General features: G+C 35.2%; 1 protein-coding gene across 2 annotated transcripts; it reads right to left on the bottom strand.

The window, feature by feature from the left end:
* Positions 1-75,686: 75,686 nt before the first annotated feature.
* Positions 75,687-136,243, bottom strand: Ccdc50 (coiled-coil domain containing 50). 2 transcript variants are annotated; one of them, XM_076867375.2, is made up of 12 exons: positions 135,731-136,243; positions 106,132-106,194; positions 105,194-105,320; positions 104,252-104,342; positions 96,352-96,469; positions 91,096-91,623; positions 86,392-86,510; positions 85,589-85,633; positions 85,386-85,490; positions 83,419-83,501; positions 78,214-78,320; positions 75,687-76,659 (listed from the first exon to the last, which is right to left on the bottom strand). In XM_076867375.2, exons 1-12 carry the CDS (start codon positions 135,777-135,779, stop codon positions 76,640-76,642), a joined length of 1,455 nt encoding a protein of 484 aa, XP_076723490.1. In that variant the 5' UTR covers positions 135,780-136,243; the 3' UTR covers positions 75,687-76,639. The 2 variants fall into 2 exon arrangements, with proteins under 2 accessions (XP_076723490.1, XP_076723493.1); XM_076867378.2 differs by lacking the exon at positions 91,096-91,623 and having other exon boundaries at positions 135,731-136,226.
* Positions 136,244-144,179: the final 7,936 nt, after the last annotated feature.

Below are 144,179 nucleotides of genomic sequence, written 5' to 3'. Positions count from 1 at the left end.
TTAGAAGCAGAAAAGAGTTTATTTTGGATGTGTAAAGCTTAGAGAAGTAGAGATATTTGCTCAAGATTACCCAGATGTTGAAAATGCTTAAAATTTATATTTTGGTGTTGGGCACGGAGGCACTCACTTGTAATCCCAGTGACTTGAGAGGCTGAGGCAGAGGGATACTGAGTTCAAACCTAGCCTCAGCAACTTAGTGAGGTCCTAAGCAACTCAACAAGACCCTGTCTCTTATAAAAATATTAAAAAGAGAAAAAGAGATGGGGATATGGCTCAGTGGTTAAGCACCCCTGGGATCAATCCTGGTACAACAACAACAAATATATATATAGCAACTTTGAAATATATGATCACAGTGCTATGCAATAGATGGCTTATTCCTCCTGTCCAATTGAAACTCTTTACCCTTTAATCAACACCCTCACTTTCGACATTCATCTCCCAGTCTCTAGTAATTAAAATTCTGCTTTTTATTTCTATGAATTCATTGTTTTTTTTATTCCATTCCAAATGTTTTAATTCCAAAATAAATATTACATAAGGTAATATAGTCATTTACTCTTTCTGATATATGCATATAAAAAAATTCACATTGTATCCCATAAATGTACTTAATTTCATCAATTCATAAATAAACACATAAATAAACAATGGCTGAAAATAGAAAGAACCAAACTTATATTACCCAGTTTTTGAAATTTTATTCTAGTGTTCTGCCTCTTGCACAATTCTCACATAGATTTAATAAACAAATATCGAAAAAATTAAACTATTTACTTAAAAATAACAAAAGTGAACCTCTTTTAAAAATTCTCAACAATAAGAAAAGTATTATTAAATCTAAATTTTGAGATTCACCTAGAGTTTGAGAGTACAGAAATTGAACGGTCATTTCAGGAGAAAACTGTGCCCACAAGAGTCTGGACAACCAAGTTATGCTTTTTCAAGATCATAACATAAATCCTTCCCTGCATGCTCCTTGGAGAAGTCAAAACACTAAAGATGCATTTAACTTCTGAGCAGGCCAAGCCAGCCAACTATATCGGTGAGAGGAGTGAGGGTTACATTTATCATTGCTGCTCCACTTAACAAGGGTTAAGGTTTGTCTGAGCCCCATACATTTGGGGAAGAATGTCCAGAGGAGAGTATTTCTCAAATGAGATTATTCTATAGAACGAACACTAACGGATCTAGAGCCCACTGGAGTTAGATATAACTTTTATATCTCTCCAGGATATTTTTATGCACCTTGTCAAAGGGGGTTTTCTCACCCCCAATTTACAGATTGGGAATATAAGGCTTAGGTCATCTTGGGACATTTCTACAAGATCTTCTCAACCATAGTTCCTCTGACCAAATTTCCATATTTTTCCATTGTTATCATCCTATTTTTGGTAAATGACTTCACATAACTGCAGATTTAAGTGATATATAACACTTATGAAACTTCTGTGTAAAAGACAACAAATGAGTATAACTGAATTTTGACTAGTCTTCTCCACTCTCTGAATTATGTCCTCAGAGAGATCGTTTGAACAAATTGTTCATCTTCAATATAACATCCACCATATTTTTTTTTCTGTCTTCTAAACAAGTTTTTCTTCTCTGGAAACTGTTACAAGTTGTGCACAACCACTTCCAGTGAATGCCTCCATTGCTCCTAGGCATGAACTTCTTTCAATAGGTGCTACAGCTGTTTGTGGGCACTGCCACTTTTGCTAGGTTTGCATCTGCTTCTGCTTGATATCACTATGTCCATGGTGTATAGTCATTTCTACTTGATTCTCCATGTTCTAGTCACTCTTATGTCCACCAAACCACAGTCTCCAATAGGCCCTATAACCATAGCATAGAATATTATCAATGCCTAGAGCTTTCTGCTGTGTAGAGCTCTGTAATAATTCCTCTTACCTTTTTTATATTTAAACTATCCTACTAGGGGTTAGGAGGGATGGGGGGGAGGGAGTAGGGGAGGAAAAAAGGAGGTACTGGGAATGAAATTGACCAAATGATGTTATGTGCACATACAAACATATCACAATGAATCCCATTATTTTGTATAATTATAATGCACTGATAAAAATTATAATAAATTATAATAAAATAATTATCTCAGATTTTACTCATTTACTTCTTCTCTAGAAGCCAGCCACATATTTATAGGAGACCCCTTTGCTCAGACAATAAAAATGTTGCAATTGGTCAAACATTCCTGACATTCTCTCTTCTCTTAGACATTCTAAGACTCTTCAATCCCCAAGACTATTTCTGTTTGCCTCTTCATGGTCTAAGCACAAATTAATCTAAAATATGGCATGATATTTAACAATTAATGGACCATAAGTAAAGAGAAATTGTTTGGCCTCAATTCGCAGAAAAACTCTGATTCAGATTTAATACTTTAGGATTAATTTCCTTCTCTCTACAGATCAAATTATACTACTTGGTTTGCAATGAATAATTTTTACATAATCTTAATAATGTAAACACTTTTGGCTCTTATGGGTTCAATTTTATAAATAACAAATAGAAATCTCAACTCTATAAACCATGGAAATGTTGAAATTGTGCAAAATCTCATATGAACTGGGAAATAGAAAGAGGAAAGGAGAGAAAGATAGCATTATATTGATGAGCATATGCTGCATCTTTTGGTTTTAGAATCAGCTGCTATGGCTGACAGTTGATTACATTGACCGTCTTCATCACTATAACAAAGTATTTGAGGCTGGATACTTCATTTAAAATAAAAGAAATCTATTTGGCTCATCATTCTGTAGACTCAATGGGTTGGCACTAGTATCAACCTGGCTCTGGTGAGGGCTCTGTTGGCTAGAACTCTTGGCAGATGACATCATAGAGGGAGTACTTGCAAGAGGGACAGATCACACAGGGAAACTGGATGACAGAGACAGAGCATGGGAGGAGACTAGCTTGTGTTTTTTAACAGCCCCACTTATGGGAACTAACTCAGGGTCCCATAGAACTACCTTAATGGCTTTCCAAAAACCATACCCCCAATGACCTAAGCATCTTCCAACAGGCTACACCTCTTAAAGTCCCATCACTAATTAAAATCATTGTACAGGAGACCAAACTTCCAACACACGAACCATGGGGAACAAACCACAGTGAATGAATCAAACATCAGCATTATTGTGACTATATCTTAAACTTAAGGGTAGTTGAGTCAGGAGTACCAGGTACCCATCATAAAAATATAAATCAGAGAAGGTAAAAGAGTATTTCCTGCAGTGGACCTGCAGTAAGGAGGCAGAGTGAGATATTTTTACTTTTGATTTTATTCTCTACTTTTCTTATGATAAGAAAATTTTGATAATCAAGCCCTCATGTTTTTATGTTAATTAATCTCTTTTTAATGTACATATAGAATGTACATTATCTGTGAACCACTGAAAGAGGAACAAGAAACATTGGAACACAGAGTAGAAATTCCCCAAAGTTTATGCCATTCCAGCTCTTCAACAGGCAAGGAGGGCCAGCCTCTTGCCACTCAGAGGGCACCTAAATATCTGGAACTAAATATATTGCCTGACTTCCCCATCATTAGTATCATCAACCTCCTTAAGCCGTGCTGTCTGCTAAGGGCCAAACCAGTGCAAGGAAGGCCTGGTTTCTAAACATTAAACTGTCTCAATCATAAAACACAGAACCAGATCCCATGCTCTCCACAAAAGAAAATTTTGTGATGCTAGTAAGTAGACACACAACACAACTTGATGAAGAAACAGAAATTCCGCATAAGAAGAAAGGGTGCTGCCTTTTGCCATTTTCTGGCGACTGGATTTCAGTTCTGCACTGATAACCTGCTTATATTTGGCCTCATCACTTACAGGGAGTGGTGTGCATTAGACCAGTTTTTGGAAGTAGTCATGCACTTATTAATAAAAACATATTTTAAAAAGGAAAAAAAACTCACTCTTTTCCAGAATCACAAGGCAATGGTTGTGTTTTAGTCAGCTTCTTTGCTGCTGTGAATGAAAGACCCAACCATAACAACTGTATAGAAGGAAAGGTTTATTTAGGGGCTCATGGTTTCAGAGGTCTCAATCCATAGACAGCAGTCTCCATTTCTCAAGGCTTGAGGTGAGGTTCAACATCACGGCAGAAGAGTGTGGCAGAGAGAAACAGTTCATGTGATGATGGGGAAGCAAAGAGAGAGGGGGCTTCATTTGTCAAATAAAAAATATATACCTCATAGCCGTGCCCCCAATGAACCATTTCCTCCAGCCACACCCCACCTGCCTCCAGTTACCACTCCATTAATCCCATCAGGGGTTGATTTACTGATTAGGTAGAGGCTATAACCCAACTACTTCTCCTCTGAACCTTCTTGCATTGTCTCACATGTGAGCTTTTGGGGGATACCACATCTAAACTGTAACAGGTTGTTAAACAAAAAGTAGCTGTACACTTGTTACATTAAAACTTCTAGGAAGTCTTAAAAAAGCATTTGTCAAAAGCAGAAGCTATAAATACAGCATAAAGAAAGGTAAAGTCAATCACCACAGAGATGAAGTTTTTTTTTTCCTTCTCCATATGATCACAAAGCAATAAAAGTAGGGAAAAAAGGGTTTGAGTTCAAATGCATCAGACCCTTCCCATCTTCTTGGCAAGGTAGAAACAAAAAATCTAAATTACAATACATGTGTCATACCTGCAAGGAAGTAGGATATTGGGTGTATCATAAACGTTTAATAAACGTGTTGTCATAAATCTGTTCCAAAGTTCGTAATTGAATGTCATTTTTCTGTTATAAGAATTTTTTAAATTATCTGGACAACTACAGCTTAAAAAGCAGAAAATTATTCTTTCCTCTTGTTTCCTTTATTCTATGAAACAATCCTCTCAGTAGTTTAGGAAGCAATTGGGTACACTGCTTTATTTGTAGCCTGCAATAGTGTATGTGTATGTGTGTGTGTGTGTGTGTGTGTGTGTGTACACACATATGTACACACACACACACACACACAGAGTAAAGTTTGGATGGCCAATCTTGAGCATTATACTGATTCTGAGATAGTGAGGAATTAAGTGAATTTCAAAGCTGAAACTAACCACAAGAGGCCTAGAGATTATATCAACCCATATGTGTTTAAACTGTGAAATCCTTCAAGAAAAAAAATTGCAATTCTAGCTCTAAGTCTGGAAGTGATCCCTGATCATCTTTGACATTTTCAAAAACAGAAAATTATTTGGCTTTTTTAAAATGTCACTCCTCAGCAGGTGAAGAACTTATTCATTTAGGAGATTGCAGAATGGAACAAACCGTGCTGATGCACCCTGGCTACAGAAAGTTTAATAGAAATGATTAAATTCTTGAGAAATAGAATTTGAGCATTTGCTGAATCATATGGAGGCAATAATCACAATAAAATCTCTTAACTTAATCCTCAGAAGCCATGGGATATAGAGCAAAGAGTCCTGGTCTCCAAGTGAGAATAGGATTTGAGTCTCAATGACATCAATTAACCATTAGCTCTGAGAATTTGGGCAAGTCAACCACCTCTGTAGGTCTCTGTCTCCACAACTACAACAGAGAAATCAGTGATGACTCTTTGGTCAATTCCAAAGTCTTTGATTCCCCCCAAATCATTTAATACCACATTCTCAGTCTCTTCTACAAAGCAGGGCTAAATTCCCAGGCCCTGACAACTTCAGATGCTTTGACAAAGAACACAGTTTAGGATATAGATGTGAACCCATGTCAAAAAGCATAAAAAGCTACCAAATGTAAGGTATTTGTTTTAGTATTCCATGTATTTGCAAAATAATTGAATACATAAAAACTATTTCCTTGCCTTTTCTAAAATATTTATTATTTTAATTCTAACCAAGGAGTAGAGTTGGGAGTAACAGCCCTATCCTAATTTGTTTAGATTGGTTGTCTGTTTCTTTTTCTTCACTCATATGGGCATCCTATCTGTCAGAAACAGATATGGAGTTTTCTTTGAGGACAAGGACAGGAATAGCTGAAGGCTTGGGCCAGTCATGCCCTCAGTCTGTATCCAAAAGCTGCAGTGTGACATGAAGGGAAAGTGATGAGATGCAGTGACAGCTGTCAGCATCGCGCCCTTCCTTTTTCCTTTGGAGCACTATCACCCTGGTGTCATCTGAGAAACGCAGTAGAATTTCCTCTCCAGAGAAAAGAAAGCTCACAGCAATTCTCAAGTAGCTTCTTACTTTCCTATGTGGGGTTCTTTATAATCATAAATTTGACAAAATTGAAAGAATTGCTATGATGAATATTCTTCGATAAGAATCTCCCCTGACATGTATTTAGCCACACAAAATCCTCTACAATTTCCACTGCTATCTTAATCAAATAAAATTTTCTCTATTCACTGTAAAGCCTTTTATTTTCCCACTTCTGCTCATGCTATTTTCCTGGCTTGGCATCCTTTCCCCCATGGATACATGGTGAAAGCTCCATTCTTTAAATCCATTTGAACTACCAAATACTAGATGAAGACTTCATGATGTTCTTGAACATCCGTGCCCTGAGATTCCAGAGACTTTTGTCTTTCTCTTTCACCAGACGTTTAACACTTTTGCTCATTTGTCCACCTCTCTTGTCTGCCTTTGGGGTAAAATGTAATAATCCCAGTGCTACATTACCAGAAGACCCACACGCAGTAAGGATTTCTAATTGATTTAAATATATAGATTCATATTATTACATTTGAATACTATCAATTATCTCGTTTTTTATCAGGCTGCTGGGCAAACCAAGTTTCTTGTTACACTGACTACTGAATCTTGTCAGTTCTGAGGTGCCAGGTTTCTGTTCTAGAGACTAAAAGGCTCAGGGTTTACTCCAGTTGAACTGGGCTGACTGGGCTGTGCAATATAACCACACAAGAGATACAAATACCTTTTTCTTTGGAGTTGCTGTGATGGCTCCTCTGACCTTAAGGGTCCACAGGAAGAGAGAAAGAGAGAGAGAGAGAGAGAGAGAGAGAGAGAGAGAGAGCGCGCAAGCGCTGATCCCTTTTATTGAGGAGAAGCTATTCAAATGAAGCAAGGGGTCAGGTTTCAGGGGGCTGAGTCTATCTTCATGATGTCCACTGTCAGCAGGTTGACTGACACCTGGGTAGGCCACACCCAAAGGCACAATAAGAGAAGGGGGCCACACACAAGGCACTTCCATGGAAGATTCTATCCTAAACAGGGCAAGGGGTTATATTACAAAGAAACAGGCGAGCATCCCTTCACCCATGGGGCTGTTACAAGACACATCCATGCACAAGACATGGACCTTGAACCCAAGAAGGGTGGGGAAAGCTCTGCCACATTTCTGTGACTGAGCGCCTCAGCACCCAGCCTGGGAGTGTGACTCAATCACGTGCAAGGTTGGTCTCCCACACTAAGGCCCCAATATTTAAAGAAAATTCAGTCTTCTACAGAGAAATCTGTTTCCACCTAAATATTCAAGAGACTTTCCCAAAAAGTCTATTCATGTTTTGCTTAGAATTATTTATATGCTGTGACTCTTTTTCAGCTAATGACTGAAAAAGAGTCATTTTCAGCTAATGACTGCTGGTGATGAAAGTCCAGTTGTTCCAGGTAAAGATACCTTCTTCACCTACTCCCTAAAAGTTATCAGAAGTTCATTGTAACTGAACACACCCTTAATGTCTTGCCACATGTCTTTATTCACACTCTGTGCTGGTTCTCCTACCTTCCTTATTTGTATGTCAAAATCTTAAATATCTTTTAAAAGTTACACAGAGTACCCCTCAGGATATGTATCCAATCTCCTTACAGGATTTGATTCTATCCCTTTTTGAACTGTGATGAAAACTTTGTATTACTTACTTCCCCAGTGATACACTTAACTTCACCCTACCAGTTCTTCTTCCTTAACCTAGTGCTGCATCTCCATCTCCTCCAATTCTCCACACATCTAGTCTCCTTGAGGGAATAAACCAAGTATATTTCATATACATAGTTCCTGTGTTACCTGATACATTACCATATACCACTTAAAAAAAATAAAGCACACAAATGCAGAGGGCAAATTAAATGGATTTCCAGTGTTTGTTTATTAATTGCCCTATCATGATTGTATAAGCATTCTGATAGCACTAGGCAGAAGTAGAATACAGGGCATACAAGCTCCAGAATCCTGGCTCAGGACCCTACTAGATGCCTGGTTGCATTTCAACTTCAATATTCAAATCAATAAAATGTAAAGAATAGTTAAAGCTGAGTACATATTTTGTAGGGCTGAAAGAGAATACAAGGCAGGACCTGAGGATGAGGGAGGGGTTATTCAGTCTCCTCTTATTCCAAACCTTCTCCTCTGGCCACCCAAACCATGATGAGTGAGAAACCTCCAAAGGACTTGAAACTGCTGAAATGAGTTTCATCTGATTTAGAGGGTAAGCTTAGTTAGTAATCCCAACTAAGTTGTTTGCCCAATGCTTCATGGGTAGAAAGCAATGGTATAATGTAGACCCCATCCATAAGTTTACCTCAGCAGAGTGGCAGTGGTCACAGGGCATAAGCAGGAAGCCGTGAACCTGTTCCACATCGGAAAGAAGGTAATGAGAAAGAGGACAGTTCATATGCCAAGGCTACAGGCCCACCTCATCATGCTCCATTGTCCTATTAGATTTAGCTTACAAAACAAAATTAAATATAAAATTATTAAGAATTTCAAAACATCAACTAGCTATAGAATATTAAACCCCAAGCAGTGTCTTATGCTTATGAATATAGAACCCTATGTAGCTGCCTTAGGTTGCAGACCCATGGAATTATGCTAAAAATAGCAATACATCCCTGGAGTTGATGTAAAAGCTACATTTGCATGCACTGAACAGAATAGTGAAAGGGCACTTAAAACTTCAAGATCTAATTTTTTTTTTTTATTCTGAATCATTGGACATCAAAGTTAAGTATGGAGTTGGCTTTAATTTGACTTTTATACCTTTCCCCTTTATTTTTCTGGAACCTGTTTAAAAAAAAAAAAGAAAAGAAAAGAAAAGAAAGCAAGTGAACAAGAAAATTCCATTTTCAGTTCAGCTTGGTGTCAGAAAAAAAAATCTACCAATATAAGTATACAGTCTCAAGCAGCTGAAACTGACCTTAACCTCATTAGACAAACTGGCATTGGGAGCAGAGGTACACGGTCGAAAGGGCAGGTTCCCAAGGGGCTGAAAAGTAGCACAAGGAGTCAGAGTGAAAATCACATTCCCTGGAGGTCAGGAGTCGATGGAAAAGAAATCTGCATGTGGGGAGACATAGAATGGTATAATGGAAAAAAGTAAAGGAGTGAGGGAGTTAAATCTTTATAAATACAGAAATATCCACAAAAATACAGCTCTTGATGAGAGAGGAACAGATAGTTTCCTCAGACAAAATTGTCGATTGGTTGTATTAACTAGCAAGGGAACTGGAGAGCCCTGGGCAGGGACAGAAAGAAGTCCTGTTAGGCCCAGTTTGGTTAAGAGGAGTTCAAGAAGGATATCCTACTGAGAAACAAATAATGGGGCTCTATTTAAAGAAAACAGGTGGCACTTCCAAAGGAAGCTTTAGAGGACGAATTCTAGAAGGCTATGGTATATATTTAGTCTTCTGCCCCGTCCTAAACCCTTGCAAAGAGGAAAATTCAACTCATTCAAGAGACTATGACACAGTTTTGATAAAACAAACTATAATAATGAAAGGTGAAAAGAGAAACTTGCTATCAGAAAAAGATGTATCGTAGTATATTGTCATAAATCATAAGAAAATTATATGTTCAATTTTAAAATTCAATAAAGCAACCATGGCTACAAAGAAAGATGACAAATGAAATTATAAGGATTAAAAAAGATGTGAGATAACAAAAGGAAGTGAAATGTGAGCTGCCATATTGGAAGGAGCACAAGACAGAATAAACATTGTGAAAATACAGTAAGGAAAATTGAGAATATAAATAAACAAATTAAATTTTAAAACCGAATTAACATTTAATAAAATGATTGTAATTGGAATGAAAATGGAATAAAGAAACAGATTATACACATTGACACACACAAATATGACTGGCAAAACAATTTCTCTGAAGAAAAAATTTGAAACAATGAGAAAGCAAGCATTTACAAATATAACTGAAGGAATTTTTCTGGCATAAATTTACATCTTGAAAGAGTAAATAACAGAAAAGGAAAAGTTAGAACAGTCATCTTCAAGCTATTCTGTCTAAAGTTTTTAGACTTTAAACAACCACTCATTTGGGTAGTTAGGAACAAGCTCTAGTTAAAAAGTTTAAGTTAGGAACAAGTTTAAATCAAGGTGAAAAAGACGTTAAGGAGCTCCATAGCCAAATCAGTGATGAAACACTTCTTCTTTAAGGAAATAAAATGCGATCCAAGCTGAGTTCCAGGAATAAATGCGCTGATTCTAACAGCCTTTCTGGGGAAAATTTAAAACAAAAAGCAACTGGAGCACGAAATTTAGCCATGACATGGTGAAGGCAATGCAAAAGGAGTGGCAGTGAAAATGGAAGAAACTTGATCACCAGAGACGTTTTAAGGCATTAAAGGGTAGGTGGCAGCATAGAACAAAAGTGTTATAAGTTAATGATGTAGAAGAAATTCAAGTGATAAAAATGACAGGAAGAAGGTGGGAATGAAGAGAGAAGCTGGACTCAAGCTGAGATAGCCTTTTCAGTAGTTACTGGGTCCCAGAAGATAGCATCTAATGTAACAAGTAAAGCAATAGCAGAAGGGGCACCTCTTACAATGCAAAGGTAAAGAGTAAGACAATTTTGACCAAAATTGAGCAAAAGGAGAAAGAAAGCAAATGACAGTCAATTGTAGAGACTTCAAAATCATGAGGCTTGTACAGTGGTGCAGTTATAAAGGTGATTATGGGAAAATAATTCCAACTCTCTTAAATATCAAAGAATTATAAATAAATAAATATAGAAAAGAGTTAAGGAGACTTAAAATTAAGTAAAAACAGAGTATAATAATATAATGTCACCTGTATTAATGTAAAATGATTGTAGAATTAAGAACAAATATACCTGCAGCATCAATAATTGTAAATGAGCCTAGTTCATCTATTATAAGATGATTTCATAATCAACACAAAGGTGTCTGGGAGCAGAACAAGTCAACCTAAGGAAAGCATTTCATAAGTTAAAAATAAGGGAAAGGCAAAGATACATTAATGCAGGGTAGTAAGGCATGAGCCATAATCCAAGCATTAGACAAAGGTGAAATTAGGACAATGACTAGAAAACTAATGAAAGAAGTTTGTGAAAATAAGTTTGTGATGCTAGAGTGCAAATCATTATGAATATAGTTATGAGTCTATATGTGCTAAATAATTTTATAGCATCTATCATAAAATGAAAATTATAGATGACACAAAATAACTGAAGCAAACACTAACAGTAGGAAGTTTTAAATTAATTTTTTAATCAAAAGGAAACTAATATTGAAAATATAAGCAACATAGTTAAAAGGCATTTATATATATATATATATATATATTATAAATTTTGTGTCTTGAAAATAAAAAATAAACTTCATTGTTAATTTCTCAGGTTATGTTCAAGGAAGCTCATAATACAAATAGAAAATCTCAACAAATTGCCCAAAGTTGAAATAATAGAGAATGCATTTTCTAATGTCACTACTCTACATCTAGATACAAGAAACAAACAAAAGAATTCTTCCTTAATTTACCAATATATTAAAAACAACAAATAATTATTAAACAGAGCTTATTTTAGAAATGCAGAAATGATTACTTCTCAAGTTAAATTATCATGTTAAAAATGTAAGGAGAAATATCATTTGATCATATCCAGATAAACATTCAAATAAGTAAAAGAATCTGTTCACCAAAAAAAACACTAAATAAAAGATTAACTGATATATGCTAATATACCATAAATATATGTATAATTATAATTAAATGATATGTGTTTCAGCACAAAACATGGTGCTTTAAAATGACACACTAAAGGAATTTGCATCAAACTCAGGGCAAAGACAACATTCGCAATAGAGCTGTTTTTATTTAACATTATACTAAGTAACACAAAGAATAAAAACAAATTTTAGACTAAAAATAGGAAATGAGGCCATATATTATATTTTCAAATTATGATTGTATTTCTTAAAAGCACAGCAACTAAAAACTTAGTATAGCCAGAAACTTTAGTAATATAGAAGCATATCAAATTATAAATCAAAATCAAAGAATCCTTATACACGGAAAATGCCAGATAATGAAGTGAAAAAATTAATAACAGCATCAAAAAAGACAAAATTGTTAAGAAAAACTTTGGTTTTTATATCTTATAGAACAATGTTTAATGTCTTAAAGGAAGAAATGAACAAATACAAAAGGTTTTTTTTTTTTTCTTTAATAGAACAAGTCAACATTAGAAGGACATCAATTCCCACTAGGTTTATTTGTAATGTAACATGATTTTTTTAAAAAAACAAGTCTTTTTTATTTATATTTTTGCAATGATGGTGTTTGTTATTTTTGTTTGTATACTAAAGCTAGAAAGCTAATGTTAAAGTTTATAAATAACACTAAACAAACAAGAATAGGCATTAAAAATTTTTAAAAGGAAAAGCAATAAATTGAAGGATGTCTCTGCTGACAGATATTAAAACATTGTGGTTTGTAGCTTCTATCATAAATACAATTTGATATTGGTGCATGGACAGACAGATCAATGGTATGAGTCAAGAACTGAAGCCATATATATTAAGAAGTTTATTATATAATGAAGATACTTTAAATCTGTGTAGAAATGATGAGACCACGGTGAAGTGTTATGGTCCAACTGAACAAAAGAATGTTGAGTACAGATCTGCCCACAGCAGCCTGCATGACACTCAAGCTCACCGTAGCTTTACCAGTGGGGCAGACACCCACTGGAGCCCAGCCTCTAGCTCAGGACAGCCTCTTCTGACCAGCAGTTTATCACAGAAGCCCAGGCCCAGGTCAGATCCACCCACACAGACTTGCGCAGGACCCATGTCCAGGGAAAGTTTGAGTTCAACCAACCCCCCTCCCACCAGGGAGCCTAAGTCTAACTCACTTCCATAATGAGACACTGCAGTCATTGTCATAGCCTTCCCCACACAGTAGTCCCTAAATTTTTGACAGTAGACAGGGTTTAGAAGCAGCTACATCTCAGAGCAGGCATTCCAAAGACAGTGTAAGGCCCAGCATTTCAGTCCTATCTCTGCAAGACATTGCTTCCATCTTGGGGCACTTTAACAATTATCTCAAGTTACCTTGCGTATTGCCACAATCACCTTAGATACAGTAATATACATTGAGGGACACCAGCAGGGTCTGGAAGCCCAACATCAAGTTGAGATACAGATAATCTGCACATGTACTACTAGAATACAGAGAAGAAATTGTAACATCTCAGATCCATGAAGCAAGAAAGAAATACACATAGACAACATGAAAAAACAAGGGAGAAAAGTGCCCCAAACAAATCAGGATACTATAATAACAGAACCCATGGACAGTGAAGTTGATGAAATGTCAGAGAAGGAGTTCAGAAGGTTCATAATTAAAATGATCTGTGAATTAAAGAATGACCTAAGTGAACAAATACGAGCAAAAATTGGTCACTCCAACAAAGAGATAAGAGAGCAAATACAGGTAGTAAAAGATTACTTCGAGAGAGAGAGAGATTCTGAAAGAATAAAGTCACAAATACTTGAAATGAAAGATACAATAAAGCAAATAAAAAACTCAATAGAAAGCATAACCAACAGATTAGATCACTTGGAAGAAAGAATGTCAGATAATGAAGACAAAGTATACAATATGGAAAATAAAGTTGATCACACAGTGAAGATAGTTAGACATCATCAACAGAACATCCAAGAATTATGGGACAGCATAAAAAGATCAAATCTAAGAGTTATTGGAATAGAGGAAGGCACAGAGTTTCAAACCAAAGGAATGAACAATCTCTTCAATGAGATAATATCAGAAAATTTACCAAGTATGAAACACCAATTGGAAACCAAATACAAGAGGCTTACAGGACACCAAATGTACAAAATTACAACAGATCTATACCAAGGCACATTATAATAAAAATGCCTTGCATACAGAATAAAGATAGAATCTTAAAAGCTGCAAGAGAGAGGAATCAGATTACTTATAGGGGGAGACCAATTCGAATCTCAGCAGATTTTTCAACCCAGACCGTCAAAACCAGGAGATCATGAAACAACATATACCAACCTCTGAAAGAAAACAGATGCCAACTAAGAATCTCATGCCCAGAAAATTAATCTTTAGATTTGATGATGAAATAAAAACCTTCCATGATAAACAAAAATTAAAAGAATTTACAATTACAAAGCTTGAACTTCAGAACATTCTCAGCAAAATATTACATGAAGAGGAATTAAAATACAATGATGAAAATCAGCAGAGGGATGTATTACACTAAAGGAAAATCTATTCAGAGGAGAAACCAAGTCATGTTAAATATCAAAAACAAACAAAAAAGCCTGGGAATACAAATCATGTCTTAATAATAACCCTAAATGTTAATGGTCTAAACTCACCAATCAAAAGACATTGACTGGCATATTGGGTTTAAAAAAAAGACTCCAAAATATGCTGCCTCCAAGAGACTCATCTTATAAGAAAAGACATCCACAGACAGAAGGTGAAGGGTTGGGAAAAATCATACCAATAACATGGACTGTGGAAGCAAGCAGAGGTTTCCAACTTCATATCAAATAAAGTAGACTTCAAGCTAAAGTCAGTCAAAAAGGATAAAGAAGGACACTACATACTGCTCAAGGGAACAATACAAGATTTAACAATTAAAATACATATGCCCCAAACAATGGAGTGTCTATATTCATCAAAAAAACTCTTCTCAAGTTCAAGAATCAAATAGACCACAACATAATAATTCTGGGTGACTTTAATGCACCTCTTTTACCACTGGATAGATCTTCCAAACAAAAGCTGAACAAAAAAACTATAGAACTCAATAATACAATCAATGACTTAGACTTAACTGACATATATAGAATATTTTATCCTTCAACAAGCAAATACCTGTCTTCTCAGCAGCACATGGATCCTTCTCTAAAATAGACCATATACTATGCCAGAAAGCATCTCTTAGCAAATATAAAAAAGTAGAAATACTACCCTGCATTCTATCAGATCATAATGAAATTAAACTAGAAATTAATGATAAAATAAGAAAGAAAAGCTATTCCAGCACCTGGAAACTAAATAATATGCTACTGAATGAACAATGGGTTGAAGAAGACATCAAGAAGGAGATTAAAAAACTTTTTTGTGAATGAGAACACTGATACAATATATCAAAATCTCTGGGAGGCTATGAAAGCAGTTCTAAGAGAAAAGTTCATTGCATGGAGTTAATTCCTGAAAAGAAGAAAAATTCAACAAATAAATGACTTAACATTACATCTCAAGCCCTAGAAAAAGAACAAATCAATACCAAAAGCAGTAGAAGACAGGAAATAATTGAAATCAGAGCTAAAATCAATGAAATTGAAACAAAAGAAACAATTGAAAAAGTTGACAAAACAAAAAGTTGGTTCTTTGAAAAAATAAATAAAATTGACAGACCCTTAGCCATGCTAATGAAGAGAAGAAAACTCAAATTACTAATATATGGGATGAAAAAGGCAATATCACAACAGACACTACAGAAATACAGAATATAATTAGAAATTATCTTCTAATCTCCATCATGTGGGATTAGGCCCCAACTTCCTTAATAAGACTCCTATAGTGCAAGAATTAAAATCAAGAATCAACAAATGAAATGGAATCAAACTAAAAGGTTTCTTCTCAGCAAAAGAAACAATCTGTGAGGTGAACAGAGAACATACATCTTGGGAGCAAATCTTTACCCCTCACACACCAGATAGAGCATTAATCTCTAGGGTATATAAAGAACTAAAAAAGCTAAGCACCAAAGAAACAAATAACCCAATCAATAAACGGGCCAAGGATCTGAACAGACACTTATCAGAAGATGATATACAATCAATCAACAAATATATAAAAAAGTTAATCATTGCTATCAATTAGAGAAATGCAAATCAAAACCACTTTAAGATTTCATCTCACTCCAATCAGAATGGCATCTATTATGAAGACAAACAACAATAAGTATTGGCGAGGATGTGGGGAAAAAGATACACTCATACACCGCTGGTGGGACTGCAAATTGGTGCAGCCAATATGGAAAGCAGTATGGAGATTTCTTGGAAAATTGAGAATGGAATCAATATTTGTCCCAGCTATCCCTCTCCTCAGTCTATATCCAAAGGACTTAAAAACAGTATACTACAGGGACACAGCCACATCAATGTTTGTTTATAACAGAACAATTCACAATAGCTAAACTGTGGAACTAATCTAGATGCCCTTAAATAGATGAATGGATAAAAAAAAGTGGCATATATACACAATGGAATTTTACTCTGCAATAAAAGAGAATAAAATCATGGCATTTGCAAGTAAATGGATGGAGTTAGAGAAGATAATGATAAGTGAAGTTAGCCAATCCAAAAAACCAAATTCTGAATATTTTCTTTGATATAAGGAGGCTGATTCATAGAGGGAGCATGGGAGGAATAGCCAAACTCTAGGCCATGGGGTTAGAAATGATGGTGAAATATGATGGACATTATTATCCAAAGTATATGTATGAAGACACGAATTGGGGTGAATTTACTTTGTATACAACCAGAGATATGAAAAAAATGTGCTCTATATGTGTAATAAGAATTGTAATGTATTCTGCTGTCATATATAAATAAAAAATTAATCAAAAAAGAATGTTGAATACATACTCTATATATTTGTTAGGGAAAATTCTAAACAGATTAAAGACACACACTGAAATGTAAACATAAATGAATCAGAAATATTCATTTAGGAATGGGAAAAATTTTTTCTGTGACTTTACAGTCATGAAAGCAGCAATTGATGATTAAACCTACATGAAATTACAGGATTTATAGCAGCAAAGTTGAAAGACAATAAACAAACAAACAAACCCCTCAGAAGTTTGCAACTCATATCAAAAATAGGACTAACATACCAGGTATCAAGGGAGCTCCTAGAGTTTATAAGAAAAAGGCAAATGAACAAAAAAAAAAAGGCAACGAAAATTAAAAGCATCATGCATATGAATAAATAACTAATTAAATGGAAATATCAATTGGTCTTCAGTCACATGAAAAGATGCCAAACACTCATTCATTCTTTTTGTTTGTGCACTTTTTGGAGATTTGTTGAAATAATACAAAATAATAGTATTAAATATTCATATATGCTGTCATCCATTTAAAGAACACAACTCAATAGTTGTTAGCATATTAAAAATTATGTACATCCATCATCACAGTTGATTTTAAAATATTTTCATCACCTTGAAAAGCAGCCCTGAGTGCTTTAGCTGTCATTCTCTATTATCCTGTCCACCACTTTCTTTCCCAGCCCTGACCAACCAGTACTCTCTGACTCCACAGATCCAGCGATTCTGAACCTCCATATTAATGGAATCAGATAATATGTGAGATTATCTGATAATATGGTCATTTAATATCTGACCATTTGTGACAGGCTCGTTTCATTCTGCATAATGTTTTCAAGATTTATCCCTTTCGAAGCATGCTATCAGTACTTCATTTGGGGGCAAATAATATATCATCATATAAATATGCCAGAATTTATTTCTCCACTGAGAATCACTGAGTTGTTTCCTCCTTTTGGCTACTATTTAAAAAAGTGATGTTGTAAATGTTTTTATCCACTTGTCTTCATTTCTCTTGATTATATGTTAAGAAATAGAGTGGTTATATGATAATTCTTTGATAAATCATTTTAGAGTTGCTGTGCTGGTTTTCAAAGGGTTGTACAATTTCAAATTCTCACCAGTGGCATTTGAGTGTTCTAGTTTCTCCACACCCATGTCAATAATGGTTATTATCTGTTTCTACATGAATGAGTGGGAAGTGAAGGGAATCTCACCATAATTTTTTTTACATCAAGTCATTATGATTTTGATTTTCCTTCCCTTGATGCTTCATGTTGTCAAGTATCTTTACATATTCTAATAGGTATTGTATGTCTTCTTTGAAGAAATGTTTATTCAGATCCTTTGCTTATTTTTAATTGGGTTATTTGCTTTTTTACTGTTGAGTAGTAAGAATTCTTTATGTATTCTGGACACAAGTCCCTTGTTAGATACATGATTTGCCAATATTCTATTCCATAATTTATATTGTCTTTTTATTTCATTGATGGTTTTCTTTGAAGCATTAAGTTTTTAATTTTGATGAAGTCCAAATAATCTATTTTTTTTCTTATTGCTGGTGTTTTTGGAATAATACCCAAGGTCATAAAAAATGTACCCTTATTCTTTTGTAAAAGTTTTATAGTTTTAACTGTTGTGTTTATATCTTTCATCTTTTTTGAGTTAACTTTTATAAATGGTATGAAGTAGAGACTCAACCTCATTCCTTTGCATCTGAAAATCTGCTTGTCTCAGCCCCACTTGTTGAAAAGACTGTTCTTTCCCCATTGTATGATTCCAGAGCTAAAGATAAGTTAATCATAGACACAAGGACTTATTTCTGGACTCTATTCTCTTGATCTTTTTGTCTGTCTTTTGAAAGAAAAGTGGTGCAGGACTAATCACACACACACCTGGGAATAAAAAGCAGGGTTTCAGGACACTGACAAGGCTGCTCTGCAAAAAGAGAGGGATGGCAGTAGCAAGGAGGGAGAGAGAGCAGTAGCAATTCCCCCTTGAATGTTACCTTCTATAGGCAAGAATCATGGCCACGTGCTAGGGGCAGGTTTAGTCTTGACTGATGTAGTAAGCATCCTCTGATCTTGGGAAAAGCAAGTTTGTTTCTTGGGAACAAAGACAGGCAGTTTTCCTATCTCTCAAAGGGGGAACAGGGAAACCTGCATGTCCCTTTATCTTCTCAAGGAGAGAAGAGGAAAACCAGAACTACACATCTCAGGGGCAGGTAAGACGTCTCCTATATTTCAGTGAGAGAACAGGGAGAAACCAGCACATCTCCAGGCCAGTAGGTTTTATCTTGGGCTACTTTCTATTTCTTGGGAATAAGAACAGTATTTATAAAGTGGAGAGGGAGAAAAGGAAGATGGTGCAATTATGCTTTCATCTTTCAACTAGTACCACACTGCCTTGACTGACATAGGAGTCCTCATGTTATATTCTTCTTTTTCAAGATTGTGTTGGCCACTCTGGGTCCTTTGCAAGTCTAGTAAATTTTAGAATTAGTTTGTCAAATTCTACCAAAGAAAAAGTATGCTGGGATTCTTCAAGGACTATGTTCAATCTGTAAATCCATTTGGAAAGTAGAGTCATCTTAGCAATGTTGTCTTCTGACCCATGATGATATGTTTTTCCATTTATTTAGAACTTTCTCTCAGCAATGTTTTATAATTTTCAAAGGATGTTCTGCACTTTTTTGATAAATTTATTTCTAATTATTTTATTATTTCTAATGAAATTATAAGTAGAAATTTTTTTCTTGATTCCATTTTGGGGGGGTGGTTCATTGCAGTGCATAGAAATAATATTGATTTTCACATTAGGAAATTCTGTATTTGACTTGTATTATATATTATGGGGGGAAAGGCACCATGCTAACAATTAATACACTCTAAGCCCTTCCTGCCCTGTGATACCCATGAGTCACCTAGAATATGTGGCCTTCTTAGTAGCCACCTTCACATCCCTCCTAATGAGGGCTTGAAAGCTTTGTGTGCTAGAATCCCTTCATAAAAATTTCATAAAACCAGACTCCATGCCATTTAGCAGTATTTTCACATTTAGCAGTATTTTCTTCTTGTTGTCATTCTACTGTTTTTATCTTTTTTTTCCATTTTGTAAATACTTTCTAAGCATCTGTCCACCTTGATGATAACACAAGCACTTTAACTTCACTTACATCCTCCTTGGTAACTCTGCAAAGTAGTTTGTTGTTCTAGAGATAATAAAGATGGTATTGTGTTATCATCAATTACTAAATCAGAGATAAAGAATATAGAGAACAAGATTTTTTGAGGCAAGTTTAAGTACTTTCATAATATTCCTTATTCCATTAATTGTGGTTATTTCCCAGAATGTTTAAAGTGGGCATAAACTTCCTCTTCCTAGTCTCTCCTTCTGAATCTCCCTTCCTACCCCTTCTGAACCCTGAGTTTCAAAGATTGCTTGCTGACTTCACCAGCTCTGAGATGAGCATGTAATCCAGATGTAGCCAAAAAGAACATCCTATCCCCCACCCACAGTGATGGGATGAGGAATGAAAACATAACTCAGGCTCAGTCAGTGTGGACACTGGAATTTTCATTGCTGGCATGGAAAAGAAAAGTTCCATGTTACTATTGTGGTTGCTACACTCAAAGAATATGAGTCTTCTAGTGGTCAGTTTTGCTCTCACATCAAAAGTCAACGAAAAATCAACACTGAAAACTCAAGGTTCAGGAGAAATATTTCTGAAGATAGCACTTGAATCCAAGATGCATGAAATTTCATCCCTTGAACGTCTCAGTTCTGTGAAAAACAAATTAATGTTTCCCCTTTTGTGATTGGTAAACCTATATTTGAGCATCTATGTCTAAGAACTTAAAGAACCCTAGCAGAAAAATTTTGTTATTATGACATGCTAATACATTTTCTTAGCTCTACTGCCCTCCCACATATATGTATAATATTTATTTTATCCATTATAATTTCCATGAAAATAGAAAGTTTATATTAAGAGCAGATTTCACATGGTATATTATCTACTTTAATATCAATTTCTCTGCAGCACTCAGAAAAATTTCTATGAAAAAAAAAACCAGTATTCTAGAGAGAAAAGAGTGAGTAACAATAATAAAAATCTTTAAAATTTTTCTTACAAGTTATGAATCACCCTTACAATGACACCTTCACCCTCCTACAACCATAACAAGCTTTTAAGATAAATAATGAGCACATTCTCATTTGGAAAATGAAGAAAGCAAAATTCCAAAAACTACAATTTACCCCAAATCACAGGCTAAGGAAGGGAGCTGGAATTAACACAAGTATCCCCATTAATTCTTTGTGTTTGCATTAAGCCAAGTTGATTTAAATGAGGACAAACAAAATCTGCTAAGTTGAAACATTAATTCTAAATTGTATCTTCTCATCTTCACTTGGGTTTCAGAAATCTGGAATCTGGTAAGTCTTTCTGTTTTTCTTTCCTTTTACCAGCACTCTCCAGAAAATATCTGTTCACACGTTAAGAGATACTGATGTTGTTCGTCAATTTAAAAGACATAATTTTCAAAGTGTATTATTTATGAAGAGAGTAGGAGGAAGTCTATTTCTTTTATAAGAGGAAAGTACACAATTTTACAGAGTTGTTTGCTTAAAATAATTTAGTTGGACTCCAAAAGACATTGACATTTAGTACACTATTAAGCCCTGTAAAATAGTGCTAGATGCCATGTTGTATTAGGATAAAGAAGTTACCAAGAAATGAGGAAAGGTCCTAAGCATACAGGAGAGACAAAGGGAACTGGAAATATTTCTCAAGCTTCTGAACCCCAAACCCCCAAATTCCTTCAATTTTACTAGGTGGCTCAGAATCCACCTGACGTGGACACAGAGACAGACTGGAAGATGTGCAACCATGAAGAGGATCCAGGGACTATCCCTCTAGGCCTCACTTTTACCCCCATGGGGACACATACTGCAGCTGCTCTGGATGCAGGGTGCTGGACCTCTGGCACTGTCTTCCCCAAAAGCCAGACACTAGGCCACTAACCCCTGTCTGTAAAAGGCTTCCTCACATTGCTCTCTCATCAATTGAAATTTTATGATGATGATTCTGGCTAAGAGTATCTAAGTCACCTGCTTCTATACCTACTGTTAGAACACTAGGAGGGCAAATTTCAGGATTCTGCATTAAGAATAGGGCAACATGATAAAATTGAGGGAAATTCCTTAAGTGTAGAAAGGATATTAAAAGGTTCCTGACACTTTCTCTTTCCACTCATCTACATAGTATGTGTATGAAGACACGAATGGTGTGAATATATTTTGTGTACACCAGAAATATGAAAAATTGTGCTCTATATGTGTAATATAAATTGCAATACATTCTGCTGTCATATATAACAAATTAGAATAAAAAATACATTGGAAGACACACATGGAGGTGTGAAGGTTTTTATTTGGAAATATTAGGCTTGCTTTTCTGAATAGGAAAGATTTTTCTGATGGAAAAAGCAGCAGAGAGGTTCTGAGGTGATGAAGTTTGAGAAGATTCCATTTTATGAAGAGATTAGGCAGAAAAGCCATAACCTTCACATTGCCTGTGCTCTCATCCCTTTACAAAAGGCTCACATGCACCTTAGCCCTCTGCTCTTTGGTAGATAAACTAATGTGTGCTAAAGTTTATTTTTAGAAACTTTCACAGTACTTTTATAGAGACAATAATACTAAAATGTGAAGTTGTCCCACCATGGCCTGAAACATCATGCTCATAATGTTAAACTCAAAACTGAATCCAAATATATCAAAGTATATTTTTTAAATTTATTTTTTAGTTACAGGTGGACACAATACCTTTATTGTATTTTTATGTGGAGCTAAGGATTGAACCCAGTGCCTCACACATGGTAGACAAGCACTATACCTCTGATCTACAATCCCAGCCTTCAGAGTATATTTTTAAAAGCTCCCAAATTCAAGATTACCATCTAAAATCTTATGATGAGGCAAGGGAAGCCAATTCACATTCAGCATTTTGAAAGGATCCCTGTGAAAGCCCTGTGAAATTGAACATGTTCTATTCGAGTTGAAAAAAGTCAATAGGGAAATAGTTAGATTCCTACTTCCTGGATGTCAAATATCCATCATTTATATGACAATTTTATTACTTCATGAAATTCATTCATTTTAAAAAATTACCAGGTATTATTATTTTTAATGGAATATTATGTAGTAACTAAAATTGTAACTCTAGAGAAATGCAGGATATTAAATACCTTTCATATGATATTGGTCATATTTTTTGAGTATATGAAAATAATCTGGATGGGTACACCAAGCTTTAATACCAGTCACCTTTAAGGGCTTGGATTTGGTTTCAGTTTGTTATTTAATGGTAACTGTTAACTTTCTAGCTTCCTGATGTTCTAAATCATCTATAAGGAAATAGTGACAGCTTAGTTTGGAATGTCAAAATCACAATTACTAGATTGCCATGTCAAATTTGAAATAAGTTAAATATCTTAAGTGTACAAAATACAAAAAAATGAAATTTCCTAAGTAATAATTTTTAATTAATCACATGGGAATTAAACCTCCTAAATTACTTCTTTTATTGAAAAAGAAATAGCAATAATAATAACTACTACTTAACATTTTTTTTCTAGGACTCATTTTACAAACATGAACATTCACAATAAATACTCAGGATCCTAACAATGCTTACTGCACCATGTACTGACACTCAATTGCTCCATTTCTGATCTCTTTGTTATCTACCTGTTGCCAATTGGTCTGCATTTTTGTGGGGTTGTGTAGCTTCAATCATTTTTCCCTAATAAACTAATGCTTTCTTTTCTTGCTCTTACTCACTTCTCACTGACAAACAAAGCAGGTGGAAAAAAATGTGTTTTGGCATCATGAAGTCTGCACTTGAATTCAAACTCAATCGTACACTAGCCTTCATTGTCTAATCATTTGGTATATCAGAACCTCAGGTTCCTCATCTGTAAAATGGGTATGGGGATAATAATATACAACAGGGTACTGTAAAATTAAATTAGGAGATGTGAAAGCAATTTTCAAATTATAAAACTTTCTGAAAATCATTTTTATTTTTTTCAATTCTGAAGTTCTTCCTTTCAAGCAGCTATGGTTTCAAAGCCCAAATAAATATAATAATAATTTGAATCAAATATATGATATATGATATGTCAAGATCAATGTAATGTTTTGAGCAACTAATAAATTTCTGATGTTTAAAAAAATAATTAATTAAAAAATGAATAAAATAAATAGAACTTAATAAAACCTATTAAATGAACTTTAAATGTTACCAGGGATCTAACTGAAACAAAGGTTAAGTTTCATCTATTCAAAGATACACGTGTATTTCCACATTTTAAACATTTCTATTTTTTTAATTTTAAATTTATTTATTTTCTCTAATTTGTTATACATGACAGCAGAATGCATTTCAATTCATAGTATACATATAGAACATAATATTTCATGTCTCTGGTTGCACACAAAGTAGAGTCATACCATTCGTGTCTTCATACATGTACTTAAGGTAATGACAATTATCTCATTCCACCATCTTTCCTACCCCCATGTCTCCTCCCATCCCTTCTCTCCCCTTTGCCCTGTCTAAAGTTCCTTCATTCCTCCCATGCTCCCCCGATCCCCATTATGGATCAGCATCCACATATAAGGGAAAACATTTGGCATTTGTTTTGGGGGGATGGGCTAACTTCACTCAGCCTAATATTCTCCAGCTCCATCCATTTACCTGCAAATGTCATAATTTTATTCTCTTTTAATGCTGCGTAATATTCCACTGTGTATACATATATATAGTTTCTTTATCCTTTCTTCTATTGAAGAGCATCTAGGTTGGTTCCACAATTTATCTATTGTGAATTGTGCTGCTATAAACACTGATGTGGCTGCATCACTGTAGTATGCTGTTTTTAAGTCCTTTGAGGATAAACCAAGGAGTGGGATAGCTGGGTCAAATGGTGGTTCCATTCCCAGTTTTCCAAGGAATCTCCATACTGCTTTCCAGATTGGTTGCACTAATTTGCAGTCCCACCAGCAATGGAAGAGTGTACCTTTTCCTCACATCCTTGCCAATACTTATTGTTATTTGTATTCTTAATAGCTGACATTCTGACTGGAGTGAGATGAAATCTTAAGAGTAGTTTTGATTTGAATCTTTCTAATTGCTAGAGATGTTTAACATTTTTTCATATATTTGTTGAAAATGATTATATATCCTCTTCTGAGAAGTGTCTGTTCAGTTCATTGGCCCACTTATTGAATAATTTGGTTTTTTTTTAATTTTGGTATTAAGATTTTTGAGTTCTTTATATATCCTAGAGAAAAGTGCTCTATCTGATGTGCCTGTGGTAAAAATTTGCTCCTATTCTGTAGTCTCTCTATTCACCTCATGGATAGTTTATTTTGCTGAGAAGAAGCTTTTTAGTTTAAATCCATCCAATTTATTGATTCTTAATTTTATTTCTTGCACTATAGGAGTCTTGTTAAGGAAGTCAGGGCGTAATCTGACGTGATGAAGATTTGGGCCTACTTTTTTCTTCTATTAGGTGCAGGGTCTCTGGTTTAATTACTAGGTCCTTGATCCACTTTGAGTTGAGTTTTGTGCATGGGGAGAGATAGGGTTTTGTCTGGTTTTGGAATCAGGGTGATATTGGCCTCATCAAATGAATTTTGAAGTGTTACCTCTTTTTATAGTTCATGAAATAATATGAGGAGTATTGGTATTAGTTTTTCTTTGAAGGTCTTGTAAAAATCAGCTGTGTATCCATCTGGTCCTGAGTTTTTCTGTGTTGGTAGGCTTCTGATGATGTCTTCTATTTCGTTGCTTAAAATTGATCTGTTTAATTTGTGTATATCATCCTAATTTAGTTTAGGCAAATCATGTGACTCTAGAAATTTGTTGATGTCTTCAATATTTTCTATTTTATAGGAGTACAATTTTCTAAATAATTTTTGAATTATCTTCTGTATTTTTGTAGTGTCTGTTGTGAGATTTTCTTTTTCATCATGGATGTTAGTAATTTGAGTACTCTCTCTCCTTCTCTTTGTTAGCATGGCTGAGAGTTTATCAATTTTATTTATTTTTTCAAAGAACCAACTTTTTGTTTTGTCCATTATATTAATTATTATTTTTTGTTTCAATTTCATTGATTTCAACTCTGATTTTAATTATTTCCTGTTTTCTACTACTTTGAGATGTAATGTTAGGTCATTTATTTGTTGACTTTTCCTTATTTTAAGAGATTAACTGCATGAAATAAACTTTCTTCTTAGTACTGCCTTCAGAGTGTCCCAGAGATTTTGATATGTTGTATCAGTGTTCTCATTTACCTCTAAGAATTTTTTAATCTCCTCTCTGATGTCATCTGGAACCCATTGTTCATTCAATAGCATATTATTTATTCTCCAAGTATTAGAGTAGCTTCTATTTTTTACTTTCTCATTGATTTCTAATTTCATTCCATTATGATCTGATAGAATGCAGGGTAGTATTTCTACTTTTTTGTATTTGCTAAGAGTTGCTTTGTGGCATAATATATGGTCTATTTTAGGATAGAATCCATGTGCTGCTGAGAAGAAAGTGTATTTTCTTGTTGATGGATGAAATATTCTATATATGTCTGTTAAATCTAAGTTATTGATTATATTATTGAGTTCTATAGTTTCTTTGTTCAGCTTTTGTTTGGATGATCTATCCAGTGGTGAAAGAGGTACATTAAAGTCACACAGAATTATTGTGTTGTAGTCTATTTGACTCTTGAACTTGAGAAGAGTTTGTTTGATGAACATGGATGCTCCATTGTTTGGGGCATATATATTTATAATTGTTATGTCTTGCTGATGTATGTTTTACTTAAGCAGTTTGAAATGTCCTTCTTTAGCCCTTTTGATCAACTTTAGCTTGAAGTTTACTTTATTTGATATGAGGATGGAAACCCCTGCTTGCTTTCACAGTCCATGTGAGTGGTATGTTTTTTCCCAACCTTTCACCTTCAGTCTGCGGATGTCTTTTCCTATGTGATGAGTCTCATGGAGGCAGCATATTGTTGGGTCTTTTTTTTTTTTATCCAATCTACTAGTCTATATCTTTTGACTGTTAAGTTTAGGCCTTTAACATTCAGGGTTATAATTGAGACATAATTTGTATTCCCAGTCATTTTGTTTATTTTTGGTATTTAAGTTGACTTGGTTTCTCCTTTGATTGGTTTTTCCTTTAGTGTAATACATCCCTGTGCTGATATTCATTGTTGTTTTTCATTTCCTCCTCATGGAATATTTTGCTGAGAATGTTCTGTAGTTCAGGCTTTCTAGTTGTAAATTCTTTTAACTATTTTTTATCATGAAAAGTTTTTATTTTATCATCAAACCTAAAGATTAATTTTCTGAATATAAGATTCTTGGTTGGCATCTATTTTTTTCAGAGCTTGGTATATATTGTTTCATGATCTTCTAGCTTTCAGAGTCTGGGTTGAAAAATCTGCAGAGTTCCTAACTGGTTCTCTTCTTATTCTATAGACTAGGCATTTTTATTATAATGTGCCTTGGTGTGGGTCTGTTGTGATTTTGTATATTTGGTATCCTGTAAGCCTCTTATATTTGATTTTCCAATTCATTCTTAATGTTTGGAAATTTTTCTTTTATTATTTCATTAAATAGATTGTTCATTCCTTTGGTTTGGAACTCTATGCCTTCCTCTATTCCAATAATTTTTAAATTTGATCTTTTTATATTATTCCATAATTCTTAATGTTCTGTTCATGGTTTCTTACCTTCTTCACTGTGTGGTCAACATTCTTTTCAAGATTATATACTTTGTCTTCATTGTCTCAGGTTCTGTCTTCCAAGTGATCAAATCTGTTGGTGGTGCTTTCTATTGAGTTTTTAATTTGGTTTATTGTTTTTTTCATTTCAAGTATTTCTGTTTTTCTTTTCAGAACCTCTATCTCATTATTGAAGTAATATTTTGTTTCCTGTATTTTCTTATGTAGCTCTTTATTGAAATGGTCTTTTGCTGTCTGTGTATTCTCTTTTATATCATCCTTTGTCACAGAACATTTTAATTATGTACATCCTGAACTCCTTCTCTGTAATTTCTTTTGTGGTGCTGACTGTGGGTTCTAATAATGTAGTATCTTGGTTTGTTTGTGGCACTTTCTTCCCTCTTTTTTTCATGTTGTTCATGTGTCTTCTCTTCTAACACTGTGGATCTGAGGTATTATGGTTTTTTCCCTATAGACTTATAGTGTCCCTGCAGGGTCCCAATACCTTTCCTCTAAGGGGGAGAATAATATTAATAAATCCCAATACAAACAACATACAGCCTTAAACCAAATAGCTGATATTAAGATGTTTATGGTTTGTCACAATATTTAGAAATGGTGAGTTTAAATATTATCTACAATATAAACAGTAGATTTGCAAAAGGGTCTACAGTTTCTGATGGTGGACAAAGAGAGAACTGGGGTGAGGTGTAGGATGAGTTGTTGAGTGGGTAGGAGGTGAGGATATAAAATTATTAGATCTTAGGAAGCATGAGAGCAAAATCTAAAGAAGTTGTTCAGTAGCAAGAGAAAAGAGAGAAAGTGATTTGGGAGAGACAAGTAAGTGGGAAGACAATAGAGGGAGTAAAAAAGAAACAATCATAAATATTAAGAAAAATTACAAATGTAAAAATAGGAGATAAAAGAATATACACACAACTGTAATATACTCTTTAGACATCTCAGGCCTCAGTAGCCTAATTGATGAAAAGTACTTGGTTTCACAAATGTTGGGATGTGAGAAGAGAGAGAGAAAGGAAAAAAAATTTCAAAGGAAGATACAGGATTATATTTGGTGGAGATCAGTATGTTTCCTGCTTCCCTTCTCATCCAATAGGTGGGGTTGTCTTTTATTTGCTGGTATCTCCACCCTTAGGAAGGTGAAGGTTATTATTAAGATGGGGGATTGTCTTGGGGACAGAGCTCCTGGAGATGGGGTATAGCACTTGCTGATCCCTGATGGGAGACTGCACCCCAAGGATCTCCTTTGGGGCCCGCTCGTATGATGTGGGCGCCTGGACTTATCTCCTTATGTTGCCGATAGACCTCACAATTCCTGTCTCTAATTTAGTCTCTAAACTGTATCTCACTCACCCCCTTCCTTTCTACTTCCCAATCAGGAACCTCTCTGGAGCTCTTGTGGGCTGCACTCTGGGCCTGAGCACCTGTCACGGAGAGCTGTTTTATACTGGGCAGTTCATGACCCAGTTTTGCGACTCAGTTTTTCGAGTTATGGACCAGCCATGTAGCTGCAAACACTGTGCCAAATTAGAAGCTTCCCAGGGAAAAGGGGGAGTTGTGGATTATAGGTACCTTGATATTACTTCTAAGCCCCAGCTAGTGTCCTAAGCTGGAGTTGTCCCAACTAAAGATGGTGACAAAGATGTCCCAATGGTGGTGGCTGCTTTCAATGACGGTGTGTTCGGTCAGGTGGGGCTAGGTGGTGGTGTTGGGCCGTGTGTTCAGAGATGCAGCTCTATGGCATGTAGTGTTGTGGCTTGTGGCTGTCTACAGACCCTGCACAGGTGCAGGCTACCACATGTAGGGGACTATGGCAGTGGTTACGGTGTCCCAAGATGGAGGGACCCAAGGGAGCCTCATGTTGGTAGATGGGGATCCACATAGAAGTGGAGGCTGGAGCTCCTGCATGGGCAAGTTACCAGGAGTTCTGCACTAATGCTGAAACCTGAAGACCTGCATGGGAGTAGCTATTGGGGGTCCTCTAATACCTCAGAGCGAAACAGTATTCCCACTACTTGAATCCTAGGTCACAGAGTGATGCAGAATGCAGCCGCCCTCTAGCCTGCCATCTTGGACCCCTTCCCATTTTTAACATTTCTAAGATTGGAATGTAGCTAAATTGTTGATGTCTGATAATTGCAGTGGCCTGGTTGCAGTGGTAATATTTTTAGTGCAAACTCAAATGTAAATGTTAAAAGAACTATCCCTAAAAACTTAAAAAATGGGTATTTACAGCTTAGGAAAAAAATCCCAGAGTTAAGAGTGAAACAATCTTTGAAAAAAAAAAAAACAAAAACCCTGCAACATCAGCTCTCTTAATGGTACAGAGGACGACACAGTGAGAAACAGCATGGACATGGAAGACTGAGTCCAAACAAGAGCCAGAGGAGTCAGGCCAAACGGGAGCAGCTTCTGGAAAATTCAACTGATCATTTTGTTTGCATTCAGTTTTTAGGTATGCATAAAAGGGACATATAATTTTAAGACTGTCAAAAATAACTTTGAAAACCCTGCCAACAAATATAAAATGAGATGCAAATTGATATGAAAGCACGTATCCTTTTTATTGGCAGCATTTCTGTCCGTTGGTTATATAAGCAGTAACGATGCATCTTACAATCAGCAGTGCCTTAGTACATGACATAGGATAAATGAGGTTTGGGAGGTTTGTTTAATCCCTTTATCCCGAATCCTTTAGCATACTACCATAAGAGTAAAGGCATTGTTCTATAAAATGTTAGATTTTATATTACATCTCCGTAATGCCATCCAGCAACCAGTCTGTATTCAAAGTTCTCCAGTCCATATTCAAATTCATACAATTATTTTAAAAAATTATTTTATATTTTTCAAATTTAGAAATATTATCATTATTAACTGTAGGTATCAGCTACCCCAGAGTGACAAATTTACTTTCTTTTAAACACCCACCCCCTGCCATCTTTTAAATCATTGGTATTCATTTTGATTAATTCAATTTTTTCTTATAGAACCCACTAGAGGTAAGGAATTCTTAACAGCCTCATAAACAAACAAAACAAAAAAAGACCTTCCAGATTCACATATTTTTTATTTTAATGAGTTTTTTAATCTATTAGAAGTAAAAATAAAACTCCATTTCCAAACTTAGCTTCTTGTGGCAGCAGGATTAGAATGCTATTGGTGCACTGACTAAATGGAACTCGGAAATACTATACAGGTACACTAGGCATCTCATGTACCTGGAAAAGAACTGCCTGTGTGAGTGTCAAAATGATATTCTCTGAGTGTTTGAGGTTTGACTAATTTTAAGTAATTTTGATGAAATATTCAGATCTTCCTATTGATTTGAAAATAGTTCCCTCCAAATTTATTATGAAATTTGGTACTTGGAAAGAACAGTGTCTCACAATGAATAAAAATACTCCTTTTCAACAAAGACCTTGTTGCTCCATTATTGTATAAAATGGCCTCATGTTGGGCTGGAGATGTGGCTCAAGTAGTAACACGCTCACCTGGCATGCATGGGGCGCTGGGTTTGATCCTCAGCACTACATAAAATAAAATAAAGATGTTGTGTCCACCAAAAACTGAAAAATAAATATTAAAAAAAATTCTCTCTCTCTCTGTCTCTCTGTCTCTGTCTCTGTCTCTCTCTCTCCCCTTCTCTCTCTCCTCCTCTCTCTCTCTAAAAATATATATATATATAAAAATGGCCTCATGCTGGTGTCAAAAGTATATATAGACTTGTGGGAAGCATATGCATTAAAGAACAAACAAATTGAATATTCTATATAGCACAAAGTACACAGTACATTTTTCTTATTATGTTTTTTATAATGTTGAAAGAAAAAATGGGAGTATGGGGGAAGAAATAGACATTCAAAGCCACACAATTGCATATGCATTATAAAGTACAGTAGAGAAGACTAAACTTGTATTATTTAATTTTTGTTAATTTTCTATCAAGTGTGCCAGAATATTGAGTTGAAATTGTCTGGGAACCCTAACTAAAAGTGACTTGCAAGCTGGGTGCAGTGGCGCATGCCTGTAATTCCAGCAGCTCAGGAAGTTGAGGCAGGAGGATCATGAGTTCAAAACCAGCCTCAGCAAAAGTGAGATGCTAAGCAATTCAGTGAGACCCTATCTATAAATAAAATACAAAATAGGGCTAGGGATGTGGCTCAGTGGTCAAATGTCTCTGAATTCAATCTATGGTACCAAAAAAAAAAAAAGTGACTTGCGTATTTCTATTTTAAGTTGTTCAGAATGAATATATATGCATCAATATATATGTTACTTCCAGCTCTCAGCTCTCAATAGGTCTTTCTAAAAGGGAAGCATCTAGAATAGAATTCTATATGAGAAAAGTTTTATTGCTTAAAAAATTATTACTTTACAAAAAATAAGATGATAGATGTATTAATTAGTCTGATTTAAGCATTCCATGTTGTAAACATTTATCAAAACATTTCAATGTACTCTATAAATATATGCAGTTAAAAATAAAAATTTTTAAATAATTCTTTATTCAGATGGTACAAACAATAAGCTACCCCAGAAATGTGTAATATAGGATGATGTCTAATCATTGATTCATCCTATCTCTTATTATATTATTATGTAAACTTACTTATGTTGACTAACTTCACAAAGGATTAGTCTTTTTTTTTTTCACAGTGGATTAGTCTTAATTTCTACTCAAATGGTTTATTATTAAAACAAATGAACAAATTCTATGAACATTCTTTTTTCTTCTGTTTCTACTAACCACTACTACCCTCCACCCTGCACCCCCCCCCCAAAAAAAAGGGTCTGAATTTGTCTTGGGTTAGAATCTTTCTAGATTATTAAGAGACGTTATCACTGCCTAATCATCAGGGCACCAGAATGCACAAGAATGTTACGGTCATTTTTATTTTTTAAGGCTCCCAGTTTCAGAATAAAGAAATGTCAAAATATGACCATATGGCCCATATACATTGGAATTTTATATTTAATAAATTAATAAGTTTTATGTTTCAGATAATTCAGTCATGGCATATATGACCTATTTTAGACAAAAACACTAAAAAAGTCTATTTTTAAAAAATTTATTTTGAGAAAATGTCTTGCTATATTGCCCAAACTGGCCTTGAACTTGCAATCTTCCTGCTTGAGCCTCCCAAAAAGCTGGAATTTACAGGCATACCAATCCTCTGGGCCAAAGGTATTATTTTTGAAGCCCAAATCCCCTCTCAACTTCTATGTCTTCTAAACCGTGTCAAGCACACATTCTCTTCAATGAATACATAGATGTGATGGTTAATTCTGGTTATCAGCTTGACTGGATATGCCTAGAAAATTGGTTAAGCATACTTATGGGTGTATCTGTGAGGGTGTTTTCATAGCAGATTGACATGTGGGTCAGCTAACTGAGTGTGAAAGACTCACCCTGAGCATGGGCCGCACTGTCCAACAGTTTGGCAGTATGAAAGAAAAAAGAGAAGGGGAAAGCTCTCTCTCCCACTCACTGGACCCTTCTTGAGTGTGCACATTTTTTCCTGTGTCCATCACGCATGGATGTTAGACTCCAGCCTCTTTAAGCACTGAACACAGACTTGCACAACCATGACTCTCCAGGGGACTTCTAGGTCTTCAGCCGCAGGCTGGGGCTGCATCATTGGTCCCTCTTTTTCTGAGGCTTCTAGCTTTCAAACTGAGCAGCTACTGGTTTCCCCAGCTATCCAGCTGCAAATGGCCATTCAACCTCTGACCAATGTAATCCCATATAATTGACTTCATTTCTCAGGAGATCCCTAAATGAGTATAATCAACTTTTGATACCTCCACCATCTTCACCTGCTATAAGTTACTTATTGTAGCTCTCTTTTTATGTTTTTATGTAAACATGTGCCATGAGCAAGTATAAACACTGACACCCTCAGCAATTAAAAAAAAAAAAAAAAAGATTGATGGGCTTGAGTTTGTGGCTCAGCGGTGGAGCACTTACCTAGCATGTGCTGGACCCTGGGTTCGATCCTTAGCACCACATAAAAATGGGTATATAAAATAAAGGTATAGGAAAGAAAAGACTGAAAAAGTGTCTGCATCTCCTTCCATACAACTTTTGATTAGACAAGTAATTTTACATTTTAAGCATCTTATTTCAGTTTCATGCAGACCATCAGAAATCATGTACAAATGAACTAGTTTGAAGATTCTCAGAAATATTGACATTTTGTTGTTTTTTAAAAAAATTCACATAGGAAATTGCTCTTATTTCAGGAAAGATACTTATCACTGTTTCCTGATTTTACCGGATCCCTGCCCATCAATAAACGCAACTGTTATCTTCACCTTGTTCTTATCATCTCTTTCCAGTCTCACAGGAAAGTTTATCTTACATCAACTCCAAATATAATCCTTCAAACTGTGTCCTAAATCTTATCATCTCTTTCCTTGGAAACCACACAGCATCATTTTTTTCAATCCTTCTAACAGCTCCCTCTGCCTGTTTTTCTTCTTTCATAAACATAAACTATTTTCTGTTATTTTTCTAAATGTGGTAATTTTCAGGGTCTTATAGCCATTGTCTAACATTAAAAAAAAAATGTTTTGGTAGTTGTAGATGGACAGGATGTCTTTATTTTATTTGTTTATTTTTTTATGTGGTGCTAAGGATCAAACCCAGTGCCTCACACATGCTAGGCAAGCGCTCTGCCACTGAGCCACAGCCGCAGCCCCTGTGACTAAACTTTCACAGGTGGTCTGCAATTCCTCCTCCCTCATCTTCCCATCCCACTGGTATATGATTCTTAGCACTTTAGAAACACTTTTCTCAGAAGGGTAAGCAATTATTCCATTATTTCTAACAAAATGAACATGCTACCTTTAACTTCCTTATTTCTCTGAAATATGTAGAAGTCTGCTAAACATGTTTCAAAATTGTCTCCTGCTCTTCCCAAATCATCAAGTCCTGGGGACTCTATACACAGAAAGTCCCTCATTCTGTCAGGCGCTCTTCACCTGCTCGGTTCCTTGATGCTTTACTGTCACCCTGATGGGTTAGCTCTTTCCCTTAACCTAATTTCTTCACCTTCAATATTTCCACCATAATTATCAAGATGCTATTTCTAAAATGCAGAGCCACTCAAGATATTTCTCTGGATTCCTACAGTCTTCAAAATAAAACAGCAACCCCTGAGCCTGGCTCTCTACAGTCTGGCATTGCAGATCTCTGCGGGCTCAGTTCTTACCACATTTGCCCTGAAGCCTACATTTCCATCATACTGAAATGCAATGTATATACAAATACAAACATTTCAGTCACATTGAAGTGAACGCTTTGAGTTTCTGAAGAAATGTGCTCTTTTAAACATTTGCACCTCAGTACCTCCTCCTCACTTGACTCAGCTGGAGGAGCACCCAGGAAGCTTTGCCTCTTTTCTCTAAAGGTACCAGGCAAACTATTCTGTTGTGTGTTCTTACAGCTCATTGAACAAATCTCAGCTACAAGATTGTGTTATTATTTTATGGCAGTCTATTTTTTTTTTTTTTTTATCCGTGCATTCTCTAAGCAAGTAGATTCGGGGTCGTTTTCGGGCATGGAGAGCTTTCCTCTTCACATCTCCATTGCTGTTTGCGATGGCTGCTGGTACAGTGCACCCTGCCAGTGGTAAACGCAGAAATTCACACACTACTTAGCAATACTCCTTTGTTGCTAGTCATATGATAAAAGCATGTGCATGCTCTTATTTAAACCTACAAGTATTTTATTTTTAAATAGATACGTAGATAAATATATACACCAAAAACAAACCAGAAATTATGTACAAAAGTTTCTCTTCCTTAGAAATACAAATTAAACCATTAATTTTATAAGTATTAAAAATGCTTCTGCATGTGAAAAGATACTTACTGTAACTAGGCACACATAGCTGGAATATAAGAAAATGTCTTATGTATAAAAATGTTTTCCACTGATTTTTTTGAGATTATGATTCTCTTTTAAGTAATTTTCTTGGGGGCCAGAAGTATTTCTCACTAAACCTAAATTCAATCTTCAGCACCAAAATAAGTAAATAAATAATACTCTTTGAAATAGCAACATTATATGTGGATACTATTAAAACATTATTTTAAATAATCAACTGCATCTTTGAGGCTTCAAAGAATATTTTAAAAATATAACTTGATCTTTTCATATTATATAAAAGGAAACAGATTCTGAAAAAATAGGCATAAAATTGCACAGCTTATAAATGGAAAATGAAAAAAATGTTAGAACTTTAAAAATTATGTATGTCTTATCCCTTTATGTAAATGATGGGTATCATTTATAATTTTATAGACTGCAGGGTGTTTTCTATACATTTAAAGCCTTGTTTAGATTTTTTAAACAAAAATTAAAAGATTAATGATTCTATGTGGCACTCACTCATGATTAGATTCTCTTACATAAGTGTAAAGTTACTACAAGGGCAGTACGCATGTTACCTACTTTCAATATTAAACTCCTGCGAAGTGGGATTATGCCATCAGGGTTCCATGATAAGGTAGAAACCTAAAGTTAGTTAATGCCAGCTGAGGCCCAACCATTCTGAGGAGAACTATAATATCAGCTCCCAAGAAAAGGACACAGAAAAACAAAGATTTTTCCAAGCCTACATTTAGGCTCTTTAGCCCCAGTCACCTGAGAGTGTCAATCTGACACACAGGATCTGGGCCAAAAGATAGTAGGAAGATGAGACAAATGCGTAAGAATATTTCTACTTTTGCTGCATTACTGTGCTTTTCACTGGTTCTAATTCAGTGAAAATGATGTAAGTTAATTTTAGACTGGACTTTTGAGATGATATATAATGAGCAATAAGTAAAACATTTTAGATAAAGTTTCCCAACCTGGGTCTTCAATAATTCTTCTTCTTTGTTTGCTTGAAATATTACATATTTTAGGGAAAAATGATGTTCACATTTAAATATGATCTTAAATATGATCTTGTGTTCTAAGGATTCTATTCATCATGCAATTTTTACACTTTGACTAATGCAATATGTGATTCACAAAATGCTTTCATATCACTTTTATATGATCCATACCATCTTATAAGACCTTTTATTTTTTTATTGTGGTAGGCCAAGGGATATTACATTGGAAGTCCACATACCTATTCCTGATAAATCCTAGAGCTCTTTCCACTGCTTAATTCTGCAGTGTTCTTAAAGACATGTTAGAAAGAGCAGTGCAGTTTTTCTTTAACAAAATTATCAAAGTAAGTATATCAATTTAGTTGTGCAATTATATTTGCTTTATTAAGATGTGCTTCCATTCCAAAAAAAAAAAAGAGTAGCTGACTTTTGATCCTCTAAAAAATATTAGAAAACACCATACAGTAAAGGGAATATAACCTAAAATGGTCAAAACAGGAAAGAAGAGGGGGAAATAAGAAAAAGTGGAAAATTGTGCATCAAACATCTAAAATAATCCACATTTTAAATCTCTTGCTATTCTTCCAAAGCTTTTGTAAAATTCGTCATATGTAAATATGTAGGAACACTGTACTACTTTCAAAGGAGTATATCACCTAAAGTAAGGGATTATTTGTTTAAGAGATGGACAATTTTAGAGCAAATTTTTCTAGGTGTAAAGAAGAAGAAACTAATTACAGTTAACAGACTGTGGGAAGGGTTACTGGAACTCATGGAAATGAGCTGGGTATTGAGAGAGTTGAATTTCAACAGGAAAAAAGAAAGGGCATTTCATTTAAGAGAAAAGTCAGAGCAAAGACAAAAGAAAAATGTTTTTTTAGAAATACGCAGATGTTTCAACATCTGCAGAAGGGTTCGGGTGTGGGGGGGTATAGTAAGAGGGCACTGATTAGAAAGTAAATCAGTTTTCTGTCTTGGAAACAGTTTTCATCATATTCTATAAAAATATTAGTACCTCTTTGCAGACCCTCTATCTGTTTTTTTTTTTTTTCAACAGAGGAGAAACTTCAGTCTCAATCCTGATGTTAGAAAAAAGACAGATGTGAATGGAGAAAATACAAGGTTAAGAGAATAATTCCATAAAATGAGCCCACTGGACTTACCCTCACATGCTTTCTTTTCCAAGAAACAATGTATTTGCAGCCTGCCTATCCTAACTGGATAGGCTATGTCACATTCCTCAGCAAACTACCTGTTATCTGCAGGAGAAATGCAGGCCTAAAATAATGTCAATAAGAGAAACCAAATTACCCTGAAAGGGGAGAGTTTTATGACCCTTTTCACAGATCAGATCCTGAAACTCTGGGAGATAAGAATAGTTCCTCCTAACTATAAAATCTGTAAGAATGTATGGTTAAGAATCCAATTAGAACTGGTAAATGTTGGTTAAGGTGACTTTGAGTTACCATGACAGTGGGGACTTAAAAATCAGATGTCATCCTGCTGTCAGTCAAAAGTCAAGTGGTGGACATGGGCAGGACTTTCTGGAAACCTCTCTGGATTGCCCAGTAAAACCTGAGTGCAGGAGAGGCATGTTGTCCCTTTCTTCTCTGAGAAGTGCCATGCTGAGAGCCATTAGCCAAGTAGGTATGATAATTTCCTTGCCAGCGTACCATACCCCATGTTGCTTAGAGGAAGGACTCGTGGTAAAATGGACTTGCCTTGGACATTTTGCAGTGACATTGAATGTAAGGTGACCTTGCTCAAGGACCAGGGCGGATCCGGGTTTAGGGGGGATCAGGGTTTAGGGCTCTACTTGGGTTTAGGGCGTTTCCAGGTTTAAGGTGTACCTTGCTGGGAACAGGGCGTATCCTGCTGCCTCAGGCATGCCGGCTCCTGGAGTTCCTATTGAGTTCTCCCGGGATTCAGAGAGTATTTTGGGGATTTTCTCTGAGAACGTGCTTGCCTCAGAACGTGTTTGTAGACGGCCGGTGTGAGATCGGGAATAAAGAATTGCTGTTTGAATCTACAAGGCTGTGAGTGGCTCGTGATTTTGTGCCCAGCCAGACTGCGGCAGTCCCACTCCCCATTTCTTCCTATCCCTTCAGTAAACTCATTCCTGTTACTCTGAGACATGTCTTAAATCTTTCTGACTTGGTCCCAAGAATCCTGGTTTGAAGCAAGGTGGGCAAAGGGTGTTGGAAGGGGTTTTTGCCCTTCCTCAGTTTCTCAGATGTCCCCAGTTCTGTAACACTGGTTTCCAGCTCTCTACTTTCTCCTAATTCTTACAGATGAAGGATAGACCACAGCTATCTTCAATTACATATAATCCTCAGTAACTACTTGATAAACTAATCTGTGTATGGATCCTATCCATTAAAGTGATCAAATATTACTATATTTGTTAAATTCTTACGCCAAAAAAGTAAAATATTTTATTTCATATATATAGACAGAGCATAACTCAGAGAATAATATGCATTTTAAAAAAAGATAATGCTTGCCTTGTGATTAGCATAGATTCTAATTATAACTCTTTTTAACAAGCTGAGTTAACATCCCAACCTAGGCCATTTGCACTTCCCTCCTTGTACCTTTTACTCAATCACCTGAATATTTTCCAATTCATGTAATTCAAGAAAACTGGGTTAAGGAAGTCCTGTGTGTAAAGAGTAAAAAAAAAAAAAAAAAAAAAAAAAAAAAAAAAAAAAAAATTCCATTACTGTCAGCACTAAAATCTTTATGATAAGAATTGACTATGTATGGATATAACTGGAGAAACTTAAGGTTCATTGATTAGGTGAGTTCTAAAGTCCTTTTTTAAATTTTCTATTACTGTGCACTCTCAAATTATTTTTTTTTGAGGAAATAATTTGTCATATACTTTAGTTCTTTTTAAAATGATTGAATATGTTTACAGTTTTTCCTGCTTTATTGGATAGAGTGCAAATTCTACCTTAGAAAGAGATTAAGTAAATTCTAAAAATTGAATATGCCAAATTTTCAAATGTTAATTTTAAATATTTTCTACCAGGGATACAGAGAGACAGAACCTCATAAAGTACAGAATAAAAGCACATGAGTTTCAATTAGTAATTTAAAGTACCACTTGATCAAATTTCATAGTATATTAAATTGCATATGGACCCCTGCTATGATAGTAGCATTATAAATAGAGCGGTAGTCTACTTAGAAATGTCTTCCTTTGCATTAAGAATTATAAAGTCTGCACAGATTAATTATCCATTTTCTTTTTCCTCCAAATTCATTCTAATGTGCAATGCTGGGGATCAAAACATGGCAACTATATATCCCAGACTCCCATGTAAGATAGCTAATTGTGAAATTCTACCAGTAGGCAGCATTATAGAGTAATACTAGATGGTAGGAGGAGAGGAGAAAGAACTTCTTTCTGCCTCACCCCCTTTCTCTTTACCTGCTCTGAGAGTGACACTTGGTAAAGCCTGCACATTCTTTCTGTGTTCCTTAAATTAGCCACATTAGGTCCCTTAACTTCACTGTTTCCTCTTTATTCTGGGCTATTCCTGCAACTGCTATTCTAGGTCACCAATATTCTATTATCCCTCTTTGGCTCATCCACATCTGTTTAACAATGTCCAAAAGCAGCTACCCTCTTTTGAAAAACCAATGTGTTTCTGCTTTCCCATTAGGATTCTGACTGACACTGTAAAGGATCGCTCCACAAATACCAGTCTATACACGCTTTACTATCTCCTCTAGTGACCATAAGTTGGTATGATAAGGGGATTCAGGAAAAGAGAGAGAGAGAAAGAGAGAGAGAGAGAGAGAGAGAGAGAGAGAGAGAGAGAGAGAGAGAGAACATGTCCTTCCTGCTCTTTGGAGCCAGAAAATGGTACAAACACAAATAAGTGCTGAAACCAGTGAGCAAAAGATGTAGTCCCTGAAGTTACTCAAGGCAAAACAAAATTCCCTAGACATCAATCACTCAGAAAAGAGAAAATGAACAGGGAGCAATTTTATAAAAGAGGTTTCCACTAAAAACTAGGCCAAAAGAGGGGTGTGGGGCATAAGGAGGTGAGGAACAATTTATCTTCTTCACTTTGAGAGCTTCAACATTACTTTATGCTTCAAAAATTGCCCTGTTCATAAAAGTTTTATGGGTAATTTGGGTATTTCCTGCAAAAAAATACAGAATATACAATGAGTTTCTGAGTTCAGAGGTTTTCTCCATTAACAACCAATTTTTGATTCCTCTCAAAAAGTTAACCCCGAAATTTTGATCCTTAAGCTATTCACATTCTCATTTAATGAAGAATTAAATGAAAACTGAGTAACATTGTTTTAAGGCAATGTTATTTCAAATATTAAATACTTAAGGTTCAGAAAACAGTATGATGCTTTTGTTTCTTTTAGAATAAAGGAAATAAATATAACTAACAGACCAATCATTATGGTATACTTGCGATAAGTTTTATGGCTATACCCACCTTAGACTGGAGGTAAGTGAATCATAACAAAATTGCTTTAAGAATGCCCACAAGCTTGGTGCTGTTGAAACCCCACTGAGTACCGTCAGCACACCTAACATACAGCCTGTCAGGAGTAGCCAAGGACCAACACCATCTCTGAAATGGGGGTACACAATGCCCATGGATGTTCAGAACAAGCTGAGCTTTGCTTTTCCTCTCTCAACAGTTAGGAAGACCTGTTATTTCATCATATTGACATTATCTAGAGGCAGACTACCCAAGCAAAATAACTAGGCCCCTAACTCACTTTAATCTTTTTTTTAATTACAATAATGTTATGTCGTGGTTTTAGAAGTTACATATCCTTTGCCCATCTTTTATCTAATATGATCCACACAGAATTACTCTGGTTTGACAAATAATAATAATAAAAAAAAACAGAACAAAACAACAACAACAAAATGCTCATGGAGCTAGGGCCTTAGGCATGATCATATGTCATATAGCTATTGTACAGGGAGTCATGATGAAGCAGTTAGAATTATCAGGAAGTTCAGAAATGTGGTCAACATGCCCAAGTAGAAAGGGTGCACTGAAGGGTTAAGTTTCAGGGTTTTAAAGAAAAAAAAATTAAGTTTTTCTAAGGACATGTTCCAGAGATATCAGAGGATAAATTATTTCAGCCACATCGAAGCAAAATTTTACCCTATATTCACAGTGAAATAAAACAAAATTATTGAGTTACATACCTCCCTGAGGAACTGAAGTCTTCCTTTCAAAGAAGAGTAAAAACTTTAACATGACCCAGAATTACAGGATCACTCACATATTATATTGTACATAACAATATAAAAGATGTTGATGGCACTCTACAAACTGAAAAGCAATATAAACTTTTAAAATATGACTATAATAAATGAGCATTCCCAAGACCTCAGCCTAGAGGCCGGTGGTTCTCAAAATATGATCTCTAAACCAACATCATCAGTCACTTAGTACCTTCAGACTTCTATAACAAAACACCACAAATGAAGTAGCCTATAAATTGCAGAAATTTATTTTGCACAGTTATGAAGTCTTGAAATTTCAAGATAAAAGTGTAAATAAATTTGGTTTCTGGTGAGGATCTATTCCTGGTTCACAGATGGCTTCTCACTGTGGTAAAAAGAAGAAAGGAACTCTTTGGGGGCCTCCTTTGTAAGGACACTAATTTCATTCTTGAGGGCCTCACACTCATGACCTTATCATGCTCTGAATGCTATCACAATAGGCATTAGGATTTGAGATCAGTATTTGGGGTGAATTCATACTCAGTCTATAGGTATCAGCATCAACTGAGAACTTGTTAGAAAAGCAAATTTGGGGGCCACAATAAATCATGTACTTGGAGATAGCATTCAGAAATTTGCCTTTTACAAATGCCTCCAGTAAATTCTGTTGCATGCTAAAATTTCACAGCCTCTAAGCTAATGAAGAAATTAAACTTAAGGTCAAACAGATTTTTTTTTTAAACAGTCTCAACCATATGCTCTGCGATTGTCGGCAAAGAATTTGATCTATTATAGCCTAAAGTTCCTTTTCAGAAAAATGAAAATAATAATACTTTTTTGTATTATTTTAGAATTTGAAGAAATTATACTAATCAGTGCTCTCATGCTGAAAACTCAGCTCACAGGTACCTTCATGAAAGAAGAGAATCAAACATCCATTCCATAAGAATGTTACTAATAAAATACAATTCCATGGACATCTGATTCACCTTGAGCAATATCTGGGCTATAAAAGTTTAAAAACCAGAGAGATTGCCAAAAGGCTCCACATGGAGAAGACCATTCTGTAAGGATGCTGAGCATGGTTTATGCATTGAGGCAGAACTCAGACCTCATCCATATTGCATTACTCCTTTGGAGAGTGAATGTACAAGATTTCAGGTTATAAATAATTGACTTAAACACCCACGGATCCTCTAAGTATTAGGGCTGTCCTTTCAAATAAGCCCAAACCTGTGAAAATTTGCCAAACACAACCAGCCAAGCCCACGAGCAAAAGCTGTTCTTTAATGAAGGTCAGAGCCAGCAATAGAAAGGCAATAACGCCCCACAACTAATATCATCCCTAGAAACAGGATTTTCTCATGCTTGTCCACAGAGTCTGGAGAGCCTTGGAACCTCGTATTGGGTCTTCTCAATGGCTTCTACAACAGATCTAATCTAACTGGTGTCTAGCTTCAGAAATCTAACTTTCCCAAACCAGCCTTTTTGGCACACAATTCCAGATAGTTCCCAGAACATGTAAATATGCTTGACAGTCCATCAGCCATTTCTGAAAGGCTCTAAAGTCAGGGAATTCCAGATTATTTGTGAACTGGACTATTTCTGGATCTCACAGTGGGTGTGAGAACACCAATGATTAGGTCTTTCTAGAAAGGTCAGGTTATCCTGGGACAATACCAATTCCCTTCCCCATCCTATAAGGGTGTGTGTATCTCTGGAGGCAGAGTCTTAGCACCTGTGCTACCTGTGGGTCAAATAAAGATATGTAGACTGCCCTTTGAACTGACTGATTGTGCCTATTGCTCTCCAGAACTATTTTACTTTATCTTCTTCTATGAAGCTCCCCCAAACCCCAGGGAAAGCTGTCACTTGGATTGTCAGTTCACAGTAAAAGCCAGCAATCATTAGCCAGTATCACTATTGAGTTTACTGATGAGTGTGAAGGTCTCAAAGTTGGAACAAAGAATCCACAAATCAATCCAGCTGAGGTGGATACTTTCAAGAATGGGCTTAAACCTGCAGTTATAGATCGTATCCTAGTTATATTCAGAGAGCCTTATTTCTGAGATCTCTAGAAACTTATCCTAGTAATGACTTCTTTATGATAGATTTGAAAAGCCATGTATATACCGATTGCTTGACTCAGTTTATAATACTGAAACAGAGATTTTTAGATGAAGTTGGGCCAGATTTCTGGGGAATGTTGGTTTTAGATGAAGAGACACAATATGACTGAATGTGTAGCTCAGTCTCAGAGTCTGAGAGCATGGTATTAGAGGCTTTTACTACAAAAGCAAAAACAAACAACAACTAAGTATATCCATGAGTTCATGGACCCAGTTTAGTGGGAAAGTCAACTACTGGAAACTCTAGCCCCCTGCAGTGGGACATCCACATAAGAGGTCACTCTGCAAGGCACATGTAATGGGCTGGATACTTGTGTCCTCCAAAATTTATATATTGAAATTCTTACTTCTGTTGTTAGGGGACAGTTATATGAGAATGATGGGAAGACAAGATTAAGAGTATAATTCTATAAAATGGGCCCACTGTGCTGACCTCCATATGCTTTCTTTGCCAAAAAGCAATTTTCCTGCAGCCTTGTTCACTCAGGCTAGGATATGTCACATTCCTCAGCAAACTGAGGCAGGGGCAAAGGTCAGGCAGTCAGCATAGGTAAGAAAGGATGGGGGTCTAGAGACTAATGACTGGTTATCAAAGATAGAACAACAAACAGGTTGCTAATGGTTAAGCTCTGCCATCGTGCTACTCTCATTTTGGGTTACTAACAATTAACCTCTGTACTCCTGATCTTGGTCATGTACATGGGAAAGAAAGAAAAGACAATGATTAAAGAAAGGGGTTCTGAGGTCCATAAGAAGGCAAGTCTCACTCTGTCCTGTGGACACCTAATTCTGGGGCCTTTCTCTTTGGAAAAGTCTCTGTCTCTTTCTTAAATAAAATTTGCTCTCTTCACTTGCTTCAGTGTCTCTTGGGGGTTCATATTCTTCAACACCAGGAAACAAGAACGCATTCCCAATCTGCATCAGACAGGTATCACCAAGTGATATACAGGAGGTGGAACCTTTGGGGGTAATTAGGTCATGAAGGTGCAGAAAAACGGGAGCATAAATGGGATTGGTACCCACATAAAGTGGACCCAGAGAGCTCTCTTCCACTTTCTGCCACGTGAGGAAACAATAAGTCAGCCATCTGTAACCCAGAGAGTGTCCTCACCAGAACTTGACCATGCCTGCTCCTTGATCTTGGATTTCCAGTCTCCAGAACTATAAGAAATCAATTTCTGTTATTTACAAGCTATTCTGCAGATAGTACTTTGCTATGGCAGCCCAAGCTAAGTGCAGAAACTCCATCATAATACAGAGAACCTTTATTTACTAAGGCTCAGACGTCTTCAAGGACTTGAGAATCTGCTGAACCACACTGTAATCATGTAGGTTACCACCTTTGGGTTAGTTTTAGCATGAGCTGACACTGTTTCTTCCTTAATAAATATATTGAAACCAACTATGTTTTCTTACTTTTTTATCAAACTAAAAAATAATATGTTTGTAATGGCAGTTGAAAAGAAAATACAATGATTTATAAAGTAAAACTAAGTTTCTTCTCTACTTTCACTGGAAAAATTTGACATTCATTGTTGGGGATGCAATTCAAGTCAAGATGGCGCCTGGCAGTTTGCCAGGAGGAGTGGTTTGTGAAGCAACGCCAGCGAGCCATTAAGATGATGAGGATTCCTTATTGGCTGACTACTGTATCTAGATGATGTTAATTGAGTCAAGCTGTGTGTAATCAGTTAGGTATATATACCTCTGCTGTCCCACAGAGAAGCGGTTCTGCTACCTTAGGAGCCTGCTACTTTGAGTTCTCGCTCAGTTCCCACTGAGTTCACTTGCAATAAAGTAGTTCCCGTTTCAACCTTCAGGTTGCTTGTCACCTCACGGTTACTTTGCCCAGCTAGACTGTGGCAATTCATCAACATTTCATACACACACACACACATACACATTCATATATATATATATGATTTTAGGGGTTTTCTTATATAAATTATGTCATACAACACATACATACACACACACACTCACATAGACACACAAATATAAACACACACACTTTCAAAGTGTTCCCAGATTTGTTTTTATTCACTGGTTTTTTTTTTGTTGTTGTTGTTGTTTTGTTTTGTTTTATACCAGGGATTGAATTCAGGGGTATTCAACCACTGAGCCACATACCTGTCCCTATTTTTTGTATTCTATTTAGGGACCTGGCCTCATTGAGTTGTTTAGTGCCTCACAATTGATGAGGCTGGCTTTGAACTTGCCATCCTCCTGGTCTTAGCCTCCCGAGCTGTATTTTTATTCACTTTTTTTTTTTTTTTTTTACAATCAATACTTTAATAGTCATGTTTGGACATATATTTCCCACCTTCTTTTTCTTCACCCTGTTTTTAGTTACTAACTTTGTTTTCACCTCATTAAGAAGTTTAGTAATCATAAAGGATTATGTACAATAATCTTCTTGCCAATACCTATGTCCATATTCTCACCTCTTCTTGTGGTTGCAAGAACTTTGCCTTCTGGGTTTCATTAAGAGTATATAGGGCAGTTAGATCTTTAATGACTTTTCTCTGTGCCTTTTATTTTTGGGGGCCCTGTTTAATATCCTCCCTAGTAGCAAATGGATATATACTTATCTAAATCATTTAGGTTGTCCATTCCTAGAAGTCACAATTAAAATTCAAGTGTTAAAATAGGTTAGAACTATTGATTCAAGTGTGATTATGTCAAAGTGAATCCAACTATTATATAGAACTATAAGGCACTAATAAAAGCATTTTTAAAAAGGTTTAATTTTTCATGTCAACCAACAGCTAAGGAAAAACAAGTACAAGAAAAGCCATTGAATTTCTGTAATCAGCAAGGTTAAATTAGGCACTAACATTTGTAAATTGAGTTTAGGTTGCTTTTTTTTTTTTTTTTTGTACCAGGGGTTTGACCTAGGGGTGCTGAACAACTGAGCCACATCCCCAGCCCCTCTGTATTTTTTTTAAATTTTGAGACAGGGTCTCACTAATTTGGTTTGCTGAGGCTGCTTTGAACTTGTGATCCTCCTGCCTTAGCCTCCTGAGTTACTGGGATTACAGACATTCACTACTGCACCCAGCACATTTTGCAAATTAAGATGCAAAATAAACTCATTACTTGTAATCTTGATTTACAAGCAAGATGGAATAAAACAGAAAATGTGCAAGTACAAGAATTTAATTGTTTTTTTTCCATTTTAACCAATACTAATTTAAGTTGAATAAATTAAGAAAAAATAGATAAGCAAAAGGAAAGATGTGTTCAAATCCCCATAAGGCCCACTGCCAAGGGCTAACTATCCTTAGTATGTATATGCTTACTCTTCCAGATTATTTCTATTCTGAAATAGATAAGTATGCATAGCTTATATCACTCAAATTATAGTATGCCTATTATGTCATAAGATTTTGTTAAAAAATAAGCAACAACTTTCCCTAAAGCTGTAAGCTCCTGAAATTAAATAAATTATCTACTTCCAAAATACAACAGTGGGACAGCCATAGACAGAGATTCCTATTACAAAAAAAGGAGCCACAGAAAGATGGAAGGAGTAACAGGTCCCAAATAAGTCTATAAATCAACAATAAATCCAAACAACCTTACGTCTGAGTCCTAAGAAAAATCAGCTTAGATTCCTTGTGCCACCATCTGGACACACTAGGACAAGGACTGGTTCCTGAGGCTCCTGGTGGGTGCACTCCCCAAGGCTTTGCTGAGCACAGCCCATATTGGATGGAGTGGAGTTAGGTGCCTGCAGCCATCCTCAGCTGACAATGCACCCTTGTGTCTCATCAGTTCTGGGGACTCAGGACAGCCCTGGACTTACAGCTCTGTTGAGTCTTGTCCTACTAAGGGCTGTCTGTGGTGTCTGTCCTTACAGTGAGTCTCTGCCTGAGCCCCAAGTCTATCTGAGGCATTCTTTGGAATCAGGGTGGAACAAGCCACTCCTTGCAGCTGCTTGCTCTGCATGCCTCTGAGTTAGCATCATGGGAAAATCACCAAGATTTATCACTTGTAGCCTCCAAAGTGGTGCCTGAACCACAATTGAGCCACACAGAAGCGGGTGCTGAGATGCACTGGAATTCAGGGAGTCCCAATGAGGCCCTGGGCAGCAAGCCTACAGGGATCCCTTGGGCCTGTCCTTGGATACCATTTTGCCCCCAAGCCCGAGCATTTCGGCCTATGATGGTAAGACAGATCTCCCAGTGTCTTGATGCACAGCACCTGCTTTCTTCACTCCCTACTAATCCCTTTAGCAAAGGGTAGGCTGAAACAAAAACCCTTGCTTTCTCTCTTAAACATACTTTTTCATTCTTTGCATAACCTGGCTGGAAAGTTTTTAAATCTTTAAGATCTGCTTCCCCTTTCATTATAGATTACATCTTTAAGTCACTTCTCTCTTCTCACATTTTACTATATACTATTAAAAGAAGCCACACAACATCAGGAATACTTGCTTAGATACTTCCTCCCCCAGAATACCATTGCTCTTAAGTTCTGCCTTCCACAAAGTTCTAGAACTTGGGACACAGTTAAGCAGAAAGATCCCACTTGATAACATGAGTGGCCCTTTGATCGGTGTAATGGTTTGGATATGAGGTGGATCTGAAAAGTTCCTGTATTAATTCAGGAATATTCAGAGGTGAAATGATTGGATTATGGAAGCTGAAACCTAATCAGTTCATCCTAGTGTGAACGGAATGGCTTGTGGGTAAGTGTAGGCAGGTGGGGCATGGCTGGACAGGCAAGTCACTGGATCATGTCCTGTGCATGAAGAGTGCATCTTCTCTATGGCCCCTTACCTCTCTCTCTCTGCTTCCCAACTCTGCCATGAGCTGTGTAACTTTCCTCCACTGGGACCTTCACCGAGATTTTCTGCCTCACTTTGGGCCCAGAACAATGGAGTCAGCCTCCTATGGACTGAGATCTCTAAACCACTGAGTCCCTAATAAACTTTTCATTCTCTAAGTTGTTCTGGTGAGGTATTTTGGTCACAGGGACACAAAGCTGACTAACCCAGTAAGTTTTCAAGGTCTTGTCCCCATTTTTCATTTAAGTTTTTATCAGAATAGTCTACTGTCCATATTTCTGCCAACATTCTGGTTACAACCATGTTTTCTCCAAGACATTTCAGTCTTTCCACAGCTGTTCTCTTCTCCGGCGCCCTTGCCAGAATCACCCTAAATGCTCTGTTTATGACAATGGCTTTTTCCCAGCATTCACTTCAAAACTGCTTCAATCCCTAACCATCCCCCAGTTCCAAAACTACTTCTACATTTTCAGGAATTCGTTACAGCAACAATCTTGCTCCTCTGTTAACAATTTCTGTGCTAGTCTTTTTTGTGCTGCTATAGCAGCTACCCAAGTCTGAGTAATTTACAATAAACAGAAATATAATACAGTTCTAGAAGCTGGGAAGTCCAGGATGAAGGCACCAGCATGTGGAGAGGACCAGGATGCTGTGACACCACATAGTGGAAGGCAGATCAGCTAAGAGACAAAAAGGACCAACTTGCCATTTATAAACAGAATTAGTCCCACCATGAGGGTGGAGCCCTCAGGGTTCAATCATTCCCAGATGTCCCGCCTTCAACATCAGTGCCACTCATAGACAGAGCCAAATTTTATTTTGCAGGGGTCAATCAATAGTGTTCTCTCTCTCAGTTCTATCTCCACATATATATGTATAAATTGTGTATTGTGTACATATCTCTGTGTGTATGTGTATGTGTGTGTGTGTGTGTGTGTGAGAGAGAGAATATATAGTACTTTTTTCTAAATAATTTATGTGGCAGACAAGATGACATTCCTTTATCTCTAAACACTAGAGTGTAGTTTTCTATCTTACATAAACACAGTACAATTAATGAGATTAGGAAATTAACATTGATGTAAAGTATCTCATGATATTCAGACCTCATCCAAACTGCCTCCATTGTCCCAATAATGCCTTTTGCAGAGCAAGAGTGCACTTTTCTTATCTGGGACCCAATCAAGGACAACAGGTTGCGTTAGTGAATTGGCTAGGAGCAACATGAGAGTTGACATTCAGATGGAGGTCTATTAAGAAGTTTTGGCTTCATCAAAAGAATAGAAGACTCTGGGAGTTCTAAGCAGGAGAGAAGATTCTCAGATTTTATTTGTTTTTTTTTAAAGTGACATTTCTGTTTGCATTACAGAAAATGGTTTGGAAGAAGGCTCCTTAATCAATTCCTGGAATAGGGAGAGTCAAGGACAAGGCAGAGGCTCCATGGATGGAGAGGAGAGAAAACAACACATGAATCAAAATCTTATGTGCAAATGTAACCCTTGCCCTGCATTCCACAGTGGGAATAACAGAGTTTTAAGTTTGTAATGTCAGGCCTTTCCTTACTACTGAGAAAATTCACTTAGATGAAAGTGGGTAGGAAATTTTCCTTGCTTTCAACTTATGTTTTGCAAAAGATATTTTGAATTTGTAATAAATTTCTTACTTCTCAGAGGAAGAGAATAGCCCTGTTTCATATCTTTCCACTCACTTCTAAAAACAAGTTTGGAAATGTCCTGATCCCCTATTATTATACATCAAATTAGGACAGGCTTTGCATATCAGACTCAAAAGACCTTACTTTATCCAGTAGCATAGTTTCAGAGATCATTTTTAATTTTTTATGTTGATCTCAAATAATAATATGTTTTTAAATCTGTGCTACCAAACCTTTGTTATATAACAGGCTAAATGACATAATAACCAACAGTCTTATAAATGAAATATGTACAATGTGTTGCTTTATAATCCCATCCAACCTAAATAACTTACCCTAATGGGATATATCCATCCCTTGAACCTAAAAGTCTCACTTGAGAACTTGTGATCATGCCCTTCCATCTGTACATGAATCATTTGGGAACTAAGTTAAAATTCAAAATTTGATTCCATGGATCTGAGGTGGTATCTAAGGTTCTGCGTTTTAACATGTTACCAGGAACAAGAGGCTAGTTCCCAGACCACACTTGGATTAACAAGGCCAGAGAAATCACAGACTATCACTGGACAACAGATTTTTATTTGAAAAGAGAGGTGGGACAGCAGGTTGGAAGGAGTACAAGATGGAGTCAAAGACAAGAAATCCAAGACCTATTTCTGCCAGTAACAAGCTGCTGGTGACCTGGGGCAGAGCCTGTGAGGATCATCAGCTGCAGTTCCCTCAATATGTCTTTCTGCAATAGAACAGTGAATTGGTTTTCTTTTTTTATTGATTTTTTAAAATAAATGACAGTGGAATGCATTACAATTCTTATTACACTTACATAGCACAATTTTTCATATCTCTGGTTGTATATAAAGGTTTTCTAGGATATAAACTATGTTTTTAATAAGCATTTAACAAAATTCTAGCCTTAATGAATAAACATGCTACAGTTGGCTTAATTGCAGTCAATGTATTTATTTTAAAATGTTAAATGTTTTCCTGCTGAGAGTGCATCCCAAACAGTTACCATCTGGTTATAAATAAAAGAGAAAACTAAATTACCTCCATGAGAAAGTGACCTCTTCTCTTTGTAAAGTCACAGGGTGAACAAAACAGAAAACAAAAGATGAGGTTCAAGAACCACATTCAGGTGGTTAAAATATTCCTTCTCACATGTAGAAATAAATACCCTCCTTTTCTGCCTCAGGCATGGCTTTTAGCAAAATTTACTCTCTGAATCTGGAATGAAGCAGTTTTTCATTTCATTTCAGCATCTGGCTGTCAACTGATAGCAAGCAAAGGAAAAGCAAGTGTTGTCTCCTGCTTGTTGGTCAGTGCCAGCAGGGTCCCCCACACAATAAACAGGGTCCAGTTGGAACACCCCCAAATCTACAATTATGTATCTTGTATAAAATATTAGTTCTTAATAATATGTAAGTAATAAACTAGAAAGAACGGGTTTTTAAAAAGAGAAGAGAGAGAGGGAAGAAGAGAAAGAGGAGAGAGAGGGAGGGAAGGAGATCATCTAACTTGACGTGCCTTGTCAGGAGCTCATTTGCTCACTTTCGCTCACTTTCTCAGTCTTTGGGATCACTGTGTTTTTTTGAAACAGCCAAGCATCCAAGGGTCACCTTTTGCCAGCTGCCCGAGTCTCCTGTTGCTTTTGATCTCTTTCCTCTGGCAGATGTGATGTGATTCTTTTTGCCAGCTCACTCCTTTGCTTCTGCTAACTTGGCGCATACTTACTCTCATTTCACGAGCAGGGCTGCCTCTAGGTGAGAGCACTTGCTCCTGCCAAAGGCGATCTCCCCTGGGAAGGGCAGGCCCCGTCATCTCCTGACAGCCAAGGCTCCCACAGCGGATGCAGCTCTTTCTCTCTGGTCCTGGTGTCAGCTTCAAAAGTCTGACCAGCTTCCATCAGCAAAAGCTCCCTCTTAATTGCTATAGATCAAAAGTGCTGAGCATGTCAATTAAAAGGGAGGAGGAGAGGACAGAGCAAGATTGGAAAGATCTAGCATTACCAAGATAACCCACTTCCTCCTGGGCTAATGGCTTTCTCTGTGCCACCCGGCAAAGTCTGATTAATGGGCTGGTCACTTCCCTGGGCGCAGACACCAATTTCATTGCCTCCTATTAACCCTCACTCTCACTGACTTTTCTCTTTCCTCTTCTTGAACAAAGGGTATGTCTACCCTACATTTCCTAGAGCTACCTCATATTTTCATAAGGGGAAATACAGGCCGGAGCATGTAACCTCATTTCTTCTCATTCATTTATTGTTTCTTTATTCTTTCCTATTACATTCTATCAATGAAACTAAAAAACTTGATTTTTAAAGCTGGAAAAGGGTTTCACTAACCTGAATCTAACAGATGAGTAAATGGAGGCCACAAGAGTTTAACTGACTTATACAGGGCTGCAGAGAAGTTCTAGGGGGGACTCTATTTTCTATTGGATGTAATTTTCTATCGCACAACTATGTTGCTGTGCTAGCCACATTTCAATTAGCTGATCAAAAACCTTGAAAGGCAACCCCATGTACTGGCTAACAGCCACACCCACGATGCCACACTAGCCTGTGCCATGGCTCCTCCTCTCCAGGTGGGAGTTTATAGCAGTCGGACCTCATTGAGTTGCTGTGAGAATTAAGACTGTTAGGATTGGCAATCTTCTCTAGACTTAACGCACAGTGAGTTCTAATTTACTGATTATTTCTGAAGTGGAAATCAGTATTCACAGGAAGTAAAACATTAATAGTTCGCTTAACTTATTTAATGCATATAACAAATAAGTTAGAGACCGGTGATCTCTACAAATTGGATATTTCATGACTTTTTTAATTCATTTGGCAGACCAACAGAGTGCCACATTTTATTATTCCAAGTGAGGAAATACAACAATTTCTCATTTACTAGCACACCTATCTTATAAACTAAAGAATATTTAATTTCCAACTAGTAGCAGAGCATAATTTGAAAACTAAAAATAATTCCTCCCCCCACCAAAAAAAAAAAAAAAAAAAGAATAATCCTTTTGCTTCTTCTGATAAAAACAAAACAAAACTTTGTCATAGGCCAGGATCATACAAGCACTGGAGTTGGCAAACTCTTCATTTTTATTTCATCTCCTCCAACAAAGAAGTATGCTCCCAGAGGTATGTGCATCCCTCTTTGCTCTCACCTTCCTGGGGAGATGCCAGACTCAGGGACTTTAACTGAACAGACATTTTTTAGGGTACTAAATGAAGCAGATGCCAGTCACCCAAGCCTTAGCCAGTGTCCATCAAATCTGCAAGTCAATCCCATTTTCCAGAATCAGGATCCAAAAATATTCATAAATATGTTTAACAAAATTAACTTGGAAAAGGGGAAAGATTTGTCCTCATTACAAAACTCAACTGAACTTCTAAGAAGTCAGTAATAGTGATGTGTGAGAAAACAGACGGAATGTTTAAATTAAAGATCAGTGTCAGCTATAAAACAAACTGTGACCAAACTAAGAACAGTGATGGCCCCACTTGCTTTCGTTGCACTCAGATCAGGCCTGAAAGTGAGTTTCCAAAAGAAACAGAGACAGGCTAAAACAGGCAACAGGAGGGATTCTGAGGAAAAAGGCTCTGGGATATACTGTAAAAGGCTACCGATGACCCTGGGGAGGTCAGTCTCAGAGAAATGGAACATCAGGGGAGACACAGCTACTGTCTTCAAACATCTAAAGCTCTGTCATATAGAGGGAAAAACAGCTGTCAGAAGGCATAAAGAAACAGAGAGAAAGAAAACTGATTTTTGCTCCGTGAAGAATGTACTCTTTTTAAAAAAATTATTGAAATTATTTTGCATTTAATATATGTACTTTTTAATTTATGTATTTTTTAGTTGTAGGTGGACATAATACCTTTATTTTATTTTTATGTGGTGCTGAGGATCGAACCCAGTGCCTCCCGCATGCCAGGGGAGCGCTCCATCACTAAGCTACAGCCCCAGCCCAAGAGGAATGTGCTCTTAATGCTTAGAGCTATACTTACCCCAACACCAGCCCTAGAGGGGAAAAAAAAAAAAGAAAAGAAAAAAATATAATGCATTTCTTGAGCAGTGGTGAGTGCCCTACTCTAGGAGGCATTGGAAGAAAGCTGAATAAAGATGCCTTCATAAGAGAAGCCCACAGTAAGGAGTTGAGTCTGAGATCTAAAAAAGAGAAAGAAGGTGGCTAGAGTTCCTGGCAGTCCTACCCCGTGATCCTGCCCATAACCCAGCCACTTTCTCAGTCTTGATATGTTACAATTGAGGCTATTGCATATGACGAACTCTGAGCATCTTTCCAGTGTAAATATTCTCTAGCTTCTAACCAAAATCATATCTGTTTTTTTCCCTTAACTTCTATTACAGAAACAATCATTTACTGGATGTTTTCCTTCAAAATGGCACTGTAATGTTTTTAAATAGATTGTATTATTGCCTCATATAGAGAACTAGATTTCTTCAGTCATAATTCTAACCCAGGTCTGGCTGATGTTCTTAAACCACATAGTAATTAAACCTGACGGTAATTAAAACTCATTATCTTGAAAATATTCTCATTTTGCCCTAAGGGTCTTTGTTCCATTGACACTCCTTTATTTAGAAATTCATACAAAGTCCTGATTACCCCAAGATTACGTTGGAGATCAGCATCATGATATCATTGTCCTGCCCAGGTCTGTTTTCTTTTTTGCCAGTACCAGCCTCCCATTGATGCCTCCTCCTTCCCTGTTCTGGGACTCAGTGCTTACGCAGAGTTTATGTCCTTGACCCCTCAATTATAGTCATCTTTCTTTGCACTCCTCTTCAGTTATTTACTTCTTGGGCTCAAGGTCTATTCCGCATCTATAAATATTCTCTTCCTGGCTGTTAGACTAATTCCTTCATTTCATGACACCTGCACTCTAATCTTCCTGTCATGTCTTGGTGATCTATACCCTCTTCTCATTTCAAGATATCGTGATGCTCCACCTTGACCTCTTTTCTTCCTGGCCCTGCAAATCCCTGTTTCACATGCCCACCTGAACTTCCACCTGGATTACTTTCAACCATTCATATCTTCCGCTTCTGCAGATGAGTTGCTGATGCTGATGGGTTGCTGAACACCAAGCAGCCATGAAGATTGATGCCACCATAAATGTGCTGCATCCAATCGCAGCTGCTCTCTGGATCTGCAGTGCTCAGCAAGTCCTAGTCAGTGCCCTCCATCATTTCCCTCAATCATCTTTCCAAACTGTCACCAATCTCCACAAGCTTCAAAAAACCACTATTCTATTTCAGAATATAACTTAACTTCTTATGTCACATTCCTCAAACTTCCAACCTTATCCCCTCATTCTCAGCACAGGAAGTTCCCTTCTCCTTTGCAGAAGAAAAAGAAAAGAGAGAGGAGGTGGGAGGGAGGGAGAAAGGGACGGAGAAAGAGAGGGAGGGGAAGAGAAATTCCAGCCAAGTGTGGTGACATGCAAGGCACCTGTAGTCCCACCTACTTGGAGGCTGAGATGGGAGGATCATTTGAATCATTTGAGCTGAAAGGTTGAAGACTAGCCTGGGGAACATAGCAAGATATTGTCTCAAAAAATAAAGAAAGGAAGGAAGGGAGAGAGAGAGAGAGAGAGAGAGAGAGAGAGAGAGAGAGAGAGAGAGAAGGGAGGGAGGGAGGGAGGGAGGGAGGGAGGGACAGATAAGACAGATGAGCAAGCCGGGTGGCAATGGTACACACCTGTAATCCTAGTGGCCTGGGAGGCTGAGGCAGGAGGATCACAAATTCAAAGCCAGCCTCGGCAAAAGCAAGACATTAAGCAACTCAGTGAAACCCTGTCTCTAAATAAAATACAAAATAGGGCTGGGGATGTGAGCCAGTGGTTTAGTATCCCTGAGTTGAATCCCCAGTACTTCTCTCAAAAAGAAAGACAGTCCATCTATTTCCTATCTCCAAATCCATATGCATCCACACAAGTCAGGATGGCGCCTGGCAAATGTTAGAGTCTGTAAACAAGTCTGGATGGTGCCTGGCAAAATGCCAGAGGGAGTGGTTTGTGAAGTAACACCAGCGAGCCATTAAGTGTGGAGACTTCTTATTGGTTGACTGCGGTATCTAGTTTATGTTAATTAAGATAAGCTGTGTGGAATGTATAAATACCGCTCCTGTCCTACAATAAACGGCTTCCACTCCTGCTGTATCAATCTGCACAAGTTGTACGTCACCCCCTGGTTATTTTGCTGCAACCGGACTGTGGCACACACTTCCTTTCCTCCTGATAAGGCAATCCCATATGTGTATGTATGTGTGTGTATACACACACACACACACACACACACACACATATAAAGAAAGGAAGGGAGAGAGAAAAGATGCTGATGTATATGTATATATATACATACATACACATACACATATATACACACATATGTACACATATATACACATATATAAGACTATGTGTTTCTGGGTTCTCTATCAGGAATTTTATTCTATCATTAATACACCATGCTTTTCAAACTCTTTTCTCTAGTTGTTCATTTCCATCACATTGTAAATACACTCAAATCTCTAGGAACCCCACATTCTCTCTGTATAATTACAATTACATGTAATTGAGTCCCATGTGCAGAAGAACTTGGAATGTAGTAAAAAGGAATTTGTGATTGGGTTTTGGTGGGTCAGTGATTGCTGCACTAATTGTTCTAAATTCTACTTACTAATAGTCTCGAATTTTCCATATTAACATCTACTGCATAGTTTTGTATAACTATGATTTTTTCCTAACTCACCCAGACAATTCACTTGATGGGCTCTCAGGGTTGGTGCTGCAAGGTTAAAGCTGTCTTGCCAGCTTCGAGCGCCCTCTGCTGGCTAAATATGAGTACAACATGCAAAGAGTCTGGTGAAGGTGTTCAGATACCACTTTGAATTTATAGTTCGCTTTTTTAGGTTTATAAAATGCTTATATTTCTATTATCATATAATATTAATTATCATAGTAAAATTTTGTTCTCCATGTTTCCATTTTATCTTATGCAGACAAGTCTGAACTGTCCAATCCAATACCCACTAGCCACATGAGACTCCTGAGCACTTGAAAACCTAGTTCTGACAAGCCTGCAAATAAATATAAAATGCACACATTTAAAAAAATGCATAATGGCAAAAAAGGGACAGGCAGTGAAAGTACCCACTGTCCCACCCTTTCTGAGGAGTGCCAATGGAACCACTGAGAGCTCACCAAAGGCTGGTAACAAGGTATATGGAAGTAGTTAAGAGGAGACAGCCAGAAATTCCAGACTCTTTCAGGTAAAGAGTGTCTCTTTTCCCAGGCTAGCCCTGGACAGTGTGGTAGATAGCCAGACGAGTGGTTTAAGAGGGCCATCTAGGGGAGTGACAGGATGATAGTGGATGGAAACTGAAGGTGGACTAATAAACATAGGGAGGGAGTGCAGATGATGCTGAGAATCCAAGATGAATGATCCCCAGTGATGGGGGGAGGCAGGAAGAAAGCAGCAGACATGCCAGGTGACACTCATATCCTTAATAAAACTGCCTTCTGTTTTTTTTTTTCCCTCATAGTTTTAGCTAAGGGACTATGAGGGAAAAAAATAAACATGAGATATGTGGCATTCATTTGAAATGCTCACTTGTGTGAACATCATCTATAAATACCTAATGGGTTAAAAGCACTAAGCATTTCCAGATGGCTTCCTCCCATCCTTTTGTGACTCCCTTGACACTTCTTATTATTTATTCATTCCTTCCTCCCATCTTGACTAAGACCTTGCTCAGTAAACGAGGATTCCAAGAATGTTAAACCTGGAGAAGCCTTCAGAAGTCCTTTTTTCCTTTTCATCCATACATTTATGCAACACAGAATGAAGCTCCCACTATGTCAGGCACAATGCTAGGCCGAATGGAGTCCAACCAAAGGTGCCCTCAATGACAATCATTATCTCCCACTGCATCCTACTCTGAGAAAATCCTCATATTTAGGAAGGATTTTGTTTATAGTCACACACAGAATTATAAAAAAGGCTGTGTGTTTGGAGTCAGTTCAGAGTGGCCGGATCATAGTATGGTGGGGAGTCTGTTAATTCCCGAGCAGCCTGAGCCAGATAGCTTTGACTCTAAGAAAAGTTTGTGTGTCCACTCTGTCAAAATCTTGAAGTTTTTGCCTTTACAAAATGTTCTTTTTCTTCTCTAGTAATATTTTTAAATTTAACATTGCCTTTTCTAATATTTATAAACAGTCATGTTTTGGTTCCTTTCCATGGATCATCTTTTCTTCATCCTTGACTTTTTTAAAATTTATTTTTTAGTTGTACACAATACCTTTATTTTGTTTATTTATTTTTATGTGGTGCTGAGGATCAAACCCAGGGCCTCACACGTGCTAGGCGAGCACTCTACTGCTGAGCCACAACCCCAGCCCATTCCTTGACTTTTAATATTACTGTACCACATACTCCAAGTATTTCTTATGAAGAAACAGTCTGACAATCTTGTCTTTCAATTGGAGCATGCAGATCATACGTATTTAAAATAATACTTAAACATTTGGGTTTGAATCTACCAACTAAATACTGGCTTTCCCTTTGTTATGTTTCTGTCTCCTTTTGGATTGATCATATGTTACCATCCCATCTTCCAAGCTATTAACTAAGTACAAGACAGTTCTCCAGATGAACTTTGACTGACTCAGTTCTCTTCATGTTCTCACCTGTAGTTCTCAAGAATTACTGTAGACATTGCTGACAATGTAACAACCTGAGACAGGTAGGGACTGGATGAAAAGCCAGGCCTCTGTTCCTGTCTTCCCTTCAAAACATCATCATCAACACTTTAGCACAGTGAACCACAGTTCCATGAGGTAAAAAAAATTTGTATGGGCTGCTTTCAAGGGTCCCTTAGCTGCAATGCAACAGGGGCATGTGCAAGTGAGACTTGTCTACCTTGGAAAATTTCCTGAGCCTTGGGAGACCACTTATAAATGAACCCTAGGTTTCTATTGTCCCTTGATGCCTATCTATAAGTTGTGAATTTGCTTTGTATACTTGTGGATGGGTGTTCTGTCTCACTGGAAGAAGCTGGCAACCAGTACACAGTGAATCTGCTTTAGCACAAGTAGCTTTACTTCTCATACTTGTGATGATGACTATAGTAATCATGACTTTCAGAGCCTAATAGTATTTTTCTTATTCCCAGTCAGTGAAGAAACTTTCCCTTGCTACTCAAAATGTGTTCTTAGATAGGCAGCATAAAAATCACCTGAAAGTTTGATAGTAATGTAAAATCTCCAGCCCCACCCCAAGCCTTCTAATCAGAATCAACAACTTGCCAAGATGATTTATATATGAAAAAAATTGAGAAATACTACCTTAGTACACTTTAATTTACTTTTTTATAATTTATAAGCCATTTCATGTATTTTATTTACATTTTAAATTCACAAGGTTATCACTTTAAAAAGTCAATATTTATTTTCATGTAGCAACATATATATTTTCATTTATATTTATTACTTTCTGAATTTCTGACATTTTATCCAAAAATTTTCCTTTTGCCTGAGCATATGTGCACATTTACTTTCATGTGGTTTCCTCTTTGAGTTTTTGTTCAAAGATTTATTTCCCTGTCATTTAAAAACTTTAGGAAGTTGATTCATAGTGGGGTAGGGAGGGGGAGCATGGGAGGAATAGACAAACTCTAGATAGGGTAGAGGGGTGGGAGGGGAAGGGAGGGGCCAGGGGATTAGCAATGATGGTGGAATGTGATGGACATCACTATCTAAAGTACATGTATGAAGACATGAGTTGGTGTGAATATACTTTGTATACAACCAGAGATAGGAAAAATTTGTGCTATGTATAATATGAATTGTAATGTATTCCACTATCATATAAATTTTAAAAATTAATAAAAAACAAAAAAAAATTATGAATATTTTCAAATCTATGATAAAAGAAAATAGTACAAGAAACCTGATTACCCATCCTTCATGATTCATATATGGCCAGGTTTTTCCTATATCTCCTTCACTTCATACTAACATACCTGTTCATCTATAAATATTTCAGAAGCTATCTCTGAAATGCAAGAAGTCTTTTGTCCTTAGGTTATAACCTTACTCCAATATCATTATTGAACCTGAAAGATTAACCTCAAATTCTTATTTTTAAAATAAGAATATATATATAAATATATTTAGTTGTAGATGGAAACAATACCTTTATTTTTTTATGGTGACGAGGACTGAACCCAGTGCCTTACACATTCCAGGTAAGCGCTCTACCACTGAGCCACACCGTAGACCCAACATCAAATTCTTAATATCCTCATATATTGAATGTCCACAATTCCAGAATAATCTTATATATTTTTGTTTTCCATTTGTTTACAATTAAAGCAGCACTTGTATCTCTCCCTCTGCTTTTCCTTATGAATACATATTGTTTTGAAAAATTTTTGTCTTTTAAAGTTTTCCACAGTCTGAATTTTGCAGATTACAATCTTATATTGCTATTTAAAATGTTCCTTTATCCTCTGTACTTTCTATGAATCAGCAGATAAATCTTGAAATTTGGGGAATCTATTGTTAGTATTGTTACTCCTATTTGGAGGTACAGAATATCTAATTCCCCTTCTTTTTATAAAAAAAAAAATCTTGTAAAAATGATCCTAATCTTCTATTGCTTTTTATTTAACAATTAAATACTTCTAGCAAGGGAAATTAGCACTCACCAACTATTCATTACTCTGAAATATATTGTTTTAAAGAAAAAAAAAGCAGTATAAATGTTTGATGTTTCCATTCATTTATCTGATTTCAAAATAGTATCTGTTATAGGTGATCATACTTTTGAGGGGATAAAGATCATTATAAATTCATGGATTTAAACACATTTCTATGTAGTTATTTTCTCTAAGCCTGCACAAAATGTCTCCTCTTTGGCTAGGGACAGTTTGACATGACCCTAGTTGTGTTTGACAGTTTTTTGTTAATGGCAGTACAAGATTATCCAGGTTCATCTTGTACATTTAAATCCCAGACCTAAAATGAGCCATTTCTCTATGAAGGTCTGTTGTCTTCTGGTAAGAAATATTATTTTAAGAGCACAGTATACCCAAGTAGGATGTTCATTGCAACTGTGTTACTCATTGTTTCTGGACTTTTTCAATGGATAAAAATGGCTGAAAAAAATAATTTTTTTTAATATGCAAAGAAAATGAGGAGAGAAAGACATAGTTACACAGATAGAGTCGTTCATTCAAAAACAGGTCCATTCTATATGATTGAGTCCTAATTGGATTCAGTTATTTCATTTACTTTGACTTAAAATTTGCCATGTAGTTATAAAAATTTTGTCATAATTATGTAGAATAATACCTAATTCTAATATAAAATCTCAAAATAAGAAATATTCTATACCTAGCTTCTCCATTTTCTATGCACATGTATTTCCTCCCTTTCTGTAGCTAATTCAAAATTTCAGTATTCTATTTTTCTTATTGTTCATCTATAAAATCAAATCCTTTTTTTTTAAGTCACCAAGAATGGCATCAGCAAAAAGGCCAAGTAGGCAGCCCAAGCTTCTCTTCTCACAAATAAATACCCCTAACCAAAAAGAAACTATCAGAACTAACATTGTCATAACGCTGAAAAACCATCAAAGGCTTCTATCTACCTGGTAAACACTGAATCAAGGAAAGGTAAATTTAAAATAAAATAGTAATGGAGAACTTTCTGGCATTTACTTGACTTTGTACACCCCCTCTCTGGCTTCGAAGTAGTCTTAAAGATAGAGGTCCATTTCCCAGGATGGAAATTCTTGTCCATGAAGAAGCATGTATATCTTATTTGCAATATTTTTTGCATGTCTGTTCTAAGCTGGAGGAATAATGCAAGGTGTTCCTCTTTGTTCTAATTTGAAACTCACTGAAGTCAGAAAAGTGGTAGGCATTAAGTGAAAGTACTGCAAGGTGGATAGAAGACACAGACATCCAGGGCAAAAGATTATAATTGAGACATACAACACACAATCGAAGGCCTAGGAGAGATAACTGAGAATTTAGAGCAATCAAAAGCACCCCTATTTATGGGAGAATTTAGAAGCCCATGCACATGTCCAGGAAAAGAACTAACCTCAGAAAAGACCTCAGAGGAACCCAAGCTTTCCCTTGGGTGGATCTCTGGGCTCAGCAAAATCTGGCTGAGTGATAGAGAAGAAGGTCCCATTACTGAGCTGAAACAATCTGTGAAGACTCAAAGAGGCCCCCAATCTCTGTTATTGAAGGAAATCGTTATCAAACCCAAGAAGAACAAAAGCTAAGAAAAAGACTTTCATGAACCCACATGACAAGGCATGTATTGTCTGTGAAAAATAGTTTGTAAAAGACATTACCAAAATCTTCAGTAATCAAAAATAAAGGAAGTAAAGGAGAAGAAATGACAAAAATGAAAAAGCTTACCCTGTGATTTCCAGGTTACTAAAGTAACTAAACTGCAAATGTACAGTTTTCAAACATAAAAATAAGTCACAAGATACACAGAGAGACAGGAAATGTGGTCCATTCAAAGGAACAAAATGAATAAACCCAGACCGTTCTTGAGGAAATCCAGATGTGAAATTTACTAGACAAAACTCCAGAATATCTGTCTTAACCATAATGGATGATGTGAATCTACACATCTAAAGAGCTCAATAAACTCTAGAGTAGGATAATCCACACTGAGGAACATAATAATCAATTTGTTAAAAATCAAATAAAATTGAACTTATCATTTACAAAGGACCTTCAATAAGATTAACAACAAATATCTTATAATAAACCATGAAAACCAGAAAGATTTGGGAATACATCTTTAAAGTGCTGAAAGAAAAAGACAATTCAAGATTTCTACACAGATGAAAAATCAGAAAAAAAAAGACAGTCCCAAATAAGCACAAGCTGACCTACCCTATAAGAAACACTTCAAGGTTAAAATGAAAGGACATCAAGCAGTAACTCAAAGTTATATGAAGAAATAAAGGGCTATGACACTTGTCACTAAATGAACAATATAAAAGCTAGGATTATTACATTCTTGATTCATGACTTTATTAAAGCCTACATAATGTAAAAGTCAAAATATATAAAATAACTGTGAACCTATGTTATTGGGCATAAAATATATTAAAATGTAATATATAATAATGCAAAAAAGAACAAAGTTTATATGCTATGAAAATGGTACCAATTCAAATAAGATTGTTATAATTTTAAGATTATAAATGTAATACTTATGGTAGCCATAAAGAAAATACAAAAAGCATGAGAAAAAAGAAGTGAGAATGGAACCAAAATACCATAAAGAACTAGAGAAAATAGAAAATAAAGCTGAAAACTAGCAGAAATCATAAAATAATAAAGATTAGACTTTATAAAAATAAGGAACAGAAAAACAGAAGCTACAAAACCAAATTTTTTCCTCAAAAAGATTGACAAAACTGACAAATCTTTGATTGATGAAGAAACAAACAAAAAAAAAGAATAACCAAAATCAGAAATAAGGTAGGAACATTATACCATCCTTACAGAAATAAAAAGAACAATAAGAGAATACTATAAGGAACCATACATTAATAAATTATATAACCTAGAATAAAAGTGTTACTTCCTGAAGCAGACAATTCATCTAAATCAACTCAACAAGAAATATGCAATCTAAAGAGATTTGTAATGAGAGATCGAATCAGCAATTGAAAGACTTTCAACAGATAATAAAAATCACAAGTCCAAATGGTTTTACTTGCAAATTCTATAAAATATTTAAAGAATGAATAATAATCCCCCTCAAACTCTTCCAAAAACTAAAAGTAACATTCCTGACTCATTCTATGAGGCAATCATTGCCCTGATAACAAACCTAGATGAAGTTATGACAAAAACAAAATTATAGATCAATATCAATGTGCATACAGATGTAAAAATATTCAACAATATAAGCAAACTGAATCCAACAGCCTGTAAAGATGATTATAACACCATGATCAAGTGCCTATCCAAGTGCCTATCAACTGAAAACTAGAAAACCAGATTAATAAAACATGATAAAAGGTTCAGACATAAAAAGCAACCAATTGCTGATTCATGCTAAATGTATGAACCTTAAAAAACAATATTCTATGTGAAACAAGCCATGCATAAAAGGAAAAATAGTCTTGTTACATTTATGTGAAATATCTAAAAGACAGAGGTAGATTTGAAGTTGCTAGGAGCTGTAGGGAGAGAAACAATGGAGAGTTATCACTTAACAGGTGAGGAGTTTCTATTTGGAGAGATAAAAAAGTTTTGGAAATAGTGATAACTTCCTAATATTATAAAGGGAATTAATTGTAGCAAATTGTCCACTTAAAAATAGGAAAATTTTTATCAGTAAGTATAGAAGAAAAAAAATAGAAAAGAAAAGAAGAAAAATATCTTAAGCCCCAAATCTAAGTCCCCACCTCAGGAATCTAGAAAGGCACAAAATAAACCCAAAGAAAAGTAGTAGGAAATAATAAAAAAAAAAGCAGAGGTTAAGAAAAATAAAAACAGAAAAATAAACAAAAAGCTGCTTCCTTGAAAAGGTTAACAAAATTGAGACATGATCAGGAAGTGAGAGAGAACAATAGTAACCACTATCAAGACCGAAACAGTAGGTATCACTACAGATCCTGCAGACATTAAGATGAAGGAATACAACAAACATCCCTATGTGAATAAATTCAACACCTTGGATGAAATGGTCCAACTCTTTGCGAAACACTGACAATATAAAATATATTATTTGAATAATCCTGTAACAATTCAAGACATTGAATTTGTAATTTAAAAACTCCCCAAAAAAGAAAATCTCCAGGGGCTGGGGTTGTGGCTCAAGCGGTAGCACGCTCTCCTGGCATGCGTGCGGCCCGGGTTCGATCCTCAGCACCACATACAAACAAAGATGTTGTGTCTGCAAAAAAAACCTAAAAAATAAATATTAAAAAAATCTCTCTCTCTCTCTGCCTCTATCCCTCTTTCTTTAAAAAAGAAAAGAAAAGAAAAGAAAATCTCCAGGCACAGATGGCTTCAATGGAAAATTCTGCCAAAACTTTATAAATACCAATTCTATTCAATCTTATCCAAAAAAAGAACAAATAGTTTTCTATTTTATGACCAATACCAAATCTAATCAAAGATAATTACAAAAAAAGAGAAAGAAAACCTAGAGACTAATACCCCTCACAAAAATAAATCCAATATTCTTAACATTAACAAATAGATTTCAATAATATATAAGAATTATACATCTTCACAAAGTGAGGTTTATGCCAGGGATGCAAAGCTGGTTCCATAAAAATCAAAGTAATTCACTATATTAACAGGCTAAAGAAAAATCATATGATCACATCAATCAGAAAACAAATCATTTGATAAAATCCAACACACATTTATGATTAAAAACTCTCAGAAAACAAGAGACAAAGCATCAAAAAATTATTGTTATATTTAATGGCAAAAAGAAATGCTTGCCCCTTGAGAGTGGGAACAAGTTAAGGACATCTACTTTCACTTATTTATTCAGCATAGTGCTAGATGTTGTAGCCAGTGCAAAAAGAAGGTATACAGTTAGGAAAGGAAGAAAAAAAATCGTCCATACCTGATTGTTATTAGAAAACTAAAGTAATGTTCAGAAAAGTCACATAATAAAAGAGCTCAGAAAAGTCAGAGATACAAGGTAAATATACAAAAAATCAGTTTTTTAGCAATGAGTTTGTGGACACAATATAATACCATCTACAATCACAAAAAAAATGAGAGGAAATAGATCTAATAGAACAAATTCAGCAAATACATGCCAAGAACTATAAAATGCTTACCTAAGAAATCAGTGAAACTGTAAATAAATGGAGACATATAGCATGGTCATGGATTGGAAGGTGTAACAGTAAAGATGTCAGTTTCCCTCAAGTTGATGTAGAGTTTTAAAGCAATTCCTTTCAGTTTCCCAGAAAGATATTTTATAAATGTATACAAAATTATTCTAAAATTGATGAGCTAAGGCAAAGAAACTAGAATATCTAAAATAATTTTGAAAAATAATAAATTGCAAGGGAGTGAGTTTTTTCAGTTTCAAGACTTACTAGAGGTTGATTATTCCTTATCTGAAATGCTTGGAATCAAAAGTATTTCTGCTTGCATTTTTTTCAGATTTTGGAATTTATATATGCATAATGAGATATCTTAGGGATGGGACCCAAGTCTAAATCTGAAACGTTTATGTTTCATATATATTTTAAAATACATACTTAAAGGTAATTTTATATAATATTTCAAATAGTTTTGAGCATAAAAAAAGTTTCACAGTGTACAATTTCCCACTTATAGTGCCATGTTGGTGCTCAAAAGCTTTTGGATTTTAGGAACATTTCAAATGACAGATTTTTGGTTTAAAGATGCTCAACCTGTAGATAGCTTTAATCATCACGACTAAGTGATATTGGAAGAGGGATAGAAATAAATCAATAGAACAGAATACTCAGAAAATACTACACAAAACACACAACTGATTTTTAATAAAGGTGCAAAGGCAGGCAATTCAATGGAGGAAAGCCTGTTCAAAATATAGGGCAGGAACAACAAATCCTACTATTATGTACAACTAATGCACTAATAACAATTGTAGAGAAAAAAAGATATATAGGGCAGGAGTGAATGAATATCCAGGTGAAACAATAAGCTTTACCTAACTCTCAAAAATCATACAAAAATTAACTAAAAAACATATTAAGGACTTAAATACAAAACTACAAAACTTTCTGAAAAAAAAATCTTCAGGTTTTAGGGCTCTATAGAGAGTTCCTACACTCAACATCAAAGCATGATCCATTAAAAGGAAAAACTAATAAGCACTGCTGTCTTTCTAGGCCAGGAAAGTCAAGTGTCACTTGTATATACCATACAGCCTTACGGTCAGTGACAGATTTACCTGCAGATACATACATATCCCAGTTCTGTGTCTGAGGGTCCCTCTGGCATAGTCAGGGGTTTGAGAGCATAAAACTGGCAGATGAGCAGGAAAGGCTTCAATCAGGCACTGGTAGTGATACAAAGATCAGGTAAGTACTGACACTAAGTAATTAAGAATGTATAATTAAGGGCATGCCATGATTGACACAACTGAACTAAAGCTGCATGATTAGTCTAAGGAATTGCTAGGAAAACTAAGTGTGTTTTGAGAGAACGCAAGAAAAGTCCAGAGGAGTTACATGAACACTGAAAGACCATCTGATAAAGAAGGCTCAAATCTGATGCTTAGAGATAAAATAGAAAGATTTTGCCTAAAGGAATACATACAAGTTAATGAAAATCTTCTGGGTCTGAAGCTGGAAGTATAACAATGCAGTTGAGAACACAAGACCAGGAATGAGGCTTTCCAGGGAAATGCTGAGGAAGTCTCTGCAGCATTCCATCCCATAGAGGGCGAAAGCAGAATGAAGCTGCTCTCTTCCTGGCAACCTTTTAAAGAAAACCAGCCTATCTCTACAACAGGAATCCTAGGACTTATCTGAAGGTGTGCTTATGTAAGTACTGAAAAACAGGAGACAGGATCAATGATATCCCGATTCTTAAAGCACGTTCATGGCAAAACATGGACTAGGACTAGATATCTTTACTTCTTTTCTGTAGTAGACTGTTTTCTCTTTTTGTATTTTATTTTGTGTCTGCTCCTTATAGCATGATACCCAGATACAATGGGGTGGGGAAAAGTGAAATTTATACCCTTTAAAACAGAAGGAAAATTATCTTGAAATCCCAACCCCAAGGATTTTCAGTAGTACAGGGTCTTCTCTAAAATTTCTCCAAATTTCTAAGGTGTGGGAAGTGGATACTGTTCTGGTGGTTTTTGATTAAAGGAAGGGCTTTCTGGTACCCCACCTCTCCACACATGGTGATAGCCTGACACTCAAATTCAGTCATACTCCGCAAAACCAGCTTATCACAGCGAGCACTTCCTACCACAATTAAAGAGGCTGCCTTACTTAACCTACTTTTTTTTTTTTTAAGAGAGAGAATTTTTTAATATTTGTTTTTTTTTTTTTTTTTTTTTTTAGTTTTCGGTGGACACAACATCTTTTTTTTTTTTAATGTGGTGCTGAGGATCGAACCCAGCACCCCACGCATGCCAGGCGAGTGCGCTACCGCTTGAGCCACATCCCCAGCCCATAACTTACTTTTTAGTTGGCTTTATTGTGTCCCCTTTCACTAGCAATTACATCTAGTAATTGTTTTAGAGAGCAATGTTTCAAGTCAAAAGAACAACATTGTTCAACTACATAAAAATTGCATATCACTGGAGCACCTTAGGATCTGGTAGTGACTACAGATAGTTTCCTCAGCATATTTGTCAGAGAATAAACTAAAGCCAAGAGGATATGCTCCAGGCAACTTAGTCAATAATAAGTGAAAATAGTATCTAAGATTCCTGCCAAATTTCTGGAGAATCAGTTTCTTCCTTTATGACTATCCTATATAAATAAATAAGACAAAGGAATAGCCTTAATAAAAGCAAACTACTAATATGTAGAAGCTGTTAATGTTCATTTTCTCAAAGTCCACTTGAGTGTCAACAACGCATAAGAGTGCAGAGTGGTTGTAGTCTTGGGGACTTAGGAGTCTGTAGGATTATTGTGTGAAACTCCACTTACCTGCTTTTTCTGTTTTTTTTTCTGATACCTGCTTTTTCTGTTTTTTTTCTGATACTTAGGAATATCTGTTGAGAATTTCAACACACTGTGCATCATTATAATGTTATATATGTTCTAAGAGTAGACGGAAATGGAATAAAAGAAAATTTATTATTATTAAAATTATATTAGGATTATTTTGTAAAGAAGAAGAAAACAAACAAATTCCATAGCTTCCAGTGCTTGCTTATTGCGCAGTAAAGAAAACATGAGACAGAGATTATTGATTTAACAAATGGATGACTTTATTAAGAGAAGGACAAGATTGTTGTTTATCTCAGTCAAACCATCCAGGAAAACAAAGCACACATACTTATACAATACTTTGGTTTGAAAATTAGTCATAACATCAATGTTAAACCTGATGTTGGAAGAAACAAATGGGACATAAGGTGTAAAATACAAATCATGAAAACACAAGCTTGCATAGATGAAGTAATGTAGATATACAAGTGGTATCCCAGGAAGGCCTGAGCACTGGAGTGCCTTGATGATGTTGACTACCTCAACCTTCAAAGACACAGGAAAGGAACCAGCACCATGTTTCTCAACTTCCTCAGTGAGGTTATGAGCAGGAACAATTTGTGCTGTATGAAAGTTAATTGAAATAGACTGTTTCCATCAGCCTAGTTCAGGGGGGCACATACATACCCACCAGTACCCACCACAGGTCACCTTAAGGCATCCACAAAGTGTCCCTCACAGTTTCTCTAGATAGGCATGTGGTTTGAGTTGGTCTTTGTTTTCTGTCCTTAGACAGGTAACTCTATTTTACCAAGGCTCTGTTCAGCTTTGTTAACAGCTATTTCAAATCTGCTTTTGCTTCAGGCTTGCCTATCAACTGATGAGCACTTGAGATAACAATGAATTTGTTTCATAAATATACCCACACTCTGAATATCAAAAGGGCTCTGAAAAAAAATCTTAAGTGCCTCCCACTATGTAGTCTCTCTCAAGAAATGACTTTTCCAAATTATAAGACAAATGACAGTATCTCCTCAAATTTCCTGAGCAACCTGATTATGAGCAGTCTTTTGTTCTTTTTAGTTCAGTACCTTTTCAAAATATATATTGGGCCAGGATGAATTCTTAGGAGAAACCCCATATTACAGAGAATTCTCATTTTGGAACATTATTTTTATATGTTATTTCCCCACCGAACCATCTTATTATTTACAGTGTTTCATGATATGAATACTGGTTGTCTGGATGAGGCAGATGAGAAATATAGCTACTTCTGAGAAAGGGTATTTGGTTTTCAGTTTACTGCAAAGGCTAAAGTTAAAGCCTATGGGAATTTCAGAAACAAATTCAATCAGAAGTACAAACCTTCTGATAACTAAAACTCTCTAACCAAATTTAAGAGCTAGAAAATATTTTAGCAATTATGGTCTGAAATTAACTGCAACAAAAATGTGGCCTATCATAGCACAGTCTCTCAACTATCTTCTCATCACTGTTCTCAATCCCCACCTGCTCTTTTTTTTTTTAAAGAAATATTACTCAAACCCTGTCTTTCAATTCTTTTATTCTTTATATTTGAACCTCAGCAAGGAATAATAGGCACTTGGTGAAGGTGTTCCACCTCCCACTTTCTTGACAAGGTCACAGTGAGGAGGACAAGTGTTTGGCAAGGCCATACTTGTGGGAAACCAAAACCATGAGACCCTTTTTTATGTAATTGGGACTGTTTATTTTATATTCATCCTGACAGAAGACATGAGTATACTTTAAATTCTAGATGATCAAGAATATAGCAGGTGGTTCATGACTTAAAGGCTGTTTTACTATCTCTCAGGACATTGAGGACAAAACAGAAAAATATCAACAATCATTCTGGAAAATGTTACAGGAACTCTAGGCAACACAATTGATTATATCAACTAAGAATCCAAGTTCATGTCTTCCGTCTCTCAAGTCTAAGCAGATAGTTATCATGCCTATCGCACGAAGCCCACCATATGTAGACTATTTAATTCAAGATAGGTTATAGTATTCATTCAGGGGAGAAAAGGTTAGTAAAAATATATTTTCCTTCTAATAGACCCTCCTTTACTTTACATAAGGATTTATGATAAGCATGGTTAATGTTAGCGGCAGGGGGATTACATACAGAGCCTGCCCTTTAGTTAAAGATTAGTAAGGAACTGCTGTACTTTGACTAAGGAAAAAGGAAACTCTCTGAGAAAGCAGCTCAACCAGTTTTATGAGAATAAATGTAGACATTTTTAGATGCTTTTAGAATATAAGATTTTTATAAGGGGACTTTTAGCTGGGATCTTAAGTACAGGTGTGTTTTAAACTTAAAGATTACTGATTAGTTAGGAGACAGAGTCTGGTTACGTAGTTTGGCTTCTGTTAAATAAGGAAATGTCAAATCCTGGAAATTGTAAATTGATGATGCAATTTATTAATAATTCTGTACCCATAATGATAAGAAAAAATAGAATAAAAGGAGACAGAGAGAAAGCAGCTGACAGCTCTCTCTCTCTCTCTCTGGAGATTGCTCCAATGAAACGACTCCTTGTCTCATCCCTTGCGCAGACTCCACTCATCCTTCAGGACCCCCTGGACCCCGCTGGGGCAGGACCCTGGCAGGCACTAAGTTGTACAATTAATCCTGTTCTGATCTGAAAACTGAAATCACTATGCTATGAAAAGTTATTTAAAGAGAGAAAAATTATTTTCTACTTTGCTGAGAATACACAAAAGCATATTAATCCTATCAGGAATATGTTAGTAGGAAGTATTCATATGGGAAAGAGAATGGCTTTTAGGCTAGATATTTCCACAAGTTAACATGATTACTTACATGATTGTGTTAGTTTATGGTATCAAGTAGAAACTGTAGAAACCACTCTACTGTCAATTCTCATAATTCTTATCATAGTGAAAGGTCTCCTGGTTAATTTTCTTCAGATCAGAAAATCTCCATTTCTAGTAAATGTCTATGTTTTTTTTTGTTTTTTTTTTTTTTTTTTTTGGGTTGGTGTTTATGGTAAGCATTTCAGTACACAAAAGTAATGGTAAAATTCTTACAAACAACCTGAATGTTTTCATAGCACAACAGAACTTTTGGAAGTATCTTCTACACAGTTACCACAAAAGAGGAGGACAGTAAACTCTCGATTATTCAGAAAGTGATTATCAGGTTTGAAGGATCTGGTCAGGAATCTCTCTCCCTCCTTTTATGTTTTTGGTCATATCTCTGCTATTTTAGTAGACTGAATTCAGTGTCACGTCAGCTACAGCACAGTGGGAAAGAAGGTCCAAAGTCTCAATGACAAGGATGCTTAGAGATCAACTATGAATTTTGTATCTCAATGAACAGTTGACCACTAATCACATATAGAAGTACACTGAGCTCAGTCAGAATCAAACTAATTTAAGGCAATACTGCTCCTCATAGACATTGCTGACATGAAGTGCAGGATACATCAGAAAAGCGACTCTGTAGTATTAAAATTTTACCAATTTACTCCTACCTTCTTAACTTTTCTAGAATAAATTTTAGCCATTTCTGATGACACTTGTTATATGCTAAGAGCAACAACAGCCTCTGGGTTCATCCCTTTAATAGTGTTACATATCATCACGGATAAAAAAAGATTCTTCCACCAAGAATTTGGATGACATTGTACGCCATGCAGCATTAATAGGACAGTCTATAGTTTCCTTCTCTGCCCATATTACCTACCATGGGCTAAGAAGGAAAATGTACTCTATCAACAGTAAGAAAAGCAAGTATGGCTTTAAGACGCACAGGCACCAACAGATATGAGAGAAAATGGACTGTTTTAGAGTCACTTCTCTGACTATGAGCAGTAAATAAGGGACGTAGTATGTACTTTAAAAATCTTTTCATTTTTTTTCTGAAAGATTTGATTTTTAATGAATACTTCTAAAAATCCTATACTATCAGAATATGGCACACTATATACAGTGAAATCTACATGAACAATGTACTCTTTCAATGTTAATACTCCTTACACAAATAGTATCCCCCTCAAAAGGGAAAAAGCCTTTGACTTCACTTTATTCTGTTCTTAGTCCTTCTAGCTAATTATAAGAGGAGTCTCACTCCTTTATTAGGCTCTAAATCTTAACCAATAATCATAACTATGTTCCAAAACAATCATCACTGAGTAATCAATCTTCTTGATATTTCCCAAAGTAACTATTATATTAAAGGCAACAAATTAAACAAAAATCAAGGCCCTAAAATGTTAACCACTCATGTGGTAAACTGAATGCACCATATAATAGTAGGTATTCCTGATTTGGCACAAGACAAATTTAGAAAATATTTGATAAAGAAAAATAATTATCAGTTTAAAGATACTTATTTTTATACTAACACATTCTGACTGAGAGAAAGGGACGGAGAGCTGTCAACAAATTTTAATTAATGCATTACCTAGTTCTTTCTCCAGCCACATCAAACAAGAGGGAAACAGGCTGGGTTCAGAATTTTCTAGAATGGTTCAATAGAACATAAGGCCCAAGGTCATGAATTTTAGCATATGTTGAACTAGACCCAAGGAGCTCATTCCATTCATACCATTCTGAAAAGATTTTACTCCTGGAAGCATTTATACATATCTTTCTTTTCTAATTTAGATGTTTGTCTATAATAAAAAAAATAGATAGATATAGATAGATATAGATATAGATAGATATAGATAGCTAGATAGCTGTGGGGAGTTGCAGTTCAATTAGTATGCCACCAGGTATTGTGAAGTTATTTAAGAAATAGTAATTCAGCAGTATGTAAAAATCACTTTCTAAAAATTTCAATGTTCTTTTACAGCAGGTAAAACAACTATCTAGCCTCCCAACAAAATAATTATGTCTAACAGTGGCTTGGACACTGGAGTCAATTTTTTTTTTTAAGTCAGAGCATTTAATGTGACCATTATCTAACCCCTCTACCAGGTAACAATTTGCAAAAAGGTAGGGAATGACAGTGAAATATAAGGCTCCATAACATATTGTACTCATTCAGCAATATTGGGGTTAATGGGATCTGGCTTCCAGAGAACAGAAATCTAGAAACAAAGGTTTTCCCAAGATCGGAAGTATTCATTTACATCACAACTTTAAAACATAATACATTGGGGCCTAAAAATTAAATTGCATGTGTTCCAGTGGCAGGAACATAAAAAAAAAGTGTTAAATGCTTACACATTTATATAAAAATGACAACGTAAAAAGAGAACACAGTGAGTAATGTTTGGCAGTTCATTTACAGACAGTTGTTAATTGCCTCTATAATCTCAAAGATATTCATTACATTATTTGAATGAGAAAGAATGAGGATATAATTGGGAGAATTAGATTTCTATCTCCTTATTCACTGGTAAATAATTACAGAAACTCTTAAAAATTGTTTGCTTTACAAAAAAATAAAATAAAGACAAAATATTTCAAAGACTAATCTTTAAAAAACCTAAAAAACAAAGTAACAAATTTTCAATACTGATGAATTGGCTGTCACAAAGGCTATATCACCTTTGCTCACTAAGATAGCTAAAACAAACAGCATTCTGGTTAAGTGTTAAATGGTCTGACATTTTTTTGACTAAAGTATGTTCAGTTAACATTTTACAATAATAAATATGAATGAATGACATACATGAGAAACAGAAGAAATGTAGAATTTTTAAAGCGAAATTGATCATTGTATGAGATAGAAAAATAAACATTTATAAAATTAAAATATGGCAAATGATGTTGCCCATTTGCCTAAGTTGATATCAAATAAAAATACAATTGCTGTTTTTCTTTAAAGTTACCATTAAAATATTTTAAACACAAAGCAAAATCACAGGGCAGAAAAAGAAAGAATATAGCATTGTTTTAAGTCAACAAGGCTAATCTGGATATTGAAACCACTATGGAATTTGACTTAAGGCTAGACTTCCATTTTCTCTCCCCTTCTCTACATGAAGATTTTTATATTCACTTCACTTCACCATATTCAAAATCCTGTTATCTGCCCTTTCCTTCATTTTTCTAAAATGACTATATCCCCTAAGGGTTTTTTTTTTCTTCTTTCCAGGTTACCATATGCCTAAAACTTAAATTTCAGGTACGTTATACTCAAGTTCCTATAATATAAAAACTTTATGAAAGTAATTATCTTTCTCAAAATGAGATATTCAAATGTACTGAGAATCTGCTCTAAATAGCTTCCTGATACTGCCCAACTTTAAAGACCATATGAAAAGATAAGGCAAAAAGAAGGTAGTTCCCAGTAGGGTGATTAACAACTTTTTCTTTAGTCACCCATATATTTCATTCCTAAAGAAACACTATTGAAATGCAAAAATGTCAGATTACATACAATAAAAAAGAAAAGCAAGTAAAGTAATGGAAATTATTGTATATAAATATATAGATTGATTGCCACTTATGTTAACTAAGAATTATGGGCAAATAAACATATTTTATGAATCAGCTACTAGATAAAGACACTGATCTTGAAGAGGGGCCTAAAGAGTCTTCTACAAAGTAATACAAGGCCCACTAATGCCCATTTATAAATATGAAGAGTCAAACTCTTGGATTTAAAAAAACACTATCAAATTCAACATCATGTTAAATTAATTTAATTATTGACAGGTGCACAATACGTTACTGAGACATTGCCAACAAATACTGCTGTCTTTTAAAAAGAAAGAGAACCTTTGATCTACAGCCAGAGATACTGACATCACTTATGCAATCGACTTCCAATTTAATTTCCCTTGGCTCTACAAGTGAATGTAAAACAAGGACTGGATATAAAGGTTTTCACTTTCAGCTGACTGCACAACCCAAGTTAAAGTTTCAGAGAATTAAGTTTTTGTAAATAAAGGGTTCACTGCCCAGGGGCTTCAGAAAGCCTTGCTACTAAGAAAACATCCGCACAGTGTTAAAAAATGGTGTCTAGGCCAGTTTTCCCAAGAGGGTCTAAAAGGGTACAAAAACCCTCTATGGTCCATGTATTCAGAATAACCTTTTTCAAATTCTCCAGATGTCTCTTTTAAATACTTTGTAATTATGACTTTTTTATTTTCCCAAAGAAAATAAAAAGCAAAGGCCCTGTCCTTCAAAAACATCACACACTAATGCACCAAAAAGCTGCTTCTTATACTCTTATTTTGCATTGCATCCAAATGTCACTTTTCACTCTGATTATTTATCTCCATAGAATTCTAACTGCTAACTAAAGCTTCATCCCTAGATAACCAATACTCCATACATATCAAACAAAATGGCATCTAATAATTCCCTTAAATACTATATCTCAGGAAGTATATCCAGCACAAAGGTGGCTAATATTCAGAAGCTGCATTTTCTTATACTGCCCAAGTGATGGAAAATAACCAAAACATTTGAAATGAATTGAAATCATTTATAGTCAGAAAAACACTTGAGAAAAAAATCCCAGGAATGCAAACAGGCAGAAAATAATAAATGTGGGATGAATTCTGTATTATCCAGTAATATTTGCTACAGTGAGTCCATTTTCAAGGCAGATTCCTAGGTTTTTTTTTTTTTTTTTTACTGCTTGTAATGGAAACCTGGGGAGGGAAAAAGAAACAAAATTAAGGGAAAAAATCTCTGAAACTCATTTTTTCTCCTTGCCCAAGCAAGATAATTTATCTTTATTTCAAGAGGGTCCTCTTTGCTTTGCTCTTGATTATAAAATATTCATATCCAGAGAGTTATTGTGTTATTTTAACATTATGCACAAAATATGTCAAAGACAATGAGGCACCCCCCCAAGTGATGCATGCATAATTTGAAAAAGAGAAATATGAACAACTTTCAGTTAAATCAAGGATGATAAAAATGCCACCATTTGATGAAAACTGTGATGAGGGTGTTGTTTTGATAAAGACATTTATAATACCCAATATCTTTTAAATGTATTTTGTCTTACTCTCAAAATTGGATGAATATCAATCAGAATGGGGGAAAGGAAGCTTTTAAAAATGCAAATGTCTAGCACTCTTTACCAGGACATTCTGATTTAATTAGTTTAGGAAAAACAAGACACAAAGTCATCTGAAAAGAGATATTTTTCTTTAATGACAGTTGACAGAGTAACTTAAAGAAATGTGGGAAGACTACAATTAACTTTGGAAAAGGATAACAAAAAAATATCATCTAAGAAATCTTAAAAAATTGCAATGGCAAACTAATTCTGTCAATTGATAAGATTCAATGTTTAAAAAGTCCATTGAATCTGCAAACTTCTTGCACGTTATTTTATTTTATATGACAACTTTGACAACTCTGAATCAAATATTTAGATTGCCTCTATTCTGCAGATAAGGAAGTTAATATATAACAAACTACCTTTTTATTATTTGAAATTACAACTACCAAAAAATTCATGTAAGTGAATGCATATCCTTGAAAGATACAATCAATTACTAAATACAACCATTTTAGTGGTTACTCCATTTTAGATGCTCTTATTTTTCTGCATTTTCTTTACCCCACTTTTTTTGATAAAATTTTATATGGTATATATGTATGCTTATTTAAAACCTAATTAATACAGTCATGGGCAGAAGAGAAATAACAGTCAATACAAGTTGAGCATCTCTTATCAAAAATGCTTGGGACCAGACCTGTTTCAGATTTTAGAGGTTTTCAGATTTTGGAATACCTGTATAGACTTTATTAGCCAAGAAAATCTAGTCTAAAAATATGAAATCTAAAATGCTCCAAAAATTCAAAACTTTTTGAATACCATATCAACACTCAAAAAGTTTCACATTTTAGATTCTGGGATTACAAATGCTCTATCTATGTAGAGAAAGCAGTCCAACAAATCTTAATGTGGTCATGATAACCCTTTAGAAACCTGTTGAATGGATGAGCTCTGGAGGAAAATGCAGAGACACAGAAACATTTGCACTCAATTTAAGGCGCTTGTTTTTTATGTTCTGCATTTGTGTGTTTGTGTGTGTATGTGTTGTAATAAAGAACAATACAATGATCTACTACAGAAAGAACTTACTTTCCACTCTAGTAACCAGAAGATATCATTTGATTTTCTAATTTAACAAAAGGTTTATTAAAAAAAAAATGATTCAAAACCTGACCATATACACTCTTCTTACCTTTATGAGAGGAATCCGATTTTGAGAAATGGCGTGTGGAATTATGCTGGTTTGTAAAATGAGTATGATCCAGACCCTCGGCCTCTGTGTTTGTAGGTGGTGGTGGTCTGAAGGAAGCCAAAATTTAAAGACATATCAAAGTAATGGTTACTACAATTCTACCTCTCATTGGATTACATGGCAAACCTTTTTCTGCAGAAATGAAAAGCCAAAATGCTTTAGAAATCTCACTTTAGTTCCTGGATAGTTGCATGGCCTTATTTGACCCTACTTTGTTTTGATGCACACAATGCAGTCAAAACAAATATTTTCTCAACACCTCACCTAAGATTTGTGGGGCACTGTGCTAGAAAAACAAAGATAAAAGAGATATATCTGCTGGTATTAATAAGTGTACTTTGTCTGAGCAGATTTTACCAATAAAGAGTAAAAAAATGAAAAAAACAATGGATAATTAGAAAGTAATAGAGTTAAACAAAAAAGAAAAGAAAGGAAGGAGAGGGGAAAGGTGACAGGCAGGTTAAAAGGGGATGGAGGGAAGAAAGGAGGGAGGCAGGAAACTTCAATAAAACTTAAAATTTCATGAGTAAAGTTCCTTTACCCACTAGGTGGCAAAGCAGATCTTAGTATATTTGCAACTTTCTATGTAATTCTTTTGCAAATTCTTACGTAAAAGAAAACAAAATACTAAAAAATAATTTTTTGTCATTCTAAACTTTTATTATTTTAATTACTTAATATAGATTTTTGTAAAAACTGGCATTGATGAAGATAGTGAACAAAATCTTTCATTCATTCTTTTTTTATTTCCCAAAATTATACTCAAATTTTGTGTCAAAACATGGAACCTGATGCAGTTAAGGGTGAAAGGTTGTATTTTGTGTAATTATAAGGCATAAGTATCCTGAGTTTGTCAAGTTGTAGTCAGTTTAGTACAGTGGGCTCTGTAATATAAAAATAAACACAAATGTGTTCAAATTCCTTACCCTATCCTTAGCATTAAAGTTCTCCCTGGGTATTTAGCATCTGGAATAAGTCAGAAATGGATGTAAACTTGTATATATACAGTTAGGACTGTGCTATAGGTTCTATACGATTATCTCAACAAACTTTCAGGACAAATCTGCATAGTAGGAAGCCTGCACATATTTTAGATTTAGATTAGGTTGGATGAGGTAATGATCTAAGTTCACATAGCTGTTAACAATAGCAAAGCCAGGACCTGATCAAATGGACTCTAAATCACTGCTCTGAACTACTACAGAAGTACATACGTGTTTGCTTTTACCAACAGAGCAGCTGTGTTTGCACACAAGAGAGATCCATATCTATACACACATATGCATGTGTGAAAATGTATTTTCATAAGATGTGAAAGTTTTATATTTTCATTCATGTCTTACATATATATATATATATATATATATATATATATCTCAATTTGAGTACAGTAAATGTGGTATTTTTCATTTCTCATTGAACCATTTGTTTAGAAATATTACAAATGAAAGGAATGGTGCTTTTCTTTTAATATTACCTGGCATTTATACAAAGACAGAAGCCAAGTGGGAGTCACAAAAAAATTCCCTAATTATTGGCTGGACAATAACTCATTAAGAAAAAGGATTTTAAAGCTGCAAACAGAGCAAAGGATGTCAACGATCCTCTGGACTCTCCTTGTAAGAATCAACAAATCACTTTAAAATGCCCTCAGTTCTCTTGGTGTTTGGTTCTGTTTAGTTTCAGTTTATACAGAAAAGAACTATTAGCTTATTACTTCCAGGGATCTTACCAATTTTTGTTGTTGTTGTTGTAACAAAAATGGTTGTTACAAAGTTAAGGGTATTTATAAGTAAAGTTAGAAATAATGTCATTGAACAGTAATTTGTAGTTTGCATTGTATTTTGATTACCTGTTTCTACTATGCTCATAAAATGATTTGGTACCAAAACCAACAACAACAAAAAGATACAGAGATCGAACTCGGGGGCATTCAACCACTGAGCTACATCCCCAACCCAGTTTTTGTATTTTATTTAGAGGCAGAATCTCACTGAGTTGCTTAGCGCTGCACCATTACTGAGGCTGGCTTTGGAACTTGCAATCCTTCTGCCTCAGCCTCCTGAACCGCTGGGGATGATTTGTATCTTTAAATGATATAGATAAATGTCCTCAGAATTCACTTCAGAAGTCACTTCTTCAAGAAACCTTCCTGGACACCCAAACAAGGTTAGGTGTCTCCTTATGCTCTTATACACACTATGCTTTTTTATCTATGGAGCTTAACATAATAATAATAGTTATTGAAATAACTGTTTAGAAAATAAACTTCATAACAGCAAGAAACAATTCATTCTTTTGGACTACTGCTTACCCCTATTCTGAACAATTATTAAGGTGTTCAATAAATATTTAATAAATGATTAAATGGAGATAAATACAATTCATATACATAAGAATGTACAAGGAACTAAATGATATTTATAAAATCTTTAGAACTTTCTAAGGTAAACCTGCAAGCAAAATATCAAATAGTATTTCCAGTATAGAGTTATACAAGTAAAACAATTTAGAATTTGGGTTATAACTTTTTCCAATTACAAAGAGTTAGAAGTAATCCAGTCTACTGACTAGTTTTCTTATTTCCTTACAAAGAGAAAAACAGCTTATAATGACAAAAGAAACTGGGATTTCAACCATGAATATTATAAGTACTATGTGAGAATTTGTTTCTCCTCTCTTCTATTTCTACTACTAACACACTGAAGTAATAAACATCTTAACCTAGGAAGCTCCATATTTTTCAAAACTTGAAATCATTGCTGTCCATATAGATAGCTAAATAAACTTTTCTACCATGACCAAAACAGGAAACTAGACTCTAACCAGAGAGCATATATTCATAGTTGTGTAAAACAAACATATATATATATATATATATACACAAACACACACACACACATCTAAGGTATATAAACTTTCATTTTTAACTACGAAAATAAATGTTTCACAAAACTCTTGTTCATTTTTGTTTTGCCATATATATAATCTTTCAGTAAATGATATTTGAAGGCAGGGTTTCCTCTTAGGTCAAAAAAGATTTAAGTTCTACTAGCAGCCATAAGTCACTTTTCACTAATAGCCCTTTTTAAAAATTTATTGATTGATTCTTTTTATAGTTATAAAGATAGTAGAATCCATTTTGATATATTTATACAAGCATGAAATATTCTCTTTCTATTTAGGACCCCATTCTTTTTAATTTTGTATTTTTTGAATTTTTTTTTAGTAGTAGATGGACACAATACCTTCATTTTGTTTATTTCTCTTTTTTTTTAAATGTGGTGCTAAGGATGAAACCCAGTTCTCGACACATGTGAGGCAAGCGCTCCACCACTGAGCCACAACCCCAGCCCTAGGACCCCATTCTCGTGGATGTACATGATAGTGGGAATACACTGTAATGCTTTCATATATGTAAACAGAAAAATTATGTCAGATTAATTCTATAATATAGGATCATTTGATTACTCTTTCAATAAGCCTAATATTTTTAGAATATCTATTTATATTTATATTCCAAAAACTTAATTTCAACAGGAGGAAGCTTTTGAAATAGCTGTCCAAGACTATTCTATCAAATCAACTACAAAGGTAGTAGTGTTCTAAAGAGGCCAAGGACTTATTATGAAATCACTCTAAAATTGATTTGAATTCATTTGACTAAAATTATCATCATCAGCATCATTATCATCATCCAGACATATTTACCCACAGCTGCTTTTTATATTATCTAGATATTGTGGAGTGTACTAAACTATATAATTCTAAATTGTGGTTTAAAAGATATTTGGCATGTGTTTAACCAAAAATTATGAACGCAACAGATTCTATATAATTAAACAGACTATATTACTATTATCCTCAGAGTAATACAAACACAATATTATTTTGTTAAGGGTATTTATCTTTTGAAAACACATGAGTTTAAAAACAGAGGATGGATTTTTAAGGACACTAAATATATTCATTTGAAGAAAGCAAGTCCAGCAACTTAAGTATTGGTAATATGTGGCAACAACTGTATATATTTTTCAACACAATAAAACTTACATTTATCATTTTAATAAATATTAATAAGCAGGACCAAAATGCAAGGTATTAGTGATTCAGAATTAAACATTAGGTTTAGTGTTACTTTTGTCTTTTTTCATTTTAAGTATATTTTAACTGGTAAATAAAAAATATAAAATTTGTATATATTAACAGGATGACATATTTATACATGTATATATTGTATAATGTTTAAATCAGATTAAACATATCTGTCTCCTCATTTATCATTATTTTATGGTGACAGCTTTTAATATACTTTTTTCTACCTTTTAAAAATGTACAGTTCATTACAGTTATTTATATTCATCTTCCTGTACAATAATAGCCCACCAGAACTTCTTGTTCCTATAACTTAGTTTCCATTGATCTCCCTTTTCTCATTCCTCCCTCCCTGCTCCTTTCCCCAGTATCTTTTCATATTTAATGTTTGTCTTCATATTCTAATTGAAATGTTGTCTTTCAAAGAAAGACAACAAAAAACAATAGAGAAAATAAGAGGTTACTTCCTCGGAGACTTAAATATTGATAACTAAAGGTGGAAAGAGCTGTATTTTTCCTATAAGTAGGACTCAAGACTGCTTGAGAGAAGTCAGTCAGGGAGTACATATGCCACAACCAAAGCTATTTGCTCTGGTGGGATTTAGAGTTTGCAATGACTCAAGTATTTGCCTAAGATACTGAGATTCAATGCAGGAATGAGTTTCAGCATCTTTAAATGTCATGCATACAGTAGTGTGGATGAAGAAATCCAATAAAAATTTAACACCTGAGATTTTATTTAGGAAAATGGTTAATCTCATCTCTCCATAGCTGAGGGTATAAATTCAGTGAAGACAGATGGAATTGATCCTTCAAAAAAGCACACCTTTCCCTATACACCCCAGTTTCTGTAAAATATCACTTATTTGACTTATGCAACCCAATTTAAGACTAGAAATTTTAAAAGCTTGAGAAGAACCCTAAAAGATTTGACAGCACCTCAAACCTGTAGTTTTCGATATCTTCTCCAAAGAATAGTCTTTTCAGGCAACTGACATCTCCTTACTCAAAATTCAATTTCCTCTCTCCCCTTTTCAGGTGTCATCTTACCGTGCAGGCCTGTCATTTTTAGACCGGTGATGAGCTTCATCATGCTCCTTTGACTTTGGGTGTGTTGATTTAGCTGGTTTTGACTATGAACAGAAAAAGAAACAAACAAAATGTACATACACACACACACACACAAAAAGATCAAGCAAAGGAAGAGGTTTAAAAAACATTTAAGTTCTCCTTTAGTAATTTCAGGTTACTTACATTTAGTTAAGCAACACGAACTTATTTTATATACAGTTACTCTGAGGTTTTAAAAAATACATACATATATATATATAATACATATATATAATACATAAATAACATATATACATATATAAAAATACATATATAAAAATACATATATATGTATTTATATGTATGTCTATGCTCACAGATATATACACACATATACACACAAAGGCAGGTCGAAGATGGTTAATGCAGCTATATAAGTGGGCAAAATACAAATAAACAAACGAGGTCACCACAGAGGCATGCTTGGCTATCGATTGTTAATTTAACAGATGAATAACTATTGATATGAACTAAAGATACCCAGATTCAACAGAATCTACGTTTGGGCTCTCAAACTTCCTTCTATATACCTAGCTGATGATTTTCTAGCCAGGCAAGTAAAGCACATGCAAGTTAAGTTGCCCAAAAGAAGTACTATTACAGCACCAGATATAAATCTAGAAATCACAGAAGTCATGGTACTTGCTAGACATATGGCCATTACCCTCTGACTTTCCCAGTTTATAATCTATAATACACCTACCCTTTTCTAGTTAACAAAGAATTTGAATAACTGTGGCTTATATTATATAGCAGAAGCATTTGGGTATTCTTGATTAAAAATAAAATGTTAAAAAAAAATGTTTGAATTACTAAAAGGATAAGGCGGGGAGTTAACTATACATCATTAATATGGAAATAATCCTTTCATTTGATTTAAGTCTGAGTCTTGGATAAGCGAGGAAGAAAAAATGATAGAGCAATATTATCAGTCTTAGTTTCTATGTATTCTTCTGCCTCACAATCATTACCAAAAATGTGAGGCGAAACCAGAGCTCAAGAGAAAATCTGTTTGAAAGAGAACTAAAGATCCACTGTATCATGAACACACATCCTAAGTTGCATGCTTCCAGGACTGGTGCAAACTCCCTCCCTAAAAAGTCTTTATTGTGTGTATTCTTGTACTGCTCCTCTGCTTTTATTCCATCCTACTGGGTCATGTATTTGTTAGCTATCTAATCTTTGTTTTCCTCTTTGCATTACATAAGATTATTCAGGAAAGATCTTCTTTATCTCCATGTGGGTCCAGTGTGGTGCTTTGCAAACAGTCACTGATGAGTAAAGTCTATAAAACTGAACTTGTAACCACCACATACAATAATGAGACTACAGCAGAAGGAACTGCAGTCACTGCTTGTTTTGTCAACTATTTCCAATTAATGAAGGGAAAGAAAACAGTCCAAGCTAGTGCTAAAGAGTTCTTCCACTGTGAAATATGCAATAATTTGCTAGTGATAGGTATGTATCTGTCAGTCTTCCATAGAAGTTGTGTCAATGAAAAGAGAAACAAGTACATGGTAGGGATAAAGAATAACACAAGTATAAAAGGAAAGTAGACAGAGTAGATTACCATGAAAATTCTGAAAGCACGTGAAAATGCTCTATTCTCCTATACTGTAAGTATATGCAAACAAAGATCATTCGTAACCAGAAACACATGCATCTTAGGTCTTAAAATGAATAGACTAAGCTTTTTCAATCTTTGCAGTTATCTTTTTACATAATTATTTTCAAGAACTCAATGACCTTTCACAGTGAAACAACTTTTACACATTAGATTCACATACGTAATATCCTAAATATATTTGCAGAGCCTATTCTAAAAGCAGAGTTCCCTTCCCATTTCTTATCTTATTTCTAATAAAAAAATTAAAACACACACACAACCACACACAACCACACCATACCTTCCACTCAGAGTCATGCTTTCTTTTGTCCAAAGACGACTTCTCCCGCTCTTTGGCTTTCTTATAAGCTTTCTTTTCTTCTGCCATTAGAAGTCGAGCAATTTCCTAAACAAGATCCAGTCAATATCATAAACTACAAAGTTGCAGGTAAATTACTGGGATATTTCCAAAAAATATTGTTAAATTCATTAACACAAGCATACCTCATCCTGGGCTACTTGAGCTGCTCGCAGGTCCACCTGGGTAGCCTTTGATGTAAAAGAAACACGAAAAAAAAAATTAAGACATTCATGTTGCCCACTTAAAAAATATTATACAAAATACACTGGTATTTGAAACTAGTTGTAATTAACACCTCTGAAGTTGATCAGCAGTTGGTGTGCTTTCACTAGTCAGGCAGCAATTCTTTTGATCAAATCCTCCAGCAGGTTCTTAAGAGAATTGCTAGAAACTTCATAATGAGATAGGGACTTGGAGATCTGTTGTCAATACTTAGTAAATGAACCTGGATGTAACACCTCCCCCTATCCACTTGGGATATGTTCCAAAACCCTCAGTAGATGCTTGAAACAGCAAATAGCACCAAACCCCATATATAGTTGTTTTTGGGGTTTTTTTCCTGTTCATACATACCTATGATTAAATTTAATTTAAATTTAGGCACAATAAGAAATTAACAATCATGAGTAAATTATTATAATAATAATACACTGTGTATATTAAAATATACCAAAGTTGTGAATTGTTTCTTTCTGAAATTTTCCATTTAACATTTTGGACTACATTTAACTATATGGATAACTGAAATTACAGAAAGTGAACTGCAGATAAGGGGAGATACTGTACTCCCATCTTTGTTTTCCACATATTAAAAAGATTTAAAAAAACAGATTTCAGTTTCTTAACTGATGGAAGACTATAATGCCCATTATATAATAATAATGTTTATTCAATTCACAAAAAAACCTACTGATTCACCTGAACTTTTGCCTTAAAATATGCTCACCAAAAGTTCTTCTTCTTGCAGTTTTCTGGCAATTTCAGCATCATACCATTCCTGATTCCTGTGGGTGACTCGTGATGCAGGAGGGCAGACAGCATCTTTCACTACCTGTGGCTTCGTTCCTGGAAAAAACTCATTGCAATAAGGCAACTGTTTCCTGAAAAGTTGTGAAATTTAAGAAAAAGAAGTTTTTCTTTATGTATCTAGCATTGAAAATATTGCCTCCATGCCCAAATTCAGTGTGGGGTGCATCTGAAATATATTTTTCCCTAGGTATGCAAGTACAGTGCTGCTGATCATCCATTTTAATAGTTACCTGCCCCCAAACCTGACAAATAAAAACCCCCTTTCACACGGTCCCATTAACAACAGAATATTGCACAAGAAATTACAAGTGAGGCCTTCACAAAATAGAAAGTAGAAAAAGAAAAAGTCAAGGAAAATCAAAAGAATTTATTTTTAAAAGGAGGTTACAGCATCATTAAAGAGACTAAGCTGACAAGATTAGAGGAGGTGAGAGAGAGACTCCTAGTTACCTCAGATGGCATATCTTACTGCAAAGGGAACAGAAATAGCATCACCTGCAAATTATGTGAAAATACCTGTTAGCCAATCAATGGCCCTGCCATGGCTTCTGCTCTGATGATAAACAAACCCACTTATTCAGATCTTTTACACAGCTTTCATCCATCCTTTAATGTCATTATTAAATTTTAGGAAGACATAAGAGAAAGATCACAGAGCAATGACTTCAGAGTTCTATTCCTCTGGGGAGGAAGCAACATGGGGAACTGGTGAGTTTTTTTTTTTTTTTTAACTTTAAAATGTTATCTAAGACAAGTTTTGAGAGCTATTTCAAAATTGTGACTATTTCTCTTCATACCCATTTATAACTGCAATTACTCAACAGGGTAAAGTGTACTATATTCAGAAATTTATAGTTCAATGAATAAAATCAGTCACTTGGAACATCAACTTTTAGTAACTGAGGCACAGAAGGGGAAAGAAAGTTTACTCCTAATTGCCTCTCTTATACCAGCATTTGGCAACTATGGCTACATATTATAATCTCTTGGGTAGGGGTGATTTAAAGAAATTTTTTAAGGAATATTTGCCCCACTTTAGTGTAGTGTGGCCTTGGATAGGTTTAAGTCTTTCCAAATAATTCATATCTACAACTAACATTGCAACCACTAGTTTAATATATTATCAAAATGCCTTATCACACTAGATTTACTTGCTGAAAATATGGAAAGAAAGGGAGGATTTACTGATGAGAATTTAGGTTATATTGTGAAGCCCATCTTTGTAGAGTTTTCAGCCTAGTCTTGTGATAAATTGAAAAGCTACAGACCCATATGCTTCTATCTTTACCACAGAGAAAGCAGAGTAAACCTAGTATTTTAGCTCCAGACTTACACAGACCATTTGAAATCATCCCTAGAGCTACTAAATCTTACAGAGGGCTGGAGTAGAGAGGGCTGTTCTGAACCTAAATTTCTGATTGGTTTAGGACAGCAAGAAAACAGTGGCATGCTCCCAAGAAGATAAGTAGAATGTAAACCTCCCTAAATTTAACCCTCCCTGAATTATGGTTAGCTTAGTCATATCTAGAAAAGGAGATTTCAAGTGAAATAAATTAGACAGGGAACTTTGTATTGGGTGAGGTCAGCAGAAAAGAAAGGCTGCTATACCATACTCCAGTCTCTAGAAAAATGATAGTTTAATAATCAGTCCAAATCCTAATTGAAGGGGATACAATACACATAGTTTCTCCAGTTTTGCTATATAGTGAAGTGACAAGTGGGATATACTGAGATTTCAAGACAGCAAACTTTCTCCACTATTATGCCTTCTACTCAACACAACAGAATTAGCTGAGAAAACGTAGTCAAATGAAAAGTCTTAATTGGTCTGACAGAATGATAACATTAGTGCTTACAGTTAAAAAGAGAATGATAACTTTAATTATTCATAAGAGTTAGAATTTGAGGTAATAACTCTTAGTCTCAAATATTTAGAGGGGAAACAGTTCATTTAAACTTTTGCCGTACCACTCATATTTACAAGTCTCATTAGATAGAAAATCCGAAATATCTCATTAGATAGAAAATAGTACACTAGATTTCTAGACTGGCAGGACTGCCTAGTCATTATAGGATTTTCTGTTCCTGATGCGATGTGAGTTTTTCTAAGTACAAGAAGAAACACCAGATACTTCAGTAGAAGGCTGTCATTACAGAAAACAGTAATGCTTAAAATTTTTTTTAAATGTAGTTAATTAAAGGAGATTAAAAGAAGAGTTGCCTTTATTTTAACAGCTTAAATAGAATCAGAAAAACTATTTTCAACTAGGTGAGCCAGATTTCCAACAGTTCCACATATTAATCTAATTGTTCCTTGTATTTCTGTTTATCATTTCTCCAGTTTGAGAACACACAAGAACTTCCCAAAATGAAATAAATGAAGCATCCTCTTAAATAAATTCTGATAAAATAACATTGCTTAAATTAGTACTGCTATTCAAAATATGTTTATTTCAAGCTTAAGATAAAATTAAATGATGACTGGAAGAGTCTGTGATGTCATGCAAGAATATTTTATAAATAAGCCATGTGACACCCGGGAAATGCCATAGTATATTTAATTAATAATTTGTAAAAGAAAGTGCAAAATATTCCACGACCCAGAGAATTTAAAAACTAACTTCAAGGGGAAAAAAAAAATCAAAGCAATGATAAGCTGAAACAGATACACAGTGCAATAGAGAAGCTACTCTGAAGGTTAGGTATGGTCATTGTCCTACAAAAAGTAAACTAGTCATATATTTAATTTAGCAATTTTATTTTGCATTCCTTTTTCAACCAAACCTATAAGTGTTGTTTTGAAAATGCTCTTAGAACTAGCTTTGTCATCTTGCTAGTTTCTTCATTATTAAATTAAATAAAACTTTTGCTTATAGTAACAACTTTAAAAATTGAGTTTTCTTCAGCAGCCAATGTAGCCAACAGTACTTAGATATTACATTTTAAAGTAATCCTCTGGCCTACTCCAGGAAGGTTGTAAAAGCAAATGCTGACAGGGCCTGGGAAGGTAAAATTTATAAGGCAAAGTAAATATCAAAGGATAAACACTAAGCAGTTTACACATACCTCAACACATTTTTTTTTTAAATGCTACACTAGCAATATAAAACCAAACCTTTGCCTCCACAACTGCAATACCAGAGATTGTAATTCAGCATTTAGTTTCATGCTTTTTAAACCTATTAACAACACCCTAGAACAAAACTTAAAGCCACAAAGGCTAACCATCCCTCAGAGCACATTTATAAGGTCAGATTCATAGAATCAGAAATGAAGAAGGTAATCACCATTCATCCCCCTCATGCACCCACCTTTAGAACTCTTTCTAAATTTCGAGAAATATAACTTCTTTATAAACCTACTTCAAATAGATCCTACTCTCTTCTCTATGCCCCCATAGCTCTTTGTTCATGTTTCCCTGTTATACTATAATTTGGGAGTGTGTTTATACATCCATATTTTTGGCTTGACTAATAACCTTCCAAGGCTCAGATCCAAGCACAAAGGCCAAGGCAAGAATATTTTTGGTAGATTTTCAGTATGGCTTGCTAAAGTAAATTTTAATTTTTCTTATAACCAAGTCCTTTAATTAGAGATAATATAATAGGAAAAAATCAACTGAATCACCCTGAATCTGTAACCTAGAAACCAGTTCCCCAACCAAGAAGAGTGTGACTGGACAACAGGGTCCTTCTTAGTACCTCTTGCCCACCAATCCTTCTGTCTCTGTAAAATTTCAATATGAGCTAAAAGAAACAAAGATGATGAATATGATCAATTAAAATACAAGAGAGTAGAGTGCTATAATAGTGCTGAAGGCACATGGAAAACATCAGAGAGTCATTACTATGTCAATAATGGACTGCAGAGTTAAGCCTGAGGTGATCTAAAACATTGACACTTACCTCTAACATTAACCTAATTTCTATACAGGCACCAAGAACTTGTGATGGCGCTTTAGAACACCAAGTGAAGAGTTAGAATTGGAGAAAGAGCACAAAATGTAACTCAACACAATAATTTTTAAACTCTAAATTCATAAGAATTACCTTCAGGTGTAAAACATGCCCAAACTGACTCAGAAATTTGCATTTTTAGGAAATACTCCAGTCGAATCTGACAATTTGAAAACCCTATATTAAAAGACTGCCTACACAACTCTTCATTTTACAGATGAGAAAGATGAGGTCTAGAAAATAAAGTATTTACAGTCCTATTGGCAGGTAATATTATTAAGGAAATATCACCAGATCTTCTGGGTTCACTAAAGTAAACGAGAAGTTCAGGAGTTTTCACTGAGTATTGAAATTTCTGTTGTATGGTCTTGGTAAATGAAGAAGTACATTTGGGATGGGTACCTCCAATTGTAACCTAGATCTGTAAAAATCTTCCAAGGAATCAGTGTATTCTCATAGAAGGGGAAAATTAACAGATATTTTCCTTCTTCCTACAGACCTAAGATTGAGTAAATACCTTTATGGACATTTGGATCCAGGATTTTTTTTAAGGACATGAGTACGAAGCAGAAAGGAATGAAGTTTGCTTAACATGCTTACTAAAGGCATTGGTTTGTATGTATATACATGATACCAGGACTTCCAATGAGGAGGTCCTTTATTACCTGTGTCATGGTGATGGTGCTGCTCCTCACTCTCTGAGAAGGGAGGAGTCCTGTGCCTGTGTCTCCTTTCTCTGTGCTCACCTTGCCCATGGTCCCTCCCATATACAGCTTGCTTGCAGTGAAGCCCTGCTTTCTGTGAGGACTTTGGTGAAACTCGATCTTGGTGTTGGGACTGTTTTCCCCAATTATGAGTTCCATGGCTACCATTAGCCTTCCAGTCATCACACTGAGTGCTTAGAAACACATCACCATTGATCTTAGGAAGTGGAGGTCTTCGGAGCTTCTCCTGACTAGGCTTTTTTCTTTCATGCTGCTCGCTGGTAATTTGGGCATCATCTCTCACTTTGCCCCAGCTGGAGGAAGACAGGGATCTCTCTGGTGAACAATGTTTTTCCAACTCTTCTAAGTTCTCCAGTGGATGTCTTGGTTTCTCTTTCTTCTGCTTCACAGTCTTTCCATCATTCTGTAGTCTACAAGACCTTGAGTATCCAGAACCCAATTCCCTGGCCCTCCTTGACCTTGGCTGGTCTGAGTGGAGGTATAGGGATATGAAAAATAAAAATGCAAATTAACTTAATGAGAGTATGAACTAACTACATAGAGGAAGTCAGGGCCCAAGTTTAATACTTTCAAAATGGAGAAAACTGCTTAACAAACTGAGCAGAGAGAATGAGTATTTACTAAAATGTTCCATGTATTCAAAAAGGATTCTGGGTATATAATCAGAAAGGTGAAAAACTAAAATTAAGTGAAATCTGAAAGAAGAATTTGATCTTGATTAGGCAGAATTTATGGAGTACCTTCATATTTGCCAATAACAAAAAATATAGCTGTTGAACATTAAAGTGTATTGTATAAAACTCTTTTGGTACTAGTGGGGGGGGGGAAAGTAGGGACTCAAAAGTCTTATAAAACAGAAAAAAATTAAGATTTGTGATTTCAGTCATAGGCTTTCAACTATTCTTAGGGGAAATGGCAATAAAATTATATCAGAATGTTGCTAGTTTCTGCTTAGTTTTGAGAAAGATCTTGGTATTCCTATACCCACTTCCCTTTTGTGGCCAAAGCAAACATTCCCAGATACTTCAAAAAACAGCCCTTTATCACAGTTCAGTGTAGAAAAGGTTAAGAGGAGAATTTCAGGTGAATAAATAACCATGTTTTATCTTTTAATAATTCTGTTCTCAATTTTAGTGAATCTTGGCAGAGAAAAAAATCTTAAAAGGGGATGCCAAAATGGAATACATAAAAATGGGTCACTTCCTAAATATATTTCCAAAAATTTTTGATACAATTTATAAATAAATATATAAATATCAAAATTTAATACAAACTTCAGAAGAGCACACGCATGGGTGCTTTTGTCTCATTCAAGCACACTGAAAAAAAGAAGCAAATTAACATGAACTTTGCAGGAATTACTGATTTTAGTGTTTTTAAAATTTTAAATTCATTTGGGGAATAAAATAAAGAAATCCTAATTCCAAAGAAAATTGCTAATTTAGCTAAGATACATTCCCTTTTGGAATTAATCATTTACTGAACTGCATGTAACAAAGCTATCACCATTTGATGGGGTGTAGAGAAAATAAAGAACTATGTTTTCTTAGTTTTTAGTGTGTTTTTACTGTTTGGTTGCTTTGATACTGTTAATCTGATAAAGGAATAGTGTAAAGGGGTGTCACAGCTTCCACCCAAAAATCTGAGTCTCATCTTACATTTTCCAGAAGAAAAGGAAATCTTAAAGATAAATCTGATTAAAACCTATAATCAAAACAATCTGTACAAGTATTTAACTCCACAATTTATAGTTAAATTTATATTACATAAAAATAAAAAGTGAAATGAAATAACTACTCTATGATAAATAAAAAATCTACTCCTTTAATCAAAATATTATTTTAAGTCTATTTTATAACTGAGCAAGAATCATTTGGCTTGTGCAATAATGTGATATGACCAGCTATTAAATGACAACCACATTCAAGAAACAATGGTTTATAGTGTTGATACCAATATACCTACAGGTAACATGAATGAGTCTAATTTTAAGACCAAAGGAAACAGAAAAGGTTTGGTTTTGATATGAATTTGTGAGGCTGTGTTTTTTAAAAATTCCTGTTGAACAGTAAACCAATAGTAGATTTATTCTAAGAACATGTGTTGAAATAATTATTACAGAGTCATCACTATATTTTCAGAAATGACTGGAAAAAAATTTCTCTAGTTTACCTATTGTGATATCTATAAATTTGAGGGGAAAAGAGACAGAGGTGGAATATCTGTTTCAGTCCTTCAAAACCCCTTCCAGCTGAGGACTGAGAATTAGACACTTTTTGAGACTAGGTTATTTGGCAAATATAAATAACCTCCTTATTGCATACACACCCACACCCACACACACACTTCCATGTTTATCATTCAAAATAAAATATTTTAGGTAAATGCTTATTATATACACATAACAACATTCATGAATGTATAGAAATAGTACTTTAGAGTTCACAAGTTCTTCATCAAAATTATATTACTTGATTTTTTCAACATCCATGTGAAGGACATGTTTTTAAAATCCTATTTTACAGATCAGAAAACAAGGCTTAAAGATACTGCACTAGAGATCTTTTTTAAAATTACAGTTGCTCTAAAGAAGGGACAAGACTTGAATCATAGTCTTATGACTTTAAAAATAATCACACATATGAGTGTAATACAGGGTATGTAGCTTTGAAGAAAAACATGCACTCACAAGTGAATAAATAAACCATTTCACAAGTGACATAATTTGAAAACATTCTGAATAATTTCAAAAGTTTTAGAAAATCTATATAAAATCATTTTTAAAAGATTAAATTGTTAAGTTTTATGTAAAACAAAAGCTGAAAGGACAACAATTTCTGTAATGTTATACTGTGATTATGCAAGTAAGGCAAAAAGCAAACTAAAATCAAAAGAACTGCAATTAAGGACTATCCCAGATGTGTTGGGAAAGGATCACTGCAAACAACAAAAAACTGCTTTGTAAATATAATCTGAATTATAATATGGTCTCTGTGAAATTCAACTTGGCCTAACTAAAGGCATATAAATGAGGATCACATGTTTACCAACATGTAATCTCTCAGCACCACCACAGCTGAGGCAAGAGAAATTCTAGTATCTACACACACGTGCTCAGGTCACCACTTCCTATTCTTCAATACACACTCAACTCCCTCAAAACAAGCACATATTGTGCTCCATATATGTACAATGAGTCAAAATATATTTTGCTATCATGTATAACTAATTAGAACAATTTTTTAAAAAACAAGCATATATGTCAATCTCTACAAATTTACAAAAATAATTAAAATATAGATTGTTTTTATAAGGTGTATTTCACGTGTCTGAGAAACCATTCAATTCTTAACACAGTCTCCTACCTAGAGATGAATCAGAATAAGAGTAGTCTAGTCAAAACAAATAGGTCTGAGTTTCAACTCAAGTTAGCATAGATGTTAAAATTACTACTTTAGACCAGCCGGGCATGTTGGCACATGCCTGTAATTCCAGCTACCTGGGAAGTGGATCCTGAGTTCCAGGCTATCCTGGGCAACATAAGAACCCTTCTCAAAAACAAAACAAACAAAAATATTTTAGTATTCTTAATTATTTGCCATCCTAATGTGTTTGAATTTAAATTTTAAAATAGTTTTATTTATAGTGAGCATGCCTCCAGAGCAGAATTAAAAATTAAAAACAAAAAAAAATACAAGATAATATTTCTGAGATTTGAATTACAGCTGAAGAATAACTTTACCTTCTGGTCTCCAGTATAGCAAATGTAGTAATAACTTTTCTTTCTTTTTAAATGATGTAATATATCATTTCATCAGAAAAAAAAAACTAGCATAAAAAAGATGGTTATCAAAAAAAGATCTGAGCATTTCACTTATGAAAAAAGAATCAAGCAACAAACAGAATCAACCTGCTTATAAAAATAGGCCACAGAGCTGATCCTACTGATCACAGTAAACTGAGTACAAAACACGTGACTGCTTGCCCGGTGTGCAAACCTGTACTCCCAGCATCCAGGGAGGCTGAGATAGGAGGATCAAGAGTTCAAAACCAGTCTCAGCAATGGCAAGACACTAAACAACTCAATATATCCTGTCTCTAAATAAAATACAAAATAGGGCTGGAGATATGGCCCAATGGTTAAGTGCCCCTGAGTTTAATCCTTGTTACCCGCACCCCCCCCCAAAAAAAATGACTGCTCAAGAGTATACTCAAACTATAATAATCATATCATCTACATATGTGTTGCTTCCATTCTACTCATCAAAGACAAACACATCAAAGTTGATAACTGGTTTTGCAAGGTCTTTTTGGATCACTGACCTTTAAATATTTACTATCTAGAAGTTGTCTTTAGGGTTTTTTTTACTCATGACCCAAGGTATGGTCTTCAAGCTTATGTTCAATAGTGACTCTTGAAACCACGTGAGATGTCATTCCTTAGACAAATCTTTGAAAAGGGCTGAACTTACTTGCAAATACTCATTTCCCAACACATATTTAAGATAAAGAGTCACCACCACCACTACTACCACCACCACACCAACACCACCACCACCACACTGCAAAGCAAACACCAGAGAAGCAAGACTGTAGTAGAACTCTATTCCCTTATACATATATTGTAATCAAAGAGCAAAGAAAGCAAAAAAATATATATAAATAAAAATAGACAATGCATCTCAAAATTTAGTATTGTCTGTCATCAGCAGAATAAATCACTGGCCTAGGTTTAAAAGGCGAGAAAGCATGGAGAAACAAAAGTTTTGTTACCCAGAAACTGATGCATGGTGTGCCTTCTTTATTCACACCATTTTGCAAATTAAAACAGCAATGTCCACACTTCTTTGAGAAAATTTAAGTGCAAAGACTCATCCATCATTTTGAACACTCTATTTTATGTACTTAGAGGATAATACATCACTCCAAGAGACTGCAGCACGGGAGAATACATGCCAAATCTTACAAAGCCATATCCAAGTTTTAAAAGTCATAAAAATGGCTCTGATTATTCAACTATGGAACAGATGAATTCATTACCTTATAAATAGAATCCCACCACAAATCTAAATATACTCAATATCTGGGATAAGAGAAATATCCCCAGGTCCCTAAGGTCACTTTATGAATAGAATCCAAAGAGTGTCTTGCAGTTATGTCTAAGAATAGAGTAGGTCATAATACAGGGATGGTTACCTCCATCTTCATAAAAGTAACTATCTCCATAAGCACTGGCTCCAGAAAACTCTGGAATGTGTTTCTTTCGCTTTTTCTCGTCTTGCAACTCCTTTTCTTGCAAAAGGCGAGCTATATCCTGCAAAGACAAGAGGAAATGAAAAATAAACACTACCAGGGAATGAACTATCTCTATATAATGAAGTTCAATATCCTACTACCAAGCTTTTATGGTCTTTGTCCATGGTTCCCACACTTCCTGGCATTAGTCTCATGCTATCCAAATACCATAGACGATTGCTCAATGGCAGTGGCATATAATATAGATGAGTAAAACAGGATTTTATTTTCTAATTGAAAGTTAAGTCTAACCTAATTTCAAGATATTCAAATAGTACTGCCTAAGGCTGGTTGTACAACAGAATTTTTAAAATACACATTTGTGGACCCTTCATCTAAGCTGACAATTCATTAAGTCTGTATGGGGAAGGGCACAGTAATCTATAAAACTTTATAAATTATAAAGGCACTGTGAGAAAAAGAGTGATGAGTAACATTCCAACCCTGCTTCTCAAAACATTACCACCCCTACATGAAAACAAAAGAACATGCAAATAACTTTAATAAAATTATAAACTATAAATGCCTCAAAAAGTTAAATACCTATGGGAATACAAAAGATGGCATATTATTAAGAAATTAGTACAAAACTCTGCATTGTGTTAGGCTTTGAATGAAGATCTGAATTTCAACATAGAAAGGAGAGACAGAGCGAGAACATCAGCAAAGTTGTGAATGTTAAAATGGGCATCAATATAGAAGATGACCAGCAGTCTAATCAAAACACAGGCCATGAGATATTGAAGAAAAAGGTGAGAAAGACAGTCAAAGGCTGAATCACAAGCACTCCTCACAGAGAATTATAGGAAGTCTGAAGCCCAAAATATAGGAGATAAAGAGTCACTAAAGGTTGTGGGGTGGATAATGACAATGTTCTAAATCTGATGGCTATTTCTATGAAAGTCCTATAAAATAGCATATAAATTTTTATGCTCACATATACTTTCCTCATTAGACACATAAAGGTTCACAACAAATATGGCAGCAATATTCAAGCATGCAAATGGTAATAACCATCAGAGATAATTCTCTATATTTATAATAAATAAGGAATACAAGAACTGCTTAGGTGTCAGTGATGAAAATTTGAAGCAAAAATTACTATTCTTTTGAAATCTTCTGAATCTGTCCAGATGAATACACTAAGACTATAAAGCAATTTTAAAAAACATTCATATGAGTGAACTAGACTTTTTTTACATCTCTGCCAAAATGCTGGATGCTAAGGCTAGGTAAAATAAAACTGATTTGGGGCTGGGGTTGTGGCTCAGTGATCCTCAGCACCACATAAACCTAAATAAAGATATTGGGAACATCTACAACTAACAGAAATTTTTAAAAAAGGAGGGGTATATGTGAAAGATCCATTTCTATTTATAAGTAAATAAATAAATAAAGATGTTCACTATACCTTCAGCTTTTTTTTTCTTTACTATTTATCAAACTAGCCTTACAAATTGACTTTATGTTAAGTAAATGCCTAAATGCAAACTTAAAATATATTAACACATTGCTCTTAAGTGAAAAAATATATATGTATGTATATGTATACATATATATGTATATATGTGTATATGTATTTTTGGGGGGTAAATAATCTATTTTTAAAAGTCTATACTACACAGTGTCAGACACTTGAGTGGGCATTCATAAAATATTCCAACTCAGAATGAGAGATAAAGGACACAATCCTACTTAACACAAGTATACTTCTCATGCCTAAAACTTGAATTTCTAACACTTTAACGGAAAAAGTATGCCGTAAGTCTGAAAGTTAAGATGGTTTTCTTTCCCTTCTAATTCAAGCAGAGATGCTTTAACAAGATATTGGATGAGAAACAATAGCTACTAATATAAATTTCTTTGAAGCTTCTACTATTTATGTGTGTAATGAAGACTTTGAATTATTCAATTCACATGCGTTTGACTACTTAATGCATCATTTTAATACATCTGTGCATATTTACCAGGCACCAATGCCTAAGTCAGTTACTTTGATGTCTAAGAAAGTAATATATCAATCAGTTAGGAAGGGAAAGAGGGATGGGAGAAACAGTTTGCTTCTCCAAACTATAATCTGTTAAATTAGATGTTCTCACATTCTTACACAGTTGACCAAGAGAAAAAAAATGCAAACACCTCCCTGAGTTGTCATTTTTACTAAGCATCCAACAATTTTCTCTAAGTGATGTGTTCTATACAAAACCAAAATTTCCTGTTATAACTGAGGGAAAAAAATACAAAGAAAAATTATCAGGCCTAACTGCCAGCAGAAATTAATAAACTACACTTCAGGGACCTTATAATTGCTTTCCTGATATTGAATTTAGTACTAATGAATACACAATAATGAACACTCTCCCAGTGTGAAGAACTAGGACAAGAATCATGTCCCTTCTTTACAATGTATTATTAGCTAGTCAAGGGCATGGTTTTGATCAAGTAGAAAAACAATAATAATATGCACTTATTACCTAAGCTTTTTTGAGTAAGTTTCTCCTGGGTGTGAAGAAATGGTTTGCTAGGCTTGAAGAAGGGAAAAGATTCAATGGAAAATTGCCACTATATTATAGGTGAGGCTTAGCATCAGTACCCCACTTCCCTGCTTTCCAACATTACTGTGCAATGAATTCTGCTGGAAGATTTCATAATGAAGTAATTTCCTTTGAAACAAGCTAAAGATGACAATTATCAGTCACCATGCATCAATGTAGCTAACCAGCTTAGTCACCTTTGATACAATCTCCATAATCCTTAGCTTCCTTCCTGTTAAAGGATAGTGTAGTCTAGAATATCATTCCCTAAACTATTGTGAAGAACACAGAACTCAAAAGTCTAATAAAAAAAGCATTCAAATGAGAGTATATACCACATCTCTTCAAAATGCCTATTAATATGCTTCACTCTTTGATTAAAGAAACTATTATGTTTCCTTAACCTAGAATTTTCCAAACTCATTTTATGAGAGAGCCTGTTATTATATATTGAATGATATATATTTATTAATATGAACCTTGTGGAACTTCTACACAACATAACTTGGGGAAATACATCTACAGAAATGTTTAAACCCTTTCAAAGTCATTTTTAATTTTTTTTAACTTATTAGGTAAACTTATTTGGGGCCAATATGTGGAAATATCCCTGTTCTACAGAAAACTCTCCAGGAAGTACACTAACTGGAATGGGAACTTACATCTCACCTCTTACTCAACTTAAGCTTACTCAACTCTGAAAATATGAATATATAATCATAAGAAAGGGCACAATTAAGAATCTCTAGAATGATACTAGAGAGTCATTTTAATGAAAACATAGATTTACTGATATTCTTCAAGGAAACAAACATGATGCTGTGGACCAGTAGGGAATCAGAATATAGAGTTAATATCCCTAAAGTTTTCATCTATTTATGAAGGGTCAAAAGCAAATCTATTAGTATAACATAAGACATGCAAGGTAGAGCCCAGGGGAGCTGGGTACATCTTTCCCAAGTAGATAACAGATTATCAAATCATGGTGTTGAGTTTCTTAGAGTATTATCATGGTTTATATGATTTATATCAGGGTTATTTCTACCTTAAAGTTTTCTTCTCTATCCACAATTGTAGTGAGTTTCAAAAAGAGGAGATATATTTTAAAACAATCAAAAGGAGATCCAAAAATGTGATTATCAATTGACTGAAAGGAAAAAAAAAAACCTATTAACTGGCAATTAACATATTATCATCCAACTCAGTATAGATCTCAAAACAGATATAATAATATATGATAAAGCAGATAACTCAAGGAGTTATCTAGGAAAACAGAATACTGTCAATTCTATGGGTGTAAAAACATCAACATAACTAGGATAAGAAGAAAGAACTTTCTCAACTAGAAGCTACCCTCTCATCTCCCTTTCTGTTCATGTAAATATAAATTCATCTTTAAGGTTTCAAAATACAGAACTTTTTTTAATAACTAAAATGTGTTGCTATTTGAGCTCGTTTCTAAATATTACTAACTTATATAAATATTCTTTTAGATTCTTTTGAAATTTCTAGTCACTTAAGAGTGCTATGAATAAGTACCAGGACTACCACTAGATTCATTTTTTATATATATACATTGGTTACTAAGTTTATCCCTGAAAGTTCACATTATAAATGGTTTCAAACTCTTGAACCAGTGCCACAATGTTTCATGACATGTTTGGCCATGCTAATGTTTACTTAAGCCAAAAAAAAAAAAAAGCTGTTCCTAAAATAGTTGCACATTCACATATATTTGGAGTAAAGTCCAAATCTCACACACACATAAGAGCTTTATTTAAGAATAAATTTAAGAATAGCTAAGTCAAATCAACCAAAAATGCATTCCTTGGCTTTAATAAAAACGTATGCTTATGGTGTGACTGAAGAGAGATCTCAGTGGCAGTAATCTATTTTTATTAATCACAAACTCATAGTACTGCACACCCAAAGGCTGCAAGACCGTTCAACAGGGCACCTAGAAAGAAATTTAACTACCATATTTAAGGCATAACATTAAAAAAGATTAAAAAAAGAAAGAAGAAAGAAATAGAAGAGAAAGAGAGAGAGGAGGAAGAGGGGGAAAAAAGGAAAGGAAAGTTTCCATAAAGTAAAAAGACAGAAAAAAAAAAAAGTCCCAACTTTTCTACATCTGTCTCCTTTCTCCTTGAATGGAAATGCTACTTTCTTTAAATCTGTGCTGAGTTAACAAATGCAATTAAATTATATCATAACAAAGTTGGAAGTGCTAATTTACCCACACAAAGCCATAAAACTCCATTACATCTCATGATCAATGCTATTCAGAAATAAATCTCTGCCCTATACAGAAAGGGGCTTGGGTTTTTACATCTATTTATTTGGGGGAGTTATAAACTAGCTAAGAGAGTTAACCTCAAAAATCTCTAACAGATTTAGCAAAAATCCAGAGAGGAATTTTCCATAGCCCTACTGCTGATTCAGTTATTAATTAAATAGACTCTACCAGGAAGCAATATATATAGTATATAATATTTAGGACTGCTCATAAGTAGCAGGCAATACTTTCCCAAAAACTGGCCAGAAGAATTAGCACTACTATTTTAATCTCCTCTGCCTTTGAGGCATCCTATTTCCAATGGACTAAAATAAATATATATATATCCTTCAATGACAAACTTCATTAATATACATTTTGATCATTTAATATTGATAATGTACTAGTCAACTAAGACAAAAGGACATTCTGACAGTAGCCATCTTCTAAAGCATGAGGTGAAAGGTCAAAAAGTGAATGCAGTTTCTTAGGGGCTAATCTCTTCTAGCTACTAAATCTCGACAACTCTATTCCTCATTTAACTTTTCCACTCTATTGGGGAAGGGGGAACATTTCAGTAGGTCAAACTAGTGATGGAAGGAAAGCTAGTGGGAGGTCTACAAAGGCAAGTAAATGCTTGAAGACCCCATAAACCACACCATATTGGGACACACTAAAACCTGTTTAATTTTCCTCTACTTTTGCACATATATCTCTGTATGAGAAATCCAGATAGTCATAAGGGGCAGAATTATGAAGAATTACCTCGAAGGAAAGCAAAGAGGAAAGAACAATTATTAACTTCATATGTACCAGAGGCATGATATACATAATCTCACTGAAACCTCATAATAGCCCTTTAAGATGCAACTAAAAAGTCTTACTCATTTTAGAACCTGAGGTTCTCCACAGTTAAGTTAGATGCTGAAAGTCACCCAGCTAAAGTTAAGAATTAAAATTCACATCCAAGTCAGCCTAATTCCAAAGTCCATAGACTTTCTGTTGTAACACAGTATACCCAAGTCAGAAGCAGTCAGTCAGGAAACCTTAATCATAGAAACAGTTCTCTGGCATCTTACTATAACCTGGGATTAGAAACTTCTTTAAGACTTAATTTCTTAATCTGAAAAATAGAGTAAAATCACTACATTTGCTTATTTTACATAATATTTCATGAGACCACTTAATTTGCTTACTATTTAAATTCTACATGCCTAAAATAAACTGTTTTAGTTTCTCTTTTTATCTTGTTTTTCTCTGAAAGGAGAGGGAAAAACTCAGACACCAGTAGCATTTATTAGAAGTCAATTAGTTCCTCTGTTATTTTTTAAATAGAAGCTTTACTGTCTACAAAATATAATCACTCCTTTCACTCCCCAGTTTCATTCTCAAAGCAGTCTTTACTATAGAGAAGAACACATGCTGTAGTAAAAAAGAGCCACCTGTGTTGATAACAAGGACCCAAAATAAGCTCTCTTACGTTAGTTTTTATTATCACATAATCATGGTTTGTTTCTAGAACAGCTAAATATGTTCAAACCAAGTATCTCATAGTAATCTGATCTTGAATAAGAGGGGGTAGAGGAACAAGAGTGGCTCAGTGAAAATAGCAATATATATAGGCTAGTTTACTGAAGACCATGTTCATATTTATTTAATAGGGTAAAATGTGCCAGTTTGCCCATAGTCCCAGGTTATGTTATTTATTAATAGCACCCCCTAAACCCTCAAAGTTATTTCTGGCTACATAACAAATCATACCTACTATGAAAAATGATAAATCAAGACAGTAGCCAAGAACAGCATAATAGATGTAAAAAAAGGGAGACACAGAATTGTTTTAATTGAAGTGCATTGTTTGTATGTAGTGGTGCAAGTATATAACACCAGAGCAAATAACAGTTAGCTAAAAATTCAAGTCTTTTCACAAACCAAGCACTATTGCTCATTTCAGTCATTTGAAGATTTTTTTAAAATGCAACTGAAAACATATATAGAATCAAACAGATTAGTTATTTAAGTCAACAAATCAAAGGAAAGTAAAAACATCAAGAAAAGAAAAAGAGTGAAAATAATTGATAGTTCCTGGCCTCTCACAAAAACTAATAATCCCTGACTCTATTTCAGGCTCCAAAATCTGCTTTTTCTAAACCTGCATGAATAACCCAGGCAGAGAAACCTTTAGTGAGCTGAATAGTATTCCCAATACTTCCTCTCTACCCAGAACTTCCGAATGCAGCCATAATTAGAAACAGGGTGCTTGTGGACATAAATTAGTTAAGCTGAGGTTATACTAGGTTGGTCCTCAATCCAATGATTAGTATCCTCATAAGAAGAGAGGACAAGCTGGGTGCAGTGGCACACACCTGTAATCCCAGAAGCTTAGAAGGCTGAGACAAGAGGATCACAAGTTCAAAGGCAGCCTTAGCAACAGTGAGGTTGCAAGCAACTCAGTGAGACCCTGTCTCTAAATGAAATACAAAATAGGGGATGTGGCTCAGTGGTCGAGTGCCCCTGAGTTCAATCACCAGTACCAAAAATAAAAGAGAAAGAGAAGGCAGCATGCCATATGATAATGAAGGCAGAGGCTGTTGAAATGATGCAGCTATAAGCCAAAAACAGGAGTCAACAGGAGCTGGGAATAGACAAGGAATGATCCTTCTTAAAAGGAAACATAACCCTGCCAACATCTTGATTTTAGATTTCTAACCAAAACTATGAAGGAATAAATTTCTGTTGTGTTAAGTCATTAATGTTGAGGTACTTTGTTTCAGTACTTTCAGGATATTAATTTACACCTTATGACAAATTATCCATTAATATGTCTATAAACTATATAAAATAAATAAATAAATAAGGTTAGAGCATAGCTGCTCAGTAGTAGGGCACCCCTGGATTCAATCCCCAGTATTAAAAATAAGAATATAAAAACATTTGCTCCTGATCTGAGCACTCCTTCCTGCATGGGATGGAAGGGTATTAACAGTTATACCTCATCCTTCTTCTCCTGAATGCGCCGTCTCTCTGCCTCAATAGCCAGCTTCTCCTGAATTTCCTGAGCAATTTCAGAGTCTTGTTGTTCACTAAAAAAACAAAGGTGAAAATAATATGAATACAAAAAATAAGGACTACATTTTCCTACAAAATAATAAACACAATTTATTGAATACTATGAGCCACTTCGTATTTTTACTTCATTTAATCCTCATGATAATGATACAAAGAGGTTGACACTGTCACATTTTAAAGATGAAAAGACTGAGGTCCAAAGAAATAACATCATTTCCTTAAGAAAACACACAAAAAAAATGTGTGGCACATAGGGAATCTGATCCACAGACCCAACAATGGAAAGCTCCATGCTTCTTCTACACCACCATATTACATACCCTACTGGGGCCACTCTACAGGAAGATAGGCTTTTTTCCTCAAGATTCTGCAAATGCTATATAGACTAGTACATTAGTGTCTACAAATAATCAAACATAGATGTACAGAAAAAGCCTGACAGCAAGCTCACTAAAATGTCAATTATACTGTGGTTATAGAGAGTTGATGGTATGGCTTTGAAATGATGTTTTTTAACTATTTAATTATCTGGATTTTTTCCCCCCAGTTTCAATAGCAAAGGCTAAAAAAATTATGCTTACCAAAAAAAGAAAGAAAAGAAAAAATTTAGTGTATATATCTCAGCAAGGTCAACCAACTGGCCCAATGTCTTAATAGCTTAAGTGTCAGAGTTCACCATGATCCACATGTTCCTAGTCAAATGTTCCAATAACAAAAAAAGTTGTCAAAAAAGCTATTGGAAAGTCACCATAGGACTTGTAATCTAACAGCAGAAGGAATCAGAGGGGCAGGAGCGGTCTTCTCTGCCACCCAAGTTGCTGCACAGACAGTCCTGACCATTTTTTCCCACTCCCCAAATCCTCACAGATCTTTGTAGCGCTTTTGGAGCTGAGCCTGGGCTTTCAGATCTTCCTCTTGGAGCCGTTTAGCAATCTGGAGATCATGCTGGACCAAACGGTTCCGCTGAATGTTTGATGCCAAATGATGCTCAACTTGAGACAGAACAATTGGAGAAAGAAATTATAATGCTTTCACTTGTTAGTAATAAATATTCTACTAAATTTAAAAAGAGCTTTATCATTAGAAATAGCTTCACATCTACTAATTCATTTTGTTCTCAACAACATTGTGCAATACGCAGCAGAGGAATTGTTATTCCCAGCTTTTCCCTGAATGAAAAGAAGATCAAAAAGACTTAATTTGCCTTTGGTCACATGGCAAAGTGGCAGTGCCAGGATTTCTACACAAATACTCTAAGGCCGGGCCAGTGCTCTTTCTATTACTACATGTTGATACTCTATACTTAGCTGCATTTTAAAATTCTTTTTATATAGGTATAAGAATTAATAATTCACAAATCATGAACCCACAAATACATACATAACTTTGACTTATTTTCCCATCAGAACACTACATAAATATTCAGAAAAATCTACACTATGACCTAATCTAGATGCCATTATTGCCTGGAAAAGATGTTCAGGCTAAGGGGCGAGAATTGATTCTTATGCCAACCTCTGACACAGCTCAGATGTGATTACTACCACTGCTCCCTTTTACAAGGGAGGGAATTTCAAGTTCTTCCTATATGCTCAGTAATCTTCTAATCCTTGAAAGCAGACTCAGTTCAATACACTCAAAAATTTAATTTTTATCCAGGTGACATTTGCCTAGACAAATCCTTCAGAATGAATGTACAGGGTAGCCCAGTGACTGTGTTCTATCCCTACCACACCTTAACCAGCCTCAAGCTACTACATAAAATGGTAATCTGAAGGCACAGGAATGAGGGCTATTACTCACTCTCTTGTTCCTGCAAGCTGTGAGCCAGGGTGTGGTCCTCCAGGACAGCAAAATCCCGGCATACTGCAGAGCATGAGGGAGGAAGAGCAGACAGGAAGGCTCATTAATAGTACTTTAACATAAAAACAACTTTGTTTACTTAAAACAATTCTAAGATTTTGAGATGACCAATTTTTTAACTTACATAGCATAAAATAGTGTTGATATAGTAGAAAGTCTTCATTCACAAAAATCCATATAGTGTCTGCTCAGTGCCAAGAACAAGGTGTCACAAAATACTTGGCCCTGGTCCCTTGTCTGAAGTGATAATATTAATCACAGCCATCAGAGCTCTAGGTCTAGACATTCTAATTTACCTCCATAGGGAAGGATAAGTATTGTTGAAATAAGAAAAGATTCAATAATGCTTTATAAATAGCTACTGAGAAAAATCTGAGTTCTTGCACAGTCAAAAGAGTCACAAGAAAGTCTTTGCTTTAGTCATCTGCAGTTCAAGTGATTCTCTACTAGAAAAGTTATGTCTATTCCAATGTCTGTAAGGAAAAATACAATATTCATAGTCCTACATGTAGAAACAGATTTATACTTCAGGAATAATCACATTCTTTAATGGGAATTAGAGTTTGGTCTCGAGATCTCTCTACACATAAAACTGCCTTATATAATCTACAAACCCAAAGAAAACGAGAACCCTAGAGGAATAAGGAATGTATGCCTAACTTTGCCTCTATCTGAAGATACAGGCAAAAGCATCTGTTGGCCTGTTTTCTTAGAAAAAATATGGAACGTGATGGTCTCTAAGGTCCAGTTTACACCTGCTTCTTTAAATAAACATACAAACAAAACATGAAGTCATAAAAAATTCTATTTCAAGGACATGAGGTTAGGTGGTAAGTTTTCATTCTATTCCAAACATCATGTAATACATATTTTTTTTTGTTTGTTTGTTTGTTTGTTTGTTTGAAAAGGAAAATTCCCTGAAGTCTCAAATTACTGCAATGGAGGAGACTCAAGAACCCATCCCTGAGAGTCTCTCAGAAGTTTTAGGATCTCTTTCTGCATCTCTGGACTTGCTATTCAGAACACTTAGTTGAAACAGAATGAATTTTCCCCTGCCATCTAGGTACTGAAGTATGTTTACATGTACATCACAATAGTTCTGTTCCTCACTGAGAAATAATGCAACAAAGAGTAGGGAAAGCTTGGTGATGTGGCAATTAATTTGAAATTTTTATAGTGAAGGAATCATTCTTGCTCAAGAACCATACTAAACTGAATAGGAACTGCTTACCACTTGCTCAAATAACTGCAAAACCAGTAATTCCAATAGAAAGCTCTATTTTTTCATCAGATATATTCTCAGAAAAATCTAGTACTTGAGGCCCTGGTCCAAATCATTCAATATTTCACAAAATGAACGTGCTTTCAAGATGAGATAGTGAATACCCTCATTTGATAGGTGACGAATCCAAGGGCCAGAAGGAAGAAGAGTCTTATCAAGGTGACCCATATATAGTGCACTGTGACAGGGCAACGGTCAATGTCTAAGGCAGCCAAGAGCCCTTTCCTTTCCTGACAGCTCTCCTTGATTCTAGGTAAATTATGGTCAGAACAAACTTTAGAGAAGAAATTCTATATTAATTAACATTCACTCTCTAAAACACTTAAATCAATATCCAATTTTTAAATTGGACATTGTTCTTATGATCTTACAATAGTGTGGCATACATGATTTGGAAAACCATTTCAGGAATAGTGGGTAGACACCTATGTAATCCTGGCTATTTGGGAGGCTGAGACAGGATAAGTCAGACATGGATTTAATTTATAGACAATAAATATTTGAAATAGATTAACCCAAATGAAGATAACCAAATCATGTTATTATAATAGAAAAGCTAATGCTTTTATAGTTCATCAATTTTCTTATGTTAATCTTAGAGTAACATTCCTTTTTTTCTTCTTTTCCTTCCCCTCTCCCCACTGTGTTGGGGATCAAATCCAGGGCCTCATGTATGCTCAGCAAGCACTCTACCACCAAGCTCCATCCCCAACCCTTTTCACTTATTAAGATAGGGCTTCAGTAAATTGCCCAGGCTTGCCTTAAACTTGCAAATTCTTCTGTCTCAGCCTCCCAAATAGCCAGGATTACAGGTGTCTACCCACTCTTCCTGACAGAGTAATGTTTTCCAAATCATGTATGCCACACTATTATTAGATCATAAGAACAATTTACTAAGTCTGAGACAAGTATTTTAAAAATAAATAGGCTTGGGGCTGGGGTTGTGGCTCAGTGGCAGCACTTGCCTAGCACACTTGAGGTACTCAGTTTGATCCCAGCACCACATAAAAATAGAAACAAATAAAATAAAGATATTATGTATTTCAAGAAAATAAATAAGTAGGCTAGAAAATGACAAAGTATACCACATACACAAGAGACTATGGTTTGGACAAACTATTTTTCAGTTTTATATACATGCTATCCACATAAATATACACAAATGTAAGTGATATGTACTAGGTCACAATGTAAAACATGTATCATTCTGTAGATTATAGACAAAAAAGTTTAGAAGCTACTTCATTTATGTTTTTAGGTAAGCAAGTTATGCCAAAAGTACACTTGATGTGTTTTTAATGTCATGCTAAAATAAAAATTATAAAACTTTTATAATATAAATACATAACTTACATGTATTTTAGTCTATTAAGCATATATATATTTATTTCATGGATAGCTACACCTATAGTAAAAAAAATTAATATATGACAGTGGCACAAACTGAATTCAAAATAGTGGTTATTGCTAGAAAGATAAGAAAGGAGGTACAAGTGTCAGCTATATATGCTGTTCCTCTGCTTTAAAAACATAAAGGAAACAGGAATTAATAAAAAAAATACTAACATCTACTTAATTTAATTTGGATGGTAGGTTCTTGGGGATTTTTGCTATTATAGTTGTGTTCTTTTTATTTTTTGAAATGCTAGGGATCAACTCAGGGCCTCGTGCATTGTAGCCTGAACTATACACCACCCCAGCCTCCACCCCCTGCCAACACAGCTTAGGTTCCAGGGTTTTTGTATTTCCTGTGCTTTTTGTAATGTCTGATATACTACATTTTAAATTCCATAATTTAAATGTTATTTTTTAAATCTACTTCTTTATTTCATGTACAGCATATATTGTAAACCACAAACATGAAGTCATGGTTTGGCATGTCATAACAGTTGAAGAGTAATTGATTACCTTACCATTACTCTTCTTAATGACTTTTTAATGTCCAAACAGGAAGACTGAAGTATATTCAGTTATTGTGATTTGACCCTAAATCTTGAGAACATATTTTGAAGCAGCTGATCTTGTACTCACAAAATATGAATAGGGCTTGTGTTGGAAAAGGATCTAGAAGATCTTCAATAACTGTTATGAAATATGTATCCCCATACATTCGAGAGAGCTGTATCATGAGAAACACTGACTTATATAGCACTTCAGAGTTCACTAGGAGTTTCCAATAATTTCTTTTACCCCAAACTATTATTTGCCATTTTTGCAGTCTACCATTTCCTCCCCTCTGCTTCAAGATCTTCCTTTGTACTCCTTGCATTACTACTCTAATACACGCTGGAAAACAGTCACACATCCAGTCAACTTCGTAAATCAATAACCAGAACGACATTACAAAAAACTCATCACAACCAGGCCAGGTTTAGACCAGGATGGAACTTTGCTCCTTTTCTCACCTATAGCACTTGGATGTAAATAGTATAAATAGTTTATAAAGATAAACACATAAACTTACTTCACCACCTTTCCTTGCAAGTACATTTAAGATAAAGCACTGGAACTGGGGCTTTCTTGCTCCCATGTCTCAAACTTTTTCCCTCCTTCCCAGGTTCATTACTCTCACCCAGAACTCAGGCTGATCTTTCTACAAGCTAACCCCATCATTGTATTCCTCCAATATGCTGCTAAAATGAGTTTCCTCAACATAGTAAATCTCACAATATTCTCCTTTTTCCCACTGAGGCCTCAATGGTCCTGGAACCTCTTTTCTGTGTCCCAAACATTTTTCTAAAGTTAGGGTGTTATGCCTGAGTCTCTTTTGAATACTAAAAACTATGCAACTCTGCATCCTTGCTAAGGAAAACACAACAGAAGGAAACATATTTTGTCCTTCAACTGGAGTTCACAGGTGCTTCCCCATCCAGTTGCAATTTCTTACAAGGTAGGAACTTTGTGGGGGTGATCTCTGCACCTCCTACACAATTAGTAATGGTACAGTATGACTTCAGGAAATGCTCATAAATTTTTAAAAGAGCAAAGAAAACCTGGTCAATAAAGTCAAAGAATGAGCTCCAAAGACACAAAAATTAAAAATGTTATGAACAAAATAAATCTCTGCCATTATGAGAGCATCACAGACTTGTAAATTTTGTCAAATATCATTTAAATAAAATAATTCATAATAAATTACATAAAACTAAAACTGTCCCATTTTCATTAAAAGTTTAGTGATTTTTTAAAATCCAATACATACATGCAACTATACAGCAAATTTGCTTATGTTAAGCCAAGTAAATATCAAAAATGCAAAGGGGGGCTTGACTGCCACAAATACATTCATATGTACATCCCCTATCCATTTTTCTTGAAGAGAAAGATAATTCTCAATCATTTATAGATTCTCCCAAAATACATAAATAGTACAGTATGCACTTAATAACTACTCACTCAATAAACATGTGCTGAGCTCTTTTCAGGATGAATAACTCATTCCAAATCATCAGAGGTGGAGATGACAGAAAAGTAAAATAGTATAATATAATGTGACAGATGATACAATAAAGACCTGAAGTAAATCATTTGAAGGCATAAACATTGGAGCAGTTATGCTACTTATGAATTGAGAGTGGGTATAAGGAGAGAGGATGACTGAGAGTCACTTGGGTACAGTGTATCAGGAAACCTTAATTAATGTGCAAAATGGATCTCAAAGGGAGGTTAAATTTTTATGGACAAAAGTGTTAACCATTTATGGAAGAAGAATCAATTATGGAAAAAAGACAAGAGTACAAAAACACATCGGATGCCCTGAAGTTATTTGTGTTGAAACATACAAAAGATTCCTTAAAGGGAATCACATCAAGAAATAAGACAGAAAGGCCCTGTGCACCGCAATGAGAAAATTGATTCTTTTTTTTTTCTAGTTTATGATGAAGTTTATGAATAATTTAAGCATAGGTAACATTTTGAATAAAACATGTTCATTATAGCATTCTATCTGTAACAAAAAAGACATCAAAACCAATTCATGATGAAAGTCTCCAGATTAAGATGATATACAAGGTGCATTCCTATTCTAGTGATTCATCGGTCTAAAAACATTTCTGAATGATGTATTCATAAAATGGAAATGGAATCGGCAGGGGAAATCTCTCACTTTTTCTCATCACACTAGAGAACAATTACCTGGACAGCGTAATTAGCTATTGTCTTTACATGTTGGAACTAGGAAGGTATTTATTTTTTTTTATTTTTTATTTTTATTGGTTGTTCAAAACATTACAAAGCTCATGACATATCATCTTTCATACATTTGATTTAAGTGGGTTATGAACTCCCATTTTTACCCCAAATGATTCTTTACACCACAGGAATTTCTGGTACACAGTTTATATAACACGAAAAAAAAAAAAAAATCTGGTATTTACCACCACATTTCACCTAAAGCAAACCAAAAATCTGCCTATTATACTTGAATTCCTACTGTGTCCAAAGCATCTGATTGTCAACTTTATCTCTTTAGGGGAGACACAGCCACTCCAAAATTCTCCCTACAAGTATTTATGGTGCTTCCTATTTACATAGGTACAGACTGCTATTACTCCTTCTACAGATTAACACCCTTTGCCTGCCCTTCCTTTGGAAATTTCCTGGAAAATGGAAATGTTTTCTATACTCTAATAACCAATATGTTAAAGGAAAACAGAAAAGTAAACATCACTGATTTGTATGTCTCCTAAAATTCTGGTCCAATGAAAACAAGTTTAAAGTCCTAAAATAGTATTTTAAAAAAACGTTTTCTTAGTCATTAACAGTACCAGATTATGATCTCCTCAGCTTTCTATACACCAAGGAAGAAGTACATGACTACATTTTATATAAAATATATTTAAGACTATTATTTTATAAAGTTCACTTTAAAAAAGTTTCTCTCCTCCTTAAAAACAGAATATTCTCTTTAAAACCTATTCCAGAGAGGTGATCTAGATTTAAAAGTTATATAGTAAAACAGTCTTTGAATTCACTTATCTCTTGTATGAACAAATAAAAACATTCCCTTCTACCCCTATCACAACTGCAATATATACACATGCACATAAACACACACACACACACACACACACACACACACACTCTTAAGCAGGAATTCGGTTTACTCTTTTTAGACTAAATACACATATTCTTAAATTTTAGCCAAGAATCAGCACTTAACCTAACAACACTAACGGGAAAAAATTTTAGTGGGGATAATTTGCTAAACTAATTCAGCTTGAAAGTTTAAAAGTTCAAAATAAGAATTGAATTATACTCCTATTAACAACAATGTTCAACTTAGGTCAAGTACACAGAATGAGTATACATAAATTAATCATTCCATTCAAACCAAAACAAACCCAAAATTTTTCTGCCCTAAGAAATGACTACATGATACTCTCCACATTATCCAAGTAATATGCACATCCCAAACTCTCAGTTAACTCCATACAAATAAGAAAAGTAAAAAAGTCATTTCCTTTTTGTCATTCTTCTATCCATACCCTAACACTTTCTGAAACTATACTATAATTCATATGACTCAATCTTTACTAGCTTCTACTACCCATCATAAACATGCCTAGATTAATAAGACATTCACTTGAAAGTTTTAACTGTATCTGTTTTCCCTTATATAGAAGGGTAGAATTTTATGAATTGTCTTTATTTTTATGTAAATGCTATTAGTAGCAGATGAACTACACACTCATTGTTTTGAGAGCAGGAATTATGCTCTCTACTGTTAATTCTGTAGATCTGAAATACCAAGAATGAGGAAGATATTCCAGAAACATTTTTTTGTCTTAAGAAAGTATGACAGGCAGCCACAAATGAAATATAGCACTGTGTGGTTTACAACACAGGGTACTTTCACACTTATTCCTCCTAACCAACTAAAAAAAAATGCTATGAACATCTTCATTTTATTTATAAAGAAACTAAAGCAAAATGTTAGTGACTGGAGCAAGGTCATCCAGCCAATAAACAAATTATTATAAATTAAATTCACCTTTGTGGTAAGACAAGTGTGCCTTAGGTCTTTGAAGTTGACAATGGAATTAAATTGCAGTAAAGATGGTTACACGTATTCAAAAAAATGGGTTCTAGACCCCAAAGAAAAGTTGACTTTCCTCACTGTCTCAAAAAAAAAAAAAAAAAAAAAAGACCTCTAGCAATAATAGTCCATCCTCACCCCTCGAAAAACTTCAGTTGCACAGTGTTTCATAGGTGACCTACAGGGAAAACCTCATAACCTTAATAGTGTCTGCAGTGAAAAATTTCAAAAAAAAATCTCCCTTTGGAACCTAACAACCTGCTTCCATCACTCTGGTCCTCCACAGAACACTGAGTTTCCTAACCTTTGGGAAAAGAGAATAGTAATAAATTTAAACTAATATATCTAAGAGATATTTTTTAAAATATAACTGAGAAATAATAGTATGTAAGTTCCTATGCCTTTGTTTGGCACTCTACAAAGAAAATGTCTCCTTAATCTATCAAAGAGTCTCTACTTCTTACTAATAAAATTGCCTGAGTACAAGAGAAATGGGACTTAGGAAAACTTAGAATAAATCCATCCATGACAAATTCTCTACCTTCTCAACCCCAGCGAAGTTTACATACTTAGGGACCAAATGGTATCAAAAGCACAATGAACACTATCAGCATCAAAAGCAAGCTCCCCCTGTTACCTAAAGCTAGGGTCCTTGTCCCTGATACCAATTCATGCCAATTTAATAATGAGGACATGGTATTGAGAAAAAGAAAAAAGGTTTATTGCTTTGTTATCAAAGGAGAAACACAGGGGACTCCTGTCCCAGAGGCTGTGGTTCTGGCCATCAGGGAAAACAGGGCTTTTAAAGAAGCTACTCAAAGGCTACATCCCCAGGTGTGTCCTGGCATGTGGGTCCAGTACACCCTGATGGTGTGTTGAAATTCACTTGTTAATTTGAGAGATATCACACTTCCCAGTTCTTCTGGTGACATCCCTTCCAGTGAAGAACAGATAACTCAAGGTAATCTTATTCCCTGCCTCTAAGTTATGGAGGGGGAGATGGAGAAGAAGAAAAGAAAAATACGTCCCTTTTAAAATAAGCAGCAAGGGCTATGTTCACAATATAAAGTGGACCTCCGTTTCGTGCCCACAACCACCAGTGACTAAAAGAACTGATAGGGAACTGCTTTGTTTGGGTTTCTCTCATCTATGCCCTCTATACTGCGAATTGATCCCAGGGCCTATAGCATCTTAGGCAAGAGCTCTACCATTGAGCTACTCCTCCAGCCCAATAGGGAGTTTCTTAAAGTGGCTGAGCAATAAAATTATAGATACTCTCCTAACCATCTGCTCCAATTATGAGTCAAAATAATAAACAGCCCCAAGTTGCTGATCACTTTAACAAACAAAATTTCCCATTTTCAGGCAGAAGGTTGAGAACAAAAAATAATATCTAAGTAATGTTTGAACAATTAATTTACTATAGACAAAGAGCAACTGAAATTTTGATCCTTCTCTTGTGTCTAAAATTTCCAGCTTACTGAAATTAACAAAATCGAAGTACATTATGACAGAGATAGGGAGTGGCACATAATATTGGCAGATGCTAAGCAAATAAACGGCACAGGTGTTTCATTACTTTGTTCCTAGTCAAAGTAGGCAACAGCAGTGCTACTTTTCTGATTAAGCCTTCAAATCCCCTGTTATTTCCAATATGCCATGGTTACTCCATCTGTCTGAGAGACAGATGATCTTTTCAAGCAGAGATCCATTTATAATTAAATCAGATCCACCTTTCTGTATTTATGATCCTTAGTATAATTATCCCCCTATTAAATTACCCACAAAGTAGCCAGAGATTTCCACAATTCCTTTGTGAAAGACAAAAAACCCCAGACTTTCATGTTATACATTGTATATGTGATTAAAGGATCAAGTAACATTAATTGATATTTCAACTGTTTGGGGATATTCATGGTTACTGGTTTGGGGTTCTATTTTGAGTTGTTTGGTTGTTGTGGGTGTAGAACATGGACAATGGCAGGGCCTTACAAATCAACAAAAATCTTAGACACCATTACACAGGTGTTAGCAAAGTGATCCCTTATACTGTATGCCTAAGGCACCCATCCACCCCCTCTGCTACCTAGATAATTTATAATCATCCTTCAATATCTCAATTCACCTTTATATTAACCCAAACTTACTACATACAACCAAAACCAATGCAACTGATTTACTCACAAACTGATTCATTCTCCACCTTACTCAAAACAATTCTAAGGAGCTACGTGTCCAACAATACTTCAAACAATGAATTCTATCACCCTAAATTTCAGATGTGTTATAACAGAAGAATACATCACCTGGTAGAATTTTAGAATATCTAGAAACATGGTATACCCAGGCAGGTGGTACTGAAAACCATTTGTTCTGAAGAACCTATTATTCCCTTAGACGACAATTAAACATACCACTCAATTTATAAAGAAATAATGGCTCTGGGATTTGGAATAGTATATCCAAGCAAAAAAATGGTATTGCCCAGATTAGAGAATGGTATTCTGAAAAATGTGTATATATCTGTATACATAAGCAACAAATATGCTTAGAATTTATGTGAAATTTTTAAAAAGAATGCAATATGTGCTGAGATGCTGGCAAGAATCTGAAGGGTTTGAGGTCAGTTTCATGAGTCACTGGTTTGAGAAAACTGCCTCAGGTCCTAAGAAGTCCTCTAAGGTTACATACACGCTGTAAATAGTGCTGAAAATTAGAAAATGTTAACAAATTAAATAGAAGGTGAATACTAAAAACAAGTTAAAAAGAAAGAAGGAAAGAAAGAAGGAAGGATCTTGAGAAATCCTCATAATGAAGAGACATTTTCAGGGTTTATTATTCTGCAATAAACATTACAGACAGATAGAAAGGTACCTGTTTTTTTATTGGTGCATTATGATTATGCACAAGGGTGGGATTCATAGTGAAATACACATATATGCAAATATTTTGATCAATTTAATTCCCTAGTACATTCCCTTTCTCTCTCTTGTTCCCTTCTCCTTGATCCCCTTCCTTAACTCTGCTGGTCTCCCTTCTGTTTTCATTCAATTAGGGGTCCCTTTTAAATTTTTTCTGGGAAAACTCTTTTTCATTGAAAGATCTGCAAATACAAGAATAGAATAATTCAGGTTCCTCTGCAAAGTTCTTCCAAATATCTAATGAGTTAAAGTCACCATCTTGGTTAGAGCACCAACCTGTCAGAATATTAAAAATCTTTAACCCCAAAGAAATATCTTCAAGAATAATATATTAAATGATAGACTGGGTTTCCAAATTTCCTCAAATATTTCTGAATATTCATCATTTCCTTAAAATTATAAAAGATGCTAACATCGTGTATTATCAGAAAGGGTTTTATTTGCTGTCAAATACAGCCTCACCTTGTCCAATCAATCATCTCAATTCCTCTTAAATATCCAGCAACAAAAAAACCACTTCCTTTCAATGCAGACCTTTTCGGTAATTAGAACAAAACCTATAATGCCAACCCATAGTGGTTAGCCACTGGTCCTGATTTTAGCATTGGGACACACACATTCCCTAGAGGCCATATGGCTGCTCTGTACAAACCACTAGCACTCTGAAGCCTGTTGTTTTATACACCCTGTAGATAACCATCCATAAAGCACATCATTATTATCTAAAGCACAGGTAAAATAGCTTAAAAATACATTCTATGTTATAAGCAGAGTCCAGGGCCACCTTGAGCTATAGTACACTTTGACTATAGTTGAAATATCTCACTTTTCAACTTTAATTTAGAAATTTCAAAAAAAGGTAAATATGAAAACCCTAATATTAAATGTATACTATGGGATTATAATGTAGCTTATTTTCCTATTTAAACATTTCCCTGTTTTCCAATTTATTTTTCATGATGAGGAATCTTCTAATCCTTTTCAAAATATTTTATATTAAAAAGAGGCATATCTTTGTCCTAATTTAAGCATCTAAACAGTGAAATAAGAAATATTTAGAAGGCAAAAAATCAGTGGCAGTAGCAATGTTTTATTGATTCATGTATACTCCTCCCTTTGGGCTTGAGAATGCAAATTATTAAAGGAAAAAATTATGTAAATAAAAACAAAGCCTACATAAGGCCCTAAATTTCCCTATGATCTTTCTACCTATCCAAGCAAAAAGGGAAAAGTTATTCAGTTCTAATCATCAGAAAGGAAAACTAATGTTAATTATTTGATGAAAAATGTTTATTAGTATCCATCCAATATGATAATAAATTCAGAGGTCATGTTGGAACTTAGGAAACAATAATATAATGGAAAAGGAAATAAACTTGAGTTTTAAATGTGTGACTAGGTACACATACAAATTTTCAATGAACACGCAAGGCTAAACACAGTAAAGATTCATTATAAAAGCAAAACAATTAATTTATCCCAACATTTCATCTGATGCAATTTATCAAAGTAGGTTTCTGAGTTGTTTTTTGGTGTTTTTACCCCCAATCTCCTAAATTCAAAGTTAAGTGAAAACCTCAGTAACCTAAACCATTTGTTTGGCAAGTAGATACATTATAGCTAACCACAGACACACCAGATTGCAGGCAAGTGGGTTTTGAAAATGCTGAGAGAATATAAGTCATCAAATCAGATGTACTACTTTAATATCACAGACCATCTACATCATTATCAAAGCCACAGACTAACTGGGTAACTTATTGGGAAAGAGAAAATAGCTGAATCAGTAATTTCCATCTGACAGGGTAAATGGGGAATGAGAAAAGCAGTGAAAAAAAAAAGGAGGTGGGTAGCACAAAATATCAGAGCAATTTTACTCATACTGGTAGCACTGCTGGAAAAAGAAGTTTCCATAAGGAACTATCTGACTCAATTTACCTCGGGTCCTAAGGTCCCAAGAAGTGATTTTTTAAAAAATACAAACAACCTCACAAGCTTCTTGTGTTGCAAGCATGAACTTCATGGATTAGTGTTGTAAAGCCAAAACCTTTTTGGCAATGGTAACAAAACAAAAGCTACTTGAAAAAGTTATGGCTAGGTCCTAATCTATTCTAAGAAAATGCAAATGCAGATATTAACACAAAACACTCAAGATGAACTTCCTTTCTTCTCAAGAAACAACCTGTAATCTCAAAATGAGCTCAATCAGGAAATCAGTTAGCCTGAGAGTTCATCAAATTGAGTATTAGGCTCTTTTCATTCCCACTGAGTGGTCACTAAGGCTCTCTTTAAAACCTTAGGAGATGTTCATTCCATTTGGCCTAATGTTGAATGGAACAGATATTAGAAAAGATTTCCTTAAACTAATCTAAATCTTTATGTTCTATCAATGCATCATTGTACTCTCAGTGTCACAACATTTTGTTTTAACAGCACACTGTCACATGTAGCATTTCAATTTAAGTTAATTAAAAATAAATTTTAAAAATTCAGTTCAGGCTGAGCATGGTGGTACACACCTATGATACCAGCAGCTCTGCTCTTGAGGCTGAGGCAGGAGGATCACAAATTCGAAACTAGCCTCAGCAACTCAGCAAGGCTGTAAGCAACCTCGTGAGACCCTATCTCAAAATAAAAATTAAAACATTCTGTGGATGTGGCTCAGTTGTTAAGTGCCTTTGGGTTCAATACCTTTTATTTTTTAAAAAAATCAGTTCTACTCAGTTTTATTAACCACACTATCTTGGATAGTATAAAATACAAAATATCTCCATCATCATATAAGTTCTATTGGAACCACCATGCTATATAATAGTCGAATGTGACAGATAGGATAGTGCCAATTTAGATAACTAGACCATTCAGTAAACCTGTGAGACTCCACAGCATTTAAAACCATACCACTGGTGTGTGTGTGTATGTGTGTGTGTGTGTACACACGTTTTAACATACATACATGTTTTAACCAAAAGTTTTAATTCCCTATATCATTATGGACAACCGAGAGTCTTGAGTATATTATTGTTCATGTTAACAACTACCAATTTATCTTTAAAGTGCTTGTATATTGAAATTTCGCCATGCTTAAAAAAAAAAAAAAAACAGCCCTAAAATCTTGGTAGATTTGCTATCCTCACCAGAGTGAAAAGGTCAGGAATCATTCTACATTTATCAGAAAACCACTGTGCAGATATGACCACATAAACAAAGTGATCAAATCTCTACTTGGAAAGGAAAGGGACCCAGTTATTCAACATGGTTCAAGGAGTTCAGTTCTTGAAATACAACTGCTACTGACATACCCACCAAATCTGTAACACTTTACTAATCAAATACTTACTAAAGGATCTTGAAGTCAGATTAACAAATATGTATATTTGTGAATTTCAATTGGCCTTGAAAATTAAACTGATCCCAATTAAAGAAGCATTCTCCTAAATTTATTATCTTCTCTGCCTTCTTTAAATAACAATTACATTTTCCTTGGGTGATCTACTTTAGAACAATTCACAAATATTGAAACTCAACAACTAAAATAATTAAGCATAATATAAAAATGAGTAAAAAGGAGGCATGCACTTCCATTTGAAAATGATTTAATTTTTAAACATTTATACATTTTTTATAATTAAAGTGATAATTATCAAAGCTATACTTAGAAAAAGATTCAACTGTCTATATAGTGTATTCTGTAGTAACAATCAAAGCTATACTTAGAAAAAGATTAAACTGTCATATAGTGTATTCTGTAATAACAAGGCTCAGAATATGGGTTCTACAAACTATTCAGGAAAGACATATTGCTCAGGAAGCTGGACAGTGTAACCATCCAACACTCACTTAATAAACTCTTACCACTATATTTATTTACCTATAACACAAGAGAAATAAAAACCATCATAAATATTTGAGCACTATAGGATATTTCATTTTTTTAAAGATACCCACAAATTATTCTAATGAAGACAGTCACATATTTTATGTAGTGAACAAAGACCATCCACCAAGTCCCCTCAAAACAGTAAACTGCATTTATATAAGCAGTAGCAAATGGAATTGTTTCAAGGCAATTTTTAAGAATATAGAGATAATAAAATTTTTTTTATTCTATCTTGATTCTATGCATCTGTAAAGAAACTCCAACCTTCTGTTGTTTCACTTTTTAGATGGCACTTTTCCTGGCACTTAAACAAGTCCTCAAGTGGTTTGGCAGCCAATTCTTTGTTTGCCTTAGCCTAGAAAGAAAAGCCACCCATCTCCCTAAACCTCTGTAGAATAAACTCAGTGATGCCCATTAAAACCCAAAAGATCACATCCAACCCAACTAAAGTACAAATTTACACCAGAGAAAGAAAAATTATGTTGGTTTTTTGGCTTCATATGACAAGAGTTTCCTTAAGTACTAGTTATAGTAAATTCTATTTATCCTTGCGTCAGATATTTCTACTTTCAGCTTCTCTTCCACAAGAAGATACTTTGGCTAGCTTTTTCTTACCTATTAGGATTAGTAAATTCATTCAGTTTTAATTAAGAGTAACACTCAAAATTCTCAAACTTTATCAATAAAGGCCGTGAGATAAGTAAGCAAAGTGAAATATTCTTAGAATCTGCTCTCGTAAAGCAAATTGCAACACTCATAATTCCATTCTGGTAATCATTTGTCAGAGCTCAATACACATTTCCAGTTACCCTGAATTGCATAAATCAAAAATTATGAAAATAAATTAGTAAACCTTGAGATTTATGAAATTCCACTCTGGCATGTCACCATGTGCTCAGTAAAGAGTCATGTTCACTGAGTAGAAATATGTTTGTCTAAAAGGTATCTTGATATTCCAGGCTTTTTCCTAAAATAAATTCAGTTTTAATACTAATCTAAGGTGATAAGTACACAAAAGATCAGAGACTTCCTAAATATCGTATAAACAGGCTCATATTAAAATCAGATTTCCTCCTCTAGAAATACAGTCTATAAAGAATAAGAAGGGAACCCCCACAGAAGCTGCTAGTTCAAGTTTCAAAGTAAACCCATTAACACAGATAACCAGGAGTTACACATAGATCTCAAGAAAGGATTCTTTGGCTCTCTATAAAGATTCATCAAAGGGGATTTAATTCATTTTTTTTCTATTTTAGGAGGAAATGCAAATTTCCTCACTGGTACTTAAATTATATGTGAAGTTCCAATAGTTCTCTAATCTCAATGAAGTCTTTCAACTCAGCTAGTACTAAGAGAGCAGAGAAGCAAAAATCATAGTGATAGACTCCATTAAGGTTGCTGAGATTCAAAATAAACAGTACAAAAGAGTGGCAACATGGATCTCTACAAATTTTGTTTAATGTTTAAGAAGTATTTCAGAGAAAAAGAAACATCAATATTACAGCTGTACAGACCAGGATTCCAATATTGTGAACTTGTAAGTTAAAAGACCTTGAGGAAGTTATTTAATCTCTTTGAGCCTCAGGTTTCTCATCTGTAAAATAAGGATAAATAGGGGGAGGATGGGATGGGGAAAGGTTGATCAAGGAGTACAAAGTTATAGCAAGATAGGAAGGAGTAAGAACTTCTGGTGGGCTATTGTATAATAGGGCAATTATAGATAATGATAATGTACTGTATATTTCAAAAGGCCAGAAAGGATTCAGGGTCTTTTGACCTTGAAGAAATGATAAATACTTGAAGAGATAATGTTTAGCCTGCTTTAAATGTCATACATGTATACATGTATCAAAACATCATGATATCATATAAATATATACATTTGTGTTTTTATGTTGTTAGGTATCAGCTAAAAATACATTAAAATTCAGGATAAATGTTGTAAAGACAAGGTTATGAAGGGTCAAAGAAAGCATCTGACTGGACACAGTGGCATATGCCTGTAATCTCAGTGGCTGGGGAGGTTGAGACAGGAGGATCCCAAGTTCAAAGCCATCCTCAGCAAAAGCAAGGTTCCAAGCAACTCAGTGAGACCCTGTATCTAAATAAAAATACAAAAGATAGGGCTGAGGATGTGGCTCAGTGGTCGGGTGCCCCTGAGTTCAATACCTGGTACCGCCCCACCAAAAAAAAAAAAAAAGAAAGAAAGAAAAGAAAAAGAAAAGAAAGCATCTGTCACTCTATAAGATTTTGAAATAAATGAAGCCCATTACTGTTGTTGGCATCATCAAAGTTAATAAATTCTTAGTTAATTATTTTCTCTTAAGTGTTTCTTCTACTCAGATCTCATTAAGTCAATGATTAACATAGATCTAGAACAAAATCTATACTGAAATATGCAATCACTACCTGCTATTAATAATTTGTAGAAATGTTTTTTGGCAAGGATGAGTTTTATAAAGCATAGTCTAACTTCGTATGTCCAGAGAACACATTTCCATATGTACTTTGTGGGACTGAGATAACAGGAAATCAGAATGTCTAGAATGTTTAATAAGCTCCATCACCCCAAATATTTTTCAGTTGAATGCTCAGAATAAGAGAGCAAATTAGAATTCCATATGAAAATTAAGTAATTATTATTTACTAAAATAGAAGAATCACCAAAGTATCACAACCAAGAATGTTCTAACAATAGAACTGTATGTTGAGAAGTGTGGCCAGTCAAAATATAGTGAACACATTAACATGTAAATTTAAAAATTCTGGCATAGGTAAAATTAGATGGATTTTCCTAATTTTTATAATTTGAGTTACTCCAATAAAAGCTTTTGAGCAAATCTACTCGACATTTTGATATTTTTAATTAAGAAATGTGGGTATGTATTGCCAAACTTGAAGAAATATAATGGCTTCACTGTAACATAAGACACAAACAAACGGAAATACAAGAATCCTCTTCTTAATTCTAGATACCTATTATAATTTTAGTGCTGGGTCTGTCAGCAGCTCACCAAGTGATATTTTATAAGTCACTCTGCAAATCAGAGCCTCATGTCCTGACCTATGAGGAGACAATCTAAATTATCCTAATAAACTCACTAAATTTGGATATAGGGTTGTAAGTTTCAGTATTAAGTGATATATATCTGTCTCTTAGATACTACAACATCATCTAAAAATCTGATTAATTGCAATCTATACGAAGCCTATCCATAAAGGATGGCTGATATGCCCACCTACTGGACAAAAGATTTCTTTGTTGCTGATGTTGATTTCACTATTTCTAGCAAACAAAATGAGAAAATCAGCTTTTATTCATCTATCTAGTAGCTTTAACCATCAGTAATCTTAAAAAAGAAAAAAAAAAACTTTTAGTCAACCTGGTGCCTTTTAAAAAGGTAAGTTTTTCCTATTTCAATTAACACTTCTCACAAAACCTTCTTTGTCAGGGTGAAAGGAGACTACGTTATCAGTCACTAACTGCCCAATATGTACAAATGAGGACTGTGCTATTTATAAAAAGGTTTTCCTGGGACTAAGCTTGGGAAAGTTAACACCTTCCTCCTTGAGGATCACCAACTCTTTAAGTTCATTTATAATGGAGAATAAATGCCCTGTATTTCTCTATATAATGCTTAGTACACTCTATAGTATACTTGGTTATCCTGTTATATCTTGCAGAGCAAGTCAAAGAATTAGGGGCAACCTGCATCTACGAACAAAAGCTATCCAAATGCCTCTCTGCTACAGAGAATCTACTTGCCTCACTTGCTTTTTAATGGGTCAAAATCTTTTAGATGATTCAGAAAACTTCTATAATATTTCCCTAGATGTATAAATTTGTTTTTTATAGTTTAGCATGTTCTTAAAGCAGTGTTAACTTTTCATATACCATATAAAGCTGAAAGAGATCATTCTAAAATAAGTACAAATTAAATACTCATACCCAAAGCAAAAATCTCAGAGCTTCTTTTACTCATGCTTTCTCCCTCTTTTCATCATAAATCATTCCAAATTTGCAATCCGTATCTCATTTAGTTTCCATCCCAAAACTTTCAGACTTTTCACTATTATTTCCCTTTATAGTCAAGAATTTTAAAAATGCATGTTATGTTTGGCTTGTTTAGGTAAAAGTTTATAAGAATATTGTCCCCTTTATCTAAAAATAAATATAAAGGAGAAAATAAAATTTCTGAACTGAACCCATCACCAACTAAGAAGCTAACTGGATCTTCCAATTAACAGCAACAAAATAATATAGCACTTTATTGGATAATGAGCACACATTACCAGGATCTTATATAACTAAAATCAATCCTTAAATAGGACTATGGGTTCAGGCCTTGAGTTAACCACAACACCAATCAAAATCCTGGAAAAATTTAAGAGATGAGAAAACTCATACAACAACAACAAAAAAATATGACTTATCCAGAGTACCCTACTCTTACTATACTAAATTCATGCAAATAATCACAGCTCTTACCCTGCCATAATTAGCACAGTTGCATCAGGTCAGTCTACTCACTGAACACAAATTGTCTCATATTTTGACGAGTTTTCTGGAGTATCTTCTAGGTGTAAGGAATCCTAAAACATATTGAGATCAGTCAGCTCAGCTACTAGACTTGTCCTCAGAGAACTAGCAGACCAATACACAGAACCAAGCTGCTTAAAGCAGTATATACTTCAAGGTGAGTTCATGAGATAACCTAGAAAAGAAGCAGGATAGACATATGGAAAATCAGTATTTGAAGTAGGCCTAGGAGTTTGGATAGAAATAGGCTACATTTGAATTGTGAAGAAGGAAACTGCAGGTTGTAGGTTAGGGTTCCAGCTCACAGGACCCATCATATAGAAGGGAGAAAAGTGGGAAGGTTTACAGGGAGACCTGAATAGGAACACCAAAAAAGTTTCCATATCCATTTCTTCAATTAACAATCAAAGCAGGTCAATGTATTTGGCATAGTAAACTGATTAAGAAACTGGAACTAGAAAGATACTGTTTTCTCTGAGATGTTATAGCTTAAAAAGTGGTAAAAGGGAGATATGAAAACAGTCTTAAAAATCTAGACTCAAAGTACTTCATTTTACAAAGTAAGTTAATTAAACTTAAATTTATCCTACAAGTTAGATGTCAATTTGAATAAAATACTTAATATATTAATAAGGTAAAGCAAATATTGCAAAATCATTCTAGGAGGAGATCAATTACTGAAAAGAAGCATGGCAGAAATGTGTAAGAGTAAAAGGAGTAGCCTCCTACAGTTCTATTTAAAATGTAAATGAAAATGGTAGTTATATTACAAACTGCCAAATAAAAATCAAAAATGTATTTATTACCTCTCTTCAATTGCATGAATCAATTCAACATCTGTTCCCCACATTTTTGGAAATTCATAAGGAAACCCATAAATTAAGAACAGAAAGAAAGCTAATTAAATAAAAACAATTTTGGTAAACTCTATAATTAAGCAAATACAGAAAATAAAACCCCAATGATTTCTACTATTTTCTATGTAGCATATTTTACCATTCATTTCATAATCAGTTATAAAATAGAAAACAAATTAATAACTTCAAGATAGTCTACAGGAGACAGATACCCTTCAGATTTTAAAGCCAATGAAAATTTTATACTTGCATAGCCAGAAAGGGTTTTTTAAGAAGGACCTCATTTAATCATCATATCCTACTTCTTATGGTGTTTCAGCAATGTCCGCTTCAGTTAATAATCTTTCAAAGATCAACTCTATGGAGCTTTAATGGGGAACCAATAAAAACAATAAAAAAGAAAAAATGATTTGTGAATACACTAAAGGCCAAATTAAAGTAATGAGGTCTGACAATGAAAGCCTGGGAAAACAATAGAAGGAGACATAATAATTTAGAATTCAGCAATCACTGACTAAAAGGGAACATTTTGTAGACAAAGTCAGAAAGTGATTTGTAAATGGCTGAAACTGTGACTAAAGAGCCCTTTCTGGAAGAGCTATTGTCCCTGATGTTAAGGCAAATAAAATACACATATGGAAAAAAGGACCTTAATTGCTCCCCTCCCTCTTTTTGTACTTCAAGTTTCCCACTACTCAAAAATCAGTAAATGTAATATTTAAAGTAAATCATGGGATTCTCTACTGTTAATAGACAAACAATGGTTGAAGGGGAGGGAATGTCTACCCAAACTTTTATTTTATGCACTTGAAAGTCCTAGAATAAAATTAATGGAAATTGACTCAGCCTTTATGACTCATTAGAAAAGGAAGAGCCAAAAATGTCCAAAGGAGACTCCCCTGGCATTTGATCACTGAGGAGTTGTATCAGAAATGGAAATATTCATGAGACACAAAGTCTTCGAAGTTTGGTGGTAAATCAATCAATGTATGGAAGTTTCTAAGAAGAATCAATACTTCATTTATATAAATATCCATAACAAGTTTTGAACAGAGCCAATTATTAAGTAATAAGCTAAATAACATAAGCAATTTTTTTTCAAAGTTGAATGTGTTGGCATTAGGGATATATCTCTATGGTAAAGCACTTATCTAACTTGCCTATCATTTAAGGTTCTGGGTTTGCTCTCCAGCCAATAACACCAATGGGGGGAAAAAAAAAAGTTTTAAAGTTAGATCTGTTGGATACTCATGCACTCATAAAAGACCCCCACACACCACCAGCCACAGACCTGTACTCATTGCTAGCCTAAAGCAGACTCTTATTTTACACAAGATTTCTATTTTGACTCAAACTTGAAGTTCTTAGAAATTTATAATTTTTTGTTCTTAAAGCAAAGATAAAAAGATATAAGTATATTTTTAAAAGTCACTACAAAAATTAAATATGTTGTCATAAGAGTTCAATCAACAATTATTCCCAAGAGTAAAGCAAAGTTATAATTAGTGTTCATACTGATAACAAAAATCTCAAAAAAAAATGTTAAGAAAGTTTTCCAAAAGTTTCATTGAAAGTAGTTTCAAAGAATACTTATTTTTCTGTAAAGTACCAGACAGTGAAAACTTTTGCAAGTCATGTGGTCTCTGTCACAACTACTCATCTTTGCCTCAGTAGCACAAAAGCAACCACACACAAGATGCAAATAAATGAGCATTGCTGTGTTCCAACAAAACTTTACTTTCAGACACTGAAATTTAAAATTCATACAACTTTCACAGTCACGAAACATTCTTTTTTAAAAATTAAAAAATACAAAAACCTTTTTCAACTCACTTGCTATATAGAAGCAAGCAGCAAGTAAACCCAATTGTGCAAGAGCTATAGTTTTCAAGTCCCTGTAACCAATTTCAGGTACTGGGGTGAATTACTGCTCAGTCTTTAATACTGTCAGATAAATGAACATTCACTGCAAAAACTTAAGAAATTATAATAGGGAAGGATCCTGGTATTGGGGCAGCCACAGTATTTTCTAAATGCCCATTGTGTCTATACATAAAAATTATAGTTTACTGGAACCATCTCCAAGAGATCCAGCTAAAATAAAGTAATATTAGGAATGGGTTTTTAATAAAGCTTCCCACATTATTCTGATGGTTAACCAATATTTAAAGCCCACTGACATTTGTAAACTACACACATATTTGACAAGAATTGTATCCAGAATATATAGAGAACTCTCCAAATTCAATAATAAGAAAAGAGTCTAATTACACCAGGCACAGTGGTACATGCCTGTAACCCCAGCAATTTAGAAGGCTGAGGTAGGAGGACTGCATTTCAAGGACAACTTGGGCAACTTAGTAAGACCCTGTCTAAAAATAAAAATAAAAAGCACCGGGGATGTAGTTCGGTGGTAAAACACCCATGGATTCAATCCCATGTACTGCCGAAAAAAATAGTAAAATTATAATTTTATAATAATTATATATAATTAACATATTATATGTATAAATATATATTACATACAATTAATAATTATAAACTATAAAATTATAAACAAGGGCAAAATTTACAAGACACTATAAGCACAAGAAAAGATGGTTCAACAAAATCTATCAAACTATGCAATGTCCATATACAAATATACCACAATGAATTCCACTTGTATATAATTATAATGAACTAATTAAAGTGATATTAACAACAGAAGGGAGATCAGGAGAGTAGACCAAGCAGATCAGAAGGAGGAAAGGAACAGGGAGGGTACTAGGGAATGAGACTGATCAAATTATGTGCACCTACAAATACAGCATAATTAATCCCACCATTATGTATAATTATAATGCGCCAATAAAAAAATAATTAAAATATTAAAAATGGCTCATCAGTATTGGTCATTAAGGAAATACAAATTAAAGGTAAAATGAAATGTTATTACAAACCTATTTAAATAGTTAAACAAACAAAAAGACTCTGATAATATCAAGTGCCAGCAAGGATGTAAAACAACTGCTGCTCACATACATTGTTGGTAGAAAAGCAAAATGGTACAGCTACTTTGAAAAACAGTTTGGCAATTTGAACATATACTTGCCATATGACCTAGCAATCCACCCCTAGGTGCTTATCCAAGAGAAACAAAAACTTAAGTACACACACACACACACTCACAAATAGGCACAGCAACTCTAATTGAAGCAGTGAATGAACAAACTGAGGAACAGCCACAGGAAGGACTACTGTCAATCAATAAAAGTAATAAAAATATTAACATATATATATTTCCCCCCGGGGAGGAGGGTGGGGGGACCAGGGATTGAACTCAGGGGCACTCAACCACTGAGCCACATCCCAGCTCTATTTTGTATTTTATTTAGAGACAGGGCCTCACTGAGTTGCTTAGCACCTCACTTCTGCTGAGGCTGGCTTTGAACTTCCAATCCTCCAGTCTCAGCCTCCAGAGCCACTGGGATTACAGGCATGCACCACTATGCCTCAATACATCTTATTTTAAATACATTATGTTGGGGGGGGCAGACTCTAAAAGCTACATACAATGTGATTCTACTTATATAACATTTTTGACAAGGCAAAACTAGGGAGGCAGAAAACAGGGATTTGGTGGGTGAGAAAAAGAGATTAAGAGGTATGGAGGTTATAAACTGTTCTACATCTTGATTACTGTCGTGGTTATAAGACTATTCATTTTGTCAAAACTCAAGAATTCTATATTAACAAGAATTTTTACTGTATGACTAAAAATCAAAAAAGGAAAAGAATCACTAATATAAAACAAGACCAATTGTACAACTGATTTTATTATAAAAATGTTCACTGTTCTTAGGACAGCATATGGTTACCAAATATCCTAGGCATACACACTTATTTTGTGTGTGTATGTTTGAGCACATGTGTTCTTTTAAGCAAAATGGTGGCAAAAGGGAAGAGCTCTTGGTTTTTGTCACATCTTTTTTAAAAGTAGTATCAGAGAACTCTTTTGCACTGGTTTGTAAATTAAAACAAGTGAAACACTCTAGATTGAAACATCTAAATAATCCCCAAAGTTCTTCTGAATATAAAAACCAATTATCTTTTGGAGGTCTTATCTAGGGTATCCTAATTTTACATTTCTGAAGCACAGACATCTTTAAATGGGCCATCAGTTAAAAATGTAAATCCAGTGTCACTTCCAGTGGCTAAGCTGCTTTTCTGTCACTGAGAAAAAATTCATTAATCTAAAAAGTTTTTTTAGAACCCTGACAAGAAGTGAGGAAAGACCATGGTCTATGGCTTTATGTTGACTTTCTTAAGCAATTAAATTTTAGGAATATCAGAGAAGATATGCACTGTTTATATGACTTTTCAAGTAGAAAAACACTTAAGGCAGGAGTGTGACTTGCTATTGTTCATCCAATAATTTGCTCAATCAAAAATAAGTTTTTATATTTATATAAATATTTAAATTAAAATATTAATTTAAAAATGTTTAATTAAAAAATAAAATGTTAACTCATTATCATCTACTTGAAACATTATCCCTAAAAGAACTGGAGAAAATTTTGAAATAGCCTTGACACTAATAATTTTCATTTTGCTATGATAACCCTATGACAGTATTTAACAAAGCATTTCAGAAATTATTCTTATGCATCTGCAGAACTATTTAAAAGAGAAAAGGAAAAAAAGGAAAGGAGAGAAGAAAAAAGGCAAGGAGGGAAGCAGGAAACTAAACTGTAAATATTAGCAGTTCTAAACTTTTTAAATTCTAAAGCCAATGTGCCAATCCCTAGCTACTTAACCTCAGTGATTTAGTACAGTTCACTTCCCCTTTTTTGGCTCACAGATTTTCATCTGAAAAACGAGGATGTTGGCATGGATCAGTAATTTTTAATGCTAATATCTCTTTTTAAAATATTAACTCTACACACTCTACACACTCTCCTGTATAAGAACTGTCCTTTTAATACCTGTCAATTAAAAAAGGAAAAAAAAAGATTTTACAAATAACATCACAACCATTTGAAAAAATGCAGTTATTCATTTAAGAAACCATTGCCTGACTACCTATAGCAATAAAGTGGAAGATTTTTCCTCACTTAGGCAAAAGGCATTTTTGGTACACATACGAATTTAGAGAATTTTTCTAAAAACAACTCTATGTATTCCAAAACATAGCATGATACTATGGAGTTGTTTATTTTTATTATTATTTATTTCACTACTTTCACATAGTATGTACCACCCAGTGGATAATTATTTTTTTTAAAATCTATATCTAAGATTCCTTCTGTCTCCCAAATTATGTGAAATTGCTTTGCATTTAAGAAAAACACATAAGTTTTTTAACAAAATTCTATTCCATTATAATAATTATTAATTTCAAGGCCAGAAAAGCAGGGAATTACTTATTTTTATGTTTACATATCTGTGTTGTATTAATTCTATTTACAATGCATATCTTTAAAAATAAATATTCGTTAAAAAATAAAATTATGCTGGCATTAATGATAGGTGATATGCATGATTAAAAGGCATTCTCTCTATTCCTTAAGAGCTTATAAGAAAGAGCATGGAATCAATATATTAAGAATAGGAATTCTAGGGCTGGGGATGTGGCTCAAGCGGTAGCGCGCTCGCCTGGCATGCGTGCGGCCTGGGTTCAATCCTCAGCACCACATACAAAGAAAGATGTTGCCTCCTCCGAAAACTAAAAAATAAATATTAAAAAATTCTCTCTCCCTCTCTCCCCTCTCTCTCTCTCTCTTTAAAAAAAAAATAGGAATTCTAAACCAACAAGGAACATCTAACAATATATTCATTTATTCACTCATTCATTCATCCATGCATTCAAATATTTATTGAATATTTGCCAGCTACATGAAAGATAAGAAGCCAGATGAGGAGAGTAAAGCAAGGTAAGTATGACACAGATCAAAGAGATCTAGCCAAGGTTTCACTAAAGACAACAAAAACTACTATGGAATTTCAAAGAAAGAGGAAAGCAAGACCAGGCATCTCACAAATATTCCCAATGCATTAGATGCCTAAATTGCTGGTAATGTTTTCAATCTCTAGAACTATTGGGTTAATTTATTGAACCAGACATAATTTCATATCTTTCCCCTTGAAATTCTGGATTTATGTTATTAATTTAATTTACCTGATTACGGCACTGTGTGTCCTTGACTTAAAATGAAAGAGGGCACTGTGGGTATGTTTCCTTTTATAGACATTTCTAAAAATACATTCAATTTTCTTTCTCTAAATAAAAACAACTGGCTTGCAGAAAAGCTGGCTACCTGTACATCAAGGAATAATTCACTCCCAGGTGCACCGATTTTAGATATCAAACATCTTTCACACACACAGAATTTACCAACTTTGGGAACCGGGAAATTTTCCATTTGTAAAACAATACCAAGGGCTGGGGGGAGGACTTTGGGAAACTCTGAAGGGAAAGAAAACAGAAGGTTGACACTGGGAATGAAATTGCCAAGTGGCTAAAAGTAAAAAACTAACACTCAAGAAATTTCAAAGAAGGTGATAAAACATCAAAGGATTTAGAAAAGCTTTTGATGGACAAGCTATTGCTATCACCAAAATTTTGAGATAATATAAAATCTTGGATAGAGGAAATGGCAAAATTATAATGTAAGTGGGCAATTCAAATTAAGTAAAGTTAGGAGATTCTAGAAAGAATAAAAAGGAAAGCAGAACATCTTGATTCTATTTCAGAAGGAAAATTCAGCAAAGAAGTTAAAAATATCAAAAAAATTCTAAGTTTGTCAACTGACTAAAAATGATTATATTTGCAAAAATATACTTTTAGCTCTGAACTCTAAACTAAGAAGTTTTCCTAACATTTGTAAAATGCATATTGCATTTTAGTTGTAGACCTAATTATTAAAAAGTGACTGGGAATTATTTCAAATCTTTTTGCCCAGAACCTGAAATGTTTCAGAAGAAAGACAACATCATTCCTAAACATCAGCAGCAGTATTTTCCACTACAAAAAGTATGCAGATGTTCCAAATGTTTTAGCCAGAAAAAAAAAAGGCATGTTAACATTTAGTTGACTTAATTCTTTTTACTATGTAAGAACTCAAACACTTCTTTGTGTCATAGTTTAAAAGAGATATGCCAAGGTATAAATATTGCAAGAGTTGTTGTGAGAAACTGTTGGGGAAAGGGTTAAAAAATTCTGACCAAATGATGAATTTCTTTAACCTCTTTAAAAACCAAGGGGGCAAACAATGGATTTTAATCTGGCAAAGAAGATTCTTCAATATCCCATTACCCTGATGCTTGTGGCTGCTACCCATGACCTCTGCTGAGATGTTCACAACAAAGGTCTCAGGGTGCCCCAAGCCCTACTAAAAAAGTGGCAGTGGGAAGGGTCATGTATTCATTACATTAGTATTCTAAATCTCTATTGGACTCTGCTCCATGATGCCAAATTTAATTGTTTACCAACCAACTTAAAGTTTAAATTAAAATAGAGAAGTGAAGGAGATGGATTTTTTAAATGGGGTTCAAAAATCTGAGCCAGAATATTAAACATATAAGCATATAAGCCAAATATTAAGTACTACTAAACTTCCTCAAACTTGGTTGGAGTTTTGGTATTACAACAGTCTCAATGTTTGTGCATATTTTACTCCATCATAAGCACCAGCTCTGTTCTAATTATGGTAAAGACACTGTGAGGGGTAACAGCCATAATTAAAAGGTAAATTAGAGAAAGATACAATTTATTAGACTTGAATACTTCCCAGATCAAAAATTTTACCACCATTAAGATGTTCCTAGTATGACACATTATTTCTTTTGATGATCTTAAAACCAGAAAAATCAGATGCTTATAAAAACAATGATCTTCTCAACAATTTCTGACCTTCAAAAAAATTAACATTAAATCCCAACTTAACAAATACACAGGAAAGAGCCACAGTTTCCTTATCACTTTACCGGATTTCCTTATCACTTTATCTGAATTACCAAATGCGACATTATGCCAAATGAAAGCCAATTAGAAATGTTCTAAAGTCTTAAAAGAGTTTGGAAATAGAAAAATCCAGCATTTTTAGATGAAAAGTGTTTGTGAAACTCCTTGGAAAATAATACACCAGCATAAATCATTCATTTCTTTGTAAGAAATTAGAAGATATAACCATAATACAAATGCATACACAGAAAGTGAGTCTTAAAATTTTTTCCAGGTCACTGACATAGATAATGGACTGAGTAAAAATCACAGCACTATATTTTAATACTTTAAATGTCAGGCTTTGGAGTGTGTAGTTTTTTGTTTTGGCTGTATGTGGTTTTATTGTTTTGTTTTGTTTTTGGCACTGGATATTAAAGACAGGGGCATTTTACCTTAGAGCTATATCCCCAGTCCTTTTTTCTTTGAGACAGGGCCTTGCTAAATCGCCAAGACTAGCCTTGAACTTGCCATACTTCTGCCTCCGTCTCTTGAGTAGCTCAATTACAGGTGTGTACAATTATGCCCTTCTACCTATCATGTTTTGTTTGAACTGTAATTCTCATCTACTCATCACTCACCCCTAAAGAAGCACAACCTCAGGATCACTTTTCTTTAAAGTACCTCACACACACACACACACACACACACACACACACACACACACAAACTCATATCCAATAGCAATGGGCAACCAGATAATCTCTAAGACTAGGACTCTCAAGAGTAAAGTACTAATCTGCCTTTCCTATTAATCAAGCTCCTTAGTCTTAACAGAGAAGTGAAAACTACATGTGAATGTCTTCACCAAAATCAGGCTAGGAACAGAAAAGTGAAAAGGCACTAATGATAAGACCCTAAATCTGGGTATGTTAGAACACCCTTCAGGAACAATAGGACAGACCCAGCCCCAGTAAAAATTATACATAAAATCAGTGACTACTAAGTAACCACTAGTCTCTCCTAGTGTTTGGAACTCTGGGAAAGAAAGCAGCTAAGCAGTCACTAGTTTTCTTGGGATTTCTGAACTGATCTGAGCAAGAACATGTGAATCAAACTAAGCTGGCAACGAAACACGCAGTTCCAAGAAAGCAAAATTCTTATTTTCAATTCCACATTCTCAAAACATTTCAGGCCACAGTACTCAGCATTCACAACAAAGGCAGTCTTTGCAAGCTCTTGGAATTTCTGACCTCACAAAAGCACTCTAGAACTTTAGTACCAAAGAATCGCCAAAGATAACTGAAGGCTAGGATGATCCAAGACCCAAAATAGCAATAAAAACGCTAGGTCCTACGGTATCTGATGTACACCAGGGGAAGAGAAGTGGAAGGACTAACTGCGGGAAACGAAAGCCAAGTCAGTACTACTCAATCCTTATTTTCCTGAACACCAACATAGGGAGACATTCAAAAAGGTCACCAGGCCTCTGGTTCCCCTTGCTCACTGTTTTTTGTAAAAAGAAAAAAAAAATGCTTATAGCTTCCTGTCCGCCCACTCATGGCAAAGCCCAGCCTAAACTTTTAAACCTTGAAGAAGGTGGGAAAGCCAGGCAGCCAGGACCTAGGGCTGGGAAAAGTACGGAGAGAAGGAGGGAAAGAGTCATGTTTCAAAACAAAGGCTCCACAAGGGAACTGACTGTCAACCCCTCCCCAATTCCCAGCCTTCAAGTCAGCTAAGATTTGATTTTTAAATCTTTGATTTAAGAAGTCGTCAGATATACCCAGCTTTTCGGGGTTCGCTAAGGCTTTGCCATTATTGAGAACATTGGCACAACCACTTGCTGAGGGTGGTGCTATCCTCCTCCATCCCCTTTTAAAGGAAAAACTAGGCTTGGAATCTTGAGTGACTTGCCCAAGGTCCCACTTTAGAGCCTAAATCCAAGTTCCTTCATGTTCAGGCCAGGCCAGCCAAGGCAGACGACCTGTGAGGGCCTCGGGGGCGGCAATGCCGACGCCCCCGGCCTGAGAGGACCCGCCGCGAGAGAGGGGAAGGGCCCGCGCGCGCCTCCAGCCCCAGCCCCAGCCCCAGCCCCTACCTTCCTTGACTCCTGGCAGCTTGGACTGATCAATGCTGACCTCGGCCATGTCGGGCCAGGGTCCTGGCTGCCCCTGGCGGCTCACTTCCCAGCCGCGCGGGCACCGAACCGGCCCGGAGCTCACCAGCAGCGCCTAACGCGGCGCAAAGTCTGGCGGGCACAGTGCGCCGGCCGGGAGCCCGAGCGGGCCGGCGGACAGGGGTTGACGATAAAGACTGAGACGACGGCCCGGCGAACCAGGCTGGCGGCCCAGCTGCCCCGCCGCAGCCACCTGCTCCGCGCCCCGCGGCCCTGATCGATACCAAATACCAGGAGCCCGGAAATGGACCCGGGAGGTCCAGTACGGAGGGAGAAAGGAGACAGAAAGGCGGGCAGGCGAGCGGGCGGGCGGGCCTGGGTGGGGAAGGGGGAGGGGATCTGCAGGTCTGTAACCGCAATAGCGAGTGGCTGGCGAGAGAAGATCGGCTCCCGCCGCCGCCTCCAGTTGTCTCCTTTGTGCTCAGCTAAGCGCCTGAGGCTGGGGCCCTGCTGTGCCCAGGTCCCAGAGCCCTGCCCCGCCTCCCTCTGGAAGGTCGTGTCTTTAAGGTGGGGGCTTGGTATTCTGAAGGCCTAAACCAAAAGGCCACAAGGGTCACCCGGTTATCAATCCTGTCAGCTGTGTAGTTAGCATTCTGTGCTATGGTTCAGAGATTAAGATTTCCACAGGGTGTTTACTGCGTGCTTGGCTGTGTCTCAGGCACTTTTTTGCACCTGGGATTAAAAAGGAGTTTATATGTGGGCATAAAAACTTCAAATACAACAAACAGAATGAAGAGCAGCTGATAAACTTCTGGGCCAGTGTAAAGAAGAGAGTAGAATGTTCACAACCAGCTGGGGGAACTGAGTCATTCATTGATCAAAAACACATGGAAGTCTACCAAGTTTGCTGGTAGGGACTGGGGGTGGTAAAGGCATATGTCATATTTATCGCTGTTGTAGCATGCCACACATTGAACTATAATTATAACATTTCTATCACCTTATTTCATCTCTTGGTAACAAGAGTTCTCCTTCCTTTTGGAAAACTGCCCTGAGCCACCCCCCTATCACACATACACACACACACACACACACACACACACACACAAACACATTCTTGAGTTCACTCCTATCCTAAATTTGTGCAATGGTAGAACCTGAACACCACCTCCAATCTTACCCACTTTCATCAGAGGGTGTGTGTGTGTGTATGTGTGTGTGTAACCAAGATAGGGTCTGTAGAATACTTCCTTGGGTTTTTTATATAAAGAGAGGTGAGTATTTTCTGTGGCGGAGGTCTGCCTTCACTGTAGACAATGAAGCCAAAAGGTAAACAGAACCAAAGATAAGAAAAAGGAAAATGAAGAGGACATGTTCTGATGGTAACACAGAAGCAAACCAGGATATCCCCAAGAGCAGCTGTAGTTTCTGCTGCTCCTGGATTCTGGGATCTGCCCTCAACATTGGTTCCATTGAGCCTCAGTTTCTCTTAAGTGAGTAAAGGCCTGTTCTGTCACTCACAGCTTAAGGTCCAGGTCCCAATATGAGAGAACAGGAGAAGGAGGTTTTATTTTAACTTAACATTGAAAAACAGACCTTAGGTTAGCAAAAATTTAGGAGAAGACTTTCTAAGCCAAAAAGTGGCAAAGTAAGATCCACAGGCCAAATGTGAATGACTATGTGAGTTAAATGACTATATTTTAAATGATTATATAAACATGACATCTTTTTAATTTTGCCTCTTAAGCCCAAAGTCTATTAGACCCTTTACAGAAAAAAAAAAAAAAAATTGCTTTTCCTGTGCTAGGCAGAGAGGATACTCAGTAAGTTAAATATTAAACAAGTTAAATATAAATATACTCAGTAAGTTAAATATGTGAACATAAGGAGATAATATTAGAAAGGTAGGTTTATGGGGATTTTTTAAATTGTCCTGCCATCTATTTTTAACCTCCTGTAATTATATTTAAAATAGCTGTATTTTCTGTTTTCCTCCCAAAATCTATTGTTTCCACTTCCCTACCAAGCTCTGCCCTCAGAAGCTAACTTGTATGGAGAAATCACCAGGATCCTCTTGCTGTGTGACTTCCTGTTGAATCTGACCAATGATAATCACTAGCAGAAAAATCGCAAGAAGGGAAGTAGAAATAGCAGATTATGTACTGCACTATTCTTCCTCTATGCTAAAGCAAATTTGCCTTGGCTCTGTCCTTCTATGACTACAATGCCCATCTAGAGAGCTCTCTTCCATGGCTTCAGTCTCTATGGTTCTCTAATAATGACATTTCCTTTCAGGCCTCTTTAGGCCTGGTCATAGTGGCTTCCACTGTTGCTAATTCCCTTAGCCTTGGCAACACCTCTGTAAATGTCCTTCCTTATATTCTTTCAGTTAAACTATTTCAATTATTACTTGTTTCCTGCTTAGACTTTGAATGGTAAGATATGCCAAAAGGTCACTGCTTTGCTTTCCTTAAAAATGCTCGCATTTCTGGCCTAGAGAAAAAATGAAAACATATATAAAACTCAGGCCTATTGTTTAGTGAATCAGCTGCCTTTACCAGAAAAAGTAATGAAAAGGAACCAGAATCCCCAATCAGTTTCTAGAAGAGAAGATCTGGAAATCCCCCATATAGTTGGACTTTCCTTCTCCAACCCCACATTCACACTGTATCAGCCCCCAACCTGGGCAAACAGTTAGAACTCAGGATTATGGGTGTGGACACCTTCTAGCAGAAGACTAAGCAACATGGGTAATAACTAAATTTTTTTTGAGTATTTATTTCATAGGAAATGAATATATGGTGAATTCTTTAGTATGTGTCCTTTAATGTCCAGAAATATCACTTGTGCAATAAATAAATAAATAAATAAATAAATAAATAAATAAAAGGACAGGCTTCCCAGAAGGAGTACAAATCCCTAATTTGTTGTAGGTCACAAACAAGTAATTTAAAGCCAAATCACAACTTGAATGCCGTAGTGGTAAATAAGGTTTTTATCTACAAAGCAACATGGAACCACTAATTGGTTTTTAATTCTATATGTTTGACATTAATAAGGTAAATTTGGGGATAATGAAAAAAAAAGTGATTGGAATATGGACAATTTGATCAGAGGAATTCCAACTGGAAAACATAAAATTCTACAGAGACAACTAGAGCCTCTATAAGGTAAGCTCTATGAGGAAGGGGACTTTTTTCTGTTTCATTCACTACTCTCCCTAATACCTCAAATAGTGCTTAGCATATAATAAGCACTCAATAAATATCTGTTAAATATATAATATAGTTATCTAGCTATTATCAATAAAAATCACAACTTAAAGGAAGACTAAAGGGTAAAGAAATACCCCAGTGGTAGAACACTGGCCTACCATGTAAGAAGCCCTGTGTTTAATCCCCAGTACCACAACCAAAAGAAAAAAAAAAAAAGGAAAGAAAATAATATAGGCAAATGAATAAATGACACTGGACCTTGAACACATAGGAAAGAGGATCCAAGGAGTTTCATACACTTGCAGGAAAGAATCCTCCCTACCTCATCAATAGCAGTTCCAGAAAAGAGACTGTAATCAGAACTGTTATCCACTTACACAGAAAAGTGATAGTCTGCTAAGGCTGCCATTAAAAAAAAAAAAAAAAAAAAAAAACACACAGACTAGGTGGTTTAAACACACAAATTTATTTTTGCACAACTCTGGAATCTGAAAGTCCAAGATGTGGGTATCAGCAGATTTGGTTGCTTCTGAAGCCTTTGTATCATTGGCTTGCAAATGTCTGCCTTCTTGCTGGGTCTTCCCATGTTTTTTTTTGTTTTTTGTTTTTTGTTTTTTGTTTTTATGTGTGTGTGCACCAAATTTCTTCTTCTTGTAAGGATGTCAGTCAAATTTGAATTATAGCCTACTCCAATGTCCTCATTTTAACTTTAATCTTCTCTTGAAAGGCCCTGTCTTCAAATGAAGTACTTAAGGTTAGGATTTCAGCATATTTCCTTTGGGGGAACATAATTCAGCTCATAAAAGAGACTAGCAGTACAATTGCACCATCGTGTTTATCTTTATACTGTGTCCCATCTGGACCCTCCTACTATGTGTAATGTCAGTAATGTTAGGCAGGATCCCAAAATTCCCCAGTTGCCCAGGCCCTTTCACTCTGTCCAATGGAATTCATGGTCCATTATCCACAAAATCCCCTGTATCTCAACTATGAATGTTCTCTTTTCTTCTTTCCCTATGGAAACCTGGTTTTTCTTTTTGGGGGGGTTTGAGTGGTGGGGGGTGGGTACTGGGGACTGAGCTCAGGGGCACTCAACCACTGAGTCACATCCCCAGCCCTATTTTGTATTGTATTTAGAGACAGGATCTCACTGAATTGCTTAACACCTCGCTTTTACTGAGGCTGGCTTTGAACTCGCAATCCTTCTGCCTCAGCCTCTGGAGCCACCGGGATTATAGGTGTGTGCCACTGCACTCGGCTGAAACTTGGTTTTCACCTGAAAATACTGCTTCTCCAACCGCCATCTAAATTAGTGGTTATTTCTTTTTGTATACCCAATATCCTACTGGACATGGAGGTGTCTTGATTTTCTTCTTTGTATCTTTTTGACTCGTTTGTGTGTGTGTATTATCTTCAGAACTTTCTTTTTTGTTTTTTTAAATTTGTTCTAATTCGTTATAAATGATAGTAGAATGCATTTTGACACAATATACACAAATGGAGCACAACTTCTCCTTCCTCTGGCTGAACATAATGTAGAGTTACACCAGTAGTATAATCATACAAGTAATAGGGTAATAATGTCCATCTCATTCCATTGTCCTTCCCATCCTCACACCCTCTCGCCTCCCCTCACTTCCCTCTGCACAATTCAAAGTTCTGTCATTCTTCCTCACACCCCCAAACCCCATTATGGATTAGCATCTGCTTATCAGAAAAAAACATGCGCCCTTTGGTTTTTGGGATTTGGCTTATTTCTCTTAGCATGATGGTCTCCAGCTCCATCCATTTACCTGCAAATTACATAATTTCATTCTTATTTTAGGCTGAGTAGTATTCCATTGTGAATATAACACATTTTCTTTATCCATTCATCTGTTGTAGAGCATCTAGTTTGGTCCCATAGTTTAGATATTGTGGATTGAGCTGCTATAAACATTGATGTGGCTGCGGCCCTGTAGTATGTTGATTTTAAGTCTTTTGGGTATTAACCAAGGAGTGGGATAACTTGATCACATGGTGGTTCCAGTCCAAGTTTTCTGAAGAAACTCCATACTGCTTTCCATAGTGGTTACACCAATTTGCAGTCCCACCAGCAATGCATGAGTGTACTTTTTTCCCCACATCCTTGCAAACACTTATGTTGCTTGTATTCTTGATAATTGACATTCTGACTGAAGTGAAATGAAATCTTAAAGTCATTTTTGATTTGTATTTCTCTAATTGCTAGAAATGATGAGCATTTTTTCATGTTTGTTGATTGATTGTAATTCTTCTTCTGTGAAGTGTCCAATTCAGTTCCTTTACCCATTTATTGATTTTTTTTTTTTTTTTGGTGTTAAGTTTTTGTGTTCTTTATATTTCTGTGAGATTAGTGCATGTGGTAAAGATTTTCTCCCATTCTGTAGCCTCTCTTTTCATGTTATTGATTGTTTCCTTTACTAAGAAGAACCTTTTTAGTTTGGATGCATCCCATTTATTGATTCTTTATTTTACTTCTTGTGCTTGAGGACTCTCATTAAGAAAGTCAGTTCCTAAGCTGACATGGTAGAGATTTGGGCCTACTTTTTCTTCTGTTAGGCACAGGGTCTCTGTTCTAGTGCCTAAGTCTTTGATCCACTTTGAGTTGATTTTTGTGGGGGGTGAGAGTTAAAGGTTTAATTTCATTTTGCCTCTCATGAATTTTCAGTTTTTCCAGCACCATTTGTTGAAGAGGCTATCTTTTCTCCAATGTATGTTTTTGGTGCCTTTTTCCAGTATGATATATTTATGTGAGTTAGTCTCTGTGTCTTCTATTCTGTACCATTGGTCTATATGTCTATTTTGATGCCAATACCATGCTGTTTTTGTTACTGTTGCTCTGTATTATAGTTTAAGGTCTGGTGCTATGATACCTCCTGATTCACTCTTCTTGCTAAGGATTGCTTTGGCTATTCTGGGTCTCTTAATTTTCCAAATGAATTTTAGGATTGCTTTTTTTAGTCCTATGAAGAATGTCATTGGGATTTTAATAGGAATTTCATTAAATCTGCATAACACTTTTGGTAGTATGGCCATTTTGACAACATTAATTCTGCCTATTTAGGAATATGGGAGATCTTTCCATCTTTTAAGATCTTCTTCAATTTTTTCTTTAGTGTTCTGTACTTTTCATCATAGAGTTATTTTACCTCATTTGTTATATTGATTCCCAAGAATTTTACTTTTTTTTTTTTGAGGCTATTGCAAATACAACAGTTTTCCTAATTTCTCTTTCAGAGAATTCATCACTGAAGTACAGAAATGAATTTGATTTATAGGTGCTGATTTTATATTCTGCTACTTTGCTGAATTCATTTATTAACTCTAGGAGTTTTCTGGGGGCTGCAAGCTTGGTTCCACATACAGACATAAGTAAATATAATTTATCACATCAATAGACTTAAATACAGGAATCATATGATCATCTCATTAGATGCAGAAAAAGCATTTGACAAAATATAGCGCTTCATGTTCAAAACACTAGAAAAAACTAGGGATAATAGGAATATACCTCAACATTGTAAGAACTATCTATTAAGACCAAACACCCAAAGTAATCTCTCAAGACAGAGTCTCATGCTTAGAAAGCAAAGACTATTGACAGGTGAAGCCTTCCAGGCTGCTCAGTAGAGTGATGCAGCATCCAGAGTTACTTGAATAGGGTTTTTATATCTTTTTTTTTTTTTACCAGAGAACAAGAGCAAGCTGGAAATGGCCTGGAGTGTAGTAAGCTAGAATTGTCCTTGGGTGCAGGTGTTTGGGTAACAACAGATTCGTGTATTTAGGGGCCTTGGAGGTGGGGGGACATGGAAACAGGGCATCCCAAGTTTCTATTTCTTAGAAGCTCATAAGCCCTGGCCCTGGGCCAAGAAGTAGTTCCAGAACCAAAATGGAGTCATTGATGTCCAGGATATCCCATTATTCTCCCTATTTTTTTTTTTTTATTATTATTGCAAAGGACTGGAGGTCAACCTTCTGTAGTTACTTCCTGCTGGGAAGGGTGGTCTCTAGGCAGGGAAGCTGGGGTCATAAGGTTTAAGGTTTTTTTTTATAGTTTCCAGGTATGGTGGTTCTGTGATTCTTCAGGTGTCCTTCAGGTTGGAGTCTCATATAGCTACTTAGGACCATCTGGTTGACGGTCTGGTGAAGATCTTTATCCAGTTCATTGGGAAATTTTGGAGGCCATTAAAAATGCAGGTACCTATAAGAAGTATTAAGAGAATCATTAGTAAAGGCCCAATGAGTTTGGTTATCTACAGCCAGAAGTGCCCCAGTAGCCCCATATGCCAGGGTGAGTGAGTGGTCTCTTTTAGCTATTTTTTTATAGCCGGTTTCTTTAGTTTATCTGCTGCATCTCTAACTATTCCAGACTTGTTGACCTAGAAACAGCCTTCTTCCTGGAGGAAGGCACATAGGCCTCCCTCTTTTGCCAGTATATGGTAGAGGGCCCATCGATTTTAGAGGGCCACAGCCATCAAGGGGTGTACCTGAATTTGTAAAGTCGGCACCAAATCAATGACCTGTTGGATATCTGCAATAACCTGTGCTGTTTTTATAGTGAATAGAGGTTCTTAATCCTGCTGCTCCTATATTAATCCCAGGAGATGTTTTTAGCCCTATGAGTAAGGAAATAATTTGGGGGCTTCCCTATATCTGGTGTGTGTTGCTATTGGAATGGGTAGACATTGGTTGTGGGATTAAATGTCAGTTTGGGAACTAAGAAAAATTAAGGTATAGAGGCCAGTTTATGAGCCTTGCAAAAGATAAAACCTCAGAAGTTACGGGATATTAGGACTGTGAGACTGACATGAGTGTGCATCTTAAGTTCTATTTTTAAAAAATATTAATATTATTATTTTGGCTAAAATGTCCATGTGTGGCTGTGTTTTGGTTATATTCTCTTGCCAGGTGTTTAAGACCAAGTTGGTCAAAAATTGAATTTGTTTTTATCTGCTATTAAGAGTCACCTGAGTTCCCATAGGGGTTACCTTTGGGGAACTTGAGAGCAGCTTCTTAGCTCTTTTAGTGTCATCTGCTAGTTAGGTCTCCTTGATGAGGTGGCTTCCTTTGAAAACATTAGGGATATCTCCCTTTTTCAATGACCCTCCTTTTTTGCAGCAAGTGAATGGATTGGCTTTCTGTTCTCCAGTGGTCTCATTAACCTCCCTGATCAGAAGGTAATGTGGCTCAGAGCT

The sequence above is a fragment of the Callospermophilus lateralis genome, chromosome 10, assembly GCF_048772815.1.
Source record: "Callospermophilus lateralis isolate mCalLat2 chromosome 10, mCalLat2.hap1, whole genome shotgun sequence".
In the NCBI taxonomy this organism is placed as follows: domain Eukaryota; kingdom Metazoa; phylum Chordata; class Mammalia; order Rodentia; family Sciuridae; genus Callospermophilus; species Callospermophilus lateralis.
This window is presented reverse-complemented; position numbering and strand designations above follow the sequence as displayed.

Bases quoted from the DNA above. Each gene is read 5' to 3' on its own strand.
- Ccdc50 (XM_076867375.2), bottom strand. From the start codon at position 135,779: ATGGCCGAGGTCAGCATTGATCAGTCCAAGCTGCCAGGAGTCAAGGAA. The intron at 86,511-91,095 runs GTAATAAAGGAC...AGTTTTTTCCAG, and splicing joins GCACCATCACCATGACACAG to GAACGAAGCCACAGGTAGTG. The intron at 76,660-78,213 runs GTAAGAAGAGTG...TTCCCTCCCCAG, and splicing joins ATCGGATTCCTCTCATAAAG to GTTTCCATTACAAGCAGTAA.